The sequence below is a fragment of the Pseudorca crassidens genome, chromosome 12 (genome assembly GCF_039906515.1).
Source record: "Pseudorca crassidens isolate mPseCra1 chromosome 12, mPseCra1.hap1, whole genome shotgun sequence".
Lineage (NCBI taxonomy): Eukaryota > Metazoa > Chordata > Mammalia > Artiodactyla > Delphinidae > Pseudorca > Pseudorca crassidens.
The window spans coordinates 53147668-53291244 of record NC_090307.1 but is presented as its reverse complement, the minus strand read 5'-3'; the positions used below and the strand labels follow the sequence as shown (position 1 = coordinate 53291244).

The 143577-nt window shown below is 45.8% G+C and overlaps 1 protein-coding gene and 1 long non-coding RNA gene across 6 annotated transcripts; one reads left to right on the top strand and one right to left on the bottom strand.

Moving 5' to 3' along the window:
• Positions 1-44034: 44034 nt before the first annotated feature.
• Positions 44035-103639, bottom strand: LOC137204126 (uncharacterized). 2 transcript variants are annotated; one of them, XR_010933431.1, is made up of 4 exons: positions 103521-103639; positions 102359-102670; positions 68971-69110; positions 44035-44335 (listed from the first exon to the last, which is right to left on the bottom strand). It is a non-coding gene; the product is annotated as an uncharacterized lncRNA (long non-coding RNA). The 2 variants fall into 2 exon arrangements; XR_010933432.1 differs by lacking the exon at positions 103521-103639 and adding an exon at positions 102981-103050.
• Positions 103640-106361: 2722 nt separating this feature from the next.
• On the top strand, positions 106362-136601 carry GATA6 (GATA binding protein 6). Of its 4 annotated transcripts, none has more exons than XM_067699533.1 (7): positions 106362-106613; positions 108018-109179; positions 113466-113632; positions 117705-117830; positions 118946-119033; positions 119126-119229; positions 135215-136601. In XM_067699533.1, exons 2-7 carry the CDS (start codon positions 108054-108056, stop codon positions 135380-135382), a joined length of 1779 nt encoding a protein of 592 aa, XP_067555634.1. In that variant the 5' UTR covers positions 106362-106613; positions 108018-108053; the 3' UTR covers positions 135383-136601. The 4 variants fall into 4 exon arrangements, with proteins under 4 accessions (XP_067555634.1, XP_067555637.1, XP_067555636.1 ...); XM_067699536.1 differs by having other exon boundaries at positions 135219-135361; XM_067699534.1 differs by lacking the exon at positions 106362-106613 and adding an exon at positions 107197-107285.
• The last annotated feature ends 6976 nt before the right edge of the window (positions 136602-143577 follow it).

Sequence of the window (143577 nt, the reverse complement as noted above, 5' to 3'; positions counted from 1 at the left end):
GTTGAATTGAATTCTACTTTAGCTACAGGGACAACTGCTTTCTTGTTAACATAGAGAAACTGGGCTTCCCCCCCCCCCCCAAATGGAATTAATATACCTCAAAGGGAGAAAAGTACAGATCTACAGAAGAAAACAAACATGCCTTAGGCGGGACACGTAGCGCAATAATGGTTCTGCTTCTGCCCTTCCTGATGCAGGCGAGCTACGAGGAAACGCAGAGCACAGTGGATCTAAAACAAGGGGATCTTTACATGTTTTTTTCTTTCGCCCCACACCTGAGCTGTGCACTTGAATAATCCTGGTTTCCTGAGAGCAGACTACTGTAATGATAATCCAGGAAGTAAACTGCCCTTTGAAAAGCAAGGAAGAAACCAATCGACTAAGTATTTATTTATATTTAACGCTCCAGGGCTTCTGTTTCTAGCTTTGAAGAGTTCCTGGCCAATGCTTCTTGAAGTCGTTAATCCTGGGGGCAAATCTAAATGTATGTCGGGCTGCTCCTGGCCCCTGGAGCCTGGCACACCGTGTTTATAACCCGTGGGCTTTCCAGAAAGACAGGAACATGCTGAGGGAGGAGCTGGTGGCAGTGGAAGAGAGAATAAGGAATAGACCTGTTTTGAGTCTGTGCTGGAACCTTTGGTCAGAAGTGAATTCTCCAGAATGGATTGATTTGGTTTTTTTTCAAATGGGGTTGACCTGTCCACATCCTTCGCCCTGAAGTCAGGCACCGGCACTCGGACTCGCCACTCCTGTCTGCCTCTGGTTCAGTCTGAGGGTCCCTGTTGAGTGACATCAGCTCTGGTCCACTTCAGGGTGACTGACTTCAAAAGCACTTACCTTTTTTTTTTTGTAATGTGCAAGCAATCAAAAGAAAAATTCTACGTGTACGTGATTCTCTCAAAGATAATCATGCTTCCCACATTTTAGTTATTTATATATACACAGAGACATAAACAAAAAAGTATTATCCTATGCATACTATTTTATAGCCTGTTTCCCTCACTTTAATGATATTTTATTATGCATCATTAAATATATACTGAGACCATTGTTTTTAAAGGCTGTGTAGCTTATCATTGAATGGCCGTACCAAAATACATTTAACCAGTTCCCCTATTTGGTGATTTAATGGCTGCAGTCGTTTGCTAGGGCTACTGCAACAAAGTACCATAGACTGGGTGGCTTACACAATGGGATTTATTACTTCACAGTTCTGGAGGCTAGAAGTCCCAGGTGAAGGTTCTGGCAGGTTGGTTTCTTCTGAGGACGCTTGCCTCGGCCTGTGGACGGCCGCCTTCTCCCTGTGTCCTCCCACGGTCTTCCCTCTGTACCTGTGTGTGTCCAAATCACCCTTCTTATAGGAACACCAGTCATACTGGATCAGTGCCCACCCTAATGACCTCGCTTTAACTTAACTACTTTCTTATTTTTATTTTCTAAGATTGTTTTCTTTTGATGTGGACCATTTTAAAAGTCCTTATTGAATTTGTTATAATATTGCTTCCGGTTCTTTTTTATTTATTTATTTATTTTTAAGTTTTGGTTTTTGACCTCCAGGCCTGTGAGATCTTAGCTCCCTGACCAGGGATGGAACCCACACCCCCTGCATTGGAAAGCAGAGTCTTAACCACTGGACCGCCAGGGAAGTCCCTTAACTACTTCTTTAAAAGCCCCTATCTCCAAATACAGTCACATTCTGAGATACTGAAGGTTATGACTTCAATATACAAATTTTGAGGGACATCCTTCAGCCCATTTTTAGAAGGCTTGCCGTGGGCCAGGAACTGTGCTGATTGCCTCACATACGTCATCTCATTTAAACCCTTAACAACCCTAAGATGTAGGTACTATTATTAACCCCATTTCACAGATAATGAAACCAGTGGCACAGGTTCAGTAACTTACCTTAAGGTCACACAGCTAGGACGTGGTGGAGTTGCATTCAAACCAGCCAGTTCAGCTTGAGTCTGTGTTTTTAGGCATTTTGATATCCTTATAAGGTATCAGCTTGCAAGTTATTATTTTTACTATTATTTCCTGTACACTTAGTTGATTCCCTAGGATAACATTTCAGGGTGAATGTGTTTGAGCATTTTTAGCACTTTTAACACAAAAATGCCTTCCACGACACTTGTCGTATTTACATTTCCAACAGCAGTACGCAAGAGGGGCTGCAAAGACTACTCTTGGTGGTTGGGTCCAAATCACCTGTGGGGGGTGTGTGTGTGTGTGTGTGTGCGCGTGAGTGAATGTGCACATGCACATCTGAGGCTTTATAAAACGCTTTACTGAGGAGAGGCACAGACCTGAGAAGAGTGAGCTATGATCAGGCTCTTTGAAGTTTGTCTGTTAGACCTTCATTCTCAGTTTGTTCATCCTGTCGTGCAAAGAAGAATATAGAACTCTGTTACAAATGAAGTGGGCGGTTCTGATGAACAATGCACGTAAACGTTATCTTGGAAGTGAAAAGGGAAATCCCATAAAAGTGCTTTTTGGTATATTATTCCCCTTAAGTTGAGTTTATTGATGTACACTTTACAGACACTAAAATTCACCTGTTTTAGTTACAGTTCTGTGAATTTTGATACACACATACAGTCGCATAATCACCACCACAATCAAGATATAGGACATTTCTACCAAAAGTTCCTTTGTGCACGTATGTCATCAAGCGCCTACCCCCAGCCCCTGGCAACTACTGATCTGTGTTCTGTCTCATAGTGTCGCCTTTTCCAGGATGTTTCCTAAATGGAATCTTATAGCGTGTGGCCTTTGGAGTCCGGTTTCTTTCACTTAGAACAATGCATCTGAAATTCACCATCCTCTTTATTGCTCAGCAGGGTGGATGGAGTAGCCTGGCAGTTAGCCTGGAAATACCACAGGCACATTTTTTTATCCATTCTCCAGTTGAGCAGTGTTTAAAGCTTCTTAATATTGTGAATAAAAGCCACTATAAACATTCCGGCACATGTTTTTGTGTGAACACATTTTCATTAATCTTGGATGTATATCTAGATGTAGAATTGGTAGGTCATATGTTAAGTGTATGTTTAACTTTAACTTTTTTTTTTTTCTGGCCACGCCGCACGGCATGTGGGATCTTAGTTCCCCGACCAGGGATCGAACCCGTGCCCCCTGCAGTGGAAGCGCCGTCTTAACCACTGGACCGCCAGGGGAGTCCCGTATGCTTAACTTTAAAAGAAACCGCCAAACTCTTTTCCGAAGTGGCTATGTCATTTTGCATTCCCACCTTCAATGTGAGAGTTCCAGGTGCTTTGCTCTCTCATCTGCACTTGACTTTGGCAATTTCCTTTCCTTTCCTTTCCTCCCTTTCTCTCCCTCCCCCCACCCCTTTCTTTCCGGTTCAGCCATTTAAATAGGTGTTTCTGTTTCATACATAAGTTCATTTGTACCACTTTTTTTAGTTTCCACATGTAAGCAATATCATATGATATTTGCCTTTCTGTGTCTGGCTTACTTCACTCAGTATGACAATCTCTAGGTCCATCCATGTTGCTGCAAATGGCATTATTTCATTCTTTTTTTATGGCTGAGTAATATTCCATTGTATATATGTACCACATCTTTATCCATTCATCTGTCGATGGGCATTCTTCCAAGACAGGTTGCTTCCATGTCTTGGCTATTGTAAATAGTGCTGCTATGAACATTAGGGTGCGTGTATCCTTTCAAATTATAGTTTTCTCCAAATATATGCCCAGGAGTGGAATTGCTGGATCATGTGGCAACTTTATTTTTAGTTTTTAAAGGAACTTCCATACTGTTTTCTGTAGTGGCTGCACCAATTTACATTTCCACCAACAGTGAACATTTTTAAAGTGTTATTTTTTTGCCATCCATATGTCTTCTTTGGTGCAGTGTATGTTCAGATGTTTTGCCCATTTTAAAATTAGGTTGTTTGTTTTCTTATTACTGAGTTATGAGAGTTATATTTTGGAAACCAAACATTTATCAGCTATGTCTTTTTCTCCCAGTCTGTGACTTGTATTTTAAATTTTCTTAACCACATCTTTGGAAGAGAAGACATTAAAATTTGATAAAGTCCAATTTATGAACTTTAAAGAAAAATGGCTTCATGCTTTTGTGTCCTACCCAAGAATTTTTTGCCTAACCCAAGGCCAAAAAGATTTTCTCCCTATGTTTTCTTTTAGAACTTTTGTAGTTTTAGTTTCATGCTTAGGTTCGTGGTCCTTTTAGAGTTAATTTTTGTGTGTGATGCAAGATATGTGTTGAGATTCTTTTTATTTATTTTTTGCTTATGACTATTCAATTGTTTCAGCTCTATTTGTTGAAACATGAAGGCATCTTATGACTGACCTGGAGGCAGTTGCTGAAAGGCTCTAGTTCCACAGAAGTCGTACTGAGCCCAGCATCCTTCCTCCTGCTCAACCCTCACATGTGACCTAAAGGATGCTGAGAGGGCGGACTCCCACCTGGAGCACCTTTCAGGGGCTCATGAAAGAAGGCACCTGAGGGCTTCCCTGGTGGCGCAGTGGTTGAGAGTCCGCCTGCCAATGCAGGGGACGCGGGTTCGTGCTCCGGTCTGGGAAGATCCCACATGCCGCGGAGCGGCTGGGCCCGTGAGCCATGGCCGCTGAGCCTGCGCGTCCGGAGCCTGTGCTCCGCAACGGGAGAGGCCACAGCAGTGAGAGGCCCGCGTACTGCAAAAAAAAAAAAAAAAAGAAGAAGAAGACACCTGAGATTGAGCAGCCTCAGGGGTTCTGGGGGCTGGTGTGGGATCCAGGGTTGGTATCAGGGCTGGGTGGGAACTGCACTGGCATCCTGAGTGACATGGTACCTTCAGGCCTGCTCCAGGGGCCTGGAGATGGGTGTCTGGGGCTCTGTCTCATGAAAGATACAGTTGGAAACACTCTTCTGTGTGGCGCAGCATAAGAAGGGTTTGGTGCATCTGAGACCTCCCTCTAATGTGAGAGAAGCCTGTTTGCAGCCATCCTCGGCCCCCCAGCGATGCACTCTCTGTGCTCCCAGAGTCATGTATGAATCTGCTCCTTCCTTGTTCAGATGGAGACTCCGAGGCTGAGAGAGGCCAAGGCACTTACTTGTTCAAGGTCATGCAGCAAGTGAGTCCCACAGGCCCTGATTTTGTGTCCTGCTGTCTGACTATCCAGCTGCCCCCCAGGCTCGCCATTGACCGGCATCTCAGCTCCTCAAATGCACTGTGTCCAGGTCGGAAGTCCTTCTCCCTCCTGCCCTTCACTCCCCCACTCTGCTTCCAACTGCTCTTTGTCTTTTTTTTTTTTTTTGGCAGTACGCGGACCTCTCACTGTTGTGGCCTCTCCCGTCGCGGAGCACAGGCTCTGGACGCGCAGGCTCAGCGGCCATGGCTCACAGGCCCAGCCGCTCTGCGGCATGTGGGATCCTCCTGGACCGGGGCACGAACCCGTGTCCCCTGCATTGGCAGGCGGACTCTCAACCACTGCGCCACCAGGGAAGCCCATGCTCTTCATCTTGAATATCCTCTCTTGGTAATGGTTTACCAACCACTCGGTTGCCCAAACAAGAAACCAGGAAGCCCCTTGACACACCGTCCTGTTCCTCCTGCACCAGCTCAGCACTGAGCTGAGCCGCCTTCTCCTTCCAGCCCCTCTTACCTGCGTGCCATCCTTTTTGTCCCCTCCCGGTACTCCGTTGGTTCAGAAAGACACCATCTATCATCTGGACTTTGGAAATGTCCCCCCATCTGGCCTACCTTCTCCCCAGTCTTAGTCTATCATCTGCTCCGCCGCCAAAGTGATCTTTCCAGAATGCAGTCTTGATAACATCCCTCCTCAGCCTCGAACTCCGATCTTGCGGCTCCGTTTCACCTCTCTGATGAAGATCAGACTCTCCAGCTTGACACCCAGGCCCCAGTGTAGGCTTGGGCTACACTGTACGTACATTAGCAATAAAGGGCTCTTATTATACGTCTGCTTCTCCTCCTGTATGACCGCAATCTCACTGCAATCGTGTGTTTACACACCTGTCTTCCTCACTAGACTGTGAAGTGCTTGAGGGCAGGGACTGTATTTTGCCTGTTGGAGCACATTGCACAGGGCCTGGCACGAGGTCACTGTGGTCATTCACTTGATAAACATTTGTTTAATGTCTGCCATCAGGTGTCAGATTTATAGCAAATATTAGGATGTCATTTTGTCCCTTTGCCAGAGTCTCTTAATAATTTTATATTATTTTATTTTTAAATTAATTAATTATTTGGTTGTGGCAGGCAGGCTCCTTAGTTGTGGCATGCGAACTCTTAGTTGTGGCATGCATGTGGGATCTAGTTCCCTGACCAGGGATCGAACCCAGGCCTCCTGCATCGGGAGCACGGCATCTTATCCACTGCACCACCAGGGAAGTCCCCAGAGTCTCTCTTTTTTTTTTTTTTTTTTTGCGGTACACGGGCCTCTCACTGTTGTGGCCACTCCCGTTGAGGAGCACAGGCTCCGGACACGCAGGCTCAGCAGCCATGGCTCACAGGCCCAGTTGCTCGGCGGCATGTGGGATCTTCCCGGACTGGGGCACGAACCCGCGTCCCCTGCATCGGCAGGCGGACTCTCAACCACTGCGCTACCAGGGAAGCCCCCCCAGAGTCTCTTAATAATTTTAAACTGAAGATTAGGAGGGCCGTGTTTTAGGACAGTTCCGAATACTGACCACTTTGGAGTCATTTTCCAGAGCGAAGACTGGTTGTCAGTGAAAATGCCATCAGTGAGAATAATCCTGTTTCGTGCTCAACTGACCATTTTGCAGTCTGGAAAATGTGGTAGATCAAGTGACAGGGCTTTGGGGGGGTCTTTCACACTGCTTTGGGAGGAGGGTGAAGAGCTGGGTGATGACAGACGAGCCTGTCCCAAACAGAATTCGTCATTTTGCCACCATCTCTCCACCCCATCTGGGTTGCTTTCCCTGGGTCCGCATTGTCCGATGATGGCTTCACAGGACGGCCAGTCTGCTCCCTGGCTTCCCCCTCACACCTGATGTTCCAGCCTTTCAGAGCTTTTCGGAGTTCTCTGAGAACATCCCAGACACTGTCATACCCTCCTGCTTTTGTATGAGCCATGCCTGTGGCCTGTAAAGCGCTTCCATGTATCCTTGGCTTGGGGGGTTCTGCATGCACCTTTGGGGTGTGTGTGTGTGTGTGTGTGTGTTTATGTGTGTTTATATGTGTGTGTATGTGTGCACACGTGCACATGTTTTTACCCTCCTCGATCTGGCACAAATGTCTCCTCGTCCATAGAATTTTCCCAGTTCCTCCTGGAAGAATCAGCCCCTAGTTCTTCTTTTCTAGGACCTTTCACATTGTGGGGATTACCTGTCTTCACGTTTCTTCACATAAACTATGGGCCAGAGCACAGGGACTGTTTTTGCTTCTTCTTGATGGTTGTTCCCGGCCCAGCAGTTAGTGGTGAAGCCGCTCCCTCCCGCCCTCCCTCCATTCGTTCACTCCATTGGCCACTACCAGGCTGGTGTCTGTTTTTCCTAATCTATCTCCCTCCCAGTACAGGGACTTCACAGACAAAAACCACTCCTGGGGGCTGGGCCAAGGCTAACGTCTTAGCCCCTCCCTTGCTTGCCATCAATGCCCTACATTCCTTCCTGACCACCTCCTTGAGTGGTTTCTTTTCCCCTTTCCTTCTTTTTTTTTTTATGTATTGATTTTTGGCTGTGTTGGGTCTTCACTGCTGCACGTGGGCTTTCTCTAGTTGTGGCGCGGTGTGTGGGCTTCTTATTGTTGTGGTTTCTCTTGTTGCGGAGCACGGGCTCTAGGTGTGCAGGCTTCAGTAGTTGTGGCTTACGGGCTCAGCAGTTGTGGCTCACGGGCTTAGTTGCTCTGCGGCATGTGGGATCTTCCCGGACCAGGGCTCGAACCCATGTCCCCTGCATTGGCAGGCGGATTCTTACCCACTGCACCACCAGGGGAGTCCCCCCCTTTCCTTCTTTAGAATGCCCTTGTCTCTCCTTTGATGAGAATTTCCCCTGTTCAAAAACCCAGTGTGCACAATGAGAGGCGTGTGTAATGAGAGGCCTGTGCAGCGCAACAAAGAGTAGCCCTCGCTCACCGTGACTAGAGGAAGTCTGTGCACAGCAATGAAGACCCAGCGCAGCCATAAATAAATAAATAAATAAATTTAAAAAACCTCCAGTGTGCTCTGAGGGCTGGCCTTTCGGAAACAGACCACTGAAACTTTCACAGACAAACCTCCCCATGGTGTCCAAGACTCAGGCTTCCATGCTGAGAACAGTCTTATGGGTGCATCTCTTTTTCAGCAATATCAACTCTTCCTCAAAAACGAATAACCAGACATTTGAAAAGCGAGAAAGATTGAGTAGGAAGGAAATCTGGGGCAAAATGAGGCTAATTTGAGAACCAGGAGAAAAGGAGATCCTGAGCCCAACAGTAGGGGAAGCAGGAGTGGGGAGTCTCTCAGAGGACCCCAGGGGCCGAGATTTCAGCAGGTTGCTGGTGACCTTCCCTTCTCTTCTGATCCTGTGTACGCCCCAGCCCATCTCTCAAGATAGAGTCAGCGCCATCCCCTTCCCTCTCGCCACTACCTTCCACGTCCTGCCTGTCACCATTCTGTCTTTTGCTTCTTCAAAATATCTCTAAGATCGGTCCTTTCTTTCTTTCCTCTGCATTGGTTCTGCATCTGGGCCACCGGCCAGTCCTCCAAGCACATCCCTTTAATGGCGCCCCTCCCCGGTTAAAGAAACGTGAGCGCCCTCAAGGCCCTCCGGGGTGGAGTGTATGTATTTCCTCCCCTCTGCACACTGAGTTCTTCCTCCAGCCTGAGAGAAACACTTCACTGCAACCTACGGAGCTGTCCTGTCTCTGGCAGCTGCCCCCTCCACTGCTTCCCCTGATGCTTGAGATCATCCTTTCTCCTCTCCTCACACCTGCATCCTGCCATCCATGAACCCATCCTCCAGTCTCTTCCTTTGCTTGCATGTCTGCCATGGCTGTAGATCTGTCGCCATCCTGCTACTGGTTAGAATTGTATCGCTTTCGATGGAAAGCCTCTGCAAAATTCACAGAGCCCTGTGACCTGTAACATCAATTGCAAAGACCCAAATGGAACCCAAATTTCTAAGTGCAGGGATGGTAGTTTAGCGTAGGGTTGTTTCAAGTGATCCCACGGTTGTTAGTTTTGTCCGTCGCCCCCCCCCCCCCACCGCAATCTGTCTGCAGCTGCTGGAGGGGCGTCAAGTCTCCCACAGAGTGTGACTCAGGGCGGGGCTCAGGGGGCCTCACTAAACACACCTTAATTGATTTATTGATTTCTTCATTCTGCCTTCTACAAACATTTATTTACTGCCTGCAGAGAACTCCCAAGTAGACTCTTACTTCTCTGCCCAAACTGCGCTGAAATGCAGTGAAAGCCCCCCAGCGCCTGCCTGAAAGGGGACTTTGACAAACGGAAGCAGCGGGAGAGCAGGTCTCGCTGCCTCTAGCTCCCCTGGAGCAGCTCCGTGGGCTGGGACGCACGGAAAGCACGCTTGCCGCGTGCTGTTTGCTCAGCAATAACCTTCCCGAAGCACATGTCTGTTGGTGAGAACTCAGCCTGAAAAAGTCAACAGCTGGCTTCTGGCTGCTTCTCCAGGAGCACAGGGCCACTGCTGCCCTTAGCACAGATCCAGAACTTCCTGTCCTCGGTTTAGCAATTGCACAGAACAGGGAGTCCTGGCTCGGCCTCCCCCTCTCACAGGCCACTGAGGGTCAGGGCTCATGCTAGCTGTCAGGGCTTCCTTGAGGGAAGGAGCCTGGAAACCTATTTCTAGAAGTGGATCCTCTAGTTGCTGCCCCTCCCCACCTGGCTGCAGCTCCCAGGGGCTCAAGCCAGAAGCCACATCTGAGTGGATAAGTGGATAGTGGACACTGAAGGCTACGGGGTGGCTGCTGGGGCAAAGGAGGGGACAGTGGGAATATTTACTGGCAACAGAAATGCACACGTATCTTTGGTTCATGTGGAAAGGACTAGTCAATGATTACATATTTTTATTATTTACCTGGTAAAAATTCCCTGGGGGGAAAAAAAAGGAGTGAGAGAGGCAGGAGGCTTGATGTTTCCCCTGAATTTTAGGCTGTGTTCAGTGCCTTTGTGGCCATGTTCGTCCCTCTGAAATCTCTGGCTTCTGGGCTGGGCTCAGAGCGGGGAAATCAGTTTGGAGGTCTAAGGCTTGCCGGCTTTGGCCTGGAAGAGGGTCTGCTCAGAGCAGAAAGTTCGGAGCCAGAGGGAGGTTGCAGCCCAGCAAGGTAATTCTCCCAGCCTCCAGATGACAAAGGTTGCATTTACACCTGGCCAGGAGGTTTAATCATCTACCATTTCCAAACACAGCAGGCTAACAACCGACTGGGCTGAAAATCATAAATTAAAAAAAAAAAAAAAAAAATCACCAACAAGAGGAAGCGTAAGAGGAAGGAGGGAAGCAGCGGGTCAGTGTCTTTGCTCCAGAGGCCCCTGGGTGGGGGGCCCAGGGTCAGGAGGTCGTGAGTGGAGAGCCACGGGTGGGGGCCCTTGTGAAGGCCCAGGGTGAGAGGCTGAGTCAATGTTCTCCGGACAAGCACGAGCGGCCCAGTTGCTATGAGCCCCATGAGAAAGTGGCCACCTGCCCACGGGCTGTCTTTCTCACCGTGGCTGTGAGGAAAGACGTCTCTGCCAAAAAGATCTTCCCTGGGGGGCTGGCAGAGGGGGCTGTGCCATGCTGCCGGCTCTTATACGCCATCGCCTTCTTCTTAGAGGAGGCCCAGTTGTCTTTCAGACACCAGATCAGGCAGTCTGGCATAGGGTTGCCTGCTCCCCACCTTGTGCCAGACTGTCTGGGTTCAAATCTCAACTCCAGCACTCACTTGTGTGGCTTTATTATTATTTTTTTTCGGCCATGAGGTGTGGCGTGAGGGATCTTAGTCCCCCCCCCCCCCCACCAGGGATCGAACCCGTGCCCCCTGCAGTGGGAGGGCGGAGTCTTAACCACTGGACCGCCAGGGAAGTCCCTCACTTGTGGCTTTGAGGAAGTAACTTCAGCTCCCTAAGCCTCAGCTTCCCCACCTATAAAATGTGAATAGTAACTGTCCTTGCCTCATAGGGCGTTGCCGGGGAGAAATGAGATCCAGTGGGGTTGTTACTTCTCGGAAAAATGTAGTTCGGTGGACCAGTGGTCAACTTAGGTGTAGACTGATGGTGGCTGAGCTCAAGGTGTGTGAACCAAAATGATGGTGAATTTCCAGGTGGGGGAGACTTGGAGGCACTTGTGCCCATGGGATGGTGGTTATGTGTTGATTTTTCATGATGAATAGGAGCTTCATAGTGAAGTTTTTATTGCAGAGGAAAGATCAATGTCTTCAGTGATTAGCAGTAAATATTACTGAACGTCTGCCATCTACATGACACACTGGGTCGTTAAGGGGACGTGGCAGAATTGATCCAGGCCCTCCACCCTCAATAAGTTTACTATCTTGATAGGGGACAAGACATACATGTAAATAGATAACTAACAACTCAAGATAATATATGTCAAATGCCTAAAGAGTTGTATTGTAGACAAACGAACCTGTGTCTTATCTTCTACTCACTCCTCGAAGACCAAAACCACATCTGTTTTTTTTACCACAATGTCCCTCTGCCCACATCTGCATTATTGCTAAGATTTACTGAGCATTTACTATGGCCCAGGCACCTTTGCCCTTTCTAGGCATTAACTCCTCTGAGCTTATAATACAGACTATAATGGAGGTACATCAACAACCCCTTTTTTTTTTTTTTGGCTGTGCCTTGTGGCATGTGAGATCTTAGTTCCCTGACCAGGAATCGAACCTGCGCTCCCTGCAGTGGAAGCTTGGAGCCCTAACCACTGGACTGCCAGGGAAGTCCCAACAGCCCTATTTTTAAGGTGAGGAATGTGAGGCACAGAGAGATGGAAAACTTGCTTTTGTAATGTCAGACACAGACAGCTGCTCTCTCTCCGTGTCTGGCCTTGTGCCTGGTGCCCTGTCTGGCACAGGGAACAGGAAAATGCGTTCACAGGGGGCCCCCAACATTCCAGGCACTGTGCTAGGCACTTTAGGTATGCTACCTCACTTCATCTTCACAAAACTCCCTGCAGGAGGATCTCGTGATGTTCATGTTAAGGAAGAAGCAGTTCAGGGAGGCTAAGGTCACGCCCAAGTTACAGGCTGATAAGGGGTACTGCTTGAATCTATTCCTGTACCAAGGGACTGACCTGGACCGGGACAAATGTTTGGAGTTCAGAGGACGGGTTGGTGAAGGAAGTCTTCTCCAAGAAGGAGTGGATGGATTCTCCAGGAGGAACCAGATTCAGATCAGCAGGGAATGTGAGAGAGAACTGGAAATGAGGCCAGAAGACTGCACAGAAGCCTTGTCATGGGCTTGTGCCAGCAGGCCAGCTGGAGGCAATGACATGTGTGGGTCGGTAGGGGCTGAGACTGTGCAAAAAAGGAGAGCAGGGACAGATTATAAAAGGTCTTGAGTACCAGGCAAAGGCGGGGAGATCCTGCAGGGCAAGACTCCACAGAAACAAGCTGGCCACATTTTGAGGGCTTAATGTTTCTGGAGCTCTAGCTGGGTCCAAACATATGATAAGCCTGGCATGGCCTTTAATTTCTTCAAGCTTTAGTTACATTGAATTACATAACATCTTTAATCAAGGCCACTGGAAAATTACACAAAACGTTTGTTTCATATGGCATGGGAAAATTTAAAAGCCTTGTAGAGAAATACCAGCACCCGCCCTCCCTCCCTCCCTCCCTCCATCCCTGCCTCCCTTCCTCCCTTTCTTCTTTTTGTACTTTTCATTTAATGGGGGCTCTGCAGTTGTACTGCCTTATGATGAAACGGAGTTGGCAGTGAGGCGCAGGGTGTGGACTTGTAAGGTAGCAGGAGAGCTCAGCGCTGCTAGAAACTGGTCACTTCAGTGCCAGGGGCCCTGGGGTTCTTGCCCCACAGCTCTCTGTACCACTGCCACTAATTTGGATTCTGACTGTGTGTGTGACCTTTGACGACGCCAAGGTTTTTGTTTGTTTTTAATTTTATTTATTTTTATATTTTTGGCTGTCTTGTGTCTTCGTTGCTGCGCACGGGCTTTCTCTAGTTGTGGCGAGCAGGGGCTACTCTTTGTTGCGGTGCACAGGCCTCTCATTGCAGTGGTTTCTCTTGTTGCGGAGCATGGGCTCTAGGTGCGCGGGCTTCGGTAGTTGTGGCTCGCAGGCTCTAGAGCACAGGCTCAGTAGTTGTGGCACATGGGCTCAATTGCTCCACAGCATGTGGGATCTTCCTGGACCAGGGCTCGAACCTGTGTCCCCTGCATTGGCAGGCGGATTCTTAACCACTGCGCCACCAGGGAAGCCCGACTCCAAGGTTTTATTTTTCTAGCTGTGGACAGATTCTGCTGCCTTTGCTTGAATGAGCGTGGATATGAATAAATCGGTGTTTGCTGAAGGCCAGTGGGAACCCAGACATCACACAAGCACCTCAAGTTATGACTCTGGGTAGAATCCCGATGGTGGAAGTGCTTCTCTAGTTGCTCTGATATGAAAGCAGAATCTCACTCAACACCCAGACCCCTCTCTGTCTGTTACAGGGAAGCCGGGATGGGGATGGAGACAGGGGGAGGAGGGGGAAGTGACAGAGGAAATGAAGACACCTAGACTGTTCTTTGCTCTTTTGTTGGCTTTTCTTATTTTGTTTGCTGTGTTTTCCAGACCTTTGGAAAGTTAAAAAAAAATGTATGTAACTTCGGTATCTGACAACCTGTACTTCGATGAAAAGTGTCTAAACTTTGCCAACATTAAAATTCAGAAAATGGAGGTGCTGGTATTTAGCTCTCTAATTTAGTATATAACTCTTTGTATTTCTTTTCCTTTCTTTTCTTTTTTAATTTTTTGGTCACATCCCAAGGCATGGTCACACCCCAAGGCGTGATCCTAATTCCCCCACCAGGGATCGAACCCGTGCCCCCTTGCAGTGGAAGCATGAAATCTTAACCACTGGACTGCCAGGGAAGTGTCTGTATTTCTTTTTCATTCCTTTTTGGAAAACACATTTTTTTTAAGGGAGAAAAGGCAAAAATATCTCCTTAAATTACCAAAAAATAATTGTTAAAATGTCCTTCATAGATATTGTGGATCTTCTCTCACTTGCTCTAAGCCTCAGAAAAGTCAAATCTGAGGGGGACACGGTGTTGATTGCGGGTCACGTGGAACTTACAGTGGAGGAGCAGACTCTGCTGAAAATAGGTTTGGGATTTTCCTCAGAACTCTATTTTCCAAATGGATATTTGAAAACCTTTGATTAAGCAAGCCGGCTTTCTTGTTTTCCTGTCCTCTTACAAGATTCAAACTCAGCTGGCCACCCACTGATATGAATCTGTAAATAGACGAAATCCTCCCTTTGAACACACTCGTCCCTTGCTTGCTATCTTACGAAGATGTTTGGGGGATGACAGCATCAGAGGCTCAGCAGAGACCAGTGTGTCTGCCCTTTGCTAAGGAGACCTGGAAAGCGATAGGTCTCTTGAAGAGGACGGGAGTGCCAGGGAAGGACAGACCACAGAATATTCCTGCAGAGGGTCTGGCTCCCTGACTCCTTCCTATATCACTGTGTGTGTGTGTTTGTGGGGGGTGTGTGTGTTTGTAGTGGAAGATACTGATTCTGTAGGGATCTATATTTTCATTTAGACGTGTGCCTTGCGCTTTGTGGTGGAAGGTGAGAAATGTGGAAAACAGAATTTTAAAACATATTATTTTTATCGAGATAAAATTGACATATAACATTATTTTAGTTTTAGGTGTACAACATAATGATTTGATATTTGTGTATATTGTCAAATGATCACTACATCTGTCACCCCACATAGTTACAATTTTTTTTCTTGTGGTGAGAATTTTTAAGATCTGCTCTCTTAGCAGCTGTCAAATATACAACTCAGTATTATTGATTATAGTAACCATGCTGTACATTACAATCTCATGACTCATTAAAAATTTTTAATAAAATTATCACACTACATAAGCCCAATTTTTCTTTCTGCTCCCTTTTCTCACCTTCCCATGTTCCACATTTTCTCTCATTTCTTTATTTCACTTTTTTCTTTAAATGGATCCTTTCTGCTCCCATTTTCTTTCGTTTTTCTCTCATCATCTCCTTCTTCTCTATTTTTGAATTTTTATTTTTTCCCCATTTCTCCTCATTCTACTAGTAAACTTCCTCCCTCCTATCTATTTTCTCTCTTGCTACTCTCCCTGGGAGCTGTAAGTCGGAGAACTTGAACTTGACCTAGAGCACAGCCAGAAGCATCAGTTATACTGCTATCACGTTTCTTTAAAATAAAGTCTGCCAGCACGAGACTTGTGGAGTTTATTGTAGTACACGTGCCCAGGTTCTGCGTGTGTTCTGAATTCTGAATTGACCTTTTGATTTTAAGAGCTGCTAATCCAATGGAGGTGGCTGACTTTCCAGCAGGTGGTGAGCTGACGAGCAAAAGAGACAAAACGGGCGATGAGGAGTTGGTGAGAAGACTGTGTTGAAGCCAGTTCGGGCTGACTTGCCCTCTCTTCACCCGATGGTTACAGTAGGAATCCCCAGAGTTTATGAATGTGAAGGGAAGCTTTAGAAGTAATTTGCAAAAGATGTCACAACTGCAGAAAACTGGCAAAATAATCAAGTTGGGGGTATGGGAGTCTGGAGAAAAGAGCTAACCTAAGCTAAGAACCGTCTGAAAGTCTTTTCCATAGTCAGCCTTCAGCACCTCTGAATGCCCCCCACCAATCGCTATTTTCTACCTGCCTCTACATTTGTGTCCTTGTGCCAGCAAAGTCGGGGCTTCAGCACAGTAGTTAAAACTCAAGAGTGAGACTAAGTTTGAATTCCAGCTAAATAACCTCTCTAAGGCTCACTTACCTCAACCGCAGGTAGGTACAATAGGGCCTGTTGTTAAGGTAGGTGATCCAAGGAAAGCGCTGGGTGCTGTGTCGGACCCTAATACGTGCTCAGGTTGTAATCATTATTCTTATCCACTACTGAGGAAGTCCCGAGTCTCAGAAGGAGTTCATGTTCCTCCCTCCTCCGGGGAGAGTCACAGAAACTCAAGCTCCACCCCAGGCCCGACCCCAGACTAATTTTGCCCACTTCATCGTGAGCCAGGAACTATGTTGAAGGAAGACGAAAAGAAGTCTTTTACTGTTGAGATAGACTCTTCCCCCTTTTATCAGTTCTCTATTCCTGGGTAACAAATCAACCCCAAATGGCCTAAAACATTACCAATTTTTATCTACTCATGACTCTGTGGGTCAGCAATTTGGGTTGGGCCCAGCCGGACAGTTCTGCTGGTCTCGCCTGGGGCTGCTGGTGGGTCAGTGGGGCGAGGGGTCCCTTCACGTGGTCCATCATCCTCGAGGAGGCAAGCCTGGGCTCCTCCCAAGGGGGCAGGCTTCCAAGAAGAGCGGAAGCTGCAAGACCTTTTGAAGCCTAGACTGCAACGTCGTCGCCCTTCTGCCACAATCTACTAAATCAGATTCAGATTGTGGGTAAATAGGCTTCAACTCTTGATGGGGAAACACAGCCAAGTCCTCCTGAAAAGGGATGTGCGTGCAGGGGTGGGAGAAATTATTGTGCCCATTTTTGCAAATCATATACCGAAGTCCACCTCTGGCCATAGTCAGTCACATCCCTCCTCCATAAAAAAGCACTTCTCCCTGGGAATTCCCTGGGGGTCTAGTGGTTAGGATTCGGCGTTTTTACTGCCATGGCCGGGGTTCAATCAAAACAATAACAGCAAGCGCTTCTCCCTATAGGATTCATTCCATTAGGGGATTAAGCTTGAAGTTCAGAATCTAGTCATTAAAAGTAGGTCCGCATCTGGATGAACCTCCTCTGGTATATCACAAAAAACACCATAGTATGTTTAGGGGCAGAATGCTGCAGAGAACTTGTATTTTTAATTTACAGGGATCTGCACCATTCTGCCCCTAAATATACTATGATGAGAGACCAGACAACCACTGTAGACATTTCCATTCAGAAAAAGGGAACAACAAGAGACACGTAGCAGTCACTGGTACATGACAATTTTGAAACCCAGCTGGATACCCAGCTTTCAGCTCCTACTCTAAGGAAATATTCTTGATTAGAAACCAGTTTTTTGGGGTTTTGGTTTTTGGTTTTTTTGGGTCACACTGCATATCTTGCAGGATCTTAGTTCCCCAACGAGGGATTGAACCCGGGGCCCCAGCAGTCTATTTTTCCCTAGTCCTTGACTCATGGTTCTGTGCAAGCACATACTGGGCCTTCTATAGTCCCTCTAAATTCTACTTGCAAACTGAGTAGCTCTTCCTTTAGCTTATCTCTCTCTCTCTAAGACAGAATCTCCTTACTCAGATCCACAGTTCATTAGGTATGCTTTCTATCTTCCAAGTTACCACAGGCAATATTTGACCAATTTTTGGTCACTATTGAACACGGATTGCCTTTTCTCCAGTCTCCTTTAGCAGTTTCCTCACTGCATTTCTAGTGCAGTTTGTTCACTAAGAATTTCCTTACCATTTTTCCAGCCTCTGCCCTCTATCTGGTCCTAAAGCAAATGCCACTTATTTTAGGTTAATTATCCCAGCATCCCACTTCTAATACCAACTTCTATATTAGTTGTTTATGGATACATAACACACCTTCCCAAAATATAGTTGCTTTAAATGAGAACCATTTATTTGCCCACATTTCTGTGGGTCAGCAATTTGAGCTCAGTTGGGTAGTTCTTCTGTGGGTCTCACCTGGGGTCACTCATGACTGCAGTCAGAGGGCAGGTAGGCTGGGATTGGCTGCTCTTATGGCCTCACTCACATGGCTGGAACTGGTGTTGGCTCCAGCTGGACCTTTCTCTCCACGTGGTCTCTCATCCTCAGAGAGGCTAGCCTGGGCTTCTTCAGAAGGGCAGCACGCCAAGAGGGCGAGAGTGGAAGCTGCAAGTCATCTGGGCCCAGAAGTTGTAAATGTCACTCCTGCCACATTCTGTTGGTCAAAGCAAGTCACAAGGCTGGCCCAGGTTCAAGGGGTAGGGAAACGCACCTCACCTCTCAAAGGGAGAAGTGGCAAAGTTGCATTACAAAGGGGTATAAGACAGGGATGGAGGAATTATCTCAGCTATTTTTGCAAAAAAACCTCCCATAACCTTAGTCTTAAACATAATGTTCCTCTTTCCCCTCCTGATCCTCTGTGTCACCTAAAATATTATTCCTCCCCGTATTTATTAACCTGTGTATCATGACCTGAGCTGCTTCCACCATCCGATTCCCCATTGGCTGCCTAGGCTAAAATGGTCAGGCATCTACTTAAAGCCAAAACTCCTCTGCGTTGCTCCCCATTCCACACCTTTTTCACGAAAAGCCAATAAGAAGGTAAGGCCTGGCTGTAGTAAAGGCTCTCTCAGGTGCTCCTGTCTACGTTTCACAAGAGTGCGCACACACAAGTCACTGTTTCACTTCCCAGGTATTGTATTTTATTGTCTGATGTCTTAGTCACTTCCAGAGTCCTGGGGATAAAGTTGGGGGTAGGTGAGAATTACTATCCCTTACATTCTGCCCAGTCTCTGGCTTAGTTAGAAAGAAAACCAGCCGTTCCCAGTTCCCCATTGCCTCCCCTGTTTGAGTTCGAACGTGGATAAAATGTTGTATTCAAACGTTCCTTCAGCGTTTCGTGGATATTCTGATCATCATAAAGTTTCTCAGTCTACCGTAGCTTCTCAGTCTTTGTTAACAAAGCTGGCTTACACTGTGAAGTCATTTTCTTTTCTTTTTTTTGGAAGCCATTTTCTTAAGGTGTAAAAATAAATGAGTTGTGATGGTTAAAAATGCTTATAAAAAAATCCTTTTCCATAAAGATGAAATGATTTCAAACCTTTAGAAGTGACCAGAGATCAAGTGGGAAGTTTAGAGCATTACAAGGGAATCATGAGAAAGGCCCATTTGACTGTGTATTAAGCTACTGTGCAATTTTCCTACCAAAAAAGAAGAAAACCCCAAAACACTTTCTATCCAAAACAGCCTCAACAATGCTGAGTTTTCTTCTGCACCCTGACTGTCCTTGGTCCGCATTCCCAGCTGCTTTTTGTGACCCAAATGTCTGTTTACTTCCAGAAGAAACATGTAAAAGGAAACACTCAAGGGCACCTCTTTCAGCATTGACCTTTACAACATTTTGACTCATTCAGCTCAGCTGCTCTTTATTAAGAACTGACCAGACACCCAAACTCTGTAACGGGCCCGGAGGAGGCAACAGGAGTGAGAAGGATTAGGAAGCACTTGTGCACTTTTACAAGCACCTCTCACAACCCTACACAACTCTGCAAAGCCAAGAACTTATTCCGCATCGGCGTGATAGCCTCTAACATTTCCCAGGCAGCTGTACCGTGCGGACCAGGTGACACCGTGTCGTGGCCAAAGTCTGCACTCAGGAGCCTGACTGCCTGCCTTTGAATCCTCTGGGGTCACAACTTACTAGCTGTGTAACTCTGGACAAGTTGTCCGACCTCTCTGCGTCTCAGTTTCTTCATCTGTAAAATGGAAACAAGAATAGTACCACCCTCTTCGGGTGATTGCGAGGATGACATCATTAGAAGCTTGCCTGGTGCTCAGAAATGTTATATGTATTTAATAAATTAGTTCAGAATGAGAAGAAATTTTAAAAATCTCTGATGAATCTATGCATAGAAAAGGAATATTAATACATTAAAACGTCCAATCAATGTGAAGGGGTGTTGTGAAGAGAGGCTTTCTTTCCAGTAAGTGTCCTTGCTGAGAAAAACTCCTGTTTTCTGGGGTGTAAGATGAGACGGTATAATTATTATAATAACTGTAAAATATTATGTAAATACATAATATTTTAGGACCCTCCTTGAGGAAAGAGCACATATTATTCCATTTTCTTAGGCATTCCATTCTCCCACACCCATTCTCCCATGGACGATCATTAACGTTTTTTATTTTTTAGGTCGCACAGTGTGGCATATGGGATCTTAGTTCCCTGACCAGGGGTCAGACCCTTGCCCCCTGCAGTGGAGATGCAGAGTCTTAACCACTGGACCGCCAGGGAAGTCCAGATCATGAATGTTTAAGTGTAAGAGCTTTGGAGTGAGATACACATGTGTCACTCAGGCTGTGACCTCTGAGCTGGTCTCAGTTTCCTCATCTGTAAAATGGGTGTGGAGTTCAGTGAAAGCATTAGAAGAGACAAACAGGTAAAGCTTTTAACAGTTGGCTTTAAAAAAATCTATTATTGTTATTATTATTATAAAGTTTTCCCCTAATCTCAGGTCATGTTCTTCAGACTGAAGCTCTGTGAAAGTGGTTACTTTTTTTTTTTTAATTTATTTATTTAATTTATTTATTTTTGGCTGTTTTGGGTCTTTGTTGCTGCGCGGGCCTCTCATTGCGGTGGCATCTCCCGTTGTGGAGTACGGGCGCTAGGCGCGCGGGCCTCAGTAGTTGTGGCACGTGAGCTCAGCAGCTGTGGCTCGTGGGCTCCAGAGCGCAGGCCCAGAAGCCGCGGTGCACGGGCTCAGATTCTCCGCGGCACGCGGAATCCTCCCGGACCAGGGCTCGAGCCTGTGTCCCCTTGCACTGACAGGCGGATTCTCAACTACTGCGCCACCAGGGAAGCCCGAAAGTGCTTACTTTATCTCACTCTTACAAAGGTCATTTACGATAATCAGCAAGAGATAGTTGTTGATAACATAATGATGACTGATGCTAGAAATTCTGGAACTTTTTTGGAGGGCCAAAGGCAGAACAAGAAAAATCCTGGGGGCTTCCCTGGTGGCGCAGTGGTTGAGAGGCTGCCTGCCAATGCAGGGGACATGGGTTCGAGCCCTGGTCTGGGAGGATCCTACATGCCGCGGAGCAACTGGGCCCGTGAGCCACAATTACTGAGCCTGCATGTCTGGAGCCTGTGCTCCGCAACAAGGGAGGCCACGATAGTGAGAGACCCGTGCACGGTGATGAAGAGTGGCCCTCGCTTGCCGCAACTAGAGAAAGCCCTTGTGCAGAAACGAAGACCCAATGCAGCCATAAATAAATAAATAAATAAAGTAAGTAAGAGTCAGATCACTGGAAGACAACTGATACTTTAAAAAAAAAGAAAGAAAGAAAGAAAAATCCTGGCCTGGAAGAGCCCAGAAGGTCCATTCTGAGGCCAAAAGGGAAGTGGAAGATATGGATGAAGCCTGTGCTTTCCATTTCCAAAAAATTCTTTGGTCAAGAGCCCCATTCTTGGCAGTTACAGATTTTGTGATGTTGGTCAGCTTTTAAAATTTGTAACTTGTGATTTCTTTCCTCGGTTGAAATAAATATAATTTTTCTATCAAAAATAAAAAAGAGCCCCATTCTTGATCATAAGGGGCTATTCATTACTTGATTCATGTTACTGTTGAAATATCGACTCTGTGATGTTATATTTAAACTTAGTTTTTTTCAAGATTCCATTTTCTAGCTTTACGTGAACAATAATTAACGTTAATAAATGAACTCATTTAGAAGAAAAAAACCCCTATCCTTGGCTTTGCCACTGAGTTGCTGGGAAAACCATCTGCCTTCTTCTGGGCCCTGGTTTCCTCATTTAAAAATTGTGAGGTTATTGTGAAGGTCCTCTTTACCTCTGAGATGCTTGGGGAAGGTCCCAGATGAAACTGGTTCCAGCCAGGTCATCCACTACTCAATACTGGAAAGGAAACCAAACATTCAAGACGAGGAATTTCCTTTCAGCACATATCTTGTAATTATGCTGATCTTTAAGCCACATAATCAGTCTGAAAGCAAATCCCATCTCAATGGAATTTATAAAAGGATTAGGAAATGGAGAAAATGGGGGCATGTTAGCAAAGCTCATTTGATTTCATTTCCCTTCCTCCTTTACTATTTTTTAACGGAATAGGGTGGAGACCCCAAGCAATTCACTGGCCCTCGCACCTGTATTTAATTTTCTCTATTCCTGGCTGGTTAGTGTCTGACCTACTTTTAAGAGTCTCATCCCTTCAGTCATGATTTGCACCACTTTTGTCATCATGGATTGTGGAGATTCAATATATTAACAGTGCTGCAGTCGATTTAGCCAAAGTCGGCCACATCAAAATCCCCTCCCTGAGATTTGGCCAAACTCTGAGTCACATTGTCCTGTACAAAAATAAGGCACTTTGAAGGGGACAATGTCCAGCTGTTCAGCTTTGACTTTTGGCTTTAACCTTGGAGAAGGTGAGAAGACAGGACGTTAATTGAATTAAAACGGTGCAGACGTTAGCTCTTCAAGTGCTGAAGCGCCCTCACAGGCATGACATCAATGTATCCTGGTGACAATTCTCCGAGGTAGGTCCTGGGAGCATGCTTCTTTTTTAGATCACTTATTTGTGTACACTTTATAATTTTCAAACTGCAATTTAAATTCTCTGGGCAAATTAGTAATTTTGCTGTTGTCATCACAATTCTTAGTTCCCCGACCAGGGATTGAACCTGGGGCCTCGGCAGTGAAAGCGCGGTGTCCTCACCACTGGACCGCCAGGGAATTCCCTTTCATCACTATTTTAAAATGAGCAAATTATGATGTGATGTCTCAGTGGCTTTCCTAAGTCTGCTGTTGCTCAGCACCTGTCCCCCATGAACCCAGCTCTCAGTCTGGGTTCAACTGTGGGACAACACCAAGGTGTTCTGATTCCACACAGGTCGAGGTCAACTCCAGATCGGCCCCTGAGTCTCAGAACCTCAATTTCACTCGCTACTGTCAATCTGATGCCCTTATCAAAGTGCTTCCTTTATAATATCTTAATTGCTGGCCTGCCAGTCTCTACTCTGTTGGTGAATTTAGGGCAGGAAGTGTCTCTGTTTCTCTGATGCCCAGAATAGTGTCTGACGTATATGGGAACTCGATACATGTCTATCAAGAGACAAACGGAAAATTCCCTGGCGGGCCAGTGGTTAGGACTCTGCGCTCTCACTGCGGAGGGCCCGGGTTCGATTCCTGGTCGGGGAACTAAGATCCCACAAGCGGAGTGCCATGGCCAGGAAAAAAAAAAAAAGGAAACGAATAAACAGCTGAATTCACCTCACTAGGCAGATTTTTTAAACCTTATAAAATATTTTATAGATACCACAATTTTTACTTTTAAATATTTTAGTGTAAATTAGAATTTTGATCACTCCTGATAAGGAGAATTAAGAGGTTTTGTATAGCAAATCATTCAGTTTTCCTTAGACAAATGTTGTCCATTCACTCCAATCTGAGTCTTGGAATCTTATCAATCAACAAATATTTGAGTATCTACCATGTACCAGACACTGTGCTAGGCGCTGTAGGGGATCAAAGAAATACAAGAGACCAGCCCTTCTTGCAAGGAATTTATAACTTTGTGGAAGGATTGGCTTTTCTTTGTCCACTCAAAGGTCTTCCCATGGAGTTTATAGTACAGATAATAGTCATAGGGGTGGGAAGAACCGTGACAGAGTGAACGTGAAGACCTTTCTTCAGAAAGCCATCCAATTGTCCTTTTAGGGTCTTATATATCAAGGCCCTCAGCTATGGCTGGTTAGGGAGATGAGCATATCCTTTAGAAGTTAGTTCTCCAGATAAATAAGAGGGACACTGCAGAAGCCTAACATCCCACAAAATGCAGGAGATGGCGAAGCGTAGAGAATAGTAGTAACCCTTTCATCTTCAAGGCAGGAAAAAATATTGCATGGGTCCAGGACAAACAAGCCATAAATTTCAGGCTTGAGCCCCACCAGAGCTGCCTCCTAAATACGGCCCAAATCAAGGCTGCCAGGACTGAGTCACTCTGGAGCCATACGACATGAAAGAGAAGCTCTTCTCCACGGCTCTCAAGCTCTCAAGCTCTCAAGAGCTGATCCTCGTCTCTTCTGAATCCAGCTTAGACGCTCAAGGGCTCCAGCATCCGAAAGTGACAAAGAAGCAGAAAATCAATGGCGACGGCCAAGAACGTCTTATACACTGGGGGGAACAGGGTCCCCCTGGAGCCAGAACTTGTTAGTTGCAAACCCCTCAGAGCCAGACCGAGAGAAAGAAACAGATTTCTTTGGGGTTCTGTTGTTTATGGCTGTGTTTGGTCTTAGAAGCCCAAAATGGGCCTGTAAAGCTCTGACCCTTAGAGATTACAGAGAGAATTGCTTTGGTGTAGCCAGACACATCATCTGTTTCTCTTCATTTTCTTTTTAACGTCCCACCTTTTCTATGCTGACAGTATCAGAAGTTATGTAAATGGATTTGTAGGTTCAGATCCTACATGTGTTTTAAACAATGAGGGCCAACACTTATTAGGTGCTTTCTCCTGACAAGCACTGTTCTAAATCTGGGTGGTGGGTACTATTATCATTGCTATGCCCATTTCACAGATGAGAAAAATGAGACACAGGAGTTGAGTATAGATGGTAAGTAGTCAAATTGGAATCTGAACTGAGGTTGTGTGTTTCCAGAATCTGCCCACATGACTACTAAGTTGTAGTGATTTTTAACAGTATATAGGCCAGGTTCACATGCATAAGAAAGGAAAAAAATCAAACCACGCAGTAGAAAATTCTTTCTGAAAGTGTCCTTGGAGACTAGAATCTGAGTGCACAAAGCCAAAAGGGATTGACAGATCCCTTCTTATGCTGTCTGTCACAGTCCAAGATGTCAGAGGGTAGAGGGCAGACTGCTCCCCCAGCCTCACATCTCCAGGTGCAACCTGCTAGACGCGTTCATGGAAAAATGGAGGCTGCCTCCAATGGGATTGAAAGTGTGCTGGTGTATTGTGTGTCGTGGTGGGGAGTAGAGGCAACTGAGGTGTTGGGGACAAGGTAAGTCTACACTGCTGGATATAAACTATAGAATTCTGTCCAGCACTGGGAAGTAAGGAATTTGATATCAATACACCAGCATGTATTTAAAAAGCACACTGTTTGTTGAAACAGTAAGATACAGAACAAAGTCTCTAATCCCTCCATAATTAAAATAGATTAAAAATATGTACACAAAACACCACAATGTATTTTTACAAAGACATGTATTCTTAGAGGTTTAAGACAGGGAAAGGATTGGGAATGAGAATCTAAAAAAATAATAATAGGGTATTCCCTGGTGGTCCAGTGGTTATGGTTCCGTGCTCTTACTGTCGAGGCCCGGGGTTCGATCCCTGGTCAGGGAACTAAGCTCCCACAAGCCACAGAACGGGGCCAAAAATTAAAATTAAAATAAATAAATAAACTAAAAAGAGGAGAAAAACACAATTTGGAAGTGACATGGTCCACGCTGGGACTGTGGATGATAAGTTGTTAAACGTCCTATCGTTCATTCCTTCATTCATTCACTCGATCACCTAACAAACACACTATTCACAGCCAAGGAGATAAGAGGCAGGTGGTGTGGGGAAAGTGCAAAGGCTCTGGGGTCCGGGGGGCTGGGGTGCAAGTCCTGCTTCCATACATATTTGCTGGGTGGCCTTGGTTAACCCCCCTAAGGACTAAATTTCCTAATTTGCAAATTGGAAGTGACATCTAAATAATTTATAGGGTTGGTGTGAATAATGTGTGCAAAGCTCCTTACACGAGCTACTTGGCCCAGAGTGTATACAGCCAGCCCGTAGTAAACAGTAACTTCTAACTCTGCTGTACCTGTGATGGAGACAGAGAAAGTCCCTGTGGTCCAATGGAAGAGAAACCTTAGACAAATCTGTGTACAAAAAAGTTTACTTATCAAAATTAGTGCAACGAAGGTATAGGGTGCTATGAGATCATTTAAAAAGTTCTGGACTTATCCTGGGGGCTCACTGTTAGGACTTTAGAGATTTTTAAGATATTGAATAACTTAGAAGTCAAATTGAGGAGAACGACCATGAACACCTACATAGCAGTGTCCAACACCTGCATGGCCCGTGGAAGTGATGACACCAGGAGCAAGTGAATGTTGAGGGCTGGGCGGGGCAGCCAATGAGGGGTTCAGAGGAGGGTAGGGGCCTCAGAGAGTAGCCTGTGGGCTGGTAGAAGGGCTGGAGGGCTGGAGGGAAGCATGGACCGAATAAACGGAACACACACTGGAGGGACGAGAAAGCAGGATCTGACCAGCTCTGGGAATAGACCCCATGGCCAGAGAAAGTGGTCTTGTTCAACCCTGCCCCCTTTGGATAAACAGAAGAATCTCATACCCTCCTCACCTCCCCCACACAACCCCTGAAGGTGCTCATTAACTCGAAATTAGGCTGGTTCCCAGTTATCTTCTGTGGCTCTCCATTAGCCAAGATTTTATCGAGCTTTTCTTTCTGTAAGTATTATTGGGACAGCATAGGCATTTGTTTTCATTCCCCCAGACCCCACCCCTACATAAAATTATCATACAAACTATGCTTTTCAAGTTTCACCCACCCCTCCCTACCACTGTCTACCCCTAGACCATTGATTGCAAAATAAGTAATGTAGGTGGGAGAGAGATAATCTCCCCAGGAAAGTAGGTTAGGGCCAGATAAGAGGGCCTTAGATGTTGCTAATGTCCCTGCTACTGTAACCACTCCCACCGGAGGAACAAATTCTTCCTACAAGAGGTGGGCAAAGGAAGGCCATTTAAGGGCATACAGGAATGGAAGGAGCCCACCTCTGTGGGACCCCCTTCAGCTCTCAGTCCTTGTTGGAATTGGCAGCGGGGGGGGGGGGGGGGGGGGAGGGAGCAAGACATATAAAAGAATTTGGCTTGGTCAACCCAGAGGCTGCGGAGTTGGGTAGCTGTTTTCCACAAGATCTGTCTCAGCTCACTAGCTTTTCTTATTCCAGAAAACCAGAAGAATTCTTCCCATTCTGCAAGCTCCAAAAACCTCACTCCTTAAAGAGAACCTCAACTTAATGTCTTCAGTTCTAACTTGGGAACTCTAAATAGTACTGGGTGGGTGGGTATGGGGGGAGAGGGCATTCTCAATTATTTTAATATTACAAATGGCAGAATATAAAAATATAAAGTTATAGAAATTATGCATTACAACATTTGCATAAAAATTAATGCACTGACCCAGGATAAGATGCGTATGACAAACAGGCTCAAGTGCTTTTTGCTTTGGGCTAGACTTCTGTCTACCCAATGTGGTGACATTGGTCAGCTATCCTGATTGCAAAGAAGCATTTCTTAACAAATGCAGTTTGTTTGGTAGACCGGATCTTCAGTACGTGGAGTCCGAGCTGTGACGAAGAGAGAGAGAGGCATGGACATATATACACTACCAAACGTAAGGTAGATAGCTAGTGGGAAGCAGCCGCATAGCACAGGGAGATCAGCTCGGTGCTTTGTGACCCCCTGGAGGGGTGGGATAGGGAGGGTGGGAGGGAGGAAGATGCAAGAGGGAAGAGATATGGGGACATATGTATATGTATAACTGATTCACTTTGTTATAAAGCAGAAACTAACACACCATTGTAAAGCAATTATACCCCAATAAAGATGTTTAAAAAAAAAATAGAATCTGAAAAAAAACAACAACAGCAACAACAACAATAATAATAATAATAATAAAGGGTAGTGGGTGAACAAAGATTGGTAAGTAATTGAAAGAGAAGCAAGTTCTGCTAAGCAAGGGGGAATAAGGACATGGGAGAGTGGCATAAGCCCGGCAGAGCACCTTCTAGCCAGGAAAGACCGTGGCATCTGGGAGAGAAGAAAGCAAGGCAGAGGTGTCCTGCAGCTCATTTCTGATTGTCTTTGAGTGGAGGTCACCATTTGTAACCAACCTTAGGAAGAGTTCTGTCTCTATCACGCTTCCTATCCAAATCTGGTGTCAGTTGGTATCTGCCCATCGATGCACGTGTTTGCAAGGACAAGCTAAGCACCCTGGAAACCCCTCGCCGTCCTGTCCCCACCCCGCTCTCAGCCTAGAGCAGCCCCATGCAGGTTAGCTCTGTCCAAGACTTGATATTTATTCTCATTCAATTTTCATGATGAGAAAGACTCTTCATCCACCCGTTTTCTCATCCAGTCATTCAACAAGTGTCTTTGTGCAAGGTATTACGGCGCCTGGGGGCCTCCATCTCTGAGCCCAAGGTCTATGAAGTTGATGATGCCCTAAACATTGCGCTCCCAGCTCAATGGCAGGGACAGGGATGATGATTCTGACACCAGGACAACTGCAATGAGGAACTGTAATTAGCCAGAGTGTGGCCCGGTGGCTGGGAGCCTCCTAAGCCTGACTGGCTAGGAGAGGAGGCTGGCTGGGGAGGGCAGGAGCTCTGAGGGGTGACTGTGGGGGGTGGCGGGATAGCTAGCTTTAAAGAAGCGATCTGGGCAAACTCAGCCTGAGCCAGTGGTCTCTCCCAGAGGTGCACCTCCCTACAGCTTCTGCCTACATACCTGGATTTGGGCTCCCTCCCATCCTATTTCAGGAAGTGGACCGAGTATCAGTTGGCAGTGGGTCTTGAGTGCAAACTTCGTGCACGTAATGCTTTTCTGAGCTGTGGGCATCCTAGGGGGTAGTACTCAGGAGCCCAGAGATCCAAGGGTCCTTTGACATCTTGCCTTTGTCCCCTAAAATCCCCCAAGTCTAGGAAATTGAGCTTCTGACAGGTGTTGCCTGCCAACGGAGCAGTTGCCTGTACCGCCGGGAGGGTCAGAGCAGGCTTCCTGGTGTCAGCTGACCCCAGTGCTTCCTGAAGGGCAGTGAGTGAACATCGGTGCACTTGACGGAGGACAAATCCCTGTCTGCTCCCTGTCCAATGAGCCAATGGGCCTGCCGACCGGAGGCTTCCTCATGGGTGAGGAGGAAGGAAAACAGGGGCCCCATTGAGGACCTACCAAGCTAGCTCCCACTTTGGCACCTAAAATGGTCAATTTTAGCTGATCGGTTCCATTTCGCAACTCGGTTATGTGATGCCCGAGCATTACCTCTTATCTCTAAAGAGAGGTGTGAAAACAGAACCGACTTGGCACAGGCTGGCTGCCTACAGGAGGGTCTTTGTGTGAGGCTCAAGGCTGCTAGGGTGGAAAGGGACCCAGGTGGCCACCCCGTATGCTCCCTGCCTCGGCTCTTCCCTTTTTGCTTCCTTTCTTTCAAATCAGATCGGACACAGGTTCGCTTGCATAAAAAAAGTCGACCCTGCAAGTAGGAGAGAGAACGCTCGGGCCACAATGTGGGGCTTTGGCCTCTGCCTGGGGTGAACCTGCAGCCCCAGTGGAACTACTCGAATAGCTCGTGGACACCTCCCAAATGTGCAGCGAGGCTTACGCGCAGATGTGCAGCCCGCGCTGCTCGCCGCCTCTCGGGAGTGCGACGCGGCATGGCGCCGCGCCAGCAGCTTCACAAAGCAGCCTTGTTAACGCTCCTTTACACGCTCCTGTGTGGCTTCGCCGGAGCAGAGGAGGATCTGTTTACGACGCTGGCTCCTACCGATTCTCCTGGGGGATGGGAACGACAATGCTGGCCTCTGTTAGTCTCTGGGGTGTGTTGAGAGCACTTGGCCAAGGCTTGAGGGCGTCCTGTGATCCTTCTTGGTTGGGGTGATACTGAATTACACCCCTGGAGGGTGAGCTCATTCCTGGGTCTCTGAGAACAAGTTTCTGACTAGGTTTGGGGCAGAGGGAAAACTTCAGGCATCGGGTTCATGGAGAAGTCGACCGTCTCCTTGGGATGAGTTGAGGGCAGTGTTCCTCAGAGTTGGGTCCCTGGAAAGCTGGGACTGCAGGAGTTCATCCAGAATATCCCTGACAGCGAGATCTGTGCGGCTGAAACATCTCTCTGCACAGTCACTTTAATCGTAGCAATGGTCTCATGTTGAAAAACTCCAGCAGCTGTTTTGCTGTAGTTTTAGTTTTCCCCCTCCAGAAACGCTGTGGGCATTTCAGGCCCTTTGTCCTGCTAAAGGGATTATAAGCTGAGTAAAAAGAAGCTAGATCAGGAGGTAGAGCCGCAGGTCAGAGAGGACCCCAGGTCAGCCTCCTCGAAGGGCTCGACAGCCGAGTCAGTCTTGGATCTCCTCCCACATTCTTCCAGGGACTGTGCTCACCCTGGTCTCTGCCCTAAGGCGTACTCCCTGCGCATTCTTATAGGACTTGCTTTCAGCAGACTGAGTGGTCTAACACAGCTCTCCCCTGATCTTCTGCATCAAGGGCAATTCGCAACATTAGTGAAGTCAGTGTCTTCCGGGGTGACCGAAAAGGTACCCTTTCAAGAAACTCCCATCTTTCCCCCTTGGCCCCTACCCCCCAGCCCAGTGAGGCCCAGCACCACGCTTCCACTTTGCAAGCTCTCCAGTTTGGCCGGGGGTCCCTCACTGGGTCCCTCTGTGCAGAGCTCTGGGACCTCTTAGCCCACCTCCTCATCTCCTGTCAGGTCTCCCTTCACCCAGGCTCCACCCCACGGCCAGAGTGAGTTTCCCCGCAGCGAAAAGCTGCATGTCATTCCCCAGCTTAGAAAGTTCTAATAGTTTCCTATAGTTTTTGCAAAAAGCCCTCACAAGACATTCAGGGTCCTTAAGGATATGGCATTCCCTCCCTCTCTCTTTTCTTACCCTGTGCCACTCACAGGTTGAATTTCTCCAGGTTATTTCTGCTGCACGTCTCTGGCTGTCTTATGTGACTCTGCAGCCCTGCATGACTGTTCCACTGAGACCAGATCTACCTTTTCTCCCAGTTTGAATAAATGAGGACAGGCATGGCTCTTATTTGTCTTTCTTTTAAAAAAATTATTATTACTACTATTACTATTATTATTATTATATTTGTTCTTTTATCCCAGCACCTTACAGAGGTAGCAAAATACAGGTGCTCAGTAATTGTTTTCTCAGTCATTTTAAATAGAAATCTTCCCAATAAGCATTAGATACGCCTTCTTAAAGCATTCTTGACAACATGTAACTATTTTTGGTTGGCTCAGTGGTTTTCCTGAAAAGACTGTGCTGGGTATGTTGGAGAGGGCTCTGGGCCTGGAGTCCTCGTGCTCCAAACCTGCAAAAAGAAAGGATTTTCAGAGAGCATGCTTGTATTAACAGCTTTAAACAACGAGTTTGATCGAAGAATTCTACTTCTAGGGTCCTATCTTAAGTGCGGTTCTCGAGAGCAATGTATCGGAGCTCAGCAATGGTCCAAAGAGCCAGGGAAATTGACCGCACAGAAAATGATGTAACTATTTGTAAGAAGGGTGTACACTTGTATTGCTGACATGGCGGGATGTCCTTGGTGTCGGATGAGAAAGTGAGTTGAAAAACTTGAACAGGATCATCCTCAAATACCTGCAGTTTTCATGCCTATAGGAAGAGGTCTGGAAGGATACACATCAAGTGGAAGACTAGGTTCATTCCTGGGAATGGGATACAGAAAATAGTGGGAGGAATTGTCATTTTTACATGCTATTTCTTGGAGTGGCTTGAGTGCTGAATTACCCCAGCCCAGTGGGGGCAGTGTAGGGTTAGAGTACATGACCTTAAAGCCCTGACGTTATTCGCACTGACACGATGGAGTTTTCTCTGCCTCCTGTCTACTTTGTCTGTCAGCTGTCACTGTCCTGCCTGTATCGTGTTTTAATAGGGAATTCTGGAAAATGGGGAGGGTTTTCCAAGAAGCAAGGTCAGAGCCCGCCAGTGGGCAAGGTGATGGCGGAAGGAGACCCTTGTGGTCAGGGACTTCCCTGACATGAGCCTGAGATAGCTGGTGCGGGTCTGAGGCTCGACAGCTCATGTTTGAAGTGTGGCGGGCTGTTCAGCAGAAGCGCATTGTTCCTGGCCGTCGTGCTGTCGGGGAGAAAGTCTGGGTTTGGGCTCACGTGCGGGCTTGTGCTGAGGGAGGAACCATAGAAACACCAGTCACTGCCGTTCCCAAGCTCTTACTGTGTCAGCACTGGGCAAAGGGCTTTCTATACATGCGGCCACCTAAGCCCGCGATTAATTCTCTCCATGAAGCTAATAGATTAAAAAAAAAATCTCTCTCTTTTCTTTCCTCATGACATGAAAGTGCGAGTTTACAGGGGACTTCCCTGGTGGTCCAGTGGTTAAGACTCCATGCTCCCAAGACTCCATGCTCGATCCCTGGTCGGGAAACGAACATCCTGCGTGCCACATGGCATAACCAAAAAGAAAAAAGAAAAAAAAGAAAAGAGAGTTAAAGCTCACAGATAGTAGGGGATAAAAGCAGGTCTGACTGTATCCAAATTTCCTGCACATTACCGCGCCATGGCCTAATCTCACAAACCTCGGGGGGCAGACAGTGAGTGAACAGAGCCAGTTACTGTAGCCACGATCACATGGGAATTCAGGGGTTTGGGGGAGACGTGTGTGTGAAGATGCTGCCATAACCCAAAGAGACAGTGCGGCATGGCCAGTGCGATAGGGCGGAAAGAGCGCAGGCCTCGCAGGCAGACAGACCTGGGTCGAATCCTGTCTCTAACTTGATAACATGCGGGCAAGAGCCTCTCTGAGCCTCGATGTTGTCATCTATAAAGTGGAACAACAGCCCCTATCTCACAGGCTGGTCTACTTACAGCACTCGGCCCTACCTGGCTTGCAGGAAGAGAGCGATTGGCGATGTGGATTTGGACCCCGCTTCGTGATCTAATAATAATAATGAACTACAGAGCAGCAGAGCTACTCGGCCCTTTCACATACATTATCCCATTTGACCCTCTCAAGGAGTCATTAAGCTATCTCTCTCATCGCTCTGCTTCGGGCAAGAGTTTTTTACATTCAAGTCTTTGTGTCCTCACCTCCATTTACACCTCAAACCTCTGGAATCTGGTTTGAACCCACCGTTCACTTAGAACTGCTCCAGTCAGGGTCACCTGAGACCTGCTTGGGGCAACATCGAGCAGATGCCTTTCTGTTGCTGTCTTACCTGACTCCACAGTGACGCTCTACCCTTATGGGTTGGCGCTCTCCCCGGTTTTCTTCCTGCCTCTCTGGCCGCTGCCTCACTGCCCCCTTCACAGGCTTCTCTTCCCCACGGTTCTTTCCATGTGGTTGTTTCTCGGGGTCTGTCCTAGACCCTACCCTGATCACTCCAAGTTCCTTACTAGCTCCAGAACCCGCTGGTTTCTCTTCACCCAGCAGCTGGAGCTCCCTCCAGATCTGACTGGGTCATTCTCTCCTCCATCAAACCCCGCCTTGGCTCTTAGGATACAGACCACAGTCTTCCACTCAACACGGCTACCAGGCTCTTGACTACCTTGCAGGTCTCATCTTGCCTCAAACCAACTTCTAGCCTTAGCTAATGGTCACTCCCTCAGGAAGCCTTTTCTGATACCCCAGGCTGGGTCCTCCTGGTTGTATGTTTTTCTCCAAACACCGTACCTCTCCTTCCCAGCATTTATCATAATTGTAGTTAATTACTTGTGTAATCATTTATTTAACATTTTAAAATAATTCCCTCTAAAATGTAGGCTCACTGAAAGTAGTCCCCATGGGTCTTATTCACCTTCCATCCCGCTGAACCGTCACTCGACCCCTGCGGGTCACATGAACGGCTCTGTACCTCATTCTCTTCCCCAACTGTCTGCTTCGTCCCTCCCTCTGGTCCCCATCCCTCCTCCAAACTGCAGTTATCTTTCCAAACACAAACATTGATCGTATCATTTCCCTACTTAAAAACCTCCTCTGGCCTCCCACTGCCCCAGATAAAGTTGAGTCCATTGCGCTTCTCTCTCCAGTCTCATCTTTAAAAAATAAGCTCATCCTTGGAATTCTAAGTTCTGTTGACTTTAACTGAACTCCTAGTTCCTGTAATTGGTCATGCGCTCTGTCCTCTGTCAGGTTTCATATGCCTTAGCTCTTGCTGTCTCCTCTGCCGAGAATGAAGACACACCCACACAGCCATTGCTCTGGCTTCTGAAAAATCCTTCCAGCCAGCACTCATAGATAGTAAGGAGAGAAGTCTCCCTGGCCTGGCTGGGGTGTGTCTCCCTCCCGAGTGCCCCAGTGGAATCCTGTGCTCCCCCAACCATAGGAGCAGCTCAGTGTCTGGGACGCGTCTGTCTCCTCTGCTGGATGGCAAGCTCCCTGGGGGCAGGGCCAAGACTTGCTCAGTACTCTGTTCTCAAGCCCCTAAAACACAGAGCCTGGCACGCAGAGCAGATGCTCAGTAAAGTCTGCTGAATGAAGACTTCCCTGATTTATACAGTCTGTGGCTCACAAGTTAGGCCTGACAGCATTAGAATCGTTCGGGTCCTGTCCCCCCAATATCTGATAAACACGTTGTTTTCTCTAGAATATGGAGGAACAGCCACTTGAAAGAGAGGACACCTGCTCTGTTATGCACTATTTGGTGGTGTCGGGGGTTGGAGGTGGTAAGAGAGGAAAGAGGATGCTGACTCTCTAGCTCTCCTTTAAATGCATGCTATTCCTCCCTTTGCTAACATAAAATGAAGTATCTTTCCGCGTTCTCTCTCTGCTCTCCTTACTATCTATGAGCGCCGGTTGGAAGGATTTGTTAGGAAAAGTGGTGAGACCTGCCACTCAGTTACCAGCTTAGGACTCTCTCTAGGTTTGAGATGTGTAAAACAGCTGCTTCTGTTTTCTGTCCTAGATGACAGGGAAAGGATGTGTCCAAGGAGAAGAATGCTTTCAATACTTGGGAACTGGATCACCGCGTCTTGGTCAGTGTGTCCCTGATTCTGCAGGTTCTCCTCCGGCCCACCCCGCTCACTTCCTAAGCTCAACTTCAAACAGTGCAGCTCACGCCTCCCCCCAAAGTTGCGTGCAGCCCCTGCTCTGCAGAAGTAGTTCTCAGCCCAGGCTGTGCCTCAGAAAAACCAGGTGTTTAAGAAATACAGATGCCCGGGGCATTCCCTACATCATTTGAATGAGAATTTCTGGGCTGGGCTTGGGTGTAAATTTTTTTTAATATTCACTTATTTATTTTGGCTGCACCGGGTCTTAGTTGTGGTATGTGGGATCTTCGTGGCGGCAGGATTAGCTGTGGCATGATTAGTTGCGGCATTGCGTGCAGTATCTTTTAGTTGTGGCATGCGGGATTTAGCTCCCCAACCAGGGATCGAACCCGGGCCCTCTGCATTGGGAGCACAGGGTCTTACCCACTGGAACACAGGAGAAGTCCCCGGGTGTGAGTAATTTTAAGAGCTTCTCAGCTGCTTCTAATGTGCAGCCAGTGCTGAGAACTACCACCAAGGCCTTTGCTGCTCCTCCCGACAGAAGATCCTCTCTGCTGGACCCAGGCTCTTGCCTAAAAGAGGCTACTTACTTCGTAACTTCTTTCCCGAGGCACCCAAATCCAAATGGTCCTTTTGTGTGATCATGGGTGATGCTCCGTTTGGACCACTCTTATGATAGCTCATTATGGTTATTTGGGATGGATGTCTCCTCCAGAATACCAGCTTCTGGACTACCTTTGGTAGCATAGATCAGAATGCTCAGAGTATTGTAGAGTTTTAATAACTTGATTAGGGCTTCCCTGGTGGCGCAGTGGTTGAGAGTCCGCCCGCCGATGCAGGGGACACGGGTTCGTGCCCCGGTCCGGGAAGATCCCACATGCCACATTGTGGCTGGGCCCGTGAGCCATGGCCGCTGAGCCTGCGCGTCCGGAGCCTGTGCTCCGCAATGGGAGAGGCCACAACAGTGAGAGGCCCGCGTACCGCAAAAAAAAAAAAACTTGATTAGATTGAATGCATTGGAAACCTCAACTGCTTCTGGTGGGTTGTCAGAGAGTTAGATTCCTTTCTTCAGCCATCCTGGGCCGAGAGGCTGCACCATCTTCTCTCTTGCCCTGATAGTTTACGCGTCATGACGTGGGCCACACTGACTGCAGGAAGTCCAGGTGGGCACAAACATTAATTAGAGGATTGGTCTGAGGGCCTTAGAATGCACTTGGAATGGTTCAGGCCAACAAATATGAAGATACGAAAGCAGTGAACTGAACACTGGCTTGCAGATAGATTGATCAGTTGATGAACCTCATAGACTTTATCCTAAGAAAAGAAGTCCCCCTAGCCTCAATTACTTTGGCACCTGAAGTTTCCTTTTTCAAACTCAGAGCTGCCTGTCATGCTCCTAACCAGCTTCCACTTTAAATACTCTATCTCAACAGACCTCTAGCCACTCTGTTAGGACCGTGCACATTCTTCCCTGACCTGGGATGGATTTCGAGCCGTCACTGAGAAAATCCTACCTACCATTCAAGGTCAAATTCAAATGTCAGCTCCTGGATGTCCCCCACCAGAAATAATCTCCTTCTCATCTGTGCTTCTAAAGTACTTTCTTACCATCTAATCACCCGTCCATTCTGTAAATATTCATTAAGCACAAAATATGTGTCAGCTTCGCTTATCTGTGGTCTCATTCTATATTATAATTATTTTTGCTTTATCCTCTTGAGGGCAGTGGCTGAATCTTGTCCCTTTTCCTCTCTCTCCTCTGCCCTCCACTCTAAGAACAGGGCTTTTCATAAGGTCACGTGCAATAAGAATGCAGTTGACTGAGTTGGGTCTTGTTAACATTATTCTTAGTGATGTGAACTGGCCATGGGTTTTCTTCTGGATAAAGGTATCTGTTTTGACCAATCAAGGCTCTGGAAGTCACGATATCTATGGAAGGTTGGGGAGCGACTTTAGAATGAAAGGAAGCCCCTGGTTAGGGCTCGTCACATGGCGCCCCTCCAAATTCTTCCAACTGCTTTTGTAATGGGTGGAAAATGACTACTCCGGAGTCTCTTCCTCGGCAGCTAGGACCTGAGTAGTTTGGCAAGTGAGCTGTGATGACTTCGCCGCCATCCAGCTTCCACCGTTTCCACTCACTTCATGTCATCCGCACCCGGCTGTTTCCTGCCACGTGGACGCTCTGCATGGACACTCGTCTGCAGACGTTCTGATCTAAGCGGCTGCTGGGGTTCTCCCTCTCCAAGCAAGTGTACAGTGGAGTGTAAGTGCAGACCTTCACGAACCGAAATTCACCCGAGCGCTCTGACCCAACATCTCCCTTGGATTTCCTCTGCTAGTCTTTCACTTCACCTTTCGCTGGCCATCAAAGGCTTCTCTGGCAAGGTGTTTGCCTTCCTGGTGACCAGGTGAGATCTGCTATTGGGTTTCTTGATAACTAGACTGGGATTTTTCTAATTCTTATGAAGGACTCCCAAACCCATTTTCCTAAAAGAGTAGAAGTAAACCCCACGCTACTGACTGCAGATTTAGAACGTAACAAACCCAAGCCCTGCATCCCTTACAAGGTCTGTCCCAAGTTTACAAGGTCAGGTTCTGCCTTTCTCCTTCCCAGCCTGGAGAGTGCTTTCAGCTCTCAGGGACTTCTCAAGGACAAGAGAAGGAACGAGACAGACACATAGCAAAACTATGACAAAAGCTGGGAGAAATGAAGGTTGCTGTATGGAAGGGTGGCCTTCATGTGACTTTATGCAAAACGTAATTTCTGTGGGAAACAGTTTTTACAAAGTCAAGATGAATTGGTGTGTTAGTACAAAGATTTTTTTCTTCCTTCTACAAATAATCAAGGAAAATGGATTTTTAAAATGTAAACATTCTCTTGTAGTATTTACAGCTTCTCTAATGTTGGGGGACAAAGGTCTCAGAGTTTAAAGTAAAAAGCAGGCACAAGGAGATAAGAGTTCTTTTACAGTTTGATTGTAATCTAAATATAACAGGAAAATCACTCTCTACATAAAGCACCGTGATGGATAAATATCTGGGTGAGATTATTGCGTCTTTTTCTCTTTTTCCTTCCTTTTTTCTTTCCTGTAAGTTTTCTTTGTCTTTGAGAAAGGCCTTTCGTGATGAAGACAAATAGCCGTTGAATGAAAAGCCAGTGTTGGGCTTTGCTGATAGAGGGTTTGGGGAAACGCTTCGTTTGGGCAGAGAAGGTAATAGATTAAATGTGAGACCTCAGAGATCACGCAGTCGAATCCTTCATCTTACACATAAGGCACTGAGTGCAAAACCTCATCTCATGACATTTCAGAACTCACCTGCGTCAGGAGACATAAAGAATGCACTTATTTTTCCAGCAACCTGGTACTCTAATGAAAATCCCCTTAGGAAAGAAATCCTTCAGTTACCTCATAAGGACCTCTGCTGTCTGCGTTGTCTTTGGTAGCAAAGTCACTTGCGGATGGAAAGCTCGTTGTTGGGGGGAGGTGTTATTTCCCCTAGGCGTCTAGTTTAACATCTAGTGAATTGGGGCTGTGCCGAGTCTCACTCTGGTTGATCCTTCAGAGGTGTCGTATTTTTAGGTTTTGTCGCTGCTCCCTCATCACCCAAAGTCTCACCCCATAGGAAAGCGTTTGGTGAGCCTCGTGGGGGCAGTGCTGAGGCTGCTCTTTCCCCGGGGGCTCAGGGCAGGAGGCTGTGGGCTCACACGCTCAGCGTGACACGCAGACTTCTGCTCCACTTGGCTCTGGGGCTGCTGACAGCACTTGGCTCTGTCCACTGGCCCCAGCTCCCAACCTCAGCCTCTGTTAACCCTGTCTGTCAGGGGTCAGCATTGCGGGGCGGGGAGGATCTTTTGTGAGAAGGGTGAGCCCCCTTCAGCCCAGGAGCACAGTGGTGAGTTTGGCCATGTTTTCCCTCCAGGGAGCGGGGCCCAGCCATCCTCCTGACTCCTTGCCTGGACTTCCTATAGCAATTCTTCCATAGCTGCTTCCCAATCTGCCTGTCCCCATGGAGCCTGGGATGACAGTCACCATGTCTCATTTATCTCGGCATCCCCATGTTTAACCTGGGGTGAGGATTTAAGAGATATCTGTTGCAAGAAGAGATGCTAACTGGCCATTCGAGTCTGTGAAAAATAAAACCAAGCCAAACTATAGCTTTCATTTCGATCACTTATTAGTAAGCAGTATTGAGCCCATCCTCCTGGCGTGCCAAGTAGCGCTGGAAATGCAGTTTCCAGTTAACTAATATGACAAACAGAATGGAGTCACTCAATCCAGATGCTTTCACCAGTGGCCTCGCGGTGGGGACTAGACACTCCTCTTTGCCAGAAAGGCATTGGGAGAAAGTCAATGACCCCAGAGTCATCTTGGATATCGTTGTTGCCGTTGGTAATGTCCAGCTGGCGTTAGGTGATGTGTAGGTGAAAAGCAATGGCTGGTCTAGTCATTCTTGGTTTAACCACCCGTTTGTGTGTACACTCTGTGTATCTCAAAGAATTTCTCCCTGCAGGGGAGAGAAAGACTCCAAGTTTCCAATCAAATCGCCCGGTGTCTCAGATGCTCTTTTCCAAAGTCTTTTCTTGGTTATGAAGACACTGACTTGTCTCCTGTGTCCTTCTCTATTATAAATCTTCAAGCAATTGTCTGGACGAAAGTGTACGTTCTCCTGGAGAAACTACTCTTTACAAGAGATATTGTGTGACACCAGCAACCTAACCCACAAAATGTGTTCGGAGCCCCAAATGTATAACGTTTTACTTAAGAAAATAAGCATCGGATGTAAAATATGTTTTAGAAAATGCACCCCCCTGCCCCTGCCAAATGGTACTGGGTGGAGAGCAAATTCCACCCTTGCCCTCAGGCTTTCAGGCAGGGAGACTCGGGCTGGTGGGAGGGAGGTTTATTTGCTCAGCATCCAACGCCAGACCATGCTTGTGACGGTCCAAAACGCGCCGTGAATAGCAAGTGTATCACAAGGGTTCTCAAATATGAAAGTGGAGTTGGAACAAAGAGCAGGCACCAGACAGACTTCCTCTGTTAAAGATTATCCAACGTGTCCCCTGGGTGCCAACATTCCCATAAATCCCAGCAGCTCTATCTCACCTAGGGTAACTTAACGGCTTTGAAACCCTGCCCGGGACCTAGTAGCATTCCATCCAACGACCTCATCACAGGGGAATGAACTTTATCTCTGAGACTGTAAGTGTGTTTGCTTGAAAGATGATTTACCATGCTCAACAATTACCAAATTTCCTAAACTGAACCTGATCTCTTGCTATAATTATATATCTCACAGTTTCATCTAGAGGAATAGATCAACTCTGGGAGTGGAAATCCCTCTGGGTTGGCTTTTAAATGAGTCTGCAGGCTGATTCCCAGTTCAGGAGAAGCAAAGAGGGGAAGGTTTTTCATTTGGGAAAGGTGGAAACCAGAACTGGTGCCCGGTCGGAAAGGCAGGTTGGAAGAACCTCCCTCCCAACTACTGTCCCGTCTTCCTCCTTCCAGATCCCAATTCCTCGTCTCTTTTGCTTTTGGAAAGTGAGGATTTCGAGGTCCGTGATTTATGACAGAGAACACTAGTTTCTCTTTTTCCTTTCCTAGGCCAGTTGCAGAAGCCGGTCACTGGCAGAGACTCCTCTGAACTCTTGGGAGGGCCAGACCCCTCACCAGTCACCCTCTTGATTGTTCTGTCCCTTTACTGACAACTCCAATGGCTGCAACCGCATAGCCTGGTTCTGGGAAGAGAATAGCCCATATGCCTTGCTCAACTGTGTTCCCTTTGCTGCACTTGCTGTAAGGCACTTACAATCCTGTGAAAGGATAGGGGCTAATCCGTGAAAATCATTAGAGAACAAATATAAGACAGTAGAATTCGAAATGAGAGTGGGTAGTCCATGGGTGTGGAAATGGCCTGAAAGGCTTTGCGGCGGGAGTTGATCCCTGAGCTGGGCCTTGGAGAGTAAGTAAGGTTTAGACTGACGAGGAGTGGGCGTTCTAGAAGAGGGAAATGGCACGCCGTCAGTAAGTGGCAGGCACACGCTCATTTTATAGACGTAGGTCTTCTGTAGAAACATGACAGAGTTGGGTGTTTTCAAAAGTAAAACCGGGGCTTCCCTGGTGGCGCAATGGTTGCGAGTCCGCCTGCCAACGCAGGCGACGCGGGTTCGTGCCCCGGTCCGGGAAGATCCCACATGCCGCGGAGCGGCTGGGCCCGTGAGCCATGGCCGCTGAGCCTGCGCGTCCGGAGCCTGTGCTCCGCAACGGGAGAGGCCACAACAGTGAGAGGCCCGTGTACCGAGAAAAAAAAAAAAAAGTAAAACCGATATGCTGTGCTTCTGGAATTGGGCAGTGGGTCTTGGGTGAGAGCTGGATTAGAGAACTGTGGAGCTGCTTCCCGGCTCTAAAACATGGTCGCTTCCAGATACATAGATACGAGTGGGCCCTGGATGCCCGACGGGCATTGTGCCGACCTGAGGTCACGTCTCCTTCTTTAGCTGAGGCCACTTATTACAGGTGGCAGCAAGGACTGCGGGGTCAGACACAGCCAGGAAGCGATTCTGAGTCTATGCTTAAGAGCTTGGATTCATGACTTACGCTCTTTATAGAAGGGGAATAATGATGTCCTCTTTCCAGAGTTAATCTGCAGGAAAATATGAGGTAATGTACAAAGGGCCAGGGGCTCCGTAAATGCTCGTTTCCTTTTCTCCTTCCGGTTTCGCTCCTCTGGTGGGCTCTCTCTCCTCCCGTCTTTTATTTTGCCTGGCTGGAACTTCCTTTCTCACCTCCCCCCACCCACCCCGAATTATCCCTGGGCTCCGTTTGAAGGACCCAAGTGTGTGTACGGAAAGATTAAGCTGTCCTTCTCATAAAGGAGAAACACATTCAAAATGGGGCACATCAAAAGTGAATGTAGGTGACAAATGTTTATATTTGGAAAGTGCTTCTGCTTTGATCCTCGTTTCTATTTTTTGAGAGCTTGACAAATGTGCCCTCTGGGCCTTGGCTTCAAACATCTTCAGTCAGCAGAGCACTTTGGAGGAGGTGAACTCATTTGATCCTCCACTCTCTGTTCCTCCCAGGCCAGGGGATCCGCCGCCACAGAGGAGGCCTCCTCCTGTCTCCCCGGAGCACCGGCCAGAGCCAGTGTGGCCGGGGGGCCGCCTGCTTTCCTCAGGTCTGGCTTTTAGGTCTGCAAAGGCCAGAGGCCTTGGGGGCCCAGCTCCCTTCTCCGGAAGCTCTGGAGGGTTCCTGCCATGGGGAAGGGTTCCCTGACCCTCGGCCTTCCTTCCTCTTCCACGAGGTCACCCCGAACCCTTGCCGAACACCCTCTGACCCATCACTTGGGAAGGTGATTCCCCAAGGGGGGAATTCCTCAAGGGTGGCTGCCCGAGGAACTGAATTCGGGGAGAAGTCTCCCTAGAACCAGCCACAGGACTGACTGTGCCAGGGTTTCCTAGACATCTTGGATGAAAAGTCTTGACAGGACGTAAGGAACATGTTTAGCTGCCGCGTCTCGCCCAGTTCTTGCAGGCAGGTTATGAAACCACTCCACGTGTAAGGTGACGCAGCACAACGGAGGTGCTCGCTGCTGTGCTGGTTTTCAGTGCCCCAGTCCTGCGGAAGCTGTGGCCGGCCGCGAGGAGGATTTTCACGGGAAGGCTTCCTTGCCCAAAACGTGGTTTCTTTCAGTCCAAACCCATTTCTTCCCACTTTTGGACCTTTGAACTGCAAATGGGACAGAAGGCCACGGAGATGGTGTCTGCTGCTCCTGCCAGGGTGAGCGTCCAACCAGTGAGGAGCGGACCCACCCTGAGCGTTTCCAACAGAGGGACTTCAGTGCCAGGAATCAGTTAAAGTCGGTGAAGGAACGGCTGAGAAGCCCAACAGGGGACAGTGAGGCAGCCACGGGGTTAGCTAGAGCAGGAAGCCCAGAGGGACAAAAGAAGGAGGTGGCATTACTTGAGTGTAGGACTGGGTCATCTGGCAGAAGCTAGGATCGCAGTGAGTCCATCTTGCCGGAGCTGGAGCTGGAGGAGACGCCTCCTTTACTGGCCAAGAGGGAGGTGGGGAGAGATGCTCATCTTCTTCCCCATCTCCCACTGGAAGCTCTCATCAGCCATTGCTGAACCCAGACAGAAGCCGGTTAGCACTGATCCTGGGAACCACAGCCTGCAAGCCTCAGACACTCTCCCCTCCCTGAAGACTCATAGCAGAGCAGGGGAGAGTGAGAAGGTGCTCCAGCTCCCAGGGCGCAGAAGCCTGCTTTGGGACTTCCTCCTTGGAAAACCAGAAAGTCACAGGACAAGGGGAGAAGGCCAGGGTCTTGGAAAGAGAGTGGTACGAGATTCTGCCAAGCCTGTGCTCAGTGCAGACAGAACAACGCTCCCGTGGAGGTGCTCGCAAGGCACCAATGTTCTCGCAGAAACACTCATCCCTAAATAACTTCTCTAGCTCCCTCACCGACGACTGTGACCCACAACTCTGTTCTCAGAACGGTTGGCTTTGGCAGGTGACATTTCCAAGAATGCTCTGGCTAGGATTAGCAGGTTATGAATTCCCCCAGGGGGTCACTGAGAAATGTGACTCTTGCATACCTTGATAACTAAGAGGCACGATTGTTTGGCTTCTTATGGTAAATACTGGGTTGCGGTGACATTTGGGGTATAAAGACACCACGGATTCTGGGAATCTGCAGTCTAGTCCACATCTTTTATTTGATCGCTCTTATGCAGCTCTACAGAAACTGCCTGCTTTCTTATCTACATGCATCCTGTGTGTGATGTGCGAGAATATATTTATTGAGAGGTTGTGGCGGGCTTGGGTTGCTAGGCAACTCTCTGGAAAGGCAGAGTTTACACTTCTGGGTCACCTTGGGAAAGACGTTCTGCTGCTCTGGACCTCGGTTCTCTCTCTTTGGCAAATGGGAGTTATAGACGCTTCCTAATAACCCTGCCACCCTCAGACATGCCCCTCAAATACACAGTTTTTGATGACATTTAGCAGTAACACATTTCCCCCCCTTATTTGTAAATATATGTTCATCATAGAAGATTTGGAAAACAGAAATATTTTACATAGAAATTGCCTATGATTCCATAACCCCCAGATAACCATTGCTAATAGTTTTGTGAATTTACCTGCAGCTTTTCTCCCCCTAATTGAATATATATTTTATTTTATTTTATTTTTGGCGGCGCTGCGCAGCTTACGGGATCTTAGTTCCCTGACCAGGGATTGAACCCAGGCGCTGGCAGTGAAAGCACCGAGTCCTAACCACTGGACTGCCAGGGAACTCCCTTGAGTATATATTTTAAATTGAGGTCATACTGTATATAGAGTGATATACTTTTCCATCTAATATTTGGTGAGGTGTATGAGTATTTTACTTTTATTATGGAACACGATTTTTTATTTATTTATTTATTTTTGGCTGCATTGTGTCTTCGTTGCTGAGTGCTGGCTTTCTCTAGTTGCAGCGAGCAGGGGCTACTCTTCATTGCAGTGTGCATGCTTCTCATTGTGGTGACTTCTGTTGTGGAGCACCAGCTCTAGGCGCGCGGGCTTCAGTAGTTGCGGCACGTGGGCTCAGTAGTTGTGGCACACAGGCTTAGTTGCTCCACGGCATGCGGGATCTTCCCAGACCAAGGCTCAAACCCGAGTCCCCTGCATTGGCAGGCGGATTCTTAACCACTGGGCCACCAGGGAAGTCCCTAAGGAACATGATTTTTTAAAAAATCAATGAATAATATCCTTGTCAAATGGATGCACTGCGTTTCGTTTAGTTACTACATATTATTGGATGTTCATACTGTTTCCAATTTTTTCTCTCATAATTATACTGTGATCAACATTCTTCCCATAAATTTAGAGCATAGCACAACTAAAAAGATAAATACAATTAAGAGGTGTTGAACTATGAAGAAGAAAATATTTGCAAAAGAATGACAAAGGGTCAATGTTCTCAGTATATGAAGAACTCTTTTAAATAATGATGAAAATCACCATTGCCTTTATGGTAAAATAGACATGGAAATGATGTAGATGGATTATCCAGTACCTATAAATACATGAAAATATTTTCAAAATCACTGGTAATCAAGAGACACAAATTAAGACAACAATGTGATCCTGTTTTTGGTGCCTGTAAGGTTGGCAAAGATAAAAGCAAAACAAAAACCAGACAATGTAATGCTGGTGACAGTAATAATGAGGTGAGAGAGAGAGAGCAGGTTATAATATTCCTCATGGAAAGTAAATCGATATGTCCTTTTTGTTTTCAAAGAGATTTTGTTTATTGATTTATTCGTCAACAATTATGAGGTCCCTACCATATCCAAACATGTTTTTCGGTGTTGGGAGTCATATAAAAATATATGGGACTGGGAATTTCCTGGTGGCCTAGTGGGTAGGACTCTGTGCTTTCACTGCTGTGGCCTGGATTCAATCCCTGGTCAGGGAACTAAGATCCTGCAAGCAGTGCAGTGAGGCCAAAAAAAGAAAGAAAGAAGTGGGATATTCCCCCGATCCTTATGGAGGTTATGATCAAGTAAGAGGGATCACAGATGTCCAGATAAACATAATACAAGGTAAAATGGACAGACAGTAAGAGGATTGGATTTGGAATCAGAAGACTTGGTTTCTAACCTTGGCTTTGGCCTCTTACTAGCTGTGTAACTTTGGAAAAGTCACTTTATCATCCTAGGCTTTAATTTCTTTTTTTGCGGGGAGGGGGTGGTTAATTTCCTTACCTGCAAAATAGGTTGTAGGAGAATTAAGTGAAACTAGGAATCTCAAAATATTTTGTAGATTGCTCATGCTTTTGCATGTAAACCTGGTATCTCTGCGATTTCAAAGGAAGAAGTCATCATTTCCTGTTGGGAAGACTCAGAGGACTAGTGGAAGAGCTGAAATTATCCTAAGTGTTGAATGGGGGTGGATTTTGACACTGTGAGATTGTAGAGAAAAGATGGGCCAAGTGGCAGGAACTGAATAAACAGAGTTGGGAAGATGCCAGAGGGTAAGAGGATTTGAGGACCTTGTGAGTATCTGGGTGAGGTATAAGAGACCTGTGGGGAGTTAAGATAAGCCCCAAGGAAGCTGGATTGGGAGCTAATTGTAAGAGAGCCTTGATGCCAGGTAAGTGGGTCTGGACTTCGTTCTGCCGATAATCAGAACTACAGAGACTCTTAAGCAGAGGAGTTACTGAGAGTTAAGGTTGAGGTCCAGGGTAGGGACAAAATGGTAGGTGAACCCAGCACACAGAGCCTGGTTTCTAACACCATTGTCCAGTCAAAGGAACAAGAGCTCCTTGGAAAAAAGGCTGGAGCAGGGAAATACAAGATAAGGCTGAAGCATCTTGCAGTGCTGGAAAGTAAGGAAGTAAAACGAAATGAAAGGAAACAAAACAAAACAAAACGATGGGGCATGTCAAAGGGACACAAGACCCAACCTGAGAGCTCCCAATGGCTAAAGCTGGAATAATTTGTGCAATAAAATAAACAATGTAGTATTGGATTATAACCCAAAGTATAAAATAAATATGCATGAGTCCATACTGATATAAATAAATGAGGAGAGAAGAGGCAAATCTTTGTAGAATTCCAAATAATTTACATAGAAATTTCTGCCAGGGGGTGGAGCTAAGTTCCCCTCCCAGCCTCTCCCCACCTGGAGTGTGGGCTGTGCTGAGTGACTTGCTTCTGATTTGCTTCCAAAAGGTAGAAGGGGGAGGGGGTGTAACTTCACGGTGGAGGAATCTGGCGAGCACTACCTTGGCTTGGTGATCAAGGTCAATATCTTCAGCGATAAGTCGTGTTGATAGCTTGTACTTCTGACGTGATGTGGTGAGAAGGGTACTTCACTTCCATGGTGGTCTTACCCGTAACCCCATATAACCATAAGAAAATTATCAGATAGACCCAAATTGAGGGACATTCAACAAAATACCTGAGCGGTACGCCTCAAAACTGTCAAGGTCATTAACAAACTAGAAAAGTCTGATAACCTGTCATAGACCAGAAGAAACAAAAGAGACATGACGACGAAATGCAATGTGGTATCCTGGACCAGTGACAGGATATCAGTGGAAAAGCTAATGAAATCAGAATAAAGCATGAAGGGACTTCCCTGGTGGTCCAGTGGTTAAGAATCCGCCTTCCAATGCAGGGGATGTGGGTTCGATACCGGGTCGGGGAACTAAGATCCCACATGCCACGGGGCAACTAAGCCTGTGCTCTCTAGCCCACACACCACAACTAGAGAGAAGACCTCGCCCCGCAATGAAGAGCCCTCGTGATGCAACGAAAGATCCCACACGCCCCAGTGGAGATCCTGCGTGCCGCAACTAAGACCCGATGCAGCCAAATAAATAAATAAATAAATAAGAAAAAGAAAGCTGGGTACCAGCTCATAATTCAAAAAAAAAAAAAAAAAAAGAATAAAGCCTGAAGTTTAGCTGATAGCAATGTACCAAAGTTGGTTTCTTAGCCATGGGGATCTTGTTAAAAGGCAGGTTATGATTCAGGGGATCTGGGGTGGGCCTGGAGAGTCTACATTTCTGATAAGCTCCCAGGTGGAGTCATCACTGCGGGACACAGATGCTGAGCTGCAAAGTGGCAGAGTTTGGAGCTGGCCCTTCATCTTCTAAAGCTCCACCCCCTTCCTGTGAACCACACCTGGAGTGCTCAATACTACCCATCCTCAGTTACTGTTACTTGAATTCCGAGCCGGTCAGTGGTTTTCAGTCAATCCCAGCTACACCTTAGAATCATCTGGGAAGCTTTCAAGAAAGCCTCGTCCCAGAATTATGAAATTAAAATTTCTAGGCTGCTGTCTGGACATTCTTTTAAAATTGAGATAAAATTCACAGAATATTCAGTTAACCACGTTAAAACACACAAGCCAGTAACTTCCAGTACATTCACAAGATAAGTGCAACCATCACCACTCTCTAGTTTCTGAACATTTTCATTGCCCCCAAAGAAATTCCCTACCCATTAAGCATTCAGTGCCCATTCCCTCCTGCCCTCGGTCCCCAGCAACCATTAATCTGCTTTCTAAGGTTTGCCTATTCTGGACAATTCATATAAATAAAATCATACAAAATGTGGGGGGAAAGACTTGGTTTCTCAGTCATGGCAAAAGTACCATGGTTACAGAAGATGTTGACGGTAGGGGAACTGGGTGCAGAGTATACGGGAACTCTCTGTACTACCTCTGCAACTTTTTTGTAAGTCCAGAACCATTTAGTTTTATTTTTTTTAAGTTCATTAAAAAAAAAATCCTTTTATTTATTGATTTTTGGCTGTGCCACGTGGCATGTGACATCTTAGTTCCCCAACCAGGGATCAAACCTATGCCCCCTGCAGTGGAAGCATGAAGTCTTAACCACTGGACCGCCAGGGAAGTCCCTAAAACCATTTTAAAGTAAAAAGTTTATTTTACAAAATTTTTTTTAAAAGATAAGCGCCTACTGCAAAATTCATTGTTGAAGGGGATGAAAAATTCTATGGCAACTTTGATGGAAGGCACTCCCTGGGGACAGATCCAAGGAATGAGCCGACTGGAAAGAATTCCTACTCTGGACGCCCAATAATTTGACTCCCATCTCCCTTTATTTGAAATTAAAGGTTGTGTTTTTTCCCCCATAGTTTAGAGATTTAACCTGGGGAAAAAAAACACAAGGACACCACAATGTCTTAACAAAATCCATTCAGAAATTTCAAGTAGTCTTTCCCTGTAACACTTCAAGACTCCTTTGATAATGGCTAAAGATATAACTAACCAAGTTTTCCTGGACCCTCATCTCTGTAACCATCTTTTCTTTTTCTTATTGGAGCTGAAAGGATAAAATATGACAGGAAGAAACTATAGGCTCAGTTTAGTGCCATAGTACGTTGTATAACTTTCATTCCTTACCTCCTTGAAGCCTGTGATTCTTCCATTGAAATGTCTGTTTACCACTAAATTAAGGGTAAATTTAAAAAAAATTAAGGCAAAATGGTTTTTCCCTTTACCCCACCACTCAACCATCACAACTTAAATTTCTTCATGCTTCCTGCCAACAGACCTCTGTGTCAGACCCACAAAGGGTCACAGGCAGCAAAGAATGTGTCCTCTGGGCTCACCACCTTTCTTCCAAGAAAAGACTCATTTCCCCCAAGTTTCAATTTACAGATACTTCCTGTTTACAAGCTGGCCAATGATGAAAGTTAACTTGGGACCTTTTTGTTTTTCCCCCAAAGACATTATTTGATAAGCACACTTTGATTTCGCCCTTCCATTTTCTCATTGTTAATGCCCTGTGCCTGAGAGACAGGACTGCTACCTAATTTGCAAGGCCCAGGGCCCAATGAAAATGCAGAGCCCCCTGTTCAAGAATTATGAAGAGTTTCAAGAGAGTGAGAGCAGAGCACTGATCCAAGCGTGGGGTCTTTTGAAGCCCTGAAGCCAGCCCTGTCTGGGGTAGTTAGGTTATGGGGCTTCTCATCGTGCCCATTGAACCCTATTTCAGAAGATAAGGGGGGAGAATTTTAGACCCCATTGTCTCTCATGCATTCAGAGAGGCGCGTAGGGGCACAGAACCAGGGAGGTGGGCTGCATAGAACCAGGGGTCCTTCCTCCAGTAGCTCAGCCTTCTCCTTGTGATCAGAGAGGCTGCGGGTGTGGTTGGGGGGAGGGTTCAGGGAGGGACACAGGATGGCCTGGAGTTAAGTTTCTTTAGGTAGGTGACAGCCCCTTCCTTACAACATCAGTGAGGGGGAAAGGGGGGGGGGATGTGCAGACCTGCTGGGACAATCTGGGCCTCCCAGGAAGTCAACCTCAGTTCCCCAGCTCAATGGATTTTGAGCAGCTACTGAATGCCTGGGACAGAGCTAGAAGTTAGACGTAAAAGGAAATGAAGGAAGGGAGGAAGGAAGTGAGGGAGGGAGGGAGGGAAGTAGGGAGGGAAGAAGGAAGGAAGGAAGGAAGGAAGGAAGGAAGGAAGGAAGGATCTACTCTCAAGGATCTGGTGGGGGGAGGCATATGTAGATAGATAATATCAGAATAAATGTCAGATGTTTTAAATTTACTTATTTATTTTATTTATTTATTTTTGGCTGCGTTGGGTCTTCCTTGTTGCGCGCGTGCTCTCTCTAGTTGCGGCGAGCGGGGGCCACTCTTTGTTGCGTTGTGAGGGCTTCTCATTGCGGCAGCTTCTCTTGTTGCAGAGCACGGGCTCTAGGCATGTGAGCTCAGTAGTTGTGGCTCGTGGGCTCTAGAGCGCAGTCTCAGTAGTTGTGGCACATGGGCTTAGTTGCTCCGCGGCATGTGGGAACTTCCCGAACCAGGGTTCGAACATGTGTTCCCTGCACTGGCAGGCGGATTTTTAACCACTGCGCCACCAGGGAAGCCCTGTTAGATGTTTTAAAAGCCCTCCTAACCTTGCCTTGGTCTTGGGGACCTGAGACCCCCTGATCTGACCAAAGAAACTGCCCCCTGGCTCTCCACATGCCTGTGTTCAACTTGGATGTGGCAGGTCAGAGGTGCTGCACATCCCCCAACATCAGCCAGGAGAAATACTCTTGTGGGGTGGACAGCAGGCTCCCTGACGCAAAACCCTAGTTTCCATGTTTTACACAAGTTCTGTCTAAATGTATCTTTAAGGCGCTAGGTACACATACGACTAAAAACCTAACATATGCCAGAGTTGGCAATGGATTAAATTTATTATTAAATTCACCAGTTGAGATGATTAAAGAGTTTATTGCTTTTTAAAAAAACTAGCAGGGCTTCCCTGGTGGTGCAGTGGTTGAGAATGCAGGGGACACCGGTTCGAGCCCTGGTCTGGGAGGATCCCACATGCCGCGGAGCAACTAGGTCTGTGAGCCACAACTACTGAGCCTGCGCGTCTGGAGCCTGTGCTCCGTAACAAGAGAGGCCGCGACAGTGAGAGGCCCGCGCACCGCGATGAAGAGTGGCCCTCGCTCGCCACAACTGGAGAAAGCCCTCGCACAGAAACGAAGACCCAACACAGCAAAAAGAAATAAATAAATTAATAAACTCCTACCCCCAACATCTTCAAAAAAAAAAAGCAAAGAATCCCATTGAATTATGAAAAAAGCATTTTCCATGAGTCTCTATCACAACTTTACAGTGTCTTCTCAAAATCAGGTTCTTCTCTGGAGCAAGTAGTTTGCCATTTCACATCACAGGATAGGTTGGAGCTATAAAAAGGAACTGACAGATGGTTCCACCTCAATTGTCATCAATTCAGTTGGCTTACCAAGGTGACTGGTCCCATAACAGATCAGAACAGTCACCTCTCAGGCTGTAAGGCCCAAGTTTTCCCAATCTAAAATTGATAATGAGGATTTTTATTTGACAATAACAAGCACCTGCATAGAGACAAAGTCAGAGGGTTTAAAACCAGGACTGTTGCTCACAGGTCTTCATGACTGGGCTCACGCGAGATGGTCACCTCTCTCCTCCCCTGTAGCTGTTCCCCTGCACTTCTCTGACCTGAGTGAGCCTCATTTGATGGTACAGCAAGACTGTCTAAGGCTCCAGGATCCCTCACATGTCCTCATCCTTGTGCCAGGCAACGTGTCTCATACCCATGGTGGCCCACGTGAAACGCTGATTGAACGAGTGAATGAATGATTCCCATCTCTGTCTCGCAAGCAGCTTTGCCAGCACTCTTTTAATCTTGCAATGGCCCTGAGTTGTGGGTAGGCAGGAAGAAAGTCTATTTTGCATGAAGAAATGAAGACCCTGTGGCTAAATGAATTACCCAGAGTGACATAGCAAATTGAGACAGTGCCGGGGCTGCTGACAGCTGCCTGCTTCTTCTCTGTGGCTCTGACCTACAGACTGGAGCCATTGCCTTGTGTGAAAAAACCAAACTACAGTTAAAGTAACAAATGTGGGCTATAAACTCTCCTGATATGATTGGTTAATTATGGAGCTTGCTAACTAAGAGTAACATCAGAAGTATTTGACAATTGACCGCTAACCTCCCCTGAGAACGCATTTTTGGAAAAAGATGTTAAACCCTCCATGAGAAGAGCTGACACCCAATCCATGCTTAGGTATTAAACTTCTCTTACTATCTGCTCCTCTCCTTTTCTTTTCTTTTTTTTTTTTGTAAACAACACATAGACACCAGGAACAGTATGTCTAGGATTAGTAACTCAATTTTCTGTGATTTAAGAAGTATTAAAAAAAAAAAACAACCCAGGAAGATAGTTTGAGGAAATAAAAGTGTTAACCCTCATGACGAAGGAGGTCATTGGTGGTTCCAGGTGTCTACAAAGGGGAACTAATACATCCTTGTTACAAAGAAATGCAGAAGGAGAACCACACTGTGGCCATACCCTGGAGGGCAGCAGAAATACCCAGCCTTAAAAAATAAAAGAGTAAACAAAAGCAACCAGTCACCATGGAAAAATGTAAAGTGTACGGGGTGGGGGTGGGGGTGGGGGAGAAAAGAATGAAAATATGATGCTTAAATTTTTTTTCTGAAATGAAGTTTGTAAATAATACTACTTCATATATATGAAATGTAAGTGGCAATAGAAAAATACATATGAATGACCCAGGCTTTTGGGAAAGAGTCCGGGGACATCCACATCTCTGGTAGATAATGGATAACCCATTGCCTAGAGTGGTTCGGTTGTCCATTTGCCCAGCAGCAGTAGCAGACTGTTCTAGGCCACCCTGGGAGCCAACGGATGATACCATGCCAAGGGGGAAGCAGCAGTTATGTGGCCCTGGGGACTTCATTGTTTATTGTTTTCTTATCAGGTGACAGTACAATTGCCACTCTACAACAGGATTTACTTCTCAGATCTAATAGCTATGCTTTTTTTTTTTTTTGAAAAATATTTAACATCTTGTTATGGGCAGGGCTGCAAAGTGAACTTTCAGTCAAGGATGGAAATACAGAAAGGCCTATACACCTGGCAGGGTTTTGGAAGGTAAACCTTTCCCTCTGCCCTTCCGTTGGCTCTTTTTTTTGGTCTCATTTAGCAGATCTGGGAAGAACCCAACCCCCTCGTCAGAAAGAAGGGTCGCTTCCCGACCCTCTAGGCAGAACAGTGGCTTTCCAACGGGCTCGTTGCTGGGCTCCTTCGTGGTGGTTTATGGAAAGGAGGCCTGAATGGGAGCCAATGCGGGGAATGTTCAATGTAAAAGGTTTAGAGAAGAAAGTCAGAGCAGTTAGTGAAATGCTGACTCAGCTCAAGACTCAGAGCAAGGCCACTGAGTCGTCCTTCTGCCCTTGGAGCTGTGTCTGGGTAGATGTGAACGCTTTTCTCAGTGGGGTTGGGTTGGGGGGAGTTAGAACCCCCCACCCCGAGTTTGCTTAACGGGCATCACCATTCTCATGAGATGAAGTTCTGCCCCAAGCCTGTAGTTTTTTAAATTGAGACGTAATTGACATATAACATTGTATTCTATTTGGGTACATAATGATTTGATACATGTATACACTGCGAAATGATCACCACAATAAGTCCAGTTAACATCCATCACCGCACAGTTACAAGTTTTTCCCCTTGTGTTGAGAACTTTTAAGATCTACTCTCTTAGAAGCTTTCGAGTACCGTATTGTTACCTACAGTCACCGTACTGTACGTTACATCCCCAAGACTTATTCTTCTTATACTGGAAGTCCAAGCCCCTATTTTACAGCTGAGACCTCTTTCCATTCTAGTTCCATATCCCCTCTTAGTGCAACTAATGACTGACGTCATTGCCTGTGTGTGTGTGTGTGTGTGTGTGTGTGTGTGTGTTGGAATGTGAACGGGCGCCAGCCATCACTGTGATGGAAGATGGAAGCCTCTTCAGGTTTGAGTCATTCTTGGTTCAGGGGTCTTCATATAATGAGGTGACCATCACTCTGCTTTCTCAGCTGCTCACACAAGCTGGGGAGGCTTCAAAGGAAAGAATTCCTTTCCAATCAGAAGTCTGAGAGTTTTGGTAGGCATGTGCCTCTACAACGTTTCTTTGACTCACAGAGTTTTGAAAAAGTCCCTTTAGACGAAAACACCTGTATCATACTGGGCTGGTACACAGGTAGATGCCACTGATTTTCTCCTGGGCAACTTATGATGTAATCATATGTCCCAGAATTAAAATTTAAAAATGAAGGTTCATCATATTCTTCCTACCAAATGGAGAAAACAGGCTTCTTTTCATGAGTTAGTTTTTATTTTCTTGTATCTTTTTGTTCTTTCTGTTTTGGTCTGGAGGTCGGAAGTGCCTTGTGTGAAATATGCTTCTGATGAAAGGTGTTCTTAATTTAAAAAGTGGAAGATAATGTTAGAAATTCCCCCACTTAAGTCCTTCTGAGCTCTCTAGGCTTCCTGAAAAACCAATCACCACAAGAAGAAAACACCTACAAACCCTTATTTCTTGACATTTAAATCTGCTGTCTCTCTGGGGTAATTCATGTCAGGTTTAACAGTCTGATTCAGAGACCTGGTCTTCCTGGAGATCTCGCAACTCACCAGAAACAGGGCTCTTGGAATACCCACGCCAAAGTGCTGTCAGGACAAGTTGGGTTAGAGACAAGTTATCTTGAGCAGAAAGTCCTGATACAAAATCCTAGAGATTTCAATCCTCTTTACCTAATTGCAGAATGGGTTGGGTGGGGAAGAGGTAAAGCGGTGGGGGGATTGAACAGCAATCTCATGAGTGAGTTTGATTTAAGCTTGAAGCATTTATTAACCTACGATTGGGTTGAAGTTCTAACCTGAGATCTGAGTCTTTCTCAGTCATATGCATGACTTGGGGGTGGGCAGGGTGGCAGGTCCATCAGTCATGGGTTCGGTTATCAACGGAGCTCAGCATCAGGACAGTGGGTCTCTGTATGCAAGTGCCTCCCGCTATCAGCCTGCTTGATGTTCGGACATCGCATTGTTCTCCTTGGAGATTACACCTTCCAACCCGCCACCTGATCCCCTTTCGAGTTTCTGTTCTCAAATTCCTCTGGAAAGAAGGCCCCGGAGGTGGCAGGCAGGCGGCTACCGTGTCTGGACAGCTTCCATGTTCTCTTAGCCAGAAAGTGGTGGGAACAACAGCAGTGGTCGCCCAGCCCTGCGCTGGGGAGCCTACCTGGCTTTGTTGGCTGAAGTGTCCGGCTCGAGCAATAGGACAGAGGGGCTGCAGAGGCGAATTAGTTGAGTAGGGGAAGCTCCAGCCAGCAGGACGCTTTGCCGATGACCCAGCATTCCCCTTTCTTCCATTCCAAGGGGCAGAAAGGTCACGTCTTCATGATAGAATTCTCTGGCAGTCCCCGCCCCTGGACTCCCCCACTGCAGCTGCCAAGTCTCAGTAAAGATCCAGAAAGGACTTCAGGAATTCTATGGCTTTTGTGGGGACGGTCCAGCTGCTTCCTTTTTGGCTAGTTGAACACCCATGCTTCGTGGAGGGGAGGGGTAAAGATAACAGGGAGAATGTTCCAGATCCGGGCAGCCAGCACCCGCCAGCTCAGTGAAGGAGGCAGTCACTGGGCAAAGGTGAAGTGAGGCGCCTGGTCAGGATGAAAGATGCCCAGTTGAAAGGGGTTTCATCTTCAAGCAGAAAGCATTTAGCAGCCGTCTGGGCGATCATTTCGGGGAGGGGGAGATATTATGCCAATAAATCAGGCAATCGCATCTTGTTCCCCACGGTAAACCCTGATAAAATTGCCTGCCCAGGGGAAGGAAAGTATTTCATTATTGTACCTTTGAAAAAGGACAATCCTCTCTGCATTTCCTCTCTGGGGGAGCGTGTCCTTTGTTCTTGTGCCTCTGACACTCAGCTCCTCCAAACCTGTAGTTTCAGGGGAAAGGACTTGGTAATTAAAAAAAAAAAAAAAAAAAGAGTGTGGTTAAATGACCGAGCTGTTCTGTTCAACGAGGCAGGACTCATCTCAGGGACTCTCATGCATAACCCAGGGCTGACGCCACGGTGATCTCAGCACAAAGGAGTCTCCTTTTGGGTGGGGGTCGCTCCATCCTCCCAGGGGCTTCCTGGTGGGCCCTGCAGAGCTGACTCCCGAGGGGCAGGCATTCTGAGCGTGGTGGACACACGACCTGCAGGAGACCTTTTAGATTCAGGGGCCACTGGTTACCACTCTGATGACTTCACTCCAGGCCCAAAAGCGTCACAGGGGAAGTCAATGCTTGCACAGAATCCCAGAACTTTGGAGGGGGAAGGGATTGCAAAGCTCATGAGCCCAAGGTCTCCATTTTACAGCGGAGGACAGAGGCCGGGGCTGGTCGAGCAGCCTTCCCAAGCTGGATCTGCACGCGTGCTGCCTGCATACAGGGTGCTTTGCAGCCCACAGGGCTGTGGCCAGAGTCTGCAGGCTCCAGGAGCATTAGAGAGCAACAGGGAAGATCAGAGACCCCACCTAACATAGCTCCCCAAGTCACTTGAGTCTTCAGCACAGTCAGGAAGTTTCAAGCATCCTGTTATCAGCCTTAAAGGTTGTTGTAATCACAAAGTGTCTCTCACTGAGGATGAGAGCCTTTCCAAGCACCAGTGAAGAATGTCAATTTTTCAGTGTCCTCCAGGGTGACCGTTTCTTTCAGGTGAAATGCAAAGACTTTACCTTTTCTTAGACTTAGGGTAAATGGCTAAGACCACGTTTTCCAGACTCCGGCCACCGCCTCAGTACGGTCCTAACTCCAAAGGAGTGGTGCCAATCAGGTTTCAGACCAGAAAGCTGGTGCTCCATCCCACTGCAGGGGATACCCTTCCTGGGAACAGACTGCGCGTCCTTTGGGAGACTTGTTAATTGTTACTGTGTTGGAGGCAGTGGCTTCCCGGGGGGGCCTGACCACAGGCATCTGTGCCAGTCTTCACTGTGGGGTGAATATCCAGGAAGGTTGATTTTTGGATGAGCAGGAGGCTGGGGAGGTTTGAGTGTGGAGGGAGTGGGGAGGGAAGGGGGATACTGGCCTGGTCCTGGACTAAATCTTTTGGGAAGAGAATGTACTGGATATGGCAGTGGGATGGGGGCGGGGCTTGCAGAATTAGCATCTAACAGCAGATGTTCTTGGAGCAATAAGACACAGAAAGCTGTTCCCTGGTGGCGCAGTGGTTGCGAGTCCGCCTGCCGATGCAGGGGATACGGGTTCGTGCCCCGGTCCGGGAGGATCCCACATGCCGTGGAGCGGCTGGGCCCGTGAGCCATGGCCGCTGAGCCTGCGCGTCCGGAGCCTGTGCTCCACGCAACGGGAGAGGCCACAGCAGTGAGAGGCCCGCATACCGCAAAAAAAAAAAAAAAAAAAAAGACACAGAAATCTCCAAGTACCCGGGCTTCCCCACTCAGCCCTCAGTACTTCAGTCATGCCCTGCCTGTTGTTAGAATTTGGAGAATATTTTGGACCCTCCTAGGGCATTTATCCTCGAGCCTCTCTCATCAAAAATCCTACCAAATTGTCTTCCTTAAAAAAAAAAAAAAAGTTAAAAAAACAAAGAGGTAGAATATCTGAGATCCCTGTTTTACTTTTATTTGGAGTTAAGAGTAATTTTGATACTTTTGCTATTAAGAGGATAGTGAAGGATAAAAGATGGAGAAACTTCACTGCCTAACAACTCCCCTATCTCCTTTTTAGCTCAGAAGTAGAGCAGAGGGAAGCATGAGAGCATAGTAGCACTCTGGACAGAATCACGGGGCCAGGGAAGACATCCATGAGATCATGCGTCCCTCCTGGATAAGTCCAACGATGCAGAGGTCACTGTCCTAGCCATGACCTCTGTATCGTTGGACTTCTCCAGGATGGAAGACAGCAGTGTTGAGAGGCAAGGGGAGAGGGCAGGGGGGCAGCTGGGGAAGGCTTATGTGAGCCATTTCTCGGCTGCGTAGGCACTGGCAGAGCACCGAACTGCTCTGAATCATGGATAGTGCGGTCACCACTCATGAGAAGCCTAAGTAAGGCTCCAGCAGCCTAACCAGAGTTGATAGCTTCTCCCAGCAGATAGATCCATTCCCATTTTCTGAATCTCACAGAATTCCAGGTTGCCTTAAATCACCAGAAAAAAAAGCTGTTTTAAAACCCCAAAAGGGCAGCTTCCCTGGTGGTGTAGTGGTTAAGAGTCCTCCTGCCAGTGCAGGGGACACGGGTTTGATCCCTGGTCCGGGAAGATCCCACATGCTGTGGAGCAACTAGGCCCGTGTGCTGTAACTCCTGAGCCTGTGCTCTGGAGCCCGCGAGCCACAACTACTGAAGCCTGCGAGCCACAACTGCTGAGCCCGCGTGCTGCAACTGCTGAGGCCCGTGTGCCTAGAGCCTGTGGTCCGCAACAAGAGAAGCCACCGCAGTGAGAAGCCTGTGAACCGCAATGAAGGGTAGCCCCTGCTTGCCGCAACCAGAGAAAGCCTGTGTGCAGCGATAAAGACCCAATGCAACCAAAAACAAACAAACAAAACCAAAACCCAACAGGAGGACTTCCTTGGCGGTCCAGTGCTTAAGACTTTGCCTTCCAGTGCAGGGGGTGTAGGTTCAAACCCTGGTCAGGGAGCTAAGATTGTACATGCCTCGCAGCCAAGAAAACAAAACATAAAACAGAAGCAATATTGTAACAAATTCAATAAAAACTTTTAAAATGGTCCACATCAAAAAAAAAAAAAAAAACTTAAAGAAAACAATATCTGTTTCAAAAAAATAAATGAAACAAAACCCCAACAGGGAATTCCCTGGCGGTCCAGTGGTTAGGACTCTGCGCTCTCACTGCTGAGGTCCTGGGTTCCATCCCTGATCAGGGAACTAAAATCCCACAAGCCACGAGGCACAGCCAAAAAAAATTAATTAATTAAAAAATAACCCCCCAACATATCAGTGCAGTGCGTCACCCCCAGAACCATCTTCCACCTTCACGCTCTGGCTCGTGATTAGCCTGCAGGAGGGGAAAGGTCAGCCTTCTATTATTTGTTAAAGCACTCAGCAACCCAGAAGTAAACAAGGATGCTGATGCTGATCTGAGAACTAAAGGATATCTTTCAAGTCTAATAAATGTGATAAAAATAAACAACATCCTTTCATAAATTTAATGGAGCATGGCTCTGTGTTTATCTTGTGTCATGTACTTGAGATTACCCCACTGGAAGAAGAAAACACTTGATTAATGCAGGGAGTCTGCAGCGGTTGGAAAATATTTTTCTACTTCCTGCCATGCCCTTTTTTTCTTCTCTAAGGAAGTTATTAGTGGTATACTTTACAATAATGGAACTGAAGCAATTTCTAGTGAGAAGTCCAACACATTCCTGAGTCACGGCTGCTCTCCCACCTGGTAATTAGGTAAAAAAGGATTCCGTATCCTTTTTCTTCCATCCTGTGGCTGAAGAGTTTTACTTTGGGTGTTTATGACACCTGAGAATAATGATAGCAACAATAATAAATTTATCACTTATTGAAGTCCTGGACAGAATACTCTCTAGGAATTATCTAGCCACACAATCCTATGAGACAGATACTGTTATTATTTCCATTTTACTGATAAGAACCTAAGGTTTTGAGACTAGGTGTCTTGCTTAAGGTCATACAGGTAGTAAATGGTGGACAAGAGGGACAAGACCAGTTCTAACGCCTATTCTCACTTGAATGATTATGCCCGCCACCCACAGGACTTAGGCATTGAAGGAAGGGGTTTTGAGCTTGAGTATGAGCCTGAATATGATGAGAGCATCTCCTGGGTACCAGACATTGCTCCAGACGCTGGAGATATAGAACCAAAGCAGACAAAACCCCTGCCCTTCCGGAGCTTACATTCTAGTGAGGTCAGTGAGATGAGATGCAAAATCAACAAAATAAATGATCAACAACATACTAGTTAAGTGGTGACCTATGATATGGAGAAAAATAAATCAGGACATGAATATATAGGATATGAGAGCAGGGGTTACCATTTAAAATACAGCAGTCAGGAAAGGCTTAGTTAAGACGGTGAGATTTCAGGAAAGAGCTGAAGGAGGTGAGGAAGTAAGCCCTGTTGCGGTCTAGAGAAGGACCATCTAGGCAGATGGAATGTGCAAAGGCCCTGAGGTAGCTGTTCTTGGCATGTTTGAGGAACCCAAAGAAGACTTGTGTGACTGCAGAAGTACCTGAGCGAGGGGGAGGATGGTAGATGAGGTGAGAGAGGTACATGGAGGCTGGGTGGTGTAGGGCCACGTGGGCTATACAGTCGCCCCCCCCCATGCTCGGGGGATACGTCCAAGAGCCCCCAGTGGATGCCTGAAACAGTAGACAGTACCCAACCCTATATATGCTATGCTTTTCCTATACATACTTACCTGTGTTTAAAAGGTATGTATGTATTATAACGTTTAATTTATAAATTAGCCAGAGCAAGAGAATATCCGAATTGCCAGCATCACTACTTTTGTGCTTTGGGGCCATTATTAAGTAAAATAAGTCACTTGAACACAAACACTGTGATACCACGACAGTCATCTGTTAACTAAGTGACTCATAGGTAGGATAAGCTGGATGATTCACATCCTGGGTGGGAGAGAGTGGATTTCGTCACACGACTCAGAACAGCGGGCAATTTAAAATTTATGAGGGAATTCCCTGGCGGTCCAGTGGTTAGGACTCGGTGCTTTCACTGCAGGGGTCTGGATTCAGTCCCTGGTTGGGGAGCTAAAATTTAAGTTCCCGCAAGAACAAAACACAAAACAAACCAAAAACCCACTTATGAAGTGCTTATTTCTGGAATTTAGTATTTAATATTTTCCGACCGTAGGTAACTGAAGCCAAGGAAAGTGTAGCAGCAGATGAAGGGGGCCAACAGGGCACTTCACCATCTACTCAGAACGCGATGGGGACTCACTGGAGGGTTTTGAGCAGAGAAGTGACGTGCTCTGACTTAAGTTTTAAAAGGACCCCTCTGGCTACCATGTGAGATGAACTCAAGAGGGGCGGGGTGGAGGCAGGGAGCCCAGTTAGGAACCTCCTGCAGTAAACTGGGTGAAAGATGATGGTGGACAGTCCCAGGGCAGGAACAAAGGAGGGGATGCCCAGCAGATGGGTTCTGAACATAAATGGAGGTGAATTAGAATTTGCTGATGAACTGTGGGATATGAGATAAAGATAAATGTTAGGATGCCCCGGAGATGTTCATTTTGGGTGAGTCCCACGTGAGGCGTATGAGAAAGTGACTTAAAATCAAACTAGAGATATATTTTACCGTGGCTGAGGTCATAGAGAGGCTTGAGGAAGGAAAAGCTTATTTATAACACAGGCTTCTGGGAATTCCCTGGTGGTCCAGTGGTTAGGGCTCTGCACTTCCACTGCCATGGCCCCTGGTTCAATCCCTGGTTGGCGAACTAAGATCCCACAAGCTGTGCAGCGAAGCCAAATAAAAAATGAAAAAAATAAAATGGGCTTCTGTGAGTAACTTTTATTCCATGCAGGCAGCTCATTGCCAAGCAGGAGTCACTGGAAGGGGGGGCTTCCAAAATTATACTTGGTGGATGCAAATGGACAGGAGGTTATCTAGAAAATTCTGTAAAGATAATTTCTTTTCCTGTCTTTTTTCTTCTAGAGAATATCTTGTCTAACCCAGCCTGAGGGAAGAACATTTGTCACATACCCTCATCAGGCAGAAACCTACAGTGGTGCCTGAAAGGGGATGGGCCAGTTAGTGGCTCACAGAGGAGAATATTCTGAGGGTGAGGGTGGGCTCTGAGATATGCAAAGCCTGACTGTGAATGGAAATAGGCTTATCAGACCGGAATCTTGCCAGTTCCAGAGGAAGTCGGGAACAGGGAAAGGGGAAGGTTTAGGGGTAGCTGGAGTAGGGCAGAAGGACCTTTATCTACATGGGAGGTCTAATCCAGAAGCCATGGGATACTGGAAAAGCCAAGAAAGCCTGGAGGTCATTTCCATGGATAAAGGTAGTTTGGGGATTGGGAAACGAAATCAGGCTAGAATTTCCGGAAAGGGGTCTTCTCTGTCCCCGCCCCTCCCCTACCAAAGTGCTCTAGACTCGGACATAGATTTTGGAACGAAATCTATTTTTGGAGGGCCTTGGGAGACTTTCTTGACACTTAGTGGGAATAACTGCAGAACTCTGCAGTGTCCCACGATTGGAAAACTCTGGAAAAGAACAGTGGTCTGTGGCACAGTGATAATCATAGCTCACCTTTACGGGACACTTGCTAAGTGCCAGGCGCTGGGAAGGCAAGGAAAGTGCATTTTCTCACCTAATCCTCATTCAATCTGAGGAGGCAAGTGCTATTTTTTTAAAGTAATTTCTTCATTTTTTAAAATGTTAATTATTTTATTCGGCCACGGGGCATACGGGATCTTAGTTCCCTGACCAAGGATCGAAACCATGCCCCCTGCGGTGGAAGCGCAGTCTTAACCACTGGACCGCCAGCAAAGTCCCCACAAGGGCTATTGTTATCCATAGTTTGCAAATAAAGAAAGGGAGGCTTGGAGAACCAGGTAATTTGCCCAATCCCACTGAGCCAGTTAGGGGCAGATCTGAGAGCCTAACCTCCATCCATCACACCCTAAAACCTGTGCTCGCACTCTGAGGCTGGGCAGGGGACCCGCAAAAGGCAGACTGAAGGGCTTTTGTGGAGGAGTAATTTCTTTTCTCTGTGTTCTCAGAAGTGGGCCACAAAAGGCTGAAAGCCAGTTAACCTTGATTTCAAATCGAGTCATTAGTTTTCTCAACATTTGACTCAGAAAGAAACACCTCCCTTCTTCCTTCTTGAAGTAATTTAATTTTCACATTATAGTTGAAGGGAAATCCTCTATTTACCTAATGCTTTCCTGTTCAGTCCTTTCAGGCTATGAATCTTGTATATTTTATATACACAAAGGTGACTTTTCCTTCCTTGAATGACCAACGCTTATCAGCACAAGCAACTGATACCGAGCTCATAAATATGTCACTCGGAGCCAGCCTCAGCCTTTCTCTCCTCTGAGCCTAATTCTCCTGCAGCAGTTTTCCTCCTCCTTTCTTTTCCTGACCCCGTGGAGACTGCCTGCACTCCGGCCCCCCAGCACCCTTGGAGTCTACTTTGGTTTCACTCCCCACGGGCAAATATAAAAATGAGTGACCGCTGCTTCCACGCCTAAGCCATTGCAGCAGGAGCCCGCAGACAATATAAAACAAGGTCCGTGGAGCCAGCGCCTTCCGATTCCAATTAAATATTTCCTGTAAGTCTGTGCCAATTGTACATCTTGGAAGGACATTTGAAAGCAGAAGTTTGAACTCACGGGGACCCCGTTGCCTTAAAAACCTGTTTCCTGTTTGACAAGATTTTACTAGCAGGAGCAAAGTAGCACATTCAGCAATTGTTAGTGGTTCAGATGTGCAAAGGTGGTGGTTTCCTCTCCTGAGGGCCCACCAGCACAGCCTCATTGAGCTGCAGATTTCTCTCTTCCAGATAAATCTCTCTGAACATTAGACCCCTATTCCAAAGGGCCCTAATGACATTTCCAGGATTACAGGAAATATTTGCTTATCTCCCTATCTGTACATCCTCCCCTGTGCTATCTTATAAAGTTTGAAAAGCTCTTCAAGACAACTTCACAGATGTTATTATCTCCATTTTACAGATGAGGAAAGTGAGGCTCAGGGTTCAGATGTTAAAAAGTTTTGTATAGAGTATTTCAGATTGCCAGGGACTAGGTGTTCAAGGCGCTCCTTGTGTCATGACTTTGCCCAAGTTCCTAAAACGTTCTTTGTTTCAGTTTCCCAGTTCATAAAATGAGGTAAATGGCAGCAGGAATTTGACATCATAGATTGGAAAGACCTTTAAGTTGGTCCTCAGAAAGGCACCACAGTAATCACAAAGTGTTATTATTACTTTAAAAATTATCATTATTGGCTTCCCTGGTGGCGCAGTGGTTGAGAGTCCGCCTGCCGATGCAGGAGACGCAGGTTCGTGCCCCGGTCCGGGAAGATCCCACATGCCGCAGAGTGGCTGGGCCCGTGAGCCATGGCCACTGAGCCTGTGTGTCCGGAGCCTGTGCTCCACAACGGGAGAGGCCACAACAGTGAGAGGCCCACGTACCACACACACACAAAAAATTATCATTATCACTAGTAAAAAAAATTAGGCCTGAAACTCAAAGCACTCCATGATCTAGCCCTAGTCTACCAGTCCATCAGTCTATTTTCCAGCCACAACTCCCTTTTCCCACTCCGCCATCACACACACACCCCACACAGAGGTTATCCCTTTTGTCAAACTTTATTTACCCTCTGGACCTTTGTCCACATGGTGCCTTGTACCTGGGACACTCCATCCTCCTGACTGTGGTCCCACTACCTTCAAGAGGGCTCCCCATCCTGCTTGGGGATCAGGCTGGTGTCATACAGAGCATTAGTACCACAGTTGGAAGCCCCGTGTATCATCAGTAGGGTTTCGGCAAGTGACTTAGCCTCTCCGAGTCTCCACGCTCGTCTCTAAGATGGGCTAACACCCTTTACCTCACCATATTATAAGGACAAAATGACATACCCATGTAACCCCCAGGCCCAGGACAGGCACAGAATATACCTGAGCCCCTACCTCCCATCCCCTCAGCCAAAACCCACTCCTTCCCTCGTGCTGTGAATGGACTTTGCTTGTACCTGTCTGGCAACAGTCACCAAAGTCTAGCTTGTGTTTTTGTCCTCACGTCTGTCTTTGCTGCCTGTGTGAAACTGTAGGCTCTTTGAGAGCCAGGAAAATGTCGATTTATTTTTGTGTCCACCACTGTCATCACCTCACAGTAAGTCCTCTGCACTGGTGATAGAACTTCAGGAATATTATCGACAGGCTCTCCTGGACCTGCTTGCCTTGTGGGGTGGGCGAGACTAATACTCCTGGTGAATTTATAGAGCACGGAAGCTGAGACGTAGAGGGGCCAAGTGAGTGAGAATTCCAGGGCTCATTCCAAGGCTCTGCCTCCAAACTGCCTGCTCTTACCGTGTCCGCTCTGCACAAATTTAAACATGAACTTTCTGCATGACCATGTGAGTAAAATTTGATAGAGTGAGATTCAAGCATTCAGTTAACAAACGTATAATACTGATACTTTTAATGGATTCATTCTAGGTAGCTAGACCTCTTATTCGTGATATTAATCTCATGAAAGGCCTGAGAGGTGGCATTCCCCCCCCACCCCTGCATCTTGCAGCACAATGATGTTTAGTACTTGTGATGTCTTGTGCTAGGTTCTAGAAGTATCCATTAGTGAACACCAAGTTCCTGTTTGTTAAGATTGCAAAGTAGTGACAGAGACTGGCAAACAGATCATTAAGTGCATATACTAAGTTATAAGTTATATTCTCCACAGAAAGGAGAATAATTTCTCATTTTGGGGAATGAGAAATTATCAGGAACCAGGCAATATTTGAACAGAATCCTGAAGGATGAGAGTTCAGAGGTCAGATAAAGGAGAAAAGGCAATTCTAGGAATAGGGAACAGTGTGCTCAAGGTCAAGGAGGAAAGAACAGCACGTATTTTAGTTGTGGGGGAAAGAGTAGGTGAAACTCAGGTTGGGGCAGGACTACGTGTCAAGCCAAAGAGCTTGGCCGTTTTTTCTGTAGGTGATGGGAGCCATCAAGGGTTGAGCACGGGGCTGGTTGGGGGAATTACTCTGGTGTTTTGTGATGATCATTTTGGAGGTCTTGGAGCAGGAGATCATGAAGATGCCCTGGGCGATAAAATTTTGTCAACATCGAAAGTTATTCTAATACAAAGATAAATTAGTTATTATGATTATTATCCCTGGATATTATCAAAATTAACCTTCTTCCATTTTATTTTATTTATTTATTTTAAATATTTATTTATTTATGTTGGCTGCATTGGGTCTTCGTTCCTGCACGCGGGGCTTTCTCTAGTTGCGGCGAGCGGGGGCTACTCTTCGTTGCGTTGTGCAGGCTTCTCATTGCAGTGGCTTCTCTTGTTGCATGCAGAGCACAGGCTCTAGGCGCATGGGCTTGAGTAGTTGTGGCTCACAGGCTCAGTAGTTGTGGCCCACGGGCTCTAGAGCACAGTCTCAGTAGTTGTGGCGCACAGGCTTAGTTGTTCCGAGGCATGTGGGATCTTCCCGGACCAGGGCTCGAACCTGTGTCCCCTGCATTGGCAGGCAGATTCTTAACCACTGCGCCACCAGGGAAGCCCAAGCTTCTTCCATTTTAATGCTTACTTCTTCTTTGGATAAAATTGAGAAGAAATATGCTGTGGATCCAAAACACTTCCTTAAAGGGGCAAAAGATCTCCAAGAAATTTCACCTTGTGGTATGTCTTGGCCCACAGTGTGGTAACTGTTCATTAGCGGAAATAAGGCTTGTCTGAGGGTGTCTCTGAGGACAGTGGCCCCGGCATTCTCTTCGTGGAGCCGGCCATCCCCAGCTCTGCTGCAGGCAGGGCACGGTATAAGCATCCACCCGTCTGGCTCAGCCCCACTTGCCCGAAGCGAGTGGAATCTTCAGACACCTACTACACATGCGTGTGTATTCTGTGCCATGTATCTGGATATGTTTAAAATAGGGGTGGAGAAGAATACATAGGGTATGGGGGAAAGAAAATCCAGAAACTTTTTTCACTGAGCCCAAAGTTTCCAAAGTCTTCCACTGACCCACCCAACTCCTGTGCAAGCAGAGTCCTGGCTGCAGGGCCCTGGGTTCCCACCAGCGCAGCCCGGGGCAGGGCCCGGGGCTTCTGCCCCTATCGGTCCCCTGAGGCTGCCTCACCTGACCAAGTCTGCGCAGAAAATGTCCTTGAACAGCTTTTTTTTTTCTTTCTTTCTTTGTTTTTTAAACAACACCTGACTGATCCCAAGTGAAATGTCCTTAACGAAGTGAGCTCACCAACAGATGGTGCTGCTGGGACCCGTCCCTGTACAAACACCCTCCTCACCCTGGACAGGGCTGGCTCCTCCTGGCTTTCTGTGCCAGGTTTTTAACCTTCCATTTTCAAGGACTGAGTTTCTTGTTCGTTTGCACCTTCTTGCAGTGGCCTATGAGGAAGGGCATCATGTGTAGCAGGGCAGGTGCTTCCTGGGAATATGATCTCCCCAAGGTCACATGGGTGGGCTCACTCCTCCTTTGGGGTCCCCACCTCCAAACCCCACCTTCCCCATGTCTGGCCTGAACAGACCATCATAAAGTTCTAGAGGCTTCTTCCAAGGACATCAGGCATTGGCTTTTGGATCAGTGGAGCTTGCAGAACCTTGGAATTCTGCCCCGAGGCCTGGTGGCATTTCATGGTGGTTGGCAGAGCTGATGCGGGCTTGGTGACGTCTTTACATGGGGAAGAAGGCCTCAGGGTGACTGACCACCAGGCTGGACATTGGCCCAGGTGTGGTACCAGTGGAAGTGGTGAGTCCCAGCCCTGGTCACCGGCCTGCTCCTTTATACGTCTGCCTAAGTCTGGAGGGTCTCACTTCCTCCTGAAATGGAGAGAGAAAGGCCCCAGGGTGCTGGAACACAAGCTGCTTAGGCTCTGTCTAGCTACCACACCTTCCTCAACTCACCTTGCCTTTCACCGATCTCTACCGTTGCTGCCTGGAATCTCCCAGAGAAGGGAGGATGGGAGTTGGGGGGAAGGACGAGTGTGCATCCCAGCGGCCTCTGGGGACTCAGGTAAGTACTGAGACAGTGCAGAGAGCCTGAGGCCGGTTCTTGCTTTGGGTGGGGGCAGCTGGTATGGGAGGGAGAGGCGTTGGAATCCTTTGCTTTTCTACTAACGAGCCTCAGTTTCCACTTCTGTAAAGGGAGAGGGACAGTCCTTTTCTCGCAGATGGCACAGGTATGCTCCTCCTATCATTGGTCCTGGCTCCAAGCCTTCAGGAACGTGCACAAGACTGTCGGGAGAGCTCCCACCACCTCCTGTCTGTACCAGGGCTTTCTGAGGCTGAAAGGACTTCAAGGGCATCTGGTCAGCTTCCTGCACTTGGTAAGCGCTCAGGTTAACCTGTGAAGGAAAGCCAGGGTCGTGATCGAGAGGGGTACCAAAGACGAGTTTAGAGGGCGTGGCCTGAGTAGCCCCGGGTGATGGAGAGCCTTCGGCTTGATGGTGGTGCTCCTGCTGAAGCCCGTCTGCTCTCCACCCTGGGATAACACGTCAGCATGATTACTCTAGTCCTTCAGGCTTCTTTCCCATTCCTCAGAGTCCTTTTCTTCATCCGCAGTGCCTTCTTTTGGATGGCATTTCTTAAGCTTTTATTTATTTATTTATTTATTTTGCGGTACACGGGCCTCTTACTGTTGCGGAGCACAGGCTCCGGACGCGCAGGCTCAGCGGCCATGGCTCACGGGCCCAGCCGCTCCGCGGCATGTGGGATCCTCCCGGACCAGGGCACGAACCCGTGTCCCCTGCATCGGCAGGCGGACTCTCAACCACTGTGCCACCAGGGAAGCCCGCATTTCTTAAGCTTTTAAATATCTAAAAGACTTTTAAATGTCTGGTTCTGTTTAAAAGGCAGACATGTATATGTGTGTAAATTCAAATAATTTTTAGCTAGAAAAATGAATTTCAGCTGACAGAATAAGGACAATGTGGATAATTCATCTGATTTCTTGGAAGGCATGTTTGCTCAAGAGCAAAGCCTTAGTGGTTGCTTGTTTAATTTTGATGTTTTTTCAATAAAAGACATTACAATGATAAACCAATGAGCTATATGAGTTTTGAAAATTAAAAATGACAACAATCAAAACCCATTGCAATGCACTGATTATATATAAAGAGGGTGGTTTAACAAACACGTTCAAAATAGGGCACAAAAAGGCTGTGAAAAATAAGATGTGGAACCAGAGTGGCAAAATGAAAAACGTTTTTTTCCAGACAATTTAGATTTGCGGGGAGATATATTTGTGTTAAACATTTCAAGGAGCCTGGAGCAAGGGTATTTTCTGAAGATATTATTAAAATTTTGTCTAAGTATTATAGATTGATTAATCTTATTTTTACTCTCTAGCCCCTCTGCTCATTATTCTGGCGCTGCTTATAGTTGCCTCATGTTTCTGTGAAATTTCGAGCAGAAATCTGGTTCTTGTTTTTTTTTTAAACTTTTTATTTTATACTGGCGTATAGTTGATTAATAATGCTGTATTAGTTTCAGGTGTACAGTAAAGTGGATTCAGTTACACATATACATGTATCTATTCTTTTTCCAATCCTTTTCCCATTTAGGTTGTTACATAATATTGAGCAGGGTTCCCTGTGCTATGCAGTAGGTCCTTGTTGGTTATCCATTTAAAATATAGCCGTGTGTACATGTCAGTCCCAAACTCCCTAACTATCCCTCCCCACCACCCTTCCCCCCTGGTAACCATAAGTTCCTTCTCTAAGTCTGTGAGTTTGTTTCTGTTTTGTAAATAAGTTCAAGAAATCTGGTTTTGGTGATCACCACTCACCTGTCCCAGCTCGAGGTGACTTTTGGGGTCCTTGTTTAACTTTCCATCGGCGGTGCCCCCTTCCGTGAGCCTGGCTTGACGGCCTTTCCCTCACTGGCTCTTGCTCTGTTGAGATCTTTGCTCTCGTTCCAGGTGCTCCCCTGTGTCATGGGAAGAGGTAATGCAGTGGCTCAGGCCCAGGGTGAAGAGTATGCCTCTCATGAAGAGACACGTCCCCAAAGTGAAAGCAGGTACTCCTCATTCTGGTGTTACCCTAAGAACACTCACAGAATAAGCAGCAGTGGGGCCTTCATCCAGGGAGGTGGAAGGAGCAAGCCTTCTCTTGGTTTTGGGGGAGTGGCCGTAGGGAGCAATGACAGAGGGGCATTGCTCTCACCCAGTACCTTCATGGCCAGCACTTGCTGTCAGCACTTGACAGGTTCCCACCTGGATGACAATGGGTTTGAACACTGAGTGTCCTACCCCTCCATGGATGAGGGTGCTCATTGTTGTGTGGGTAAAATACGGCTCAAACTCCCAGTTCCAAGTAATTTTTCAAACACCACATTTCATAATAAGGCGAAGCTTGGTTTCCTTATTTCATTATTTTTTAAAAAAATTTAATTTTACTTATTTATTTTGTACCTGGACAGGGACTGGAACCCTGAGCCCTCAGATTAAAAGTCTGATGCTCGGGCTTCCCCGGTGGCGCAGTGGTTGAGAATCTGCCTGCCAATGCAGGGAACACGGGTTCGATCCCTGGCCCAGGAAGATCCTACATGCTGCGGAGCAACTAAGCTCGTGTGCCACAACTACTGAGCCTGTGCTCTAGAGCCCGTGAGCTACAACTACTGAGCCCGCGTGCCGCAACTACTGAAGCCCGTGCGCCTAGAGCCCGTGTTCCACAATGAGGGAAGCCACCGCAATGAGAAGCCCGCGCACCGCAACGAAGAGTAGCCCCTGCTCGCCGCAACTAGAGAAAGCCCTCGCGCAGCAACAAAGACCCAACGCAGCCAAAAATAAATTAAAAAAAAAGTCTGATGCTCTACCAGCTGAGCTACCCCGGCATTTGTTATTTTTATTAAGATTTCTTAGCATATCAAAAAAGTATTTATGAGGCGTTTAAAAACCATTGAGTAAAAAACCCAAAGAATAAAAGAATAAACTAGAGGAAGAAAGTAAGGATCTTGGATTTCTTGAGTACTTACTATCAGCACTGACTACGTGTCAAGCACGTTACATGGTCTTACTTAAGCCTCGTAACAGCCCTGAAACGCAGGCTTTCCCATCTCCATTTTACAGATGAAGGGATCCAAGACTCCAAGTGGTTAGGCGGTTTACACGGCAATGCTGAGCTGTAGAGTGGGATTTTAACTCAGGCCTGAGCAGCTCTGCCCCTCCTTCCTGTCGCCCCCTAATCAGGAAGAGCAGCAAAACCCATGGGCAGCTGAGGCGTATATGGGGACACGGGCACACAGGCATTTCTCTGGTCCTCAGTGTCCTCAAATGGGGTTAAGTTAGATACTCCTTAAACTGTTTTCAAGATATAAAAGTATTGCCTATGTAGGTCCTCGATAAATATATATCGAAAATTATATAATAGAATTAGATGAGATGGGCATGGCCCAGATAGGAAAGGAAATAATATAATGTCGTGACTACACTAACCTGCATTTAACGTGTTCATTCAGGGACTTCCCTGGTGGCGCAGTGGTTAAGAATCCTCCTGCCAGTGCAGGGTACACGGGTTCGAGCCCTGGTCCGGGAAGATCCCACATGCTGCAGAGCAGCTAAGCCCGTGCGCCACTATTACTGAGCCTGTGCTCTAGAGCCCACGAGCCACAATTCCTGAGCCCACGAGCCACAGCTACTAAAGCCTGAGTCCTAGAGCCTGTGCTCCGCAGCAAGAGAAGCAGCCGCAATGAGAAGACCGCGCACCACAACGAAGAGCAGACCCTGCTCGCTGCAACTAACGAAGATCCAACACAGCCAAAATAAATAAATAAATAAATTTTAATAATAAATAAACACGTGTTCATTCATGTGGACCTGAGCCATAGATTAGTTGGCAGTTTTATTATGTATTTGGTCATATTAAAAAGACGTTTTTCTACTGAATAGCATAGGGAACTATATTCAATATCCTATGATAAACCATAATATGAAAAGAATATGAAAAAGAATATATGTATGTATAACTGAGTCACTTTGCTCTACAGCAAAAATTAAACACAACATTGTAAATCAACTATACTTCAATAAAATTTTTTAAAAAAAGAGACATTTTGGAACTTCCCTGGTGGTCCAGTGGTTAAGAATCCGGCTTCGAATGCAGAGGACACCAGTTCAATCCCTGGTCGGGGAACTAAGATCCCACATGCCGCAGGGAAACTAATCCCGCATGAGGCAATTAAGCCTGCACACCGCAACGAAAGATCCCGGGTGCTACAACTAAGACCCAACACAGCCTAAATAAATAAATAAGTAAAAGGAAATTTTTTTAAAAAAATAAAAAAAATTTTAAAAGACATTTTTACAAAAGTAGAGTTTGAGCACTTTTTAAGTAAACGAATATGGTTGGCTCCTTTGTTATACTTCTAAATACACATCTGGGATTGACATTATAAATCAAATTGATTTTTCCTCAGGTGTATATTTTCAATGGTTTCTATTTACAATGAGGATTAAAAGGTCCCAGGCTGGTGTTACCTGATGTTTAGCAGTATTTGCGTGCAGGCACCTGCTTTATACATGTATTGGGCATCTCCCCAGATGTCTGAGACGCACAGTGTTCTGAGGGAGCATTTCCTACACGATGCTATGGCTTACTTTGTATGAACTGTTGCCACACTTGTTTTTTATATTATTATTATTATTTTTTTTTGCGATACGCGGGCCTCTCCCTGTGTGGCCTCTCCCGTTGCGGAGCACAGGCTCTGGACGCGCAGGCTCAGAGGCCATGGCTCACGGGCCCAGCCGCTCCGTGGCATGTGGGATGTTCCCGGACCGGGGCACGAACCCGTGTCTCCTGCATCGGCAGGCGGACTCTCAACCACTGCGCCACCAGGGAAGCCCCACACTTGTTTTATCTAAAGTTATCTGGAACATTTGGGGCCCCTTGATTTACATGAGTGAATGAAAGAAAACCTTTACTGTATCTAAACAATAAAAACATGGCAGGCGAGACAGCCAAACCTGGTAGTGAGGAGACCAGATTCCTGCAGAGTTTCCTGCCTGCCATGGACACACTGGAGATGACTGGCATCACCCCCAGGGTCACCAGTCTAGAGAGCTCTGGGTGTCTGGGGGACCTGCTTTCAGCAGAGAACCATGGAGAGGGCGTGTGGCTTCCTGTGATGGGTGGCTCATTCTCCCTACAAGATAAGTGGTACCTGGCTACCCTGGGGTCTAAAGAAGATCTCAGAGGTAGCTGGACTTTTGTCATTAAGCTCAGGGGAAATACACACACACACACACACACACACACACACACACACACACACACACATGAACATATTAACATAGTATCAATCCCTTGGAGTGCCAAAGAAAATGGGAGAGAAATTCTGAGGCTTGTTTCCCTGCATTTGAATTTCTATCCACAAGGCAGCCTGGGAAAGGAAAATGACATGGCTCCAATATTTTATTTAATAAATGATAGGGCATCCAATTATTCTGGGATGGGTTCTCTGTATATAGGTTGTAGGTCAGAACCATCCCATAATAATCAGCACCCTGGTCCAGGAGGCAAATGCCCTGTGCCCCTCCGTACCCCTATGGCTTAGGGTTCTTCTGAGGCACCTTTCCTCCATTTGGGCTCCAAGTTCACTTGCAGCAGAGCTCATCTGTAAGAACATGTTCGTAGGAAGGAGGGAGGTGATGGGTGCCCTGTGTCTTGCCAGGGATGGCTGCTTCTCTGACATACTGGTTCTAGGATTGGGAGTAAGTTTCCAGAAAGTACCTATTTGAATACACCCAAAGCATTGTGGACTTCCTTGATGCTCTTTCATCAAATATCTTTCAAAGCCTTATTAATAAGTAGAATGATTAATAAATAGAATGGTAGGTGTGGACCAGTGGTTCTCAACTCTGGCTGCCGGTTAGAATCTTCTGGGGAGCTCAAAAGCTCAAGGATTTTATAGTTCCTTTGATGAATTGAAAACAGAAAATGGTGATCCTAGCAGGATATTTCCTTCTGAAACCACGCTCCAGTGCCTCACTTGCCCTTAATTAATTTTATTGGAGTTGACCCAAATAAAAACCTATCTCATCGCATTCACCTCCCCTACCTGCCACCCACTGACAGTGTTAGGAAACAGAATCTGGCACCATGCCTGCCGGATGACACACAAGCCAATGCGGGATGGTATGACGAATCAGGAGTAGCCCTTCCCTCAGCTGGAGATTCCTCCCACAGGGTCTGAAGCGCTAGCAGTTCTAACCCAGCCCCTCTCCAGATCCGCACACCTGTCAGAAATCACTTCAGTGGGAAGGAAGGTCAAGGGCAGGAAAACAGCCCCTTATATAGCCATCTCGTATAGCCATCTCAGTGATGGAAGTGGGATTGCCTAAATGTCATTTTGTGCTTCGCCACAAAAGAAAAAGAACCCTGGGGTGTTCCAGAGAAGAGGGGTGACTTTCTCTGCCTCCTGGCTGGGAAGGAATCTCCAGGGACGGATGTCTGGAGAATCAGAAGGTAGGGAGAGCTGGGGACTTGTGCTTCTCGATGGCCGATTTTTAAGTCTGTTTGGCTTGTGTTTCTGCAGAGTAAAACATAAGTTAAAAAGAAGGGGAGGGAAAATTAGGTCTTGAGAGAACTAGAGACTCCAGGAATTACTCTTGTTGTTGTTGATGCTACAGTCAGTCCCTAAAAGAAGACAGAGTCATAAGGAGAATGTAAACCCTCGCGCCACTGGTTTTCTGAGCAGCGCAGTTTGAGTGGAGCTTTAGCTGCCTGGGAAGGTAGAGCAGGTCCCATAGGGAGAAACACTCTTTCAGATGGGTTTGGGGATCCAGTGTGCTTTTTTTCACTCGAAAACATATTTATTGTCATCCCTCTAGGTAACTGTAGTTTGACAAATGCCTTGGTGATAATGTTGTAAAGGAAAACCTGAGAGACAGACTGCTTAGCTTAATTGCTAACAGCATTCACATCACTTTGAAAGTGTAGGACATTTAGGAATACCTAGTTTAATTCACAAAGAAGACGGTTTCACACCCTGACTGAGCCGGATCATTGACAAGATTAGATACTGTCACAGTTAGAGACAGAGCAAAAAACAAAACTAATTCAAAACAAACAAAAACAAAATAAAGTTCAGCGTGGACTTCAGTAAGAAATATAAAAGGGTGGCAAAGGCACTGTGGTCATGTGACTTCCCAGCTTCCGAAGTCTGTGCTGGTGCTTTGTGAATATTTAGGTAGGAAGGAAGGGTTTGGTCAGGCTGGAGGGGAAAACAGAGGAAAGGGGTGGGGGAGCTGCTCGTTGCCCTGGGAATGTGAGGGGGAGGGTGGCACTTCCTAGGCTGAGTGGGGCACCCAAGACAAGGTCCAGGTGCAGGCGCAGGTTGTGTATCCCTGAAACACCTGTACGGTGCTACTGGGAGGGGTTTCATCCTGTTAATTGAGCCAGACAGGATGCTCGAGGATGTGTGCGACCCCTTTGAGCTGCCCAGAACCCTGCATCTTTCTCAAACACTTTCCAGATTCCAAAATGAATACTTTCAAAGAGGAGTTAACACATTTGGGGGACAAAAATCAAACTTTGCTCTACTCTTTTGAACATGGAAATTTAAAGAAAGGTATTACTGTGATCATAGATGCACAAGGAAGGTAGACTTAAGAATCTTCATCCATCGTCCGATGTTGTCTCTTGCTCCCTGTTTTACAGTTGGAAACTGTAGATTTAGATGGTTGGGAAATATTAAATAAGGAAATCCATGAGCCTCTTTGAGTGTTTAAGGTGCGGGGTGGGGAATAGAACAAAATAGAATTGCTATGTTTCTTAGCAGTCAGTAGCAGTTTCAAAATATTCTATGTTCCAAATATTCCAGTTTCCATGTCATATTTTAAAAAAAAGACTTTCTAGGACAAGTGTATTTCTCAGACTTATGAAGTAATGTAGGAAAGTAATTGTATCTCCATAAAACAACTCCATTCAAAAGAAGAAATAAAAATGCCCTTTAGGAATGGCAAAGGAAGGAAGCTCTGCCTTGTGTCCAAGCACAAATGGGTGAGATTAGCATGATTAAAAACCAGTTCTCAAGGAACACCTTCTCACCACACATCCAAATAGTTCTCATTTCCACTGGTTTCCTCCTCAAAAATTGGATCTTCTAAGGAAAGAAAACTTAGACATTGCTTTAAATTCTTTCCAACTCATGGTCTCATGTTCAACCAAAAGCTCTAATACATCAAGATAAGTAATAGGTTCATCCAGTGTCCTGATTGGCTGTTTCAAGTTTGACCAGGAGGCCTCTCAGCCACCAACCTGCCCCTCTATCTATCCGCCACTGGCTTTAGTCCTATTGGTCCCAAGAAAGAAACAGTGACTCCTGGGCTTGCTGAAGCATCTGGATGTCGTGGCAGGTGAGTGATGACCCAAGGAAAATGGAGGAAGCTGAGGAGCTTAGACAAGTATTGCTTTGCCTTGGAGACTCTCTCTTCCATTCACAGTGTTATCTCCTGAGGGCTTTCCAGTAGACTTTAGGAATCCTCTATTTAAATTTTTGTTTTCTAATAATAAGAAGAGAAACTCCTTCTTCATTTCAAATGATAAAATCAAATTTGTTTCCTGGATTTTTTTTCTTTCTATTTTATCTTTATCGTCATCATTAGCATTTCATGATTTCATCATTAGAGTCTAATATCATTAGCTTTAAAATAGAAATGTTATTATTTATAATGAGAAATAAAAGTTTAGGAAAATATTAAGAAGTGAAAATAAGAAGAAAAGAGTCACATATATTTCCACCAATCAAAAGATCTAAAATGGTGTTTTGAGGTCATTTGTGTTATCTTTTCTCCATATAATGATTTTCTAAAAATTCAACCTAGACATAATATATAGAGAGTGAGAAGGCAAGACGCAGACATTCTTGGGAAAAGGTATTTGCAATAAAAGTGTCTGACAAAGGACTTATATCCAGAATATTGAAGAGTTCCTACAAATTAATAGGAAAAAGACAACCCAATAAAAAATGAGCAAAAGACTTGAATGGGTACATGTCTAAAAGATGATATTCAAATGTCCAATGAACATATAAAAAAGTATCCAACATCATTAATCATAAGGGATATACAAATTAAAACCACAGTAATATACTCCTACACACCTACCAGAATGACAAAAGTTAAAGTGACTGATAATATCAAGTGTTGGTGAGGATGTGGAGCAACTGGAACTCTCATATACTTCTCATAAGAGTGTAAATTGGCACAGTTCTTTGTAAATGATAGGATTTCCTATTATATATCCAACTCTTTTATTCATTCATCCACTGATGGGCATTTAGGTTGTTTCCATGTCTTGGCTATTATAAATAACGCTGCAATGAACATGGGGGTACAGATATATTTTCAAGTTGGTATTTTTGTTTCCTTTGGATATATTCCCAAAAGTGGAATTGCTGGATTATATGGTTGTTCTATTTTTAATTTCTTGAGGATCCTCCACACTGTTTTCCATAGTGACTACACCAACTTACAATCCCACCAACAGTGCACAAGTGTTCCCTTTTCTCCACATCCACACCAGCATTTATTATCTTTTGTCCTTTGATGATGGCCATTCTAACAGGTGTGAGGTGATATCTCATTGTGGTTTTAATTTGCATTTTCTTAATGACTAGTGGTGTTGAGCATCTTCTCATGGATCTATTGGCCTTTTGTATATCTTCTTTGGAGAAACGTCTATTCAGGTCCTTTTGCCCATTTTTAAAACTGGGTCGTTCATCTTTTTTTTTTGCTACTGAGTTGTATGAGATTTTGGATATTAGCCTCTTATCTGATAGATGGCTTGCATTTTTTCCCCATTCCACAGGTTTTTGTTTCACTTTGTTGATGGTTTCTTTTGCTGTGCAGAAGCTTTTTAGTTTGATGTAGTACCACTTATTTTTTGTTTATTTTGTTGATTGTGCTTTAGGTGTCATATCAAAAAATGATTGCCAACACCCATGTAAAGGAGCTTTATTCCTATGTTTTCTTCTAGGAATTACATGATTTGAAGTCTAACACCTAAGTCTTTAACCTATTTTGAGTTAATTTTTGTGAGTGGTGTAAGATATGGGTTCAGTTTTATTTTTTTACCTGTGAATATTCACTTATCTCAGCACAATTTATTGAAAAAAACTGTCTTCTCTCCATTGAGTATTCTTGACTCCCTTGTCAAATATTAGTTGACTGTGTATGCTTGGGTTTGTTTCTGGGCTCATGATTCTGTTCCATTTGTCTTTGTTTTATGTGAGTACCATACTGTTTTGATGATTATACCTTTATAGTATAGCTTGAAATCAGGAGATATGGTGTTTCCTGCTCTGCTCTTCTTTATCAAGATTTCTTTGGCTATTCAGAGTCTTTCATGGTTCCATAGAAAGTTTAGGAGTGTTTTTTCTACCCCTGTAAAAAATGCCTTTGGAATATTAATAGATATTGCATTGAATCTGTAAAGGGCTTTTGGTAGTATTGACATTTTAACCATATTAATTCTTCCAGTTCATGAACAGGGGATAACTTTTCATTTATTTGTCTTTGATTTCTTTCATCAATTTCTTGTAGTTTTTAGAGGTCTTTCACCTCCTTAGTTAAATTTATTCCAAAGTATTTTATTGTTTCTGTATGTTAATTCTAAAGTCATTATTGACATCCCCTCAGACATTCTTATGCCCAGAGCCTTAGAGGAAAACTGTTTTTGTTTGTTTGCTTGTTTTGTGTTTTGGCTGTGCTGTGTGGCATGTGGGATCTTAGTTCCCCGCCGACCAAGGATTGAACCTGGGTGACAGCAGTGAAAGTGAGAAAGCGCCGAGTCCTAACCACTGTACTGCCAGGGAATTCTCTCAACACTTTTAGAACTAAAGTTACTCATTCCACTTCAAAATAAGTTACTTAGGAAAAGACACTTTAGCATAATGCATGAAGGGCACAGATTTTGGAAATAATGACCAGCTTCAAATTCTGGTTCTACGACTTACTGACTTCCTTATGTCTCAGTTTTCTTATGTGTAGGATAGAAATAACACTCACCAGAAAGGATCTATGTTAGAATTCAATGAGAAAATTAAGGTAGCACTAACTGGTCCTTGGCACATAGTAAGTGCTCGATACATATCTAATACTATTATTATTAGTGCTTAGCAGATGTGAGGCTATTAGAGCTCAATAGATGATAGCTAATCATTTCACTAGGAAAGAGTTCTCAGGGAAAGTGTTTTGATTTCTCAAGTGTTCTTCTGTGGCTACTACCGACATCGACCAGAGAGCTCACTATTAGAAGAGGGAGCTATATTCGGAAGGGCTCAGGGATGTTGTGAAGGCCAGGTCACCAGGACAATGTCACCATTTGACATTAAGTAAAAGAGAAGAGGAGATTGAGTTTGGGGCTGAAAATTTCTAAGATGTGAGCAAAGATATACTGTGAATTCTTTTTTTTTTTTGATACTGTGAATTCTTAATTTCTCAAGAGATAAACAATACAAGTGATGAAGTGGAGAATCAGGGTTGTGGTAGTGGAATGGCCAGATTAAGGCTGTAGGTGACCTTGACTTACTAACATTAGTAGGCACAGCCTGGTAGCTGAGGGCTCTGAACCTGAGAAGGTGATCCCTGAGGTGGAGACCTGTGGAGCTAGGCGAGTTGGCCACTTCCCAGGGGCGGCTCTTGCTGCACCTGTGGCAGCGTATAGAGAGGTTGGTCCTTGGGATGGAGTGGTTGGAGTCCTGCATCTCAGATTTTTGCTCCATTTACAATGTCCTTATTCAAGCCTTCCTTGGACAGACCCCAGACTGGGGAGGGGCCCCTCCCCTGATGGAAGCTGGGATATTTTACTCCATAATCATGCCCCTGCCCAGTGGCTGCTGCCCATCCCTCTCCCGCCCACTCCAATGCACACTCACACCAGACAGAACCTCCTTTGAACGTTTCAGAGGCTTTTAGATCCTGGAAGGACTGCTGCTCTTTAGGAAGAACTAAATTTATCAAACTTAATGTCCTAGGCACCGTGACTCAGAAATTTAGTGACCCCCACCCTCACCCCTTTGAATTCATCTTTTTTCCTCAACCTTTTTTTCTTGAAAAATTTCAAGCCTATATAAAAGTTGAAAGACCAGTACAAGGGACATCATGATATCCTTCACTGATTTGTTCTGTTGGCATTTATTGAGCCTCCACTGTATGCTGGGCACTCTGGTAGCCTTTGTGTAAACAAATATGAATGAGTTCTGTTGCTTCAGCTCAAGCTGCTCGTGGTGTATGGGACAAGGTAGAGCATAAGACAAAAACACTATAATATGGCCTGATCACGGTGGTGCTCCAGGGAAGTATATTTCAGGTAAAGAGAGCAGCATGGCTGAAGTCATGGGAATTTGACAAGGCCTGGAAGATTTGGGGAACTGCATCTCAGTGATGGAGTAAGTGATTCTGAGCAGAGAGAAAAGCCCAGGCACCAGTGTGAGATCCATCCACAGAGCAGAGCCAGCTCTGGAAGATACTGAAGCTGACCACTCTCAAAGTTTTAAGCCCAAAATGCTTTCTGAAATTAGTAAAGAGGTTGCCTCTACTTTTTTGGGGAAAGAAAAAGAAAATGGTTCCCAGGGCTGGGGTCTGCCAGGAATCATGCCTGAAGTTTCTTGGGCCTGCTCTGCTGATGAGTCAGCCCTGGTGTTGGTAATGCACAAGGTCGGGGGCCCCTGGCCATAGTGAGATCTTGGGGCCCCGTCCTCTAGAAACAACTTGCTTGCCATTTCCTGGAATCCATCAGAAGTGAGCCTTGTAGTATAATTACCCTAAGTTGTTACAACTAAGTTTTGAATGCAAGGGAATGAACCCTCCTAACTTATTTGAATAGAAGTGAAGGTTGATACTTGAAATGTAAGAAGACTTTTAAAAGGATGCAGGACTCATTTCTCCTTCAAAGGAGAACAGCATCTCCTAGTTTTTCCAAATGACTCTTACATGATTGATGGTACAGGGTAGTCATAGCTGTGATTTCTCATCTCTAGGGAAGATTTAACTGCTTTTCTCATATTGGAATCAAGGGGACTAAGTCCTCCCATGCGTATCCCCATTTGCTTTAACGTTTTCATTTAACACTTGAGAAACGCATAAGAAAACAACGCATAAGGACGAAAATTTGTGACCTCTATCACCTTTCCTCGGATATCTAAATTTTATATTGTACTGTTGCAGAGAGTGGGGCAGAGGTTGCTGGAAGAAACCTTACTCTTTCTGCTTCTGGGGTTATAAAGAAATTCAGTGGCACTGGACTTATTGGATACGACCTCTTCTCTGTATCTGAAATTTGGGTGTGCAACCCAAGTCGGGGGGGTCCCACTTTGGCCCTCAAGCTGTATCACAGTGTTTTGCTGGGCACAGCAGAGTAGATTTACTAGGCAGATGGCAGCTCCACATCCACAGGGAAAGGCTACTTAGCATGAGAATCTCTGCTGAGAGCAGGAGGTTCCTTCTTATACTGCGCAGCTCCAGGCTGGCAGGGTGACAGAGGAAGAGATGGAAAGCTTACCTAACTAAAGACATGCTAACTGATGAAAACACAGCACTATCCCTTGTCTTTTATTCCCTAACTGAGGCACTGCAGTGCAGAAAAAGGAAGTTGTCCTTTATATAAAAAAATGAAGGAAAAAACCCCAAAGTGCCTATTGTTAGCATACTTTCATATCTAATGTTATATTCAGACAGCACTGGATGATTCCTAGCAAGTTTTGGATCGAAGAATTAAACCACTGACATTCTGGAGGGTCTGTTCTTTTTATTCTATTCTATTTTAATTTTTTCCAGCTTTATTGAGATTAATTTGACATATAGCAGTGTATAAGTTTAAGGTGTTCAACGTGATGATTTGATACATATATGTATTGTGAAATAATTACTGCAATAAGGTTAGTTAACAGCATCATCTCATATAACTGCATTTTTATGTGGCGAGAACACTTAAGATCTGCTCTCTTAGCAACTTTCAAGTATACAATACAGTATTGTTAACTATAGTCCCCGGGCTCTACATTAGATCCCTAGAACTTACTCATTTTAATGAGGGTTGGCCGTTCAGTGGAAAATACAGGTCTTTAATGATACCTTTCTCCAAACAACTTAAAATCTTGCTACCACAAGGCACACAGAAGTTAGAAAAGATGTAGTGGGTGCGGAAGGAGATGAGAGGAAAGTCACAACAGCGACGGCAGGGGAAGTCTGAGAAAGCTTCACGGCTGAGTGGCGATGCGCCAGCAGACTTAAATGCAGCAAGTGCTACAATATATAAAACATGTGAAAAAGGCTCTGGAAGATATACACCAAACTGTTTAGTTCTGAGGAGGATACTAGGATTAAGTATGGGAGATACTACAGGGGATCATTGATTTTGATTGCACTCAATCAAAACTTACTTGTATTACCTGTATAATCAGTGGTGTGCTGGTAAATGTTAAAGAAGCAACTCCCTCCAAAAAAAAAAAAAATTCCTATTGTAGTGTTGTCCTACCACAGGGTTTTCCATGGTGTAAATACTTCCACTATGGCTAATTTCAAGCAACCAAAGTAAAGTCAACTAGCTCACAAATTCTGAGAAATTTAACGATTCAAGCAATTGTTATGTGCCAGGCTCCGGGTCAAGTATGGGGAAGATGGAGAAAAGATTATGATGTAATCCTTGTCTGCCAGACAACAGACATACAGTGGCGGAGCTAAAAGAGGAACTAGAGGAAGAAGAGATTAACTTTGGCAGGGTGTGGGGAAGGAGGAGAATCAGAGAAGGTTCCCTGAATGAGTTTTGAAAGATGGAATCATAGGTAACTAGTGGATGGGAAAAGGCCCCAAAGCATGGAAGCACATGATACATTCAGGGAATTGCAAATTGCTCACTTTGCACAAGATTATTGGCACAAAATGGAGGATGAGGCCAGAAAAGAGGGCTGGGTCCATATTGTCAAAGATGATGAATTTCACTGTGTAGTAGTAATGTGAGCTACTGACAATTTTTGAGAGGCGTCAGGCATTAACTCTGAGAGCAGAGTGGACACTAGACTGTAAAGGAGACCAGTGCAATGTTTCCAACGGGACAATACAGTAGAGATAGAAATGTGACAGGTCCAAGAAGCCTTTATGAGGAAGAATGAGCAGGATAATGAATTGGCTGAAGTGAGTGGAAGAGATTGGTTGCTTGAAGGTTATACCTAGGACTTTGAAAAATGATCACTCTGCTTCCTGTGGGAATGAATGACTTTGTCAGCAAAGAAAGGAAGCATTTTTAAGAGACTATAAAAGTTAGGACTTGGGAGCCCAACTGGTTATTATCTTGTATCTTACGAGTGATGTTTGTAAGTTTGAAGGTCTGAGACTTGGGTGGCAGGCCATGAAGATGGTTTCGTTTTATTGTATTTGGATTTATGGATCTTATTTCTGGGTAGTTATGTTATGAAAATGATGCACTTTTGATTTGGGAGAGAGGACATCTCAAAAAATTGGGAAATAATAATTAAACCAGGAGTTTACTGGATAAATAATCATTTATCCATGGAGCTTGAAAAGAGGATAAGTAAGGGAAGGGAGGAAAACACCCAGGTAAGCCTGTGAATCCAGTTACTCTAAAGAGTAAGAGGCATAATACAGAAAGAATAAGGGAGCAGGGAGGTGCCTGGTGGTTCACATGAGAAACCAATTGGGAAGGAGGCCAGAAACAATACTTAGGGCCTTAGATGTCTATGTATAAACAGACAGGGCATAGGTAACAAGCAAAGTAAACTTGAGATTGTAACACCAGGGGTAAACAAGGTGATCTCATTGGAACTTTGTAGACTCAAGACTGACATACATACTTTGCTGTACAGCAGAAATGAACACACTGTAAATCAACTATACTTACATAAAAAAATAACTTTAAAAAAAGATTAATTAAAAAAATGAGACAACTCCTTGTATATCTACATAGAACATGAAAACATATTAAATAAACAAAGTAAGTTACAAACAGATGTACATAATATGATCTAATTTTGATAAAATAAAGAAACTTACTGTTTTCAAAAAAAACAAAGACTGACATACAGTGATGAAATCAAATCTCTGCCCATTCAAAAGAAGCATATTTAGGGCTTCCCTGGTGGCGCAGTGGTTGAGAGTCTGCCTGCCGATGCAGGGGACACGGGTTCGTGCCCCGGTCCGGGAAGATCCCACATGCCGCGGAGCGGCTAGGCCCGTGAGCCATGGCCGCTGGGCCTGCGCGTCCAGAGCCTGTGCTCCACAACGGGAGAGGCCACAACAGTGAGAGGCCCACGTACCGCAAAAAAAAAAAGAAGCATATTTATGAGGTGGGGAAGGAGATTGGTGTGTCTTGTAGAGGAACTAAGTGGAAGAGCATAAACATGAATATATAGCAGGAGAGGATCAGAGCATTAAAGCAACTACTACACACCATTTGGCCAGAAGGTAATAGGGAAAATATTAAATAGCAAATTTGTATAAAACATTCAGATAAAATTCTTTCAAAAATTTTAATGGAAAATCTGACCCTGATTTCTTTTATTTATTTATTTGCTTGTTTATTTATTAATTAATTTATTTATGGCTGCGTTGGGTCTTTGTTGCTGTGGGTGGGCTTTCTCTGGTTGCGGAGAGCGCGCCTCTCATTGCAGTAGCTTCTCTTGTGGAGCACGGGCTCTAGGTGTGCAGGCTTCAGTAGTTGTGGCTCGTGGGCCCTAGAGTGCAGGCTCAGTAGTTGTGGCTCACGGGCTCAGTAGTTGTGGCACGCACGCGGGCTCTAGAGCGCAGAATCAATAGTTGTGGTGCACAGGCTTAGTTGCTCCATGTCATGTGGGATCTTCCCAGATCAGGGCTCAAACCTGTGTCCCCTGCATTGGCAGGTGGATTCTTAACCACTATGCCACCAGGGAAGCTGCCCCTAAAAATTAAATATTTTTATAAAGATTTAAAATTTTTAAAAATTTTAAAGATTTAAAAGTCTCGGGGCTTCCCTGGTGGCGCAGTGGTTGAGAGTCCGCCTGCTGGTGCAGGGGACGCGGGTTCGTGCCCTGGTCCGGGGTGGGGGGGTCCCACCTGCCGCGGAGCAGCTGGGCCTGCGCGTCCAGAGCCTGTGCTCCGCAACGGGAGAGGCCACAGCGGTGAGAGGCCCGCGTACCGCAAAAAAAAAAAAAAAAAAAAAAAGTCTCAACAACTGAGACTATAGAAAATCAAACAGTACTTCCTTTTTTTTAATTGACAAATATAATGTTAAAATTCATGTGACAAGACAAACAGATTCTTTACAATGGGCAGATGAAACAGGAGGGAAAGGGGCAGAACACAACCTTTAAAACAGTGACATAGCCCGAGGACATGACATAAACTGATTAGAACCAAATAAGTCCAAGATGGCAGACCTCGAGCCTCACTGTTGCTCATTGTAACACATCAGCTAAATGACACACCCACAGGCGCCATGACAGTTCCAAGGCTGACCAGAAAGGTCAAAAAGTGGGTGGTTTGGGGCTTCCCTGGTGGCGCGGTGGTTGAGAGTCTGCCTGCCGATGCAGGGGACACAGGTTCGTGCCCCGGTCCGGGAAAATCCCACATGTCGCGGAGCGGCTGGGCCTGTGAGCCATGGCCGCTGAGCCTGCGCGTCCGGAGCCTGTGCTCCGCAACGGGAGAGGCCACAACAGTGAAAGGCCCGCGTACCGCAAAAAAAAAAAAAAAACAAACAAACCTGAGCTTCATTAAGAACCTGAGCTTCCTTAAGTCCTGGGACCAGGTGTGTGATCTCAATTAAAAGACTGTGGGTTCAAGTCCCAATCTGGGTTACATAGTTTCACAGATACACTTGTAGCTCACCCATGGGGAAAACCCGCTAGCCAGGTTAATAACCCCTTGTAGCCAAGGATCATGAGTCTGTTAAAAAGGGGTCTGATAAAAATTTCATTATCAGTGGGGAATTCCCTGGTGGTCCAGTGGTTAGGACAGCTTTCACTGCCAAAGGTGTGGGTTTGGTCCCTGGTTGGGAAACTAAGATCCCACCAGCCTTGCAGCCAAAAAAAAAAAAAAAAAAAAAAAAAAAATCGCTATCAGAGAGTATCTAGAAAGTGCCAGGCCAGAGGCATGTTGATGCTCTCAGGTGGTCTAATCTCATTTAGAGCCATAGTTCCTCAGTGCCTGGGGATGTTATGGGTTGAACTGTGTCCTCTTCCCCACCCTACCTCAAGTTCTTATGTAGAAGTCCAACGCGGGGCTTCCCTGGGGGCGCAGTGGTTAAGAATCCGCCTGCCAATGCAGGGTTCACGGGTTCGAGCCCTGGTCCGGGAAGATCCCACATGCCGCGGAGCAACTAAGCCCGTGTGCCACAGCTACTGAGCCTGTGCTCTAGAGCCCAAGAGCCACAACTACTGAAGCTCACGTGCCTAGAGCGCGTGCTCCGCAACAAGAGAAGCCACCACAATGGGAAGCCCACACACCACAACGAAGAGTAGCCCCCACTCACTGCAACTAGAGGAAGCCCACACAAAGCAACTAAGACCCAACACAGCCAAAAATAAATAAAATAAAATAATTAAAAAAAAAGAATGTGTTAAAAAAAAGTCCAACCCTCAGTGAACCTCAGGATGTGACCTTATTTGGAAATAAGGTCTTTGCAGACGTAATCAAGTTCAAATGAGGGCATATTGGATTAGGGCTCACCCTAATCCAAAGACTAGTATCTTTTTAAGAAGAGGGAAATTTGGACACAGAGAAACATATAGAGGGAAGACAATGTGAAGGACAAAAAGAAAAGGTGGAGATTTGGTGCCAGGGAGAGAGGCCTGGACCAGAGCTCTCCATCGCGGCCCTCAGGAGGAACCAACGCTGCCGACACCTTGATCTTGGACCTCCGGCCTCCAGAGCTGTATTTCTGTTGTTTAAGCCACTCAGCCTGTGGTGCTTTATGACAGTGGCGTTAGCAAACCAATACATGGGACTAGAGCTCAGCTCCCAGAGGAGGAGGGGCACTGGCAAGGACCAGGCAGGATGTCAGAGTAACAGCCAAGCCGGCGAGTGAAACTTCAACCCCACAGGGGAATGAAAGTGACAAAGGGGAACCAAGGTAAAGCCTAGTGAATTGGGGCAAACTCAGCGATGTTAAAGCTGCACTCACGGGCTTTTCCGGGACTCATCTCCTAAACATACAAGATCTGGCATCAAATCCAGGGCAGTAAGAGCTTAAGAAGTCTGGTTGCCCGCATGGGAATGGCCCAGTGTCTGGGTCAGGTTGGCATGTGTGTGAAAGTCCTCAGTATCTATGGCTGAGTGGGTGTAGGCAAGGCAGTCGTGTGAAAGAAGATTTAGAATTTATCATAGAGGAGGTTAAATTTTGGCTAAAAGTTAGGAGAACTTTCATTATTTCTTCTTTTTGAAATAAATTTATTTTACTTATTTATTTTTGGCTGCATTGGGTCTTTGTTGCTGCACGCGAGCTTTCTCTGGTTGCTGCAAGAGGGGGCTACTCTTTGTTGTGGTGCGCGGGTTTCTCACTGCGGTGGCTTCTCTTGTTGCGGAGCACAGGCTCTAGGCATTCGGGCTCAGTAGTTGTGGCTTGCGGGCTCTACAGTGCAGGCTCAGTAGTTGTGGCGCACGGGCTTAGTTGCTCTGCAGCATGTGGGATCTTCCCGGACCAGGGTTTGAACCCGTGTCCCCTGAGTTGGCAGGCAGATTCTTAACCACTGCACCACCAGGGAAGTCCCTGATTTTTCTTTTTAAAAACATTTGATGTTTAAAATATCAAATGGAAATTTGGAAAATAGGAAAAGAAAAAATTCTCCCCACAATCCCACCATCTTAACAAAATTCACCACGTATTTCCTTTGCCTTTCTTCATGTATGTATACTTCAGGTATTGGATTTAGAAAGTGTGCATATAATTTGCATCCTGATTTTTTTTTTTTTTTTCGGTACGCGGGCCTCTCACCGCTGTGGCCTCTCCCGTTGCGGAGCACAGGCTCCGGACGCGCACGCCCAGCGTCCATGGCCCACGGGCCCAGCCGCTCCGCGGCATGTGGGATCTTCCCGGACCGGGGCACGAACCCACGTCCCCTGCATTGGCAGGCGGACTCTCAACCACTGAGCCACCAGGGAAGCTCTGCATCCTGATTTTTAAAGGAATAAAATTTTAGTTCAAACATGTTCCCATTTTGCTACATGATTTCTCATAAGGATAACTTTTAATGGCTGCAGAAGTCCATGGAGTGTGTGAAGCATAATAAATGATTCCCCTATTGTTGGATGTTAAGGTTGTGGCTAGTTTCTTCCTTATCAATATTCTCCCTAAGGTTCCTTCCAGTACTGAGATTCTATGATTCTATATTTGGCAAAGGGAAAAAGAAAACGACTTCTCAAATTATTTTCTCCCTCTATAATTCTTAAGAGGGGCCTTTTGAGACACCCTGACATGGTATATCAAGTCGTCTTTCTTTTTTCTTTTTTTTGGCCACACAACATGGCATGCGGGATCTTAGTTTCCTGACCAAGGATGGAACCTGTGCCTCCTGCAATGGAAGCCCGGAGTCTTAACCCCTGGACCATCAGGAAAGTCCCCATCAAGTCATATTTCTGTTTATTTCCTCTGAGTATCACTCTCATAAAAACAATTTTAAGAAATTTCTATCTAGTTACCTATCTTTGACATTTTTTTTCCAGATGTACCAAAAAAAAAAAAAAAGAAAGAAAAGAAAAAAACACCAAATTAGAACAATGAATTCCTGTATCCCTTTCATCCAGATTCCCCCAAAGTTAACATTTTACATAATACAATGATCAAAATTGGAAAATTATCTTTGATGCATCACACTTTTTTTTTTTTTTTTTTTTTGTGGTACGCGGGCCTCTCACTGTTGTGGCCTCTCCCGTTGCGGAGCACAGGCTCTGGACGCGCAGGCTCAGCAGCCATGGCTCACGGGCCCAGCCGCTCCGCGGCATGTGGGGTCTTCCCGGACCGGGGCACGAACCCGTGTCCCCTGCATCGGCAGGCGGACTCTCAACCACTGCGCCACCAGGGAAGCCCTGATGCATGACTCTTATCAAATCTACAGACCTGATTCAACTTTCACCATTTGTTTCTGGTCTCAGATCCAATGAGGGATCACAGGTTGCAGTAGCTGTCTGCATCTCCTAAATCTCCTTTACTCCAGAACATGTTCTCAATCCTTCTTTGTTGTTCACAACTTTGACACTTTTGAAAAGTACTGGTCAACTATTTAATAGAATGACCCTCAATTTGAGTCGTCTTGTATTTCCTCATGAATCTTTGTGTACCACCAGAGCGATGTTGGGTCCTTTTCAGAGCAGCTATGTGGGGAGGCATGTGATGTAGATCTGCCTCATTACAAGAAAGGATAACTTTAATTACCTAGTTAAGGTGGTCTTTGTCAGGTTTTTCCACCATAAAGTTACTGTTTTTTCCTTAGTAAATATTATAGGGATCTACTTTGAGACTATGTAAAAATCTTGTTTCTTATCATACTTTCACTAATTTTAGCTTTCAGTGATGATTCATCCCTGAACCTATTATTGTGGTGTTTTCCAGATGGTGATTTTCTACTTTCATTATTCTTTCTATGAATATTAGCTGTGATTTACCTTGGGCAGGCTTTATATATATATATATATATATATTTACCTATACAGCCTTAGATTATACTTTTGTTCAAGCAAAAAAAAGAGAATATTTACCTACTGCTTATTTTGTTGTTCCTCTTACCCAAACACCTGGGGAGTGCCAAAGGTGGAGGTACCCAGACAAAGGCTTGGAGATGATGGGGCATCTTCATGTATCTGCACTCACTCCTGATTTTCTGAGTTTCAGCTAATTATAGATCATTCTGCGAAGGAATCACAGGCACTTTTTACTACATGGTTTATCCTTAAATAATCGCTGTAAAGTAATAAGAAAGTAGCCATTGCCACTTCTACTCTACAGATGAGAAAAATGAAACCTAAGAGTGTTGATACTCCACCCCAGATCACATAGCCGCAGTGCCTGGAGTTTTTTAGTTCCTCTCTGGGACTGTCTAAAAATTACATTACTTCTATTTGTATTTGATAACGTGATATGTCTTCAAGAAAAGATATTGCTTTTGAACAAAATTATTATCAATAAGACTATCATTCTTTTGGCTAATTATTATGTAAATTTTCACCCATTGTAATCCAACCTATTATTTGCAAGCAACAATAGTTATTTAAACAGAAGCTTCTTGCAGACATAAATTACAAAAATTATTTTTATCTCAAGCTGAATTCTTCATGATGACCTGAAATTCTCAATACAAAATCTTCCGTTTATCCAGAATGGTTAAGAGGTTCTAGTTAACTAAACATTTCTATATGTAGCAGGATTCCCACTCTTCAAAGAATCCAAACACAAAGATGTAGGAAAAGTATTCTTTAGAATCAAATACACATTTTAGGCCACTCCTTAGATGTGCAGGATTAGTCAAGTTACTATAAATAAAAAGCGAATAAAATTTGGCTGGAAAAAAAATTAGACAATATCTTACATTAATATGAAAGGCAACTCTTATTGCACAGTCCCATTCATTATAAAGGAGGTAGGAGATGAGCTGATTTTTTAAAAAATATTCACTTCCTATGTTACCTTGTTTTCTTATCTTTTTTTTTTTTTTTTTTTTTTTTTTGCAGTATGCGGGCCTCTCACTGTTGTGGCCTCTCCCGTTGCAGAGCACAGGCTCCGGACGCGCAGGCTCAGCGGCCATGGCTCACGGGCCCAGCCGCTCCGCGGCATGTGGGATCCTCCCGGACCGGGGTACGAACCCGTGTCCCCTTCATTGGCAGGCGGACTCTCAACCACTGTGCCACCAGGGAAGCCCCTACAGCGAGATCTTGGAGTCTTAACCACTGGACTGCCAGGGAAGTCCTGGTATCTTGCATTTTAAAAAGTTACTAAGACAGCTGTTGTTACACCAGCTTCTTATCCTTAGGGTACCAGTAATTAGAGTTGACCAAGGGGACACCAAGCATCTGCATTTGTTCACATAATCAAGACTCGTGAACTCCGAGTGCCTCAGCCCAGCCACTCCGTCTGATTGGCATCGTTTAATTTCATTTTTGTCATTTTTGTATCCCCAGTATTCATCCCTGTGCCTGGTACAAAGTAGGCGCTGGATAAATATTGCTCCCTGATCCACTGACCCAGTGACAGCCAGACTTCACACCCAGGATGAGGGCCCAGCCTCAGCCTTCCTGAATTCCTGGAATTTTTTTTCTTATTTCAAAAACAAGGCATGCTCATTATAGATACATGTAAAATAGAGAAACTCACGCACGCACGAAAGAGAACATAAAGGCTTCCCTATCTCACTAGCCGCAGAGATGACTAGGCCATAAAGATGAACATTTTCCCATTTACTAAATATTCTTCAAAAACATGTTTTTAATGGCAATAGAATGGTCCATTGTGTGGATGTGCCATGTTTAACCACTTCCTTGTTGTGGGTCATATAAATTCTTTACAGTTTGCCACCATTGGCAGGAGTGTTGCAATGTTGCACAATAAACTCTCTGGCTATTAAAGCTGATTATCATGTTACTTTCCAAAAGATTATGTCCATTTAAGTCCATTTGCGACTGCCCCGTATATTTTAAATGCTGACAGTTGAGAAATGAGGGTTTCGAAACTCCTTTCCATTTAAACAGCCTCCAGTGTGATGAGAGTGAACTAACCTTTTCCTCCAGACTTAACTCTGGGCCCCTGAGAAGGGTAAATCACAGGGGAGTGGATAATTTGGAAAACATTCCTGGAAACCGCGACCCAAATGGAGGAGAGAGAGTTCGCCCTTTTAAAAAAAGCTTGTGCAATAAAGCGAAGGGGCAATGACACCCCAAATTGAGCGATAATAACACAAAACAACCAATATTGTTATACTGATTGTTGTCCTTGTATTCATGACCCCAAATTAAAAGTGATTTTCTCTTTACAGAGGATAAAATCATGCTAGTGAAAAGGTGAAACTATTTGGGAGAGGAATCAGTCAAAAAGAGAGAATACTTAAAAATAAATTTACTTTTACTCTGAGGAATATATTTGTTTCATTCGGAAACAAAACCCTCATTTTCAAAAATGATATATAATAAAAGCCAAATCTTTCAAAAGTTATGTGCCATTATCAGAAAGAAAATTCCATTCTTGTGCTTGTCTTTTTCTGCGACTGCATATTCCGCCTCTGAGACTGCAGAGCAGGTGTCAGCTTTGCTCAGGACCTACGGCAGGTATGGTCAGTTTCTAAATATAGCACGTGCCCGTCTCTTTATTAAGTCAGCATTTCAAATGACCGTGAGCCATTACAAACAGCTAAATTATTATTATCGCAATACAATAGCTTAACTCTTTTCCACTTAACACTTCATGGGACAATTTATTTCCAGCCTTCCACTTCCATTCAAGCAAAGGCCGCATTACTTGGAGCTCTGGGGAAAGCTCTAGAGATACAGGCCTGGGCTCTGAGCCAGTCCTGCAGTGGGAAACCACCATTTTAGAAAGCGGGATTTTTGGAGTACAGTGGGAGTGAGATTGAAATCAATCTTTATGTGGGGCAATTTTGCTGAGAAGCCTGAGTAATTGACCCTTTCTTTATTTTACTTCTGTGTTTTCATTGATTGTCGTGAATTTAATTCCAGCCTATTTTCTAATCACAAGCCTGTTTATTATATTTTATAGCTTCATGGCTCAGGGATGAACACTGTGCCCACTGTTAGTCAAAAAGAGGGTACCCTGCCAAAAGCTGGATATATGTAGTTTTATTAATATGAGGTAGTTGGGAAAGCAGTATTAATCCCACTTTCTTTGTACATTTCTTTAGACAGCCTCATGGTTGAACTTGCAGTGTTTAGTGAGTGATTGACTACAGACAGACGATTAAAGAGTAGATTCAAAGCCACCACAGTTTCGTCTCAAAGTATGCTGGGAAGTCAGCGGGTACCAGAGCCACTTTGTCAGGGGAGAAAGCATGAGTCGAATTCCTAGGGCCCTTGAGTTTCCCTTTGACAAGGAAGTGGAATGAAGAGGAAGATGGAAGACATGTAGCCACTTTTAAATGATGCAGGAAAAGATATATTTTTCTACTGATATTTTCTTTTTTCGTGGTGGTGGTAGGTCCTAAAGTTATAAGGTGGGGTGAAGGTCTAGTAGCAGGGATCTGAGACAGAGTGGGGTTCTATGGGGCTCCTGGAGGTTGGGGGTAGAGGGTACTCTAGGATGGAGTGAACAGAGCAGAACGTGTCCATTTCCTTCCTCTGATCCCCACACTTGTGTGCCTGCCCCTGCTAACCTAGCTTCCTTAGCTCCACCATGCCATATAACATGTTCCTTCAGTGGCAGGGGCTGGGGTCAACAGGGAAAGATGGTTTAGTGGCTATTGTTGGTTATCTATCCATTTCTCCCCTTCCTCCAGCTCAGTGGGCGCACGTTTTCATTTTCGTTTACATCATCACCCGTGTACTTTGAGGGGAGATGATCTCAACCTTAACTCTTGATCGTCTTAACCCAATCAGCCCATTCCATTCCCCAGCTAAGGTCAGTGGTTCAGGGTTGCATATGACTTACAGGGTCCAATCAAAGTGAATTTCAGGACTCCTGCTTAGAATCCTGTGACCAGGGCTTTCTTCCTCTTCTGCTGGATGCCAGAAGAAGTCCTTTTGCCGCCTGAGAGAAGTGACCTCAAGATAAAGTCAACAAATGGGAGAGACATATACAGGGGGAGGGGCAGAGAAATGGGGCAGGAGCTCCTGGATTAAACTGACTCTGAACTTCAGTTACATCAGCACATGACCGTTCTCACTGCTCAATCCAGTTAGAGGAGAGTTTCTGCGTCTTGGGACCTTTACAGAGGGTTGGGGGTGTCTCGTATCTAGGCATCATATGGTCCATCTCTAGGGGCTGTGTCTTCCTTCTGACATGTTATGAATGGCAGCCAATTGCTCATATTAACCAGGAATGTAGATTAAATGGTATATACTTGCAGTGAACAATACTAGAAAACAATGCTCATGTCTACAATACTGTATAATGATGAAGGGAGGGGTGGTATTTTGAGCTCTAACCATCATTTATCACATTATTTCTATAAGAAAATCTGCTCCAACTTCTTGGAAGCAACTTACAAATGAACTTTTGGGAATCATCTGGGTCTCAGGTTTCTCACAAGGGTGAGAAAGTAAGTAAAAGTGAGCTTTTGGGCTTCCCTGGTGGCGGATTGGTTGAGAATCTGCCTGCCAATGCAGGGGATACGGGTTCGAGCCCTGGTCTGGGAAGATCCCACATGTCGTGGAGCAACTGGGCCCATGAGCCACAACGACTGAGTCTGCGCGTCTGGAGCCTGTGCTCCGCAACAAGAGAGGCCGCGACAGTGAGAGGCCCGCGCACCGCGATGAAGAGTGGCCCCTGCTTGCCACAACTAGAGAAAGCCCTCGCACAGAAACGAAGACCCAATACAGCCAAAAATAAATAAATAAATTTATTTAAAAAAAAAAAAAGTGACTTCTTGTAACAGGGCAGCATTCTTGAATAATATGACATCTGCCAATTGTTCATTTGCCGTTCAGCAAGCTGTATCTTGTTTGTTTTCACAGCAGTTGAGGATTTGCCGTCATTATTTTAACCAGTTTTGAAATTCTAGCACAGAGCTCATATCTTGCCTCTGAATACTTATAAACCTTATTTCCTACAGTAAACTCATTTTTTGAGCTGTCAGATTTATGGAAACTTGAGAGATCCAAACAGGTTCGTATTTCTAAGCAAAAGCAAATAGTAATTTTCTCCTTCTCTACCCATGGGTTAGTCAAAGCAGGGACTTTTTCTAAGAGCAGAGATATCTGTCATCTTTAGATGGTTTCAACACAAAAATGCAACGGTTCGTAATGCTTTGGCCTCAACACTTAAGTTATAGATTGAAAAACAATTGGTCAAGTAAGCAGAGAGAGTGCCTTGAAGTGAAAGGATCCATGCTTGGAATCGTGATTGGATAAAACTTACTTTGCATATAGGGGTGGCAAGAGACGGCCTACCTGAATTAAAGGTTACCAAGAGACTCGTCCCCCCAAATCTCTCCCACGAGACTGCCAAGGAGTCTGAAATTCCACCAGTCACACCTTTTAGAAACCATACTATACAAAGTCTCCGCTGAAACAAGAGTGTATCACCTCTGATGGCCTGGTTATCCCAGTAGCCTTACTTAGATCAGCCTGGTGTCTACCTGTTTGGGGCGGGCTGTTGGGAAAGGGAAGAATGGAAGGATTGAATGTGAGGTAACTGATGACTGTCCCTGTTGGCGACACAGCACTGGATAGGGGAACAAGAGACCTTTGAAAGACAATCTGACGTATTTCGTAGCTTTGCCTTGGGCTTTCCCTATCTATCTCGATTTAATAGATCTCATTTTCCTTCTTGAGGTTCAGAGGGTGTGGACTGGAACAGCTCTTCCCTCCACATCAATCCCCATTCTCTGCCCTGTTGTTGCTCATTGTTTGGTCACCTACAAAGAAGTCTCCACAGGACCCCTGTGTGCGCCTGGCAGTTGCTCCGTAGGCAAAAGAGTAGCTGTTTGGATGCTGCTTTTCTTGAATGAGTTCCTTAGGTTTATGTCCAGAACTAATACAGATTCAGTGAACCCCTGGTTTGGTACATGGAGGGAGGAAGAGAGAGACAATTCTTTTCTGGCCTCTTCATCACGGCCAGCCTACAGTCCCTGCATCAGTGCGAGAGATGAAGGAAATATGAGAAAATATGATACTGATGTTTGCTCTTGATGGTTACAGAAGACGTAGAGTTGATCTGATGTGGGTCCGGGACTGTGCTATGAATCTCACTGGGGGGCTTCTAATTAGGTAGGATATCTTATGGTGACAATTCTTTAAAAAAGGATTCTGTAGGGCAGGAACTTCATCGACGGTATTCTTGTAAGGTGCTCTGTATTTTGTGGTGTTGTGTGAGAATGTTTGAACTGCATGTCCTTAGCATGTCTTGCCCTGTTTGCCATGTATTTGGGTGCTTCCAGGGAGGGAGGACCGTGGTGCAGTTGATGGCTGGTTTTCTCCAGATAGGGCACCCGCTCTCACATCAGGCAAGTCCCCACAGCTGAAAAGCTATCTGCACTGCCCTGACCACACAGTGGAAAATGTAAGTGACAGGAACTTGACATTGTATTCAAATGAATCCTTCAGAAGGGACCTTGTTTCTCTTGTGCTGTTTAACTTTTTTTGGTGTGACCTTATCCTATTGTATTTTTGGTAGGTGCCAGTTATAAATCTGTTCCTTTGTTATACCTACTGGCAAAAGGCAGTTGCTCTCAGGACTGACATCTGTTCCTTAATGTTAGAATGATGGAAACAAAAGAGGAGTATGTGGCCGGGACTCAAAACGGAATTTGCACCTCCGCTTCACGTTCATGGTGCTGGCGATGCTGTTGACTGTTTGCCATTGATTCTTCTTTTTTTTTTTTGCGGTACGCGGGCCTCTCACTGTTGTGGCCTCTCCCGTTGCGGAGCACAGGCTCCGGACGCACAGGCTCAGTGGCCATGGCTCACGGGCCCAGCCGCTCCACGGCATGTGTGATGTTCCCGGACCGGGGCACGAACCCGTGTCCCCTGCATCGGCAGGTGGACTCTCAACCACTGTGCTACCAGGGAAGCCCTGATTCTTCTTTTAAAGTGCGCTTTCAATTAGCTTAATAAATTATTGGCCAATATAGAATTCTGAACACAGAAAATATAATGTTCTCAAGTGGCTGAATTAAGAGAGAAAAATGTGGAAAGTATTTTGAAGTCGGAAGTAGTAGAACGTAGTGAAATATAAAGTCCATAAAAACTGAGACAGAGTCTGGGAAGTAAAGGAACACGTCTGCTGCAATAATAGCCTTTCAATAGCTCCTTTAAGGACCAACTAACTATACAGTACTTGGGATTAGCGAATTTCTACAGGCTACAGTCAGGTTTCGTTTGTATTAGGATTATTGGATCAGAAAGTGGCTTATAAAGATATCATTTGATAATCAACACTATTCAATATAGAATCCCGCCAAAAGTCGACGTTCAAACCTTCTGGCTGAGAATTCTATTTGGGAGGATGTAGGAGAAAAGAGTGAATTTTAAAACTTCAAATAAAGAGATAATTATCTCTAGTGTAGAAAAGTCTGATACTAATAATGTTGGAACTCATGTTTGGGCTTGGAGCGTGGTATCTTAAAACTTTCAAAATGATCACACTCAAGAGTCTGGCCAGACACTGCGTGTGTCCATGAGGATACAAAGATGAGCAAGACGTGATCCGAGCCCCCAGGTGTTGAAGACCAGGGGAGCACAGGGACGCAGTAAAGATGACCCACCTATGACCCACCTCATGTCCCAGTGACCACAGTGCTGCCTGAGCATCAGGAAGGCAGCCATAATCGTGAGAACGTGGTGGGGTGAGTGAAGAAAGAAGAGGGCCATTGTGTGGTGGAGAAACACGTGTTAGCCTTCGTTGGTTTTAGGATGGATCTCATGGCCATTAGAGTCATACCAGTTGTGACTGTGGACACTTGGGGAGCTCACGAGGACAGAATTGGTGCTGCAACCCCAGCGCCAAGTTCTAGCCATCACGCGGGGCTTCTTCAAGTGAGAAAATTTACCCATGTGCCAGAAAGAAGAATCTTTACATGTGTGAGGTGTTAAAATATTTGCACCCTGAGAGTTTTATTGCCTCTGCAACCTTCACTTTTGCCTCTGATATAAACACGATATGCTGGGCAAGACCTTATGACTCCATTCACTGATCAAGGTATTGGCACATTTGTCATTGTAAAGACAGCACGTTGGAAGGTTTTATACACAGAAAGGGTGAGTTTATGACCTTAAATAATCCCCAGTAGGAAATATCTGACATTCTTAAAGACTTCTTCTCATATCTTTTCTTTATGCCTTTGCCTTCCTACCTAACTTTTTTGAGGACTTGGGGCGTCCTCCCTTCCCCCCTCATCTCTCTTCCTCTAGGAAGGCAGCCTGAAATAGAAGTTTGTGTTTTTCCTTGTTTATCAAATGGTTCAAATAGTCTTCATGTTGAGCCAGACACTCTTCTAAGCATTTGATAAATATTAACTCATTGAGACTTCATAAAAACTCTTTGAGGAGGCTACTGTTCTTACCACCCCTTTTTTTTTACAGATGACGAAAATGACAAGTAGAGGGATTAAATAGCTTGCATAAGGACATAGAGAGTGAGCTGCAGAGCTGGGATTCGAACCCAGACCCCCAGCTCTCAACCTCCATGCAAGAGCTTAATCTAGCCACAGTACTGAGGTGTGGACGGATTCTGCTGCCGGCCCACCAGCTCAACCACTGGGTAGGCCCTTTTCTATTCACCACAAGCCGAGCTCTCTACAGAAAGGTGCCTTTGAAATGCAAAGGCTGACAGCTTTATTTATGGGTCCATACTGTGGTTTTTGGCTAGAGCTGGCTGGGCACCGGCTATGTGGTAGTCAGTCTTTTAAAAAATGGCGTAATATTCCCACTGTTTTTGTTGGATAATTGCATGTCTTTAATTTGTGGGATTATAAACAGAGTAGTCACCTAGCACAGGAGGAGCCAGAAAAAGTTATTTGATATCCACTAAGTCAAGTTTCTATTTTTATTCACCTCTGTAGAAGTAAACATTGTTATGGTCAGGAGAAAAAGCAACATCGTAATATACTCCAATCGGTGTTTCCTGATTGGTTAAGTTAAAAATATTCCTTCTGAAGAAGGTAGGCAATAATTCACCTTCTTTCCTAACAGGTGAATACAATTTTCCTCTTAGATATTATGACAGTTTAGCTTTCTAGAATATGAAAAAAAAAGGGGAGGGGGAAATCACATCTTTTTAATTCATGGATTTGGAACAGTGATTTAAAAAAAAAACCTACTTAAATCTCTGCTTACCTTACTCAGAAAATTCTGATAGTTCAACATAAATGAAAATATTAAATCATGTAAAATAATTACTTATGTCATAAATATGAAGTCCCCATATAGTCACCATACTGGAAATAAGGATATTCATGGTCACTGATGGCTTTTTGTCACTGTTCTGTGATTTAGTTGACTTATGACATATTTATAGGCAAAGAATAGATTATTTAGATAGCATCTTCCATCATAAGACATTTCAGCGGTTTGAAAACTTGAGCCTAATTTAACTGATCAGTCTTTGGAGATAAATCATTCCTTTTGTTTAGCCCATTGGTACAGTACTTAGATTAACTTCTAGGTTTGTATTTAACCTGGGAGAATCCAAACAACCAGATCAGACAGGTGTTCGTGGTCTTACTGGGGCCCTGACAGAGCTACACACAGAGAGGAGGACTCAAGTCATTGGTTTGTGATTAATGTTTATAGAAAGTAATATTTCTACCATTTTATGGATGGAGCAACTGAGGCACTGAGAGGTTACGTGGCTTGCCCTCGATCACAAGGCTGTTTAGTAGATCCAGGAAAATCATGTAAGCTGACCAGTTCTCACCAACTGTAAAATTTGCAAGTTACCGTGCCTGTCCCTGCCCACAGGCAGGTTACAAACTGGAAGTTGGAACTAAAATGAGAGAATGTTGACATCTCTTTTTAGGGGGAGGAAGCTACCAAGGTTCGCTTTGACTAACAGAGTTGACATGGGGGATATCGTTCTCTGGAGATCCAGCCCTCGTGGACCTGCTGGCTTTTTGCTGATCCCCCATGGCTTTTGTCCATGAGGATTCAATCAGCCGGGGGACCACTGGCTGGGGTGGGGGGCAACAGGACTGTAAATCTGGGAAAGCTGCAAGTATTCAGGGTCTTGAACTTTATCAGGTTTGAATGTGTGATTGTGAAAGTAAAGAGCAGAGAAATGACAGCACTCAGTAAATCAAATAGAGAGAAGATCACGACTGTCAGAGAAAGAGAAAAACAGGCTCTGGGCACAAACGTGGCTGGAAACCTGCACAGTGTGGGAGACTTTTATGATCCCTCCAGACTCTGCCTCCTGAAAAACAAAGCTCTTTCCCCATCATTTTATCTAGAGAACAGTATTCTTTGTTATGTCCCATGGATTCTTTTTAAGTTTTCGTTATTGCAGTTTAGATCTTGTTTTAGAAGATGGGATGCTATAAGAAAAAGAAAGAAAGAAAGAAAATCAATTGGAAAAAGTCTGGAATGGTCTAGATTTTCTTCTATCAATATTGGGTCCCCTAGCTTCTCACAGATCTTTATTTATTTATTTTTAAGTTCCTTAACAAAATGTGATTAATGTAGAATAAGTCTCCTGCATAAACAGCAATGCCAAATTGAAAGGCAAAAAGCATGAGAGTAGTGAGATGACCAGGTCAATTTAGTTAATTCTTTTTTCTCCCTTATATCTAACGCCAGTCCTCAAGGTTGCCCGCCTTCATGGCCCCATCTGTTCATTCACTCCTATCTCCTGCCAGAAAGAAGCTTCCAGGGAGGGGGGTGCTTCTGAGGACTGGAGTTCTTTTCTCAGAGCAGAGGACAAACCTTAAGATTGTTATCTTTGTCCTGTAGTCTGCTGCTGGCATTTGCAAAGGGAACAAGGAATTTTTCCTCTTCAAAGGAACCAACAAAAGTAGATCTACGATTGTCTACCCCATCACCCTTTCCTACCATAATGCGATAAATAAAGTCCTCACTGCTGGTACATAGAAAAAGCCCAAGACCTCTGGTGAATGGCAGGTCTCAAAGTTGAATGAGTGCTCAAAGAAGTTCTTTCCTGGGAGTTAATTTAACTCTGGGGGATAGGTGGGTCTCCCAAAAAATTGAAATCTGATGTAGTAGGTGTAAGTCTATTACAATATAGATATTGGTAAAAACAGGTCATGCTTACACAGTGCTTACCGTATGCTGGTTACTCTTAGCCCTTGATACATAAGACATCTTTTAATCCTCTCAATGATCCTGTAAGGGAGGTACTTTTATCAACCCCATTTTAAAGATGAGGAAACTGAAGCAGAGAGGTTAGGCAATTTGTCTTGGTCACTCAGCTAGGAAGGGGAGGGGTCATGATTCAAACCCAGGAAGGCTGGCCCAGAGTCTGGGCTCCTAGGAATTCCCTAGTGTTTGAGCTAGAACACCACCCTCCCGTTTTAATAAGCTCATTGTGAAGCCTAGAAGAAAATCCGAGCATGGGTACTTTTCTAGAGAAAGAAAAAAGACTCAGACATCTCCCTCCATCTTGAAAGTTGTCTGTGGTGCTTTGCCTAACCGGCTCTACAGAACTGCAAACCTTTCAGACTGTAAACACTTCAAAACTAGTAGCTACCTCTTCTAGTTCTTCTTTGTGCAGTGCATACTCAGTACTGTCGCGCAAGTGCAGGAAACTGGAGGACTGCATGTAAGTAGACAGCCTTTTGGTCTTAATTCTCTGCATATTTGCAACACAGCTGGAGAGGTCATATTTCTGGGTGGCAAATGCAGTAAGTTTTTTTTTTTTAAATTTCTTGGGCACTTTTTTTCTTTAATTGATTCAAGGAGGACATTAGTCACTTAGCAAACAGCTAAAGCCTATCATCTCATTTTTTTCTGCTTCCCCAATGCCCCCTGCCCCACTAGGAAACCAGTCACAAAGGTCTCTGAGCTGAGACAGCTCTGGGGCGGTGGCATCTGCACCCTGACCCTGGAATGGGCATTGCCTAAACACTTAGTGATACCTGCAAAGCCCAGAGAAAGCCCAGGTTTTGCCTGTCTAGTGGGATGGAAATTTCTGCATCTCTCTCACCTTATTGAGAGCATAAATGGTCCCTTTCCCTCTGATGCTCTGATTTCTCTCACCTCCAGAGGCTGGGTAAGAGGTTAGGATTAGATAAGGTGAATGATTTGGGACTTCACCTTATTTGGAGGGAGAAGTGAGAAGAAAGACATTTTTAACTTCTGGGGCCCAGCATGAGAGGACAGACAGACGCTGAAGATACTGGATTGCCTTTTGGGATTCAGAGTCCTGTCTCTGATGTTGCCAGAGAAGAACAGATGGGAAAGGCAGAAGATGTGGGCAGAAGCCCCACAGCAGCGAAGCTAAGAGTGCTCTCAACTGTTACCCCCAGTTTCTTATCCTGCCGTATTTCAAAGTGGTAGAAAAGGCTTAAGTGGGCCTGGAGTATGGAGGATGTTCCATCTCCTTAAGGGGAGAAGCAGCAGCTCTGTGCAGGAAACGGAAAACATGGCATCTGACTCCCCAAGCCCACTTCTCAGTCCTGGATCAGGAAACTGGATTATTTTTTGCTTCACCTTTGGTGAGAGGGAAGGGATTACTCCAGGGTCAGGGCCTCAGCCCAGCTGGCAGCCGAGGCTTTATGTAGTGAAGCCCGTAGTAATTAATAGTACTAATAGTAAATACCACACTTCATAACCAAACTCAACCTGAGGATGGCTGAGTATCTGGACTGCTGCCTCCAACCTGGACACTGTTATTCTGCGGGTCCACACCCTCCCCATTAGCCTGTATGATCCCGACACCGGGTTCCTTCCACCCACCACGTTTTGACTGGGGTTCAAAAGGTCTGCTTCGGACGACCAGAGATGGGGAGTAACACTGCCCCTAGCTCGGCAAACCGCGGGGAGCGGGGCACGAGGTTAGGAGTGGTTTGGCTTTGTAGTATTACTCAGTATCAGAAAATAATCCAAATGGGAGGTAATTTGGGTCCCACTGAGTTCGGTTTAGTTTTTCTGCCTAGTGCAGGGGGGCTGTTTGGGGAGTCCAGCTCCGGCCTGAAGTCCCCGGCTCCCGGGACCCCGGGGCTTGGCACTCCCCACTTGGCGGCCATCCGAGATCGGGGCCACCAAGTGGGGTTCTCAGCGTGTCGGGACGCAAGCAGGCCTCGGGGAGGGAGGCCGGCGCCGGTGTGGAATGTCTTATCGGGATCCGAGAGCCACAAGCTTCCCCTTCGCTTCTTTAAGCGATCACGGAAAGACACCTTTCGATCTTTTGTCAGACATCTTGGCCCTTAATAGCTAAATTTATTTGGTTTAAAGCGGCCTTGGGAGAAGCAGGGAGGCAAAATCTTTCGTCGGTCATTGGGTGGCCTAGATAACAAGCTTTAAAAGAGAGAGGGAAGAAGAAAGTAAAAAGGTTAATGGATGAGGGGAGGGCTGGAAGGCGCCCAGCGTGGGGCTTTTACAGCGACCCTCCTCCGGCCGCCCCCTTATCGCGGCCCTAACTTACCCGCAGCGGATGAAGTACATTAAGTCACGTAAACAGCGCGCGGAGAGGAATGCCACCGCGGTGACCTTTCGCGCGCCGCCGCCGCGAGCCCACCTCCGCGCCGCGCTGGCGGCCGCCGGCGGCGCGCGGGGTCGGCGCGGGGATGCGGGGCCGCGGGGCCGCGATCGCGGCCGGCCGGGGTCCGGCGTGGGCGCTGCGCCTTCCTGAGTCCGGGGACCAGCGGCGGGCAGGGGGCGGGGAGCCGGGGCACGCGGTTGGGGCGACCTCTAGGCTGCGCACGTCCCGCGCTTCCGCCGTCACCACCTGACATTTCTAAGGAGTATTTTGGGATTTTCGAGAATTAAAAAACAAAACAACGACAACGCCCCCCCCCCTTCCCTCCAACAACTGTCAGGGCCCTGGGCGATGGCCTGCGTCGGAGTGACAGCCACCGAGTTGAATCGGAGAACCCGCCGCCCCGACCCGGCTAGTGGGCCCGGGCGCTGGCGGGCGTGGAGGACGCCGAGGTGACCCAGTGTCCTTTGGCCAAAGCGTCCCCGGGACGGGAAGAAATATGGTACAAGCGAGAAGGCCCCATAAATCTGGTTAAAAACAACAACAAAAAACCCTCTCAAGTTAAAACCTATGCTTTAAAGTCAGAAATCGTATGTATTCTTTTTCTTCCTGAAACGTCGCTGGAGCACCCAGGAGCTTGGTGAAATGATAAGAGGATGAGCTTAAGTTTGCGGGCGTAAAGGCGGATCCTCGGAAGACGCGGGTCCTCGTCGGGGCCTCGCGGCTCGTCCAGAAGCGGCGCACAACTGGGCTCCCAAACACCCTTCCAGTTTGGCTGCCAGGCACCCGCCCCCTGCCCTATTGGCGGCTGGGTTCGGGCTGGATTCGAGTCGCCAAGAGCGGGGTGGTGCGCGCGGCCCAAATAAATCAGCCCTGGGGACAGGCCTCGCCCGGGAGGCACCCCGCCCCCCTCCGAGGGTGAGGAGGGCCGCTCGCGGAGGCAGGATCGCTCCGGAGGGGCTACTCCTTGGGTCTCAACAGTCCCGAGAGAAACAATTTCGTTCCAGATTAGCAAATCCACCAAAAAGAGAGAGGCGTTAGGGAAAGAAATGGAAAAAAAGAAAGGAAAGGAAACACGAAGAAAACTTCTAAGAGCATGACCGTCTACCTGAAGCACTGTGGGGACCATCGCCAGCTCTTGGGGTGCACTTCTTCCTCTGCGCCCCCCTAATCCCTCCGGCCTTCCCGGACCAGCTGGGGCGCTCAGAGGAAGCTCAGAGCGCCGGGCCTCAGGTCCCTGGGGGGTGGCTTTGAAAATGTGCCGCTCCCCGGGGCCCCGGGGGTGTTGTCCCCAAGGCCAAAGGCGATGCGTTGGGAAAACTGCAAACTGGAACAGTCAGGCAACCTGGCATTCTGTCTGAATAAACTCCACGGGTCAGTTTTGTTTTATTTCTCTGTTAACTGACAAGAGAAACAAGACCAGTCTAAAAAACCAGAAAACAACTTGTGACCCTGCAAAAGAGCAAACAATGACTTCCCTGCCCCCACCTTTGTTTTAAGCAATGTTCAAAACTGATTGGGAATCTGGAGGGTAAAATGCCTTGTCCTTTCTCGAGCCTGAGAACTCGCACGTTGTGGAGTTGGTCTGCGTCCCGCCGCTCACCTCTGTCTCAGCCGTGCCGGGGCCAGCGCACCCTCTCCCCGCTGCTGCGGATTGGCGGGAAAAGCCGGTCCCTGGGGGTCAACTATTGTCCAAGGAAATTCACACGGTCACCCACGTAATTGCAAATATAAGAAACACACACACAGCAGGAATCAGGTTCGCGCCGGGGGCTCTTTCTCCTCGGGGCTCAGGCTTGGAGGCCGTTCACAGCCCGGACTCCAACTCAGCCAATGGACTTATTTATTTGTTAACTTGTCTTCGTTAGAAATCACCTCATTGAGATATGAATTAAAAAAAAAAAAACTTTGCTTTTGAGAGCAAACCTCAGAAATATTTAAGAACAGTTGGACTCAAAGGAAATCAAATGCCCACAACCTTTCTGTAACGGCTTACAAAGGAGCTTCTGCAAAACTCAGTCTACATAAAAATTTGATCGGAACTCACGTAAAAAACAAAAGAAAGGCATTGGAAGCCCTGGTAGGAGTTAAGTGGACGGCGGACGCCGGGTTATCTACTTTGGTAGACGCATTCGATCGAACTCAGGTTAAATTTTAAAGCCCCTGGATCCTGCTCCAGTCGCCAGTCTCCGTTCCAGAGTTTTCTACCTTCAGTCTTTTCGGAATTGCGGCCACGCTGAAACTGGGAGCCGCCGCAGTGATTGGGGGAGGCAAAGAGGAATGTAATAAAAGTGACTAAATTGGATGAGAACGGTTTATGGACCTTTTCGGTAGCAATTTAAAATTCAAAAGTGTTTAGCAGCAATTTACTACGAAGAATGAAAAAAAAAAAAAAGAATCGCCGACTTCCTCGATTCCACTCTTTCCTCCCCCGCTCTGCCAGGCCCTGGCCCCTTGTCCCCCAGGATTCACAGGTTCATAGCTCACAGTCACATAGAGAGGAAACATACATTTAGCCAGGAGGTCTCACAATCTCTCGAAACCCTATTTTACTATGGCCCTACCTACCCCGGCTCAACTCTGCTCAGGCTCCTCTCTCTTCCCCAACTGGAAACATACACACACACACACACACACACGCACGCACGCACGCACACACACACAGCCCAAACGCTTTCAGGGAGACTGACCTTTAGAAAATCATTTACTTCGATTTACCTTAAAAAAAAAAGTGTAAAAATCCATTGCCACAAAACAACTGCTCCTGCCCTAGTTAAAATTCTCTCTCGACAGTCTTCTGGGGTCACATCTGTCGGAAGAAATCCTTTTTGTGAGAGAAAGGGAGCGAGACATATATCACGGCTCCTGCCGCGGACGAACCTGCGGCCGCGCGACTCCCCGCTGACAGATCGGCGCTGATAACCCCGCGACGTTCATTTCCAGTCCCTTTGCTGGCTAAGGACCGTATCAGTTTGTACACAGTTGTGATAACCATTTGGAGGGAGCGAAGAAGGGGTGTGTATGTGAGGATGGGGGTGGGGAAGCGGTATTTCGCGCTGGGACCTGGGAAGGTGACCCCCTCCTCTTTCCAACGACTTATCTGATACTTACCTGAAGTTCTCCAGGGAAAGCTCAGAGCAAACGGGATACCAAAACTTGGAGAGCACCTCCGGGGGTGACCGGCGTGGAAACCCTTTTCCATTCTGCACACTTCATGGACTAACCTTTACGTACACCATGACCCCCAAAGTTCCCGTAGTTTAGCTGGGGAGGGCTGACGTGAACCTCCCGAAACTTCCCAGGAATTTAGTACATTTCTAAAAAGCAGGGCAGAGATAGGGAGCTGGGCACTCGAGTTCCTTTTTTCCTAGATCACAGGAGACGAGACCCCCGACGGCCACCACGACCTGAGCCTCAGGGTCTCGAGAAGAGGTTGGGAAAGTTTAAGGTCGGTCACACACAACTGCGGAGCTAAAAGCTCATTTAATGTGTAGGGAGGAGCGGGGAAGGCCAGCGGAGGAAAGCACTTTCCCCCCTTATTCTGGGGGGCGCGCTGACCAGGGAGCTGGCGCGTCTCTCCCGCTGCGGTGGCTGCGTGGGGCTGTGCACGGTCAACTCCTCCAGCGCCACCGCCGCCCCCCCCCCGCCCCCTTGAGCGCGCGTGTAACTGGGGGAGGAGGAATGGGTGTGGGTCGCCAGCCAGGTCAGGCGTTCTGCCACCTCCGCCCCTCCCCCGGCGCCCCCTGGACGGACTCGCCCCTACTCCCAGGACGGTGCTCGCGGCTTAGCCCACACCCGCAGGCTGCGCGGGGCTCATTGTCTGCCCGGGCAGCGCGCTCCCCTCCCCCCGCCGCCCGCCGTCTCCTCCCCACCCTCTTTTCTCTCCTCCCCTAGCTCCCTCCTCCTCCTCTTCCTCCTCCTCTTCACCTCCAGCGCCCAGCTGCTCGCAGAGCGCAGTTCCGACCCACAGCCTGGCACCCTTCGGCGAGCGCTGTTTGTTTAGGGCTCGGTGAGTCCAATCAGGAGCGCAGGCTGCAGTTTTCCGGCAGAGCTGTAAGAGGCGCCTCCTCTCTCCTTTTTATTCACCAGCAACACCGCGCAGACCCCGGACTCGCGCTCGCCTGCCGGCGCCCTCGGCCTCTCTCAGCGCTCTGGAGCCCCCTCCGCCACGGCTGTTCTCCATGCGCAGCGCCCACCCGAGGTTCGGCTGCTTCCTCTCTTGCACGATCTCTCCTCTTTCCTCCTCTGCACCCCCCACCCGTCGCTGGCCCGTCGGCCTCGGCTCTCCGGCCCTCTGCGGGCCGCGATCGGCTCCGAGGGTTTCTACCTTCTCCACTCCCAGCAGGCACCCAGGTTCCCGGGACACCGCGGACCGACTTATGGTGTCTTTTTCTCTCCCCGAAGCGCTTATCTGCGCGCAGCCTTATCTCCGAGTTATCTTGGCGCAAAGGGGCGGGAGCCGGCAGTCAGGCGGGCAGAGACTTCTTTCCTGCTATCTAGTCCCGGTCTGTGTGTGGGTATTAATTTTAGTATGGTTATCTCCGATGAGCCCAGGCGATTTGGAAAAGCAGCCCCGAGAAGGCCAGTCCGGCTGTATTTCGCCTCCCTCCTCCACCCCCTCCTTGTCTCCCTGTCATTCTTCCTGCTCTCCCCTTTGGGGTGGCCTCGGCTCCGGGGCGGTCTCGCGTCCCCCCTTACATTTCCCCCTCCTTTTCTCTGCGCTCCGCTCCACCCCGCTACGTCCGATTCCGGAACGGTCTGGCCTTTCCGCGGCTGGGGATGACCGCGGGGTGGGCCGGGGTGGTCTGGCCGGCGTGGCGCGGCCGGCGTGAGCGCACGCGCTGGTGGCTGCAGAGGCGAGCGGTGTCTTAAGGTGTGCGGCGCCGCGGGGACGCGGGTTGGGCAGGAGACTCCGGCCCCGCACGCACCCCGAACTGCCTATGTCCCGAAGGTCCGAGACTGCGATCTCCGCCCTGCGGCCCCACCTTCCAGGGCTGGGTTGCATTTCTCTCTGGGGCTCGCGTTCTGTCTCGTCAGCGCAGTCCGGGAAGCTCTGGGAAAGCCAGTATGGGAGAACGCGGCGGTTTCGTTTTCGGGAACAGGTTGCCTTCCCTGTGCTAATGATTTTCACGCGGGCAGCTCTCATATTGAGGCATTCCGGGCGAGCGACCCCCGTACGGAGGAATGATAAGGCAGCGCCGACACGCACGGCTACTTAAAAAGTTCCTTTGTGTGCCATCAGCCAGGAGGGAGCCACTTCGGGGCGGAAGGAAAACCTCGGCCAGCCTCGCAGTCACCCTTGGGGTCTGGCGCTCGCGCTGATGAAGGATGATGCGGAGGGGGTGGGAAGGGAGCGCGAAGGGACCCGAGCCGTGCGGGTGAGGGAGAGCTTGTATCCGGGTCCTGGGAAGATCCTGTGGCGGCTGCGCAGGCCCCTTGCCCCTCTCCTTACCCACCCCTTGAGCCCGGGGCAGAAACGGGATCTCTGAGGAATCTCATTAGCCAGGGAGGCGAGTGGAGGTAAGATGTCGTGCAGCCTGAGCTTTGGATAACTCCTTTTTTTATCTTTCCTCCCGACCCTGTCTCCCTCCCCATCCGGTCTCAGGAGCTAGAAGTCAGCTAGGAGGGCACCGGACCGTGGATGGCCTTGACTGACGGCGGCTGGTGCCTGCCGAAGCGCTTCGGGGCCGCGCCTGCGGACGCCAGCGACTCCGGAGCCTTTCCAGCGCGGGAGCCCTCTACGCCGCCTTCCCCCATCTCCTCCTCTTCTTCCTCCTGCTGCTCTCGCGGTGGGGAGCGCGGCCCCGGCGGCGCCAGCAACTGCAGGACACCGCAGCTCGACACGGAGGCGGCGGCGGGACCCACGGCCCGCTCGCTGCTGCTTAGCCCCTACGCCTCGCATCCCTTCGGGGCTCCCCACGGACCTTCGGCGCCGGGGATCTCTGGCCCCGGGGGCGCCCTGTCGAGCTGGGAGGACCTATTGCTCTTCACTGACCTCGACCAGGCCGCGACCGCCAGCAAGCTGCTGTGGTCCAGCCGCGGCGCCAAGCTGAGCCCTTTCGCCCCCGAGCAGCCCGAGGAGATGTACCAGACCCTCGCCGCCCTCTCCAGCCAGGGGCCCGCCGCTTACGACGGCGCGCCCGGCGGCTTCGTGCACTCGGCGGCCGCCGCGGCTGCGGCCGCGGCCGCGGCGAGCTCCCCAGTCTACGTTCCCACTACGCGCGTGGGCTCCATGCTGCCCGGCCTGCCGTACCTCCAGGGGGCGGGCGGCGGGCCCGCCAATCACGCGGGCGGCGCGGGCGCGCACCCCGGCTGGCCCCAGGCCTCCGCCGACAGCCCCCCGTACGGCAGCGGAGGCGGCGCGGCAGCCGGCGGGGCGGCGGGGCCCGGCAGCGCCAGCTCCGCCGCGGCGCACGTTTCGGCGCGCTTCCCCTACTCGCCCAGCCCGCCCATTGCCAACGGCGCGGCTCGGGACCCGGGGGGCTACGCGGCGGCCGGCGGCGGGGGCGCGGGCGGCGTGAGCGGTGGAGGCGGCAGTCTGGCGGCCATGGGCGGCCGCGAGCACCAATATGGCTCGCTGTCGGCCGCGCGGCCGCTGAACGGGACGTACCACCACCATCACCACCACCACCCGAGCGCCTACTCGCCCTACGTGGGTGCACCGCTGACGCCCGCCTGGCCCGCCGGACCCTTCGAGACCCCGGTGCTTCACAGCCTGCAGAGCCGCGCCGGAGCCCCGCTCCCTGTGCCGCGGGGCCCCAGCGCAGGTAAGGGTCGCGCCGCGGCATGGGAGTCGGGGCGCGAGGGGGTGTGGAGTAGCTAGTTGACTTGGGCCCTGTTTCCAGGGCATTCCTGTCTGGGTGCCCGGAGTCTGACCGCGTTGTTGTGGTGCTTCTGTTTTGAACGAGAGAGACTAGATGCGCAGATATGCCTCAGGGTCTGGGAGGAGGTCCAGGGACTTGATGGATAGCGACTGGAGTGGGCAGTTGGAAAAAAATGAGCCCAGGAGGAAACGGACAGGGCCTGAACTTGGTCGCAGACTCCAGTTTGCCTGGGTGGAAGCGTGAGAGTCCATTTGGAGGGTAACTTTAGGAGCGTGTTGGGCATACGATTCACCCTCTCCTCCAATACACACAGTCACACCCAATTCAACTCTCCCAAGGTCGGGAGCTGCGTGTGTTTCCCTCAACAAGAGTGTTTAAAGAGGTCCATGGTGGAAAAGGACCTAGTTGGCATCTCCCTGACCCTCAGTGAGAGGGCAAGAAGAGAGGTCAGCCTTGTGACTGTCCCGAGGGAAGGCTGGTGCCGGGGCCCTTTTGCTTGGCATCAGCAGGCCGGCGGGGTGTCGTGCTGTTGCTCCCGCCTGCGTCCCCCAGGCTGGGACCAGGGATCCAGGAGCACTCACGCCTATTCTTCCTCCGGAACCCAGGCCAACAATTTTTCAGTTTCCAATCCCACTCATGCTTTCCATTCCAGTGTCTGGGGGCAGTTTGGAGTGAACTGGGAAAACACAATTGTCAAAATTCCTGCAAATGCCCCACATCTTGAAGAGTGTTTGTCCTGCTCTTCAAGGACAAGGGAGGGTGTGAACTGTTGTCTGGCCTGACAGAGGCACGTTGGTTTCTTTCCTCAGCTTCTGGGTCCTTCTTCGTGCTTTCAGAGGTCTCTCTTTGTATTTAACCTGTTTGATATAACCTGACAGTCTCCTAAGACAAAAAAAATGGACTTTTTTTGGCCGTTGTTTCTTTGAGGGGAGCTGTGGGAGTCAAGAAGTGGCAAAGACAAAGGAGGCACATCAGCCTAAGGTACCCTACCTGGTGCTCTCAGGCCCCAGGTCTGGGCTTCGCGGGAGAGCCCTTCACTTAGGGACAGCAAGTCTTTTAGGGACCCTAATTGGTGAGGGTCAAGTGAGGCACTGCTAGCCTTGTGTTCAGAGACAGCCTGGGAATGCTAGTGGCCTGAAGGTGTGAAGGATCTTATTTGAATTGCGCTCTCTCAGTAACATTGGGCTGAAAATCCCCTCTCCTCTCCTTGCAAAGCTGGTCCTGGAGACCATCTTTATGGTCTGTGTGTAGAGTGGGGCGGTGGGGAGGGCCCTGTTGAAGTTTGGAGACTTGAGACCACAGAGCCCTGTCACCCTTCCTGCTGCATTAGGGACCCACATCTGGCTCCCGGGAGCAGAGAGACAGGGAGAAGGATCTTCAAAGGATGGAAGGGGGTGGTGGTTAGGCTGTGAGGTTTCTGTCAGTCAAGAATCCAGCAGGGAATCCGAAAGGTTGTGTGAGCTGGGTAGGGGGCAGCTCTGCCTGCTTGGCGACGCACCTTAGCGTGACCTCCGTTTCCCTTTGCCCTCTTCCAGCATTACACAGGACAGAGAAGCAGTCCAAAAGACATAATCGAAGTCTTTGGATGTTTAAAGTAATTGGTTTTGTGAGAAAAATCCTTTTAGAGGTGGTAGGGTGCAATTACAGACAGGTTGTAAGTTTTTCAATCTAAACTTAGCCTATCCTTTCACTAATTCTTTCCCTTTCTGGGTAGAACACTGCAAAGTTAGAAAAATCTTGTGTAGACTCAGAGCATGTTTCAAAAAAAAAAGGAAAGGGGTTTGGGAACACCCAGCTTTTGCATAAAGAGTCTTTAAAGAAGGCAGGAAGCTGCTGAGAATAAGCCAGTCTGGGGGTGGGGGAGATGAATGACCCTAACTTTGCTTGTCCATTACAGGTGTTCCCATGCTAGAGAGCACCTCTCCTGCCAGCTTCCTAACTGATTCTCTGCTTCTCCACTTTGATTTTTTTTTTAAACAAACCATTTTTGGAGGCACTCTTTTTCGAGCAAATGGGCAGGGCTAAAACCTGAGCACTGAGCTTTCTCAACCTGCACAGTGCGGGGTGGAGTAGGGGGCTGTTCTCTGGGAACCTGCTCCATTCACCTCTCCCTGGTGCTGGTGCTGGTGCTGGTGGGGAGTTTTGGGGTGAGTTCTGTCTCCAGAGGCCAGTGCCCTCACAAGCTGCCGCTGAACTGGGTTCCATTCTCGGTCCCGGGATGACATTCGCTGGCCTTGCCCTTCTCCCCTGAGTCTGTCACTGTCCAGGGCCACCCAAAGCAGCCAGGTTAGGAGACAGAGGATGAATTGGGGGGAAATGGTGAGAGAGCTTCCAGCACAATCAGATTTCGTGATTTATAAAAAGTAGCTTTTTCTTATTTTAGTTATAGGATTGCAGCTGCTGAATGAGGAGTGGGGAAAAGTGTGGACGCAATGGGAGCTGTAGCTTTTACTTAATTAAAAATAAGCAAACTTCCTAAATTTTATTTATCCAAAGTAGACTTTACGTTTTGTCTCTGAGTTTTCAGCTGACTAAAGAGATTTACCTGGGGCGTTCACACTGTCTTCTCCGGGGAGTCTTTATTGTTCCCAGCCCGGGAGAAGGAGGCCAGGCGTAGGGCTGGGTTCTCCAGGGAATGCCCCAATTCTCCACGGAGAGGGGCTCTGATAGGTAACATTTTAAAGTCAACAACAAAGACAAATACCTTGTTTAACTTCAGTGTCCTTGAAGTCCTGAGCATTTTACTGATTACCGTAGTCAATAGTAGCTTTTAGGGCGGAGAAGAATAAATCTTTGTGATGTGTTCTAAGTTGCAGTATCCCCATGACAACTTTGAACTCGAGTTATGTGGGAGGCTAGTTTCTTTTAAACGTATTTCTTGAGGAGGAAGGAGACTTGTTTTGCAGGGTAAATAATATTAATGGAATGAAAGATTTCTGTATGTCCAAATCCCGTTTAAATATCTGTACAAAAGTTGATGGTAGACACAAGCTGGAGACTGCTCGTGAATAGAAAGGCTTGCTAGCATACTCTTCAAATAAACTGTAAAGTGTAATGTTTATTTACTTTAAAAATTGATTCAGAAATGCTCCTTAAAGAAAGCCAAATGGTAACATTTAAATTTTCTATAATATAAGTAACTCTAGACTGGAGATATTTTAAAGTCTATTTAAAAAGTGCTTGATAAGAACCTCATTTTAGATAATTATTCATATTTAACTTATTCAAGGGGAAGTAATAAATGTTAAAACCATTTACTCTAAAGGCTTCTTTAGAGTAAATTAGCAGGTTTAGGTTAATTGTGAACTCCGGAAAACTAACCAAGTAGCCAAATGACACATATAATTTAAATAGATGACATAAGTTGAAATTTTAGTGCAGGAAAATAGGAAAAAATTTATTTAGCATTGGGACAGTCCGAGTAATTTTCTGAATTGGTAAAGCATCAACCATTTGTAGACGTTTTGTAGATTGAAGCAATAAGACCCACTTTGAAATCATAATATTTTAGTATTTGGTCTTTGTGGCATGAAAATCAAGCTTAACATTTATCTCTGTGTTTATTAATCTTTTAGTGCTTTCCCCGCCCCCTGAGGAGACCTGAGTAATTTCTAATTAATTGACAAAAGTGCCCAAGAACAGTATTTCTAATTTCACTTGTCTATTTTTTACTGAGGAAAAGGAAGAGTAGTAGATACAGCAAATACCTTCAAAAAGTTAACTTGAGATAGAAGTAAAGAAGACAGCCTCACTTTGTCCGGGGATATTTGTGGGTTAGGGCAGGAGTCAGTGATCATTGTTAATATTGCAAGACTTGCTGGGGTTTGGCAAGTGGTATATTGTAATTATGATGGATTTCAGATTTAAAAAGCTTGGGAACAGCCGGAAAGAAGGGGTCAGAGGACCCAAACCAACCTCCCCCCGGCTCAACTCTGAGGTCCTTGGAGACAGGAGGCAGATGATTCGGGCCGGGCTTCCAGCTCTGTCTCCGACTGCCCTGGGGTTTGCACTGGGTGCGCCCAGGGGTGCAGAAGTATTGGACAAAGTGTTGGTCTACAGGTCGATCGCGATGACATCAACAGCCGGCTCCCGGCCGGGCCGCCGAGCAGAAAGCCCGGTGGGGAAGGCCGGCACTGCGGATCGGGGTGCTGGGGTGTCGGGGAGGCCTGCGGAGACGGACGGACGGACCGGCGGGCGGGCGGGACCTCACCGGCTTCTCGTCCCCGCAGACCTGCTGGAGGACCTGCCTGAGAGCCGCGAGTGCGTGAACTGCGGCTCCATCCAGACGCCACTGTGGCGGCGGGACGGCACCGGCCACTACTTGTGCAACGCCTGCGGCCTCTACAGCAAGATGAACGGCCTCAGCCGGCCCCTCATCAAGCCGCAGAAGCGCGTGGTGAGTGCGAGCGCCGCCCTCCCCTGCAGCCCGGCCCCAAGCGGCGCTCTTCCCCTGGGGCCGGGGTCTCCCCGCCCGGCCCCGCCCGACCGCACCTGTCCCCGCGGGGCCACCCGGGGCGGGCCGAGCGCCGGCCCCAGCGGTACGCCCGGTTCTCCGGTCGTTTGAGCGCCCACGAGCGCAGGTCCTGAAAGGAGTGACGTCCTTAAATGGAAAAAAAAAAATAATGGTGTAGTGTGCTACCATCTTTTAAAAGTACCCAAACTCCCTATATTTACAAATCTCTAGATGTACTTGTAAATGCAGTGAAATAGTTTTGGAAGGAGATACAAGGAATGAGTAATGTTAGTAACCTTCAGGGAGAAAAACTGAGGCTACAGCCCCAGGTCAGGTGAAGGAAGGAGATTTTTATTTTCACTGTGGACTCTTTGGTCTGGTTTGGAGTTTATTCTTGAAAAAAAGCATGCTTCTTTGTAACATGCCCCCTCAAATGGATATGACAACAGCGAACCCACAGTCCCTTTCTCCCCACAGCCTCATCCTCCTGGACCCCTTTGACTCTGTCCCTTCTACCTCTGGGCCCCTTCCACCTCTTCTCGGAGCCAGACTCGTTTTAGCTCCAAATTCCATCCGTCTTTTGGACTGTCCTTGAGTCGGGTGAAAAATTTATTTACTCTAACCTTTGTTATTTTGAAATGTGGCTGTTCAGAGAACTACATAGAACTTGAGAAGAAAATGCAGTCTGCATGTTTTTTGCAAGTAGAGGATTTTCACCATCCCGACACATTTCACTATGTTCTATTAAAGTGTGGGAATTCTGATTTTCTTCAGGGATTAATCTCTTATTGTCTTGCGTGTTGTTAAGAAGGAAAGGGTATTTACTGCTGTAGTGATTGGAGAAAATAAACGAAAGCTTTCACAAGCCCCACCGTAAGGCTAACATTTGTTTAGCCAAGCACTCATACTCTAATACCTTTTAAAGTAAAATATTTTACAGTTAGATGCCAGACATCTTAAGTATCCAAGTAATTTATTTAATTGTTATACTCTAATTAGCAGGAACAAATGCTACACATGTTGTTTGTGTTAAATAGATTAGAGTGAAATTGCATCACAATGTAAGTCTGACACCTTAAAGAGAAGCAATTAGTTTTATGGTTGTTTTGTTTTTAATGCATTTAAAATAAAGTGGCCGAGGTTAATTTAATGAGTGTATGTGCCTTAAACTTGTTACAGTCTCCCACAGCTTAAACTTTTCTTCAAAGGGCATCCTTAACTTCAGTGCCTGACTCCCTGTGGTTTTCATTTTTCTTATATGCATCATATTTAAAAAGAAAAAGTACTGCCGGAAAATATTCCAAGGAAGTTCCTTGTTTTCATGTATTAGCCAATGTATGAACAATGAAACTGATTATTATTTTTTTGGAAAGGCGCATTGAGCTGAGTCCAGAAGGTAACATTTTCTCAAGATTGAGCAAAAAAACTGGCAGAATTTAGGTTCTAGTGGCATTTTAAATTTGATCTAGTAACATCCATATTTAGATGGCGGCATTAGTTTTGTGCACTTACCAGTAAAAATAACTGTTAACAGGAAAAAAAACCCAGTTTTTAACATCTCTGAATCTATGAGTTTTCCTTCTGTGTAGCAGGTGTCTTGGCAGTGACCAAGGTCAGCCAATGTGCTTGGTAAATGTGTTATAAATGAAACCAATTGAAGGGTGTGTCTATCAATTAGTTCTCCTTGTGGGCTTCTTATTTATTGTTTTGCTGGATCTAGTTAGTTCTCAGAATGTTGAACCCAAGTTTGTTTAGCTAGCAGTACAGAACCAATCACTGAATTTGAACTTGTAATACATTGCAAAATAAGAGATTTATGGTGTAACTTGAATTCCTTGTCAGTGATGACTATAGCTGAGATCACTTGTTACAAGAACTTTTATAACCCACTCACCTTCATTTCACATGTTTATGGGGACTGGCTTCACTTATGATCTGCAGTTGACAGTCATAAAGTTCTTTGTTATAATGGCAAATTCTGATAACAAGTTCGCCTCACATTGGCTCCAAATTCCACTGGAAACTGTCATAAATGACCTGTTTATAAAATGAAACTTCCTGTCCCTAGTTTACTGATTTCACATTTATGAAGAGAAAGGAGTGCTCTTCTGGGAAATTATTTTATTTTAACCATAAAGAAAAAAAAAAGCCCTGATGTGTAAGATTTTATGTTTTCATCATTTTAAAAGCAATTTCCCAAACAGTTCTGTTAGCCAAACATATTCATTTCAACCAAAAGTCAAATTGATTCTTTCTTAGCACTGATTTCTTAAAAAGGTGGCAGTACTAAAAGGCTTCCCAGTGTCTCTTTGGTTTTACAACTTGTCTGTAAAGAGTATGCTACAGCAATACAACAGGATGTGAGTTATAAAAGCAAAGTACAATTTTAACTTTTAAATTTGCCAATGAAGATTTTGGAACTCTCTGTCTTTTTAGTCTGAATATTCAGTGAATGCTCAGTCTGTGTTTTTGTTGTCCATTCTTTATAACTTCTTTTCTTAAATTAATCATCGTTACCAACTTCCCTAATTCTGTGTCTTTCAGCTTGCTTTGGTCCCTGGATTTTCCCCATAGCTTTTTTTTTGTTTGTTTATCTGAAATCACAGGAGGGTTTTAGTTGCCTATCTAGGTAATTTAAAAACAAACTTAGATTTTTGTCATTCTAGGCAGGAACTTATACTAGCTTAAATAGTCCCTCTTTATAATTCACACATAATAATTTAGAGGAAATAAATTCCATATAAGGATGTTATGGGTATAAAGGGAACAGAGAAATCAGAGTGACAGACTGTTGCCCTCTTCTGATAAATTTAACCCTTTGTATGAACAAAAGTTGAGTACTATATTGACAGGCTAAATAAAATATAGCAGCATCACCATATATAAGACAATGCCAGCACTAACACAATGTTGTAAAATTTGCTAATCCTTTGTAAAATGGTTAATACAAAAATTCACGCAATAGGCAATCATGATAATTAATGAGATGTATTAAAATATATTTTTTTCCAAAATTTGTGTACATTTTCGAAAATCCATTTCTGTGAATATATATAGGCCCTTCTGCAGTTTCTGGTTTATTCCTCTGCACATATCTGAGAAATAGATCGATATCTCAGTTTTCAGGTGAAGCAGAGACTCCCCAAAGCCACTTAACATGTTGGCAGGTGGTTTGTGACTGCATTTCTTTTTTTTTTTTAAATAAATTTATTTATTTTATTTATTTATTTTTGGCTGCATTGGGTCTTTGTTGCTGCAGTCGGGCTTTCTCTAGTTGTGGTGAGCGGGGGCTACTCTTCGTTGCGGAGCACGGGCTTCTCATTGCAACGGCTTCTCTTGTTGCGGAGCACGGGCTCTAGGCACGCAGGTTTCAGTAGCTGTGGCTCGTGGGCTCTAGAGCGCAGGCTCTGTAGCTGTGGCACACGGGCTTAGTTGCTCCACGGCATGTGAGATCTTCCCGGACCAGGGCTTGAACCCGTGTCCCCTGCACTGGCAGGCGGATTCTTAACCACCGTGCCACCAGGGAAGTCCCCTAGAACATCTTTTAAAAAGAGAAGAAAATCTAGAAGTTTCTCCTCAATGAACAGTTTCCTCATTTGGGACCAGGTCTGCCAGAGCCTCTGACAATACACACAGATAGAAAACATTTCTTGTCCAGGAAGCTTGGTTTCCCTTGTGCGAGCAGAATTCCAGAGGAGTGGGCACAGAAAAACTCATTTCTTTACTCTTGTGTCTCAGCCGTCTGACAACAGTGAGTGCAGGCATTGGCCAGCATTGTGACTGCTTTAATCTATGCTAATGGGCTGGAGCAAATCAATCTTATGTATTGGATGGAGCACACTTTGGTCCAGGAAGGTCAACCTAATTACACGTCAAGGTTTTTTTCTCAAGGGACCTCTTATTTATAATAACCAGGTACATGCTTGTTGATGGCAGGGACATGATACATTGATGTATGTAACGTATGCATAAAAATCACATATCTGTACACTTACATTCTTGTGCTGCTTTTTAGCCTTCCTCCCGCCGGCTTGGATTGTCCTGTGCCAACTGTCACACCACAACCACCACTTTGTGGCGCAGAAACGCCGAGGGTGAACCTGTGTGCAATGCTTGTGGACTCTACATGAAACTCCATGGGGTGCGCCACCTACTCTGCTCATGTGTATACATGTTCAGTGTCTTGTTTGTACATAGTTTCAGTTAAAAAAATCAGCAAAGGAGAGGGCATAAAAGTGAAAAATCTGATTTTCTATATGTACTTCTGTGACTCGAGGGTCCTGTTAATTATAATGGAAACTTTTATCTTACTAGTAAGAAACAAAAAATACTGCCAATTAAACTGTCACACAAATCCATAGTAAGACATCCCAATTTTAGAAATACTAAAAAGTGGGGAAGTGTGTCTTAGAATTGATAAGATGGTAGTAAGCTTTAAAAAAAAAGCTGTAAAGTCAAAGTATAGTTGATTTATAATGTTCTTGTTAGTTTCAGGTGTACAACACAGTGATACATATGTGTGTGTATAATATATATATTATATATGTATAATATATATGTATTCTTTTTCAGATTCTTTTCCCTCATAGGTTATTACAAAATATTGAGTATAGTTCCCTGTGCTATACAGTAGGTCCTTGTTGGTTATCTATTTTGTATATAGTAGTGTGTATATGTTAAAAAACTGTACACTTAAAAAGAAAAAAAAGCATGGAACCAACTAGAAATTCACACTAGTTTATAGCTTAAAAAATGTGAATGCAATCAAATACATTTATACAAAAGAGAAATAGCTATATTTGATAGCTATAGTTAGATCCTACATTTTAAGGATAGCGCAAGATATGTGTCAATTTTAAAAAGAAAATTTTCCTTGGTATATCTAGGGAGAAGAATACATGATCTCTTTGAAATAAAAATATTTATTTTTCTTGTATGTATTCAGTGTTTTTACACTGAATGTATTCAGTGGTTTTACTCTGTAATTGAAGTTGTTTAAAACAATAAACATTAAGTTGAAGGAGTAAGTTCCCCCTGGCAAATCACCCTCCCTATTTTTTTTTCTGGAGGAATCTCTGCATTTGATGGGGAAAGTGTAGTCTTTATGCAGTTCGAAGTGTATGTAAAAACTGGATTGGCTTTATGCCAAGTTCTTTTAAATGAGGCCTTTCAGTACTGAGGTTGGGTCTTTAGTTAGTTTGGTTTTTCTTCAATATAATATTTACTAAACTCATGGCCTATGTGAACAATTTTTAGGTGCCTCGACCGCTTGCTATGAAAAAAGAGGGAATTCAAACGAGGAAACGAAAACCTAAGAACATAAATAAGTCAAAAGCTTGCTCCGGTAAATATAACAAAATACTATTTGACTGTCAGGTATTTGCCAAACTTAGCAGAGTATATGTATATTTATGAGGTTAATTTTGACTGTTGCAGGTAATAGCAATACTTCTGTTCCCATGACTCCAACTTCCACCTCTTCTAACTCAGATGACTGCAGCAAAAATACTTCCCCTACGACACAACCGACAGCCTCAGGGGTAAGTGTTAAAACAGTATAGACTCCTTCTAAGCTAGTGGGTTGCTCTCCCGGTATATTATCTCAAATTTTATCTTATCTGGTAGTACAATAATCTAAACCAACAGTTCAGTTTTGTTAGCTGATACCTAAGAATAGTTTTTAGAGGAAATTACATTTAAATGTCAACAAAATGACAAACTTAAGTACTTTACAAACCTCTTAATTAAGATCCACATCATTTTTTTATGGTTAAATTAACCCCAGTAAAGGCAAGAAGTTTTGAAGTGCTTTAAATTGTTTTATTTCCAGGTTTTTATCTGAGTTTATATATATATGTACATGTGTGTACAGTAGAAATGTATATACATGTATTATGTATTTCTAATGTAGATCAGGAAAAGTACCAGCTCAATGGTTTTATATATCCCAGTGCCCATGGCATTTAAATTGCTTTTGCTTGTCTTATCAACTCCAGCCTTCTTTCTTTTCTTCCTTCTTTACATTAAAAAAAAAAAAATCATCTACCCAGAGCAAAGCTCATCACGATGAGTCATGTGATGTGCTGCTGTATTCGCTGATCTTCACCTAACAGTCCTCTGCTGGGCTGGGCAGCCTCGCCGTCTTCTAATGCACCTTGATTGTACCCAGGCTTATTTCAGCCTGGTGATCAGCCTGTGAGCAGTTCGGTTTGTGTGTGATTTCGCGCCCCTGAGGACAAGGGTGCCTGGGTCTCTGTGAAGATCACAGACTTCGTTTCAGTAAAGCTGTAATTGAAACTCAGTTTTTCTCAAATGAAGAGCACTTTCCCACCCTAGTGTTTCCCAAATTTACCTGGAATGCCCTTTAAAAATGACCGGGCCGCACCCTGGTCCTCAGAGATCCAGGGCCCGACCTGTGCGGCAGCATTTCACAGCCCCGGGTGAGGATTACACTGAGACTGGTTTAGGACGAAACATTAGCATTAAAATTCCTACTTAGTAATTCTTTTCTACATTTAATTTTGCTTTATTTGGGGTACTTTGAAATACTACAGATTCCTGGGCTCCACCCTGGATTTTCTGAGTCAGCGTCTCTGGGGGTGGGGCTTGGAAATTTGTGTTTTTGAACAGTCGCCACAGGTGAAATTGAAACTACTGCCCTTGAGTTGTCTTTGAACCAGGAACCACTGAGCTGGTATTTTTACTGGCTTAAACAAACAAAAAATTTAAAAAAGTTGTTAACTGCTTAAAGGTATATTTGATATTTTTCTTTGACTCCTCCAATTCAAACTCTTTTGGACTCTTTTTCGTTAATGAACAAGAAGTTTGTTCAGAGTTTCCAAAGGGAAAAAGCCTTTCTGCTGTTTTTGTTTGTTGCAGACACATATTCTCAAAGAACGTTTCTAGCCTTTATAAAGGTGAACTCTGGTGAATGACTTTTTTTTACAGGAGGGTAAGACGTAACTTCAAGGGTCTAAAGTGGTAAATAGAAGTTGTGAGGAAATGAAAAGGTCAATATTATTTTAAAATATCCTTTATTGTGCCCTAAGTCCTCAGAAGCAATTATGCGGCTTAAATCAGGAGAAAAGATGTTCTGGTTTTCTAAAGCGTTGAGGGATCAGCTAGGGTTTCAGCCTCAGTATCTGTCTCTCCTGGCTAAAAAGTGGATTGCTGCCAGCTCCAACTCACTTTTGTTGGTGCTACAGTCCAAGCTTAGCATGGCAAAAGCTAAATTTGAATGATAAATGGCACAGAAATAGAGATTTTTGCCCAACAATGGGCTTTGGAACCTTAGTGGGCGGAGTCTGTTTTGCCCTTGTGGTTTTGTGATGTAAAATTTCAAAATTGGCTATTTGCAAGTCCAATCAATTTTGCCCTCCAGGGGAGGAACAGTGCAAAGGCAGTGACAGGGTCAGGCCTGGACTTGTCTGGAAGAAGGACCTCGGGAGTCCAGCAGCTAGTCCCAGGGCAGCTTTGGTGTCCCTGCATCTGTCTCTCACTTGGGACCCAGCATGCCAGGGGCGGCTCGTCGGCCAGTGCCGTCGGATGGAAGCCTCAGTCTTCTACCAGAGGCCAGGATGCAAAGCAATTTTAGTATTAAAAAAAATATTTTAAAAAGTACTTTAGAGATTGGGGGAGTTGGAGAGCAGTTCCTTACAAGGTCTTTTGCTGCACTCTCCCCATCACTCCCGGAGCCCGGGCAGCCTCTGTGGGAACCAGCGGTGTGAGTTGCAGACCCGGGGGTGGGCAGTTCTCTGAGCCCAGGTGGCCTCAGAAGTGCTTCCTGACAGCTTTTCCCAAAGCTGGTGGGGTGAGGTCAGGGCTTGGCGGGGGAGGGGAGGGTGGGGGGCGTTGGGGCGGAGGACTGCCCATCATCCCCTCCTCCCTCCAGGGACCCGCCCTTCCTGGCCTGGGCTGGCACTGGGCTCGTGGGTTTTCTCCGGATGGCCAGCCCATCACGGAGTCTCCCAGCATCGGTGCCTTCCTGATGTGGGTGTTGACTACCCGGCAAAAGCTACCCGACTGGCTGCCTTGGGAAACTGTCCCCTCCAAGGATAATTGTAGCAGACTCAGTGGTTTCCCCAGGAGTGCCAGTGTGTGTCCGTTGGTCCCTGGACACTTTTCAGACCCTCCTGGGCCGGCTGGTTCTTTGTGCGCGTGGCTAGCGTGGCAGCGGCGGTGCTGTGAAGAGCCTGCTGGAGCCGTTATCTGTGAGCAACTGGCAGAAGCATTTGTGAAAGGCGTCTGTGTTGACAAAGAAGTGACATTTTCCCATTTTGGTCCCAGTTTATCACGTTGGAGGGCAGCTGGCGTTGTGAATGACTGCTTTATAGGATTTTGTGAGCGCTGTAGGTGAGGGGGATGTTATTATATCCACACAGCAAGGTTGGGTCCTTCTTCGGCTTGGCGTTTAAAACCTCCAGTGATGATGGGTCTGCCCTGTGGATCTCCAGCGGCCCCTGTGACTGACGGGGTGGAAATCAGTCCTGCAGGGTTGTCCTCATTTAATAGGGACAGCCAAGCTACAAAACAAAGGACAATCGTAGGCATACTCCCAGTGGAACAAGGAAAGGGGCCACACGCTCTACTTAGAGATACAAGTGGCAACATACCCGCTCCTCCACCTTTCCTTAATGACTGTGATTTAAAGCACAGAGACTGTATCAGACTTGCTGTTTTAATTCCCCTCTGAGAAGTCAGCTGTAGGAGATCACCAGGAGGCATTCCTAGAGGACTTCTTTTAAGTTCTGATGTCCCTGCATGTGGGCATATTCAGTGGTGGTGCTATCGTGACCTGGCACCTGAGCAAGCCTGGCTGGAGCACACGAAAATCATTTTTGCACTGCTCTGAAGCCTCATTTTGTTGACTTTGTGGCATGTCTTACCTTTATGTACGTGTTGCTCCTTTGTGTTTTAACTAGACCTCTGTCTCGTTTCTTCTGATAGTCATCAGGCTGCTGACCTGCTCCCTTATGACTCAGTTTCTCTGTTGCAGGCTGTGCAGGTGTGGTGTGTAAGTTTTGGAGGTGAAGGGAGGGCAGTTTGTCTCCTGTATGAGAACAGGAAGACCCGTTGCTGCTGCCGGGCAGCCTGGTATTAAAAGAGCCCCTGTCTTTTTCCTTTGGAGTTCTTTTTTTTAAATTATTGCAATAAATGATTTATTTGCTTTCATTTATATGATATTTACTATTCATTAGACCTTATTATTTTTCATTTTTCTTTTCCTTATTTTCTCTGTATTTAAAAATTTTTTTTAATTATTTATTTTTCGGGGGCCTTGCCATGTGGCATGTGGGATCTTCCCCGACCAGGGGTTGAACCCGTGATCCCCTGCGTTCAGAGTGCAGAGTCCTAACCATTGGACCCACCAGGGAAGTCCTATCAGAATTTTGTAATCAGTTTCTTGTATGGAATTCTTTATGTTTGTTAAGAAATGTGTTGAACTTAATTTTTGATGCAGTTGATTAATTTTGTGAGTTTTGAACTTAAAGATAAATTTCCTCCACATGTTTTGTTTTTCATTCAGTCTGAAATCTTCTTTATCTAAATCTTCTAGATTTACTGAAAAATGTTTATTTAGTGACCTAAACAGACATCAGATTTTCTTTGGCATTTAGAGTCTCTGTGGATTGTAAGAATATTTAAATTTTTCATTGAATTCCATTTATTGACTGAGTTATGTTTTACGTTTGTTGTTATTAGGAGGCAAATATGGTAACATTCTATCTCAGCAATTCCCAAATAAGATTTAATAAGTAGTCTCTATACATTCTATCCCTCTTAGGACTTGTAACTAAAAATTTGTAAAACTGGAGGATACTTTACATATATAAAATGCATATGTATATTGTATATATGTATGTAACTATAATATACAAAAACTTTATAACTCATCCCCCAATTTATAAAGTTATCTCTTAAGTTTCTTTGGGACAGGAAGGATTAATTTGATAAAGTGAGTAATAAGACAATGGCTGAGGATAAAAAAATCACTGAATATATTTTGTCTGCCTACAAGTAGTTCTGTAGATAATTATTTAACAAAAATTAAAGCCTACTTAAGTTTATATTAAAACTGCAAATATAATGTTGAAGTCATCATTAAACATATAATGTGGAAATAAATGGAGATGAACTCTGTCTGACTAGCCCTTGCCTTACGGTCATTGTTCCATTTAAGAAGCATTGTGCTACGGGACGCCCTGTTTTCAGTGTAGTAAAACAAGGTCCTGGATATCAGATTGTTGGTAACGTGGTGGTCGTGGTGGGGACACGTGTGTATAGACAGATCTTCCTGCTGGTCAGATTTGAAAGTGTTTTAAATGAGCAACACAGTTGGGAGTCGAAAGTAGGGAGCCGTGAATTCTGACCGCAGGGTGGGAAATGGCTTCTCAGAGGAGAGGAAATTTGAATTAGTTGTGTAGGATTTTTGTGGGGGAAAAATCGGGATAGAGGTTTCCAGGAAGAAGAACATGGTAACTATGATGCTTCAGGGACATAGTTTTAGGAATTCAGTGTGGCTGGAGTGTAGGTTAGAAAAAGTCAAAGGCAGGAGCTGAGGTGGATAAATTAGGTGGAAGGCAGATATTTAAAACTGTTTCAAGTCAGTTTTAAGTCAGGGTCCACACTATGTTCATTTCTAAACGATGGACTTTCTCTAACACCCACTGTGGTGTTTCTGTCCAAAAATGTGTTGTTACACTCCAACGATTAAAACATCCTTAACTGGGCGCATTTAGATAATTGATGTAAACAAATGTTAGTATGCCTGTTTGTACATTTTACAAGCAGCTTTTCCTTTCACAGTTAATAAGGAAAACTACCTCCTTGGAGCTGGTGACGTGTCCTGACCTGAGGGACTACTTGGGGCAAGATGGTTTCAGGGTAGCTGCCAGGTGACCCTTCCAAATGGAGATGTGTTAAGGATGGTGTGTCTAAGTGTAATTCATTTCCTCACTTTGTGGTTTGTTGTTGGTGACAGCTTCCACAGAGAGAGAGGCAGGCATCCTTATACTCAGACAAGGACCACATCTCAGATTCCTCTCTGGCTGGTTCTCTGCCTTTGGATGGGCCTTGCCCATGTTTGGTCAGTTTCTCCGTGTTGAATAGGTATCTTCATTCCTGCCTCATTTATCCTTCTGGGATGCACTGTGCCTAGCGGGACCCATTTCCCTACTGCAGTCAGTCCTAGGTAATAGCTTTATTCAATGACCTTGTCAGAAGTAATACCTCTGAGCTGCATGGTGCTAAATCTCATGCTAGAAGTGGTTTGAAAGAGTTAAGTGCTTAAGTGCTCCGTAGCTGAGGGGCAGTGATGTAGGGACTGACATTTGTTGGGATATCTGGATGTCTTTATAAGGCCTTCTGAAGAAAGGTTAGGTACTTGGCAGGTTAGTATTTTATATTCTTTTTATAGATTTTATTTTATATGTTAATATTTGCATACTGTGATGAAAATTGGAAAACATTGCTTGAGTCACGTAGCTTATTTCTTTATTAGCAAGTTTATTATATTCCACTGTCTTTTTCTTTGAGTAGCTGAATCACTTTGGATTTACTTGGCACTATGATTGGTCACAAAATAATAGCTTCTATTGTTATTAACTATTTCTGTAGTAGTTAAATACTTGAAAGGAACATTCATGAAGGACCTGCTTACAGTATGAGTTGCTTTCACGCAGGGTAACTTTTGAGTGTGAAGAAGAGAAGATTCAAGAGGCTGCTGGAGTGGGGACCAAAGTTCTTGCTTAACTCTTTTTTTTTTTAAATACATTTATTTATTTACTTATTTATTTATTTTTGGCTGTATTGGGTCTTCGTTGCTGAATGAGGGTTTTCTCTAGTTGCGGCGAGTGGGGGCTACTCTTCGTTGCGGTGCGCGGGCTTCTCTCGTGGAGCACGGGCTCTAGGTGCATGGGCTTCAGTAGTTGGGGCACGTGGGCTCAGAAGTTGTGGCTCACGGGCTCTAGAGCGCAGGATCAGTAGTTGTGGCGCACGGGGCCCAGTTGCTCCGCGGCATGTGAGATCTTCCCGGACCAGGGCTCAAACCTGTGTCCCCTGCATTGTCAGGCGGATTCCTAACCACTGCGCTACCAGGGAAGTCCCCCTGCTTAACTCTTACCTTGAATGTTCCACGCTTGCCTTTAGGGTACTTGAGAGCCAGGGCTTAGTGGATTAATTACCGTTCGGTTGCTTTGGGGGAGTTTCCTCTCTTGTACTTTCTCATAAGATTGTGGATGTAGGAAGGCAGGAAACTAGCTTCTGTCAAGTACCTTTTAAGTGCCAGATGTTTTATGTACCCTTTCTCTTTTATTCCCAATTATCACTGTACAAATGAAGTGTTTTTATTTACATGTTCCATGTGGGGGAGTGAGACCCAGTAATAGCCCCAAGGTTATGTATCAGGTTAAGAGGCAGGGCTTGGGTTCGGATGCAGGTCTGGCCGAGGCAGAGTCAGTGTTCTTACTCCTGTGGCATGCTGGATTAATATGCAATAGGCTGAAGCCTTTAGAGAGAAGAAATACCATGTTCTTAAAGAAAGCTGACTAATTTTGGTTATAACTTCAGCATCAAGTACAGCTAGGAAAATAGCACTAGAGAAGTGATTTTCTCATGACCAAATACACAAGGCACATTGTATACCTTTTCTTGTGAAACATTGTACTTATCAATAAAATGTATTATAATTCTAAGACTTTGTTAGTTGGGTAATAGGAAAAATAATAAGTAGTAAAATTGACTGTTGTTGACGTGCATGTGATGGTAAAAAGTCTCCCTTAAAATATGAAATACTTTAAGATCGCGGTATTAAAATCCTTCTGATGGTGTGGTTTAAACCCATACACAGTGAGTGCCAAGTGAGTTGGAACTTTTAGAATGTCCAAATTGCCTTCAATTTAATTTTTACAAAATCATTAAAAAAGCATTTCTTAAGAGGCAAGTGTCCATTTTCCCCCCAGAGTTTATAGTCCAAGATACTTTTTTCTAAATGAATAAAAAGAGTTAAAAAGGCATTAATCTCCCACGAGGGTCGGCGAGAGAGTTGCACTTAGGTATTATTATTGCCTCATTTATAAACCAGGATCCGGAGTGACTCCGTAAGGTCATAAGACAAGCCCGCGTTGCAGCCGGGGCTGGAGCCGATGTCTCCCACCTCTCCCAGGGAGTTGGCAGTCATCACAGTTATTAATATCCCACTCGCCACTTGCTGCTAGCCATGAACATAAATATTTTGTTGGCATTTTATCTTCACGCTCCTTACGTGCCAGGCTCCCTTTCTTTTCTTCTTTCACAGACCCTTCTAATAATTCACTCACGTTCCTGTCTGACCACATTGGCCTTCGCCGTGAAAGTCACACGTCACCCTGGCAGGGAATGTGAAAGCATGTGGAGTTTGCATACTTTCACTTTGATCTGAAGGCCTTTTCTAGACTTCCCTCTTTTTTTTTTTTTCTTGTGTGCGTGTGCACGTGCGCGTGTCATGGAGAGGATGGTGATTAGAAATACACTTACTACATTAATATGACAATGTCCCTGTATGTGTATTAGGAAACAGTAAAACTGTATTGCTCTTTAAATAGTTTATACCATATATGTCCACCCAATTTATCACAGGACTGTGGTTTGTTTAATAACTGACTCAATATCACAATCTGAAAGCCAGAATACTAGGTAAAGAATAAGTGTGGGCTGCCTTTTCATATGGCCTCAAGTTAGAAGGCTTCATCTCAGAGCACAACTTTTCTTTGCGGATTACAGATGCCTTGTAATTTCTTTTTCCCCCCTGCCTCTATAAGAATATACAAAAATTGTCACAAAACATGAAATAATGTTACGGAAAACACGGCCAAATTTAAGAAAGCTGGCTTAGGATACTCTGAAATGTTATTGCTAAATGAATCTTCGAAGAAAATGAATTCCTTTACTGGAACAAAAAGTAATTTATTATGCATTTCATGGGTGTCTGCCAAAAGAGTTACTAGCAATATGAAGATCTAATGGATATGAATTAAATACAATCTGTTAACTCTGTGTTTAGACCTATTTGTTAATTTTCTCTGAAACTTTAATAATTAAAAAAAGTACCTCCAAAGATAGGTGTTGACATATGTGATCATTCGTGATGCAGCTACCTATCGTATCAGGGCCAGTACTCAGAAGAGTTTGTGAGCCAGAGCAAAAAGAAATTATTTTATTGACCTCAGATTTTAAGAAAGCTTTGAACAAATAACAGGTATTGATTTCAATGTCATGTTGGAGTCTTTTGAGTGAACAATTCCAAGTCATTATCTGATGATATTTATTTATTTATTTATTTATTTTTATTTTTTTGCGGTACACGGGCCCCTCACTGTTGTGGCCTCTCCCGTTGCGGAGCACAGCCTCCGGACGGGCAGGCTCAGCGGCCATGGCTCACGGGCCCAGCCTGTCCACGGCATGTGGGATCTTCCCGGACCGGGGCATGAACCCGTGTCCCCTGCATCGGCAGGCGGACTCTCAACCACTGCGCCACCAGGGAAGCCCTCTGATGATATTTAAATGATAATTTACTTGGTGTACTGCCCCTTTTGCTGGTTGTTAGCATGGCATGGTTTCACCAGAGCTGGTGCACACGCTCCAGAATCATATTTTTATCCTATTAAACGCGAAATACTTTTAATTTAGAGCTCTCCTTATGTTTAGTCGCTTGATTCATGATGAAGCCTGAATATGGTCTGAAGTTTATCCTGGGGGTTCACGGATTAGCAGCTGGAAGGAAGCAGTCAGGCAACCAAGCGCTAGCTCCAGCTCTGTGTGTGACTATAGCAAACTGCCAAGGTTTTCCTCCTTCTCCTAAAGGGGAAGAGTAATTCCTACCATCTGGTCCTTAGGAGTGTAGTGTAGCATAAGTGGGAGATGCCTGCAGACCACTTTGAAGCTCAAGAAGAATAGCACTATTTAAATATGACCTTGGAAGTTAATAGCGATGTGCTTTATTTGCATGGAATTTTTTCTATCCCAAGACATTAGACATAAATGTCATTCCCTTTCTTCATGGGGTGAATTTAGAGATGTAAAGCTATTGTGTTCACAAAGGAACCATGTTTAAATACTTTTATCTCCCTGATAGCAACAATTTTTCACTCGTTATGATTCTTAGCACTTTCATAATGCCTTCTTGTAAATGCTGCTTGGTGCCCGGACCGTGGTCTGCTTTGTCTAGTAGATATGGCCAGAGGAAGATGCTCATCTGAGCTCCTAAAAAGCCCGTCTTTAATAAGATCCTAATCCATCAGGTTTTAAATCTCACCTCTGGATCTTTCACCACGGAATTTGACTAGAATAAAGCCGTCCATGTTGATTCATTTCCAAAGATAAACTTTTTCTTTAGTAGGCCAGTGACTTCAAGTTGCGGGACAAACCCTTCTTCTTGCAATTTCTATTTGTACATCAGTGTTTTGCTGATAATCCCAGAGTACTTATAAACTTGGGGCCATGCCTTTCTTTATCACAACATGCTTGCTGTGTGTATGTACAGATGCATAAAACAGTTTGCTCCTTTGTCCGGAGTAGAGTGTGTGTAGAATAATTCTTTCCCTCCTTGAAAAGAGAAGCATCCTGGCTATGGATATAACCCTGCCAGCTCAGGCCCAGAAGGGGCACAAGGGGTCAAGGGGACAGCCAGTGAGCTCTCCTCAGTAAGGAATTTGTTTGCTAAATTACAAAAAAATAAACGATTCTGCTAAACACTGAGTTGGGTCATCGGCTGAGGTGACCGTGACTCTCCCTTCTTGAGCTTTCTCGAGCCCTTGTGGGAGACTTAGAGGGTTTTGTTGTGATTGATGGTTTTCACGTGTCCTGGTGGAGACAGAACCCATGTGTGTTTGTGTATCTTCCTAGCGTTACCTCCTCAACTATTGGGGCACTTTTGTGTCTGGTCCTGTTCCCTCCATCCAAACTGAAATGACCTTGGTTTTTAGAGTGGAAGTTAAGGTTTATCTGAAAGTGTTTCTCCTTTGTTAGGAACTTAGACAGAGTTTTTAATTTTTCTTTTGAGGAAGGATGCCATCAAACACCACAGAGTCTAACCTAGAGGTGACGAAAGCAGAGAAGAAAGCTTTGGCAGTGAGGGGTGGCTGGCTTCCCCTCACACAAGGAAAAGCTGTAACCACAACTTGCTTAGATGTGTAGGAAGGACAGACCAGAGGCCGTGGAAGCTGATAGCCCGAATCCAAACTGAGGAGGCAGTGTGATCATCTTCAAAATCCTGTGCTCTGGGAATGATCACGCCCCCCCCAGCCTGCCGGGGGTGCCAAGGTTTGTCTCTCCAGATTGTGAGGCAGCGTTAGGAGAGGTTAAAGCATGGCAGGCAGACAGAGCACACCCCAGCGGACTCCTTTTTGGTTTTCTTCCTCAAAAATGAAATTCCTGTTTATAATTCACAAGCCAGAGAGCCTCTGTAATTCTTCTGGAAAGACTGTGTCCTTTAAGGGTTCCCTCTGCTCTGACGTGTCACTTTCCAGAGCTGCTTCGTGGGTATTATGGGAGGCTGTCTCTGGGCCTGCCTGTAATGGGACGTGACAAGGCTCATGGCTGGCGAGCCCACTGTGAGCCATACACTGCTGGGCATCGGCTAGAGGAGCTCAGCAAGTCAGAAACCCTTGACATCTAGATACGTGTCCGAAAATGAGCGAAGGCTTATTTTCACAGCAAAACCATCTGGGTGATCCAAAGATCACTGTGCTGCCTCACGGGCCAGTGGAGATTTTCCACGTCCAGGTCTGCAGCCGCGACGTGTCCCTGAAGTCATTTATTCCTTTAGGAGGGGGGCGTCCGGCCAGTGGCTGCGGGTCCCCCACCTGACCGGGCCTGCTTGCAGTGCTAAGCCCGGCCTGGGTCGGGGCTGATAACACATTCTTTCAACAGGAAGTGCCCCGATTTTCAGTCGTCAGTGGGAGGGTGGAGGCCGATAAGCTGGGAGTGATAACACAGAACAGATTTCTGCTCCACCCTCGTCTTGCACTTTGATCAGAGAAAGAGCCAGGACCTCGCCCGGTGGAGCTGCCTCCCAAAGAAGGAAGGATGGCTCGGCTGTGGGCGTCCGGCGCACTCTCCTCTACTGTTGTTCAGGAACTTTCGGGGGATTAGGCTGGTTTAGGGTTAGTGACGTGCCTGCTCTGGCCGTGCTGAGATGTCTGCGATCTGATCCTTTCAGGGATTTAAGTAGACGTGGGAAAACCTTAACCAATTGGCATTTATATTGGGGGGTGTGTGTGTGTGTGTGTGTGTGTGTGTGTGTGTGTGTACTGGGTCCAGGGTCCTAATAATTTTTTCCCCCCAGATTGAACTGATTCTTGAGAGGTAGCTCGTGAATATCGCCAGTGAAGGGAAGGCACTTAAGATGACAATGTGACAAGCCAGGTTTCTTAAGGAGAGTTGTGCTAATTCTAGTCGTCTTCTGCTGTTAGAATGCCCATTTCAAGACCTCAGGTTATACTGTTGCACCCATCTGTGTACTGTGTTTGGGGTTTTCACGTACCTGGAACTGTGTTGCACACGTGCATGGCTGGCTGGGTTCCAGCCTATGCCAGGTGGCTCAGAGGTGACCTCAGGGGTGCATGGGGGCCCATCTGATCCTCCCTCCACTCTGATTCCCCCCTGTTTTTCATGCTGCTTTATGACTGTCCAGGCTGGCTCTCAAGTACTGGTGCCTCATGTTTCTGTTCCTCTCCCCCAGAGTTAGACGGCAGTAAGCCACTCAATTAAAATATTCAGAAGGAAGGTATACATGGCTAACTGGTTGGGCCCTCCCAGGTGGTCCCCAGTCTCCCACCCCACACTGGGTTCTCTTGAAATACATTTGCATGCACATGGGTAAGTTGTAATTATGACCTAGAATTTCTATCCTGCTGTTTTTCACTTAATATTGCATTACAGGATTTTTTCCATTTTGTTACATGATCTTATTATTTTTAATACTTGCATAATAGTTCATTAAGCAGGTATCCCTTCGTTCCCAGACCATCCTTATATTATGAGACATTAGATTATTTCCATGGTTTCCACTATTATAAGTAACCCTGCAATGGATGTCTTCCTGTGGGGAGCCTTTCCGTCCCTTTGAATTTTTTCCTTGTAATCCATTTCCAGAAGTGAAATTACAGAGCTAAGTAGGGTATAAAGTTCTTGATGGCTTTGCTAACTACCTTCTAAGGTGTGCGCCAGGGTATAACCCCGCCAGCCAGGGATGAGGGGGCTGGCGTTATCCATCCCATCTGATCTCATCGTGATGATCTCATTATGTATTGTGACATGAAATTTCAAGTTATTTTTTACTGAGGTATGACTGACATAGAAAAAAACGCTGTGCATCGCAGCATTCCGTGTTTAAATAGTATATCCCCATTTAAAAATAAGTTTCTCAAACCTTGGGCACAAGTACTTGTATTTTTTTCTGACAAACTCAGATGTTGCTTTTGATTTCCAATGAGCTGATATTTTTTTCAGGAGCTCATCACTCACGTAATTTGGGGTTTGCCTGCCATATAGCTTAACGTTTTTGTCTGAACAAAGAAGACAGTAAATAGGTATTTCAACAGTAGCTTTCGGGACTGTTGTTCAGGTGTAAGACTAATGTTCAGGGTATTAAGGTCTCTTTAATGCGGCTTATTTGAAAAAGGGCCGATGAGCCTTTTGAAGGGCCGCAGGAGCACCTTGCTTTCTCTCTGCGCAGAGCCGTCAGTGATGATTAGAATAAGGTCATGGCTGTGGTGGTTTTCACTTAGCTCTGGCTGAGTTCGTAGGGCTGCTCCCACCCAGTGATGGCGGCACCTTGCCTGGTGAAGGCTGACATTGGGGAGATTGAGTGAGGTCCACGCTCCTTCACTACAGTAACAAAATTCTCATAGTGTCAATAGCACATACGTGTGTAGTCTTGACTATTGTCAGACACTTTCACGAGGGCTTTACATACACTAATTTAATTCTTTTGCAGCAACCTTCTGACATATGTGCCTCTTTATTTCCATTTTCTAGGTGAGGAAACTGAGGCACAGAAAGTTCTAGGTCAGACTCTAGTTTCTCCCTCCCACAGAATCTTTTCTGACTCATTGCTTAGTATCCTTCCCTTTCAGCTGTCTTGTCTTGTGAACAGACCTCTCCACATCCTGCATGCTTCCAATTTTGAGCACCCTTTCTTCACCCACAGCAATAGCTTCCCTTCATGGAATATTTAACATGGCAAGGCATTCTGACGTGCCCGCACACATTAGCTCACTTAATCATCAGAAACATGCTTGAGGTAGGGCCAGTTTCCCAAGGAGGAAGCTCAGGAGGTGGGTGGCTGAACCAGGGTAGAATTTGAAAGTCCATGCTGGTCCTACCGTGCAGGCTGCCTGTGGCTGTCCCCGGGCATCCTTTCCCCTCTGCGATTCCTTCTCTGACCTCTTGTTCTACCTCCCTGTCTCAGACACTCATAAACTCATGATAACTGTTGAGTGGTCTTACTTTCGAGTGCGTGCGTGTCCTAGTTCCCCACACAACCTGGGAATGACTTGGCCCCGGGGCCGAGGTGCCCTGCTCATGTTTCTTGTTGCGACTTGTGGTGACGGCAGACCCCTCTGCTGTCTCAGCATTTCTGGCCATTTGAGGTGGGCTGCTTCCTGGGTCAGTCCAGGCACCCCCTCCATTTCAGAAAATAGCACTTGCTGTGGTGAAGTCAGATTTAGTCAGATAAATGCAAATGTGCCTTTTTGGGGAATAGGTAGATAATACCAAGCTGGGTATGACATTAGTCATTTATAAGGGAGCTCACTCTTTCTACTAGTTGTATGATAGCTCTTTTCTAAAATGAAGACCCTTTCTGTAATTGAATAGCATCCTTTTGTGTATTTCTTTGGGGGTTAAATCTGGATCTATGTTGAGTTTGCTTATAGCCGAGGTTCTGAGCTAAAAGTAATCACCGTATTTGTACGTGTAACTAAATCCATAGCTTTAGTTTGTTGGACAGGATTATTTCATCTATTTCACAAGAATCTATTTTAAATTTTAGACATCTCAGTGAGTTTGTGAAATTTGCTTTTTTAGGCACCCAAAGCCCTTGGTTTACATCTTTAAGTTTGTATTATTTAAAAAGAAGTTTGGGGGCAGGGGTAGGGACTGTTGCTGGCTTTGCACAAACATTCATTTTTGCTAGGAAAGGGAAGGATTCGTTACCTGTGGTGGGGCCACACTTGGTCTGTCCAGCTGGGAGGGAATTGGGATGGGTGGACAGGAAGTTCCATGGTCACACTTCCCAAAATCCTACCTCTCAGTCCCATACAGCTATTGTGAGGGTCAGAGAGAAAACCAGATCTTTTCTGGGAGAGGGTAGGACCACGCTGACTGCTAGGCTCCTGAGTGGAGCCACGGAGGGGCTGGGGCCCTTCCGTTCAGTTCGCTCAGTGTCTGGTGCCCTGTATTTCTCTGAAGTGGATGTACCGTCAACTTGGCCAGACAGATGGATGTTTTAGGATTTAATGGGATTGTGAATGTAGAAAAGGAATGCTTTGAAAAGTACAAGATGTTCTACCTGTGTTAAAAAACAAGTATCCAGTAGTTTATGGAATGGAACCCTGAAAGCTCAGAAGAAATAATGGGCTTCAGAGCTTTGAGAAGGAAAGAAAGCATGATTCACAAGTATGTGATTATGGCTGGATTTAAAAGAAAAAAAAGTCAAATGCAACTGTTTTCTCCAACCATAGTCTAAACATGATTTTAGTTATTTTGGTTTGATTTTACTAAATTATATCATGTTTGCTATTTGGCTTTTCTTATTTGGATGGAAGGAAGGAAGGAATGAAACAAGAGAAAGGTGACCTTTTGCTTCAAGAAATGATTGCCACGATCATGACAGATATAGGATGTTAGCATTTTCTTTATCACATGGTCTGCTTCAAACATGGCCTGTGCTTTAGGGAAGAATTAAAGCCTGTGTATGCATGGGTTAATTTTCCATGAAGTCAGGGCTCAAAAATTTCATTTATCAGGTCTTGCTGAACTGTGTATCTTTCCTTCTCAGACTTTGATAGAACCGCTAAGCCTCGTGGTTCCGCTGTGTGTGTGTGTGTGTGTGTGTGTGCGCGCGCGCACGCGTGTGTGTACGCGCCATGCTCTGCCTTTTCTCTTTTGCAGTGATTAGATTGTGTGGGCATCCTTATGGCCTGTTGACCTACGTGGTGTGATTTGTTTCACTGTCGGAGATCTGAGTGTTTGGCACTTTTTACAAATAGGCCACCTCCAGTTCCTCTTTCCTACCTGCGTCCAGCTGCGCATCTTGCCTGGTGGTTCCTGCCACGAGTTAACGGCGTGAATAGGACGCTGTTTCTAAGAGCAGAAATCGCCCGAGTTAGGTCAATGGCACCGTACCGCCCAGGGAGCAGCTCTGCCAGCTGTGCTACCGTCTCACTTGTCCCCGAATGTTTACCTAGCAGGGACCAGCTGCCTGACAATTTATTGGTAACTGTCTCTCCCCTTCTCTCTCTCCTCTCCGTCCCCCTCTTCCATCAGGCAGGCGCCTCAGTGATGTCTGGAGCAGGGGAGAGCGCTAATCCCGAGAACAGCGAGCTCAAGTACTCAGGTCAAGATGGGCTGTACATCGGCGTCAGCCTGGCCTCGCCGGCCGAAGTCACGTCGTCGGTGAGACAGGATTCCTGGTGTGCCCTGGCCCTGGCCTGAGCGGCCACGGGTAACAAGAGGAGGACACAGCCGGGGCCCGTGGGACCGCCTTCGTGATCTTCTTGGCAAGCAGTCCGGACTGGGCTGAGGATGCCGACTGGACATCTTCCTCTGACACAGGATTTCCGTGCCTTTATTTGAAAGAGATGTATCTCCTGTGAGGCTTGCTCAGCCTTTAGCACCCTGGCCCTGTCTTGAAGACCCAGGGAGAAGATGGACCGGCTCGGGAGAAGGGCCAGAGCAGCCCACAGCCTCCCCAGCCACGGCCACTTCCGGGGTCGGCCAGGGGATTTGATGTCCAGTGTGCCACTTCCAGAAACCTGGACTAGGAACCGGGGCCTTGCCTGCTAAGGAATATTGAGAGAGATTTTTAAACAAAAGTTTTATGTGTATTGCCCCAATTCCTGTGCGTCTTCTGATCGGTTTTGGTTATTCCAGAATTTCTTCATACCTTTTCCGCCCCCAGATTTCACATGCGTTCGTGGAGAAGACCATTCGTTTGGTACACGCCTCTGGAGGCTGAGTCGGTTCTTGAGGTCTCCTGTCAAAAATATCACTCGGTTTGCAGGACTGCATCGTAACTGTAACATACACTGTGACTGACGTTTCTCAAAGTTCATATTGTGTGACTGACCTGAAGTCAGTCTGAATTTGTAAACAGGGTAGCAAACAAAAGATATTTTTCTTCCATGTATACAATAATTTTTTTTAAAAGTGCAATTTGCGTTGCAGCAATCAGTGTTAAATCATTTGCATAAGATTTAACAACATTTTTTATAATGAATGTAAACATTTTAACTTAATGGTACTTAAATAATTTAAAAGAAAAAATGTAAACTTAGACATTCTTATGCTTCTTTTACAACTACATCCCATTTCTATATTTCCAATTGTGAAAAGAGAAATATTTCAAGAACAAATCTTCTCTCAGGTAAATTGCCTTATCCATTTGTTAAGAATTTTTGTACAAGAACACCAATATCTCCCCTTTATTTTACTGTGGAATATGTGCTGGAAAAATGGCAACAAAACTTTACTACCTAACAGATAACATTTGTAAATACTCTAGGCATCTGTACACACTATGATGAGGTCTCTGTAGCGTGACTAACCCACAGGCAGGTTGGTTTACGTTAATTTTTTAAAAAATGGGATGTCATATGGAAACCTATTTCACCAGAGTTTTAAAAATAAAAAGGGTATTGTTTTGTCTTCTGTACAGTGAATTCCTTCCCTTATAGTTTCATTTTGATACTGTATGTGGCTATAGCTATTCATATAAAGCAAGTGCATGTGATGTTTGCAAATTGCCTTACGGCCTTCTTTTCAATGAATTGTCCTTTTGGAGCTGTTTTATACCTTGGTTCATTTGAAGTTGGCACATGGAGTCAAGTTATCAACTTTCAACTTGCATTGGGGACAACTTTATAAGTGAAAAGGACCCAGTATTATAAGACATTTCTGTGATTATAAGCATTCTGTTTAGGATCAATCCTTAAAAACATTTAAAAAAGCCAGAGTTTCTTTTCCTCTGAATGAAAAATACTCTGTGGCCCAGAAACAGAATGATTTCCTTTCTAGTTCCTCCCTTTTACAAAGTGCTGTGATATCTCAAAGCTCATCTGAAGTTAAAGTCTTTACATTCAGCCGAAGATATAAAATGATTTGAACAGCCCCTTTGTTTTTTCTATGTTGCTGCATGGATTTCAGGAAATCGGGAGGCTGTTTCACAACACAAAATGATGGCGTTTCATTTTGGCTCCCTAACTGTGGCTCATTTTTCATGTACTGATTACAGCGGTCTATGGCGTCCAGTCTGAATCAGGAGAAGGGACGTCTTCCTTTGTGGTGGGGTGGTGCTGGAAGCCAGACTCAGGCCTGGGATGTGTGTGTGTGCGCATGTGTGTCTGGGGAAGTCGGTGAAGCTCGCTTGTACCCTGACACCCTATGGTGGGCTGGGACAGTGGTTAAGAAAGCAGGGTCTGGAGTCAGACCACGAGGTTTCAAGTCTGTGCTCTCTGTGACCTTGGGCAAGTTACCCAGCTCTCATTTTCCTCACATAGCCAGCACTAAGTGTTGACTTAACTTTGAAGGAGGGTGGCGTGAGCTCTTAGCACATGGGTGTTTGGATGTCTTACTCCATGTGGAGTATCTGAAGTTTATGGCCTGTGAGAGTCTGATGTCCCTTGGCTTACCTGCACTTTTGAACAAAGTTGGGGAGAATGAAATGAGGGATCCCCACCAGCCCAGGTGGTGGTAGAGATGGTTGCTTCAGAGATATTAGTCTGAGTCTGGCAGATTGTTTTACAGAACAGGGATGGTCAACAGCAGAAGGAAATTACCCCGACTGACTCATTTTTCCCCCCCTTCCTCTTCTTACGGTTCTCATTACTTTGAGTGCTTTCTGGTGGGTTGGGAGATGTTAGAGTTAATATGTTTTGATTGGAAAATGAATTTTTCTTATTGGGTCTTCCAAAGGATCTTTTTTTTTTTTTTTCTGGGGATGGTCGCAAACAGTGCTTCTTCTAATCCTAAGATGCCATTAGGTTCTAAAGTGCCTCTTCTTTTTTTTTTTTGAACACAAAGTGGAAGGAATTTGTGAAATAAATTACAAGGGGCAGAAAGAGGGGGAGAGGGCTTCTTGTGGCCTGTCCTAACACAATGAACTCCACTAACCTGGGCCTTTTCAATAACTTGTTTACCTGTAATTGTATAAGGCATAAGTTTGATAATTTTTTCCAAATACACAGTTTCAGCACTCCTCCCCCAAAGTATAACATACAAAAAAACAAGTTATTTCTCACTAGGGAGTACATTTCTTTTTTTTTTTTTTTTTTTGCGGTACGCGGGCCTCTCACTGTTGTGGCCTCTCCCGTTGCGGAGCACAGGCTTCGGATGCGCAGGCTCAACGGCCATGGCTCACGGGCCCAGCCGCTCCGCGGCATGTGGGATCTTCCCGGACCGGGGCATGAACCCGTGTCCCCTGCATCGGCAGGCGGACTCTCAACCACTGCGCCACCAGGCAAGCCCTAGGGAGTACATTTAAATAGAGGTCCAGTCTGGATCTTGGCTTCGAGACTCCTCAGACCCATTACTGTGTGTTGCAGAATTTATGTCCTCTGTCAGCCCTGGTTGATTTTAGGTCATCTTACATAAGTGAGGGCTCTGTCTGGGGTCTCTCCTCAGGGTCACTTCGTGTTGTTTCCCGGTGCCTATGGGAGGGTCAGGAAAGCAGAGGAACCATTCATTTTCCCCTGCAAATAAATTAACTTCTTGCTCATGGGAAATGTTTTCGCCAGTCCTTGGAAATTTGATGTAATTTCAGATTGTAGATAAATTTTGCTGCTGGGAGGGCAATACAGCAAGTCTTTGGCTCTGCCAGGTTCCAGGCTGCTTTCAGTTCGAGGCAGTGTGGTGGCTTCAGTATATATACCGGCATTGTCCACGGGGTCTTCGGATCCCCGTGACTCTGAGAAGGTGTGTGGAGAGAGGGCGGGAGGGCAGAGCAGGGAATCAAACATTTATTCAGAATAAGGCAGCTCAGGCTCATTAAAGTGCGTTTTGTTTCTGGGTTGAAATAGCAGGTCAGTTTGGTGACAAAACGAGTTACCTTCTGTTGTTCGGAAGCTCTGATGGGCCGTCAGATATGTTTGATTATCTAAAAGGAGAAACAAATATTAATAAATTTGCTAAAAAGAAATGAAATTGAGTTATTTGTAGTGAGGTGGATGGACCTAGAGTCTGTCATACAGAGTGAAGTAAGTCAGAAAGAGTAAAACAAATACCATATGCTAACACATATATATGAAATCTAAGGGGAAAAAAAAAAAGGTCATGAAGAACCTAAGGGTAAGACGGGAATAAAGACACAGACCTACTAGAGCATGGACTTGAGGATATGGGGAGGGGGAAGGGTAAGCTGTGACAAAGTGAGAGAGTGGCATGGACATATATACACTACCAAACGTAAAATAGATAGCTAGTGGGAAGCAGCCGCATAGCACAGGGAGATCAGCTAGGTGGTTTGTGACCACCTAGAGGGGTGGGATAGGGAGGGTGGGAGGGAGGGAGACGCAGGAGGGAAGAGATATGGGAACATATGTATATGTATAACTGATTCACTTTGTTATAAAGCAGAAACTAACACACCATTGTAAAGCAATTATACTCCAATAAAGATGTTAAAAATAAATAAATAAATAAATTTGCTAGGCCAGATCTTTCAAAACACAGTCCATGGGCAAAAATTTGGTACCTGCAGCTCTGTCCAGTTGAGACCCCAGGATGGATTCTGTGTGGCTGACTCTTTAGCTGGGGTTGGTTCTGAGCAGACCTCTCTGCGGTGGCCTCTGAGGAAGGGTGTGTCAGGGACAAAGTGATGGCTGTGAGGACCTGCAGAGGAAAGGAATCATGCGGTGTTTTCGGTTGGTTAAGATATTAGGCTAAGAGCCTAAGTAAGTTCATAGGAACTTTGGATAAATAAATTATGGTTGGTAGTTCCAAACAGCTTCGAAATGAAAACTAGGTTGATGGAGGTGCAGCTCTGAGATTCAGGTCAGAGTGGACAACACTTCCAAGCACTGTATAGCATCTCCCAAATCTGCCCTGGAGAACTAGGGGGACAGCTGCTACTTCACCGTTTTTCCTGCTCAGCAGCTGTTACAGGGAAGGGATGTTTCCACAGTTGAAGTCACTGTTTTCACGAGATACTTATTTTACGTAGTGGGCTTTTTCTTGTTTTTAAAGAACGAACATTTTAAGAATGGCTAAAATATGGCAATTAAAGATGAAATAATGCATAATTAGTAGAAGGGCTTCTATTTCAGTTATCAGTGGTCCCTGTGGTAAGGTAATTATCTAGGTATCACTGAACTTTGGGGCAGGTCATTTCCTCTTTCTGCACCTCAGTCCCCACAGCAACCGTAAAATGGAGAAATCAGGCAGTGTGGTCTCAGGGGTCCCTTCCATCTGCATTTGCTGCCCAGAGTCCCAAGTGCAGATTGTATGCAATGAAGTGATGGTGGGTCTGTGGTCTGCTCTGGGCTCCCTGAGTCCATGACCAAGGAAGCTGGTGGGTTTGGGATTCCCTTTGAGCGCTTTCAGTCCCTTCACCACCTCGGGTTTTTCTGTGGAGGCAAAGCCCTTCTGTTGCCTTAGGGGACAGTGAGGGTGACAGTCCTGGTCCTACTTATGAGCACAGGGGCTTGGTAAGAGGTGCTGCCACCCCCAACGCCAAACCTGCTTGGTTTGGGGCTCCTGACATAAAACTTATACAGCGATACAGACCCAGACAGGAAAATGGAAACGTCTGGCTGCCGAGCAGTCCACAGAACTAGGAAAAAACAGCTTTGCTTTGCTTGGCCCATTGCTTCAATATCTTGTAGTTGGTTTTTTATTTCTTGGAAACAACCAACTTTTCATTGTTGTTTGCCTTCTGTGTCTTCTCTTTAGCCATTACAGAGTTTTCCTCCCTGTCTCTCCACCCCTTCCCTGGGTTTACCGTTATTTTTGTGAATTCTTTTCCTTTAGTACGCCAAGACTGGTCTGAAATAATAATAGCAAATATTTATCTAGCACTTACTATGTGCCAGTTTCTATACAAAGTGCTGCACATGTATTGATTTATCTAATCCCCATACCAAGTGAGTGAGGTGGTACCATCCCCATTTTACAGATGTGTCTGTGGAGGCACAGAGAAATTAAGTAACTTGCTCAAGGTTACACAGTGGCAGAGCTGGGATTTGAGCCCAGGCATTCTAGCTCCAGAGCACATGCTCTTAATCACTCCACCATATTGTTTTTTCACCTTGATTTACAGGGGAATAAATTGAAGAACACAGAGGGGGAGCCAGAGCTGTCTGAGACTTGGGGCTATGCCCTTTCTCTCTCCCCTAGCATCTCAGAAATACACAACTGTGATTTGTAACACAAGCCATGCCTAGATTGAAGAAACCTAGTAAATGTATACGTTTCTTCTAGACGTGAGTTTCTTTAGAACACGGAAGCTGGGTTCATAGTTGTTAGCTGGAAAGTAGTGAATTTGGAGGTGAGCTGTTTTTGAACATTTCACTTATTTCTTTTTCCTGTAACTTCAAGTAAGGCTTGTTATGCTCTTACCTATTTCAAAGGATTAGGGTAAAGCATTTTGCAAAGTATAAAAAGCTAGTGAAATGATTAACAGTGGTTGAAGCCAAACACCAGCGAGAACAAGGAATACTTCGTCGTGGTGTAAACTCTTTCTATGCTACGCTGTGCCAGAGCATTTTTTTTCAGGAAAACTTGTGCAAGATTTTGGCAGTCGTGTCTTAGGCTTTATCTTTTTAAATATGTGTTCATTACTGCTTACATCACTGTTGCTATTATTATTTTGATAAGTTGCATTACCAGTTGCATTACCAATGATGCTCTCTGTTGGGGCTTCTCAAACTTCTCTGCATGAGAATCACACACAGTGCTTGGTAGAATTGCAGCCCCTGGCTCCTTCCCCAGAGAATTTGATCCTGCAGGTCCTGTGTAAGGCTGAAGAATCTGCAGTTTGTGGGCCTTTGCGTTAATTGAAATTTCTTGAATAGTACAAAATTTAAAAGTTATAAATGCGAGTACAGTGAAAAACAATTGCCCTTCTCATGCCTGTTTCCTAGCTACTCAGTTCCTGTCCCAGATAAAACTTCTTAGTTTTTGTATTGATTATATGCATTGACTATCCATGCATATACAAGCATATGTAAGTAATATTCAATATTTTTTAAACACACGTGGTAGTGTACAGTACACATTGCTTTGCATTTTGCTTTTTTCACTTAGTATATCTGAGTAGTTCATTATTTAATCAGCGCCCTACTGAAGAACATTTGTTTCCAATCTTTTGCTATTCAAGCAATGCTGCAATTATTATCCCATATCTGTGTCATTTCACTCATATACAAATATACCTATCAGATGAGTTTCTAGAAGTGGCATTATTGAGTCAAGGGGTATCTCTACTTTTTAAATTTTGATAGAAATTGTCAAATTGCTCTTAGAGGATTTTCCTATTTGCACTCTCAGGCAATTTTGAGTGCCTATTTTTCCTTAGTCAAATGAGCCTGTTATCCAACATTCTGGTTTTTGTCAATTCTGTATCTCTGAGAGTTGTGTTGCATTTATCTTATTGTGACTGAGATTGAACATCTTTTCTTATGATAAGAGCCGTGTGTAGTTCCTTTTATGTGAACTCTTTGCCCATTTCTGTTCATATTTTTACTTCCGTTTTCTATTGGGTTATTTATCTCATTGATTTGAGAAGTTCTTTGCATGAAGGAAATTAGCCCTTTGTCTGAAATATACTTTAAAGATATTTATTCCTGGTTTTTCATTTGACTTTGTTTACGTTTTTAAAAAATCATGATGATCTTTTCTTTTTTTAAAGGTAATTCAGTTTATCGATCTTTTCTTTTATGATGTTGGAATTTTGTATAATATTTGGGAAAACCTTCTCCACTGTTAAGATTATTTTTAAAAATCCCATGTTTTCTTCTAGGACTTCTGTGGTTTTGCTTTCAAGGTTTACATTTTGTTTTCACCTGGAATTTTTGTTTTTGGTTGTTTGTAATATGTAGAGTGTACATATATTCAACCTTATGTTTTTCCAAATGGCAACCTGATTGTCCCAGCGTCATTTCCTGAATAATCTATTTACCTCCCACTAATTCAAAATGGGAATTAAAAAAATGTAGATTCTCATATGTCTATGTATTCTTGTATAAATTCTTATGTGGATATATATTTAATATAAATTTTTATATATATTTGGGTTTATTTCTGGATTTTTCTCTTCTGTATCAATAATCTGTTTATTCAAGCTTTGATATCAAATTGCTTTGACTATCATACTTTGCAATGTATTGAGAGGGCTAGCGCCTTCTTATTAATCTTTTTAAAAATAAGAGTTTGATCACTATTTTTGTTTATTTATTTTTCCATACAAAATTTAGAACCATCGTTCAGTTAAAAAAAAGTCCCATTGGTATTTTTATTAGGATAATATTAAAAATTTAAATTAACTTAGGGAGAATTAATATCTTTATTTTGTTAAGTTTTCCTGTCCAAGATGAAGTGTGTGTTTTCATTTGTTTAAATATTTTTCTGTGTCCCTCATTAACATTTTAAACTTTTTTTCATGTAGATCTTGTGCATGTTTCCAGGGAAGTTTATTC

Coding starts and splice junctions, on each gene's coding strand:
- GATA6 (XM_067699533.1), top strand. CDS start 108,054: ATGGCCTTGACTGACGGCGGCTGGTGCCTGCCGAAGCGCTTCGGGGCC. Junction 119,034..119,125: donor TAAGTCAAAAGCTTGCTCCG/GTAAATATAACA, acceptor TGACTGTTGCAG/GTAATAGCAATACTTCTGTT. Junction 119,230..135,214: donor CACAACCGACAGCCTCAGGG/GTAAGTGTTAAA, acceptor CTCTTCCATCAG/GCAGGCGCCTCAGTGATGTC.